This window comes from Puma concolor, chromosome E2 (genome assembly GCF_028749965.1).
Source record: "Puma concolor isolate L17-30 chromosome E2, mPumCon1.1.hap2, whole genome shotgun sequence".
In the NCBI taxonomy this organism is placed as follows: domain Eukaryota; kingdom Metazoa; phylum Chordata; class Mammalia; order Carnivora; family Felidae; genus Puma; species Puma concolor.
In genome coordinates this window covers 45,444,033-45,588,211 of record NC_141681.1, presented here as the reverse complement: position 1 = coordinate 45,588,211, position 144,179 = coordinate 45,444,033, and the positions used below count along the sequence as shown (strand labels likewise).

Here is a 144,179-nt window from a genome sequence, read left to right as displayed (position 1 = left end):
ACTTCAACACATGCATGATCAATCATTAACTCAATCTCTACTCTTTCTTTCCTTTTCATGGAGGGGGGTGGGGCTGAAAATTCCAAGTTTCTAATCATAGCTTGATATTTCTGGTGACCATCCCTCTTCCAGAAGATCACCAGAAGTTGCCTTCTTGGAACAAAAGACACTCCTATTAGGAAATTTCAAAGAACATAAGAACTCTGTGTCAGGAACCAGAGTCAAAGACCAAATATTAGAACAAAAGACGCTCCTAGTATCCTTATCACTTCAGAAATTACAAGGGTTTTAGAAGTTCTATACCAGGTACCAGGAACAGTGCAGGGATTGGGTGGGCAGAGACCAATACTTGTTTTTCTATTTCACAAAATTTAATCTGGAAATATAGATAAGGAAATACAATATGATCCACAAATACAAGGTTGATTTAACATCCAAATGCCAGTCAATTTTATTCATCATATTAGTTGAATAAAGGAGAAAAGACATCACTTCACTAGATTCAGAAACAGTATCTTATAGGGGCACCTGGGTGGTTTGGTTCAGTTAAGTGTCCGACTCTTCATTTCAGCTCAGGTCATGATCTCACAGTTCGTGGTTCAAGCCCCGCATTGGGCTCTGTGCTGACAGTGCGGAGCTTACTTAGGATTCTCTTTCTCCCTCTCTCTGCCCCTACCCTGTCTGCTCTCTCGAAATAAATAAATAAATATTTTTTTAAAAAGTATCTTACAAAATTTAATATCCCTTCATGGTAACAACTCTCAGCAAGCTAGGAATAGAAGAGAACTTGCCAAATTTGATTGAGCATCTATGAAAATCCTCCAGCTATGTGTAATGAAATACTGAATACTATCTTTCTATGATCAAAAAAAGCATGGGGCACCTGGGTATCTTGTCAGTTGAGTGTCCGACTCTTGATTTTGGCTCAGGTCATGATCCCAGGGTTGTGGGACTGAGCCCCATGTTGGGTTCTGTGCTGAGCACAGAGCCTGCTTAAGATTCCTTCTCTCTCCTTCTGTCCTTTGTTCCCATGCCCTAAAATTAAAAAAAAAAAAAAAATTAATTAATTAATTAAAAAAAATTTTAAGCAACAATGTCTACTTTCACTACTTTTACTCAACACTCTGGTAGAAGTCCTAGCAATTAAAACAAGGCAATAAAAATAAATGAAAGATATAAACACTGGCTAAGAAGAAGAAAAACTTTATTTATAGATGGCAATTATTTGCTTATAAAATCCTAAAGAATCCATAAGACAGGAACCAGCACTTATAGTAAATTTAGCAGAATTTCTGGATACAAAGTTATTATATAATAATTGGCTAATTTGATATATTAGCAGCAAACAATTGAAAAGTGAATTTTTTTAAAAAGGCATAACAGATGTAATTAAAGTTCCCTGCCTGATCAGCCCTCACTCAACTGAGCTCTGTCAACTCTCCCAGCCTTCTCTTGCTACAAGAAGGTGGCCACAGTGGCACATAAGAAATAAGTAAGAAATGATATATAAATACTTATAAGAATTAAAACAAATTTGCAGCGCCTGGGTGGCTCAGTTGGTTAAGCATCCAACACTTGACTTCCACTCAGGTCATGATCTCACATCTCATGAGTTCGAGCCCTGTTCAGACTCCATGCTGACAGTGTGGAGCCTGCTTGGGATTTTTCTTTCTCTGTCTCTCTCTCAAAATAAATAAATGAACTTTAAGAAAAAAGAATTAAAACAAATTTTAAAAATTTTTAAAAATTTTGTAAAGCACTTTGAGAATTAGTTACATTTCTAATGACTGATAGGCAAAAATGAAATACTTCAGAGAAGGGCATAGGGATCGAAAGAACTTTAGGGTTACTAGAGTGCCAAAGAATCACAAAGAATAAGAGAGATGAGAGTGGTAAAGAAAGGTCTTACTTTATTTAACTCCAGAGTGGCTCTTTGTCTTAAGAGGCAATACAGTGTAAAAAGAGAACCATGTTAGCTATGATTATTATATTTTTGTTTGTTAATTGCTAAAAGGAAAAATGGAGCTTTTTGAAACAGTCACAGGTCTTTTCTAGAATGCTAAATAAATGTTGATATATGCAAAGTTCATGGATTGTAACTTTCAATGACAGAGTAGGTATAAAACAATTTTTGTTGCAGGAAATGAACATGTTCACTTTATTTTTTAATAAATTACTTTGTTTCAATCCATCACCATGTAAATTTTACAGATTATTTTGATAATCAGTACAAATGATCTGTTCTCTCTAAAGGTGGGTCAGAAAATAACAGAACATCTTTACCAATTTGAAGTTCAAACACAACTTAACACCTGGTTTACTTGACAATGGATATTCCTTAGTTGCCCCACAAGTCACATTTAGCTCCCTAAGAATCAAGGAAGGTAGAAATTATATGATGGGCCTAAGAAAGATCTCAATATCATGAAGAATAGTAAAGGTGTTTAAAGGTGTTATCTGCAACACAACAAAGCATAACCCATTCCTTTGAAAACAGGGTAAAAAATTTTACCTAGCTTCTTAAAAGATAACCTTTATATTCCAGAGAGCATATTCTGAATCATTTGAAGCAGAGAGTTTAGCCTTTTGAGATTAAGCTGCTATTCTCCATCATCACATCTCAGCACAACTCCCTCTTGAGCAGAACCCAGATATTCTCACTTCTCTCAAGAGAAGTCTAAGGCCACAATCCTGAATGCTACCCGTCCCTAAAAGCACAAACTCAAGTATTCCTGGTGAAATTCAAAAAATGTTTTCAGGTTTGAAATCCAAGAAGGGAGCTATTACATAGCAAGCAAATAGGCTATGGCTGGAAATCTACGGTAAGAACAGTTACAGAAATGTGTTTCAGAAACAGATTCTCTACATATTTTTAAGAAATCTGGTTGTTTTATTATTTTTTATTTTTTTAATGTTTATTTTTGAGAGATAGAGACAGAGTGTGAGTGAGGGAGGGACAGACGGAGAGGGAGACACAGAATCCAAAGCAGGCTCCAGGCTCTGAGCTGTCAGTACAGAGCCCGATGCGGGCCTCAAGCCCACGAACAGCAAAATCATGACCTGAGCCGAAGTCCAATGCTTAACTGACTGAGCCACCCAGGCGCTCCAGAAATCTGGTTGTTTTACACAAAAGTTCCTATATATTATGTGATTCCTCAATTATCCAAATATGTCTAGAAACATGGCTAGAAGTGAAGAAAATAATCACAATAAACCAATTAAGTGAAGTAGTGAATTACAAGCAAACTGCATGTTATACAGCTATCATAAATTATCAATAAATGTTCATTTTTATATCCTTTTTTTACATTACAGACTAAGAAAATATAATTTATGGAATTTCTTTTCTAATATGGTATTAAATCTTTAGCTTAGAGTTCACATAAAATTAAAAAATTTCTTTAAGCTTCAGGTTCATCATTAGGTCACATAATTTTTTTCCTAGTTGCCATTGTTTTAATTGTTTCATATCTCACATTATCATTCCCTAACCTATTTGGGTTTGGGTATGAGACCATTATTTTAAAATATATCCTGGGGCACCTAGGTGGCTCAGTATGTTAAGCATCCGACTTCAGCTCAGGTCATGATCTCACAGTTTGTGGGCTAGAGCCTTCTGTTGGGCTCTGTGCTGACAGCTCAAAGCCTGTAGCCTGCTTCAGATTCTGTGTCTCCCTCTCTCTCTGCCCCTCCCCCGCCTGCGCTCTGTCTCTCTCTCTCTCTCAAAAATAAATAAACATTAAAAAAAATTTTTAATATATCCTAAGCACTACCCTTATGCCAAATTATTCAGTAAATTTTTGTATTGGCTACAATATAGTCCACCTATCATCCTTAATTCTTTTTTTATATTACTATGCTTAAGTCGGGGGGAAAAAGCCTCTAACATCTTTTCTACTGATGGGAATCTATAGCTATCTACTCCTTTTAAATTTGGATGATCCACCATCTCTCACTGAATAGTTTCTTTGATCCTGAGTTAGAGGATACAAAATGCAGAATGGTCCAGAATCACATAGATAATCATGCTAAACCGGCAAAATCTTTTTAAGTACATAATACATCTTCTTTCTGGTATTTATCGTTCCATGACTGATCCCTGATATCTCTGTATGCAGGTCCCAACCTTACTCCAACTCAATCCTAAAAGCCTCACAAATCATGGGATCTCAACATATCCTAACACTCAGGTCAGTCAAGTGCCAATCTTATATCCTCCTAGAAAATACAAAGAATTTCTAAGTTTTTCCATGAGTAATCAAATAAGACCAACTTCTCTTAATCATCCCTTCACCATTCTTTGCATGGTCAAACCTCTTTGAGCCTCTTTGAGGATTTAATTTTACTCCATAACTCTTCTTCTTTTTTTTTTAATTTTTTTTTTTTTTTATTTTAGAGACAGAGAGAACAGGGTAGAGGAGCAGAGGAAAAGCATCTCAAGCAGGTTCCACACTCAGCATGGAGCCCAATGAGGGGCTGAATCCCATGACTGCGAGATCATGACCTGAGCCAAAATCAAGAGTCTAACACTTAATAGACTGAGCCACCCAGGAACCCCTTTAAAATTAAAAAAAAAAAAAATTTTAAGTAGGCTCCAGGTCCAGTGTGGCACGTGAACTCATGACCCTCAAATCAACAGTTGATGCTCTACCAACTGAACTAGGCAAGTGCCCCTCTTACCATTTTTTGAGAGTGAAATTTGAGCTTCTTAGGCCTGCTCTTCTTTATAACGCTAATATATTACAGAGCACAACTTGCAAATATAGTCTTCATTAACATTATCACACAGATTTTCAGAAAGAAAAGGAAGACAGCAACTATAGAGAGTCATCACTCTGTCTCATAAAACTAGCTCAGAGAAGGGGTGCTTGGGTGGCTCAGTTGGTAGAGCATCAACTTTTGATTTCAGCTCAGGTCATGATCTCATGGTTCATGGGACTGAGCCCTACATTGGCTTTACGCTGACAGCACAGAGCCTGCCTAGGATTCTCTCTCTCTCTCTCTCTCTCTCTCTCTCTCTCTCTCTCTGCCTGCCGCCACCCCCACGTCACCCCCCCCCCCCGCCAGCTCTCTCTCTCAAATAAATAAACATTAAAAAAAAAACAAACTATCTCAGAGAATCTGATCCACTTAGGTAACAAATTGAAAATATTAACAAAACTCAGTCTTGTCCCTGGTCTAAGCCAGAATTTTATGCATATTTATAACTACTAACATCCAATTCTGTTATCGGAAATTATAAATCCATCCTTGTCAGCATAATTTATATTTAAAAAAAGGAAAGAAAAAAGGAAATACTGAGAACCTGAAGAATTCTGAGTACCTTTACTTTATCATTTGATCTCCTGGAATTATACATAAATTTGTATCTGTATAATTCCAAAAGGTGCAAATAGTCAAAAGGTCTGTCAAATCAGTTGGGTATCATTGTCACTTCCTTTTTATCCCCACTGATAAAGTTAATTTGTATATCAAGGCCCACAAAATGGAGGCTACCCTAGTGGCCCAGCTCATATCACAAATCTAAACTTTAGTTAGCCTGCACTTAATGGGAAATACCTGTCAAGGAAACCTAACATATACCAATCACAATCCTTCATCTCAGCTTTAGCTAGCTTACCTTACCCTAAAAAATAGGACCTGTTAGTCTTATAAGGAAATCCTTGACCTCTTAGCCAATCACACCATTTCTGTGTTGCCTCTTCTAACATTCTATTAAACTCTCTCTTGCCCAAAATCACTCCAGAAAAGTGTTGCATTGTTTGTGAGGCACAGTACTCCTCCAACCTATGGACTGTTTTCCTTTGAATAAAAGACATCAAACTCATTACTAAATTGTTTTAGTTTTGTCATTTGACACTACAGACATGGAGGTATAACAAAACCAGTGACTGGATTGAATTCCTTTTTCAAACTAAGAGGTCTTATTTTTTTTTTAATTTTTTTTTAACGTTTATTTATTTTTGAGAGAGAAAGACAAGAGTGCAAGCGGGGGAGAGGCAGAGAGAGACACACACACAGAATCCAAAGCAGGCTCCAGGCTCTGAGCTGTCATCATAGGGCCTGACGCAGGTCTTGAACTCACGAACTGAAGTCCGACGCTTTACCAACTGAGCCACCCAGGTGCCCCTAAGAGGTCTTATTTTAATGACTAATTCTTATAAACTTTTCTAAAAAAAAACACAATCAGAAACATATGTACAAGGAAAACTTTAAAATAATGTATAGCAAAATGTTAACAGTGACTACTTCTGGATGCTAAAATTATGAGTACTTTTAAAACTTTCTATTTTATAAGTTCAACTTAGGTTAATAATTTTTTCAAGAAGACTATGTTAATTTCTTCATCAGGAATCTATAACAATTTCCATTTCAAGCATATTTATAAAAGTAATTGTAGGGTGGGCTATTTTCTACTTATTATGAAAACAAACAAGCTGGCAAAATAACTGGTAATAGCACTAAAACCAGTGTGACTGAAATAAACTTACAAAGTCTTGTACCTTGTTTTACTGTATTTCATCAGTATGAGACACTTAAGATTTCCCTGTGAATGAGCACAACTCGGGTGACATTTTCAGACTAAATTGTTTCATCCATAGTAGAGGCTTAATAAATGTGGCTTTATCATTGCCTTTCTCCAATGAATGCCCAGTTAATGTATCATATTGGATATCATCCTTAAAACATTGCTGAGAAATGCCTATAATAGTTAAACTTTATAATTTAGCAATTTCTTGAGTACTTTCATTCATAAACATGAATACTGCATAGCATTATATTTTATATGTTTTGTATCAGAATATCTTTTTAATTATATAAGATTAATTTGGATGCAATGTGGTTAACAATTTTACATAATACAGGAAATTATTTTTGGGCAAACTCATCCTAAAGTTGACTTCCAGGTATAAGTTATTGATTCTAGGTTAGTGATTTAAAACCTGTTTGGGTCATGTACACCTTTGGTAGTATCATAAAATTATATGCTTTTCCCCAGGAGAAATATGCATTAATAAAATAAATACACACACACACACACACACCAAAACAAGACAAAACAAAACAAAAAAACAACAACAAATAAAACACACACATACACAAAAACAAAATAAAATAAAATAAAATAAAATAAAATAAAATAAAATAAATATACAATTGGGTATACAGTTCCAAGGCAAATCATTTAAGGTGAAGGATTCCTATTCTAGACCATCTGAGCACATGGCCCATTTTCTTACTTACAATTAACTTCTCATTTTCACTGCTCCTTATTATGAATGTGGAATGACTGAGATGGTTCACATAATAACATTTTTAACATAAGCACTTATTATTGTCAGCCACTGTTCTAGTGCCCTGTTAATATTAACTACTAATCTTCACAAAAACCCTTTGAAATTCATATTATTATTTGCATTTTACAAACAGTAAGTTATGGAATAGAAAGATACTGAATATATTATCCAAACTCAAAAACACTCAATGGTAAAACTAAGATTTTCATTTAGATACTCTAGATTTGGGGTTAGCAAACCTGTGTAAAGGACCAGAGAGTAAATATGTTAGGCTTTGTGGGCCAAAAGCAAAATCAAGGATATTATGTAGGTGCTTATTTAATAAGAGAGATAACAAATTTCCACAATTTTTTTTATTGATCAAATTCAAAAATTTATTTGTAGACACAGAAATTTGAATTTCATATAATTTTCACATGTCATGAAATACCATTCTCCCCTTGATATGTTCTTAATTATTGAAAAATGCTAAAATCAATCTTCGTTCACAGGCCATAAAAAAAATAGGATACAAGCTGGATTTGGCCTGCAAGGTCAAAGTTTGCTGATCCCTGCTCGAGACTCAGAAACCATTATTATAGTCTGAAATCAATCAAACCATCTACCATGCCATTTTTCCACTCGTGTCTGAAGAATATCTAAAGTATCTAATGTGTAATTCTGCCTAAGCATTGGTCTCTTCCTCAACAAATAACTGTGTAATAAAAAAGGACTATTTCTGCATCACAAGAATGCTTACACAAAAAGCGTACAAGGGGAGGTGTTTCCAAGTGGTTATATGAATATTAACTGTGGGAAGAATTCTGATGAGGAACAGGCAAGGGCAATCCATCCTCATGGTACCATCATTAATTGGGAAGAGAATGCCCAGGTAAATGTCTAAATCACTATTTTTTAGGGCGTTTCAGATGAAGTTATTTTATATCCCAAAAAACAAAAATGAAATTTCATAAAACAAAGAAAAAGCTCAAAATGACTTTTAGCTTGGCTTTGAGATGTGTGACTGTAACAATGTTCTCCTCTCATGGCTCTTCTTTTGGAATACAGCAAAAATTGGAAGGAAAAGAGAATCATGACATAATAGGCCTTTCCTGGAGACCAGACAGGCTAAACAAGAACACATCTCCTCATCACTAGCAAGCCCCCCCTCATACATAAACATACACTAATGGAAGTATGAGGAAGACTGAATACTGTTGACTCTTCCCTGTATCATAAAGAAAACTCAGGTTCCCAGAAGCGAGGGACTGGAGTCTGTTTCTATGTTCACAGCAGTTTCCTGTCAACAGAGCTATAAAAATGCTGTGGATCTGTAATACAGGGCTTGCCCTCATAGAGCTGCCAAGAGGAATCTTCAGAGGAAGTAATCCCACTGTTGCAGCCTCAATATCCTGTCTTCGGTGGCTAATTCCAGCCCTACAGTCGCCTTAATAAACACAGGGCTTTGCTTTTTTAGTTCTAACATTCGTTCTAGGTCTCAAATGTTCAACTTCCCGTTGACAGCCATTTTTGTGCAACCAGTATTTTTGTGCAGTGTGGCTATAAGGTGAAATGACACAGGCAGTGAAAGAAAACCCAGTACAACAATTCTAAGAAACCATGGAATTTACAACTGGGTCCAGAATAGGCTACACTTAATGTACTCTATGCCTTCAATGCATTAAGCACTAGGCTGGACAACAGAGAGGGTGCACCGATGAAGGCAACAAAGGCCATGCTTAGAACAGGGGGCCTCTGTGGTTAACTAGGGCCTCGAAGTCTTTCACAGGCACAGATGGAGTCACACAGGGATCTTGTCCACAGATTCCTCAGCCCCAGAACTGCAAAAATGACGCTCTATCTTACTAAAAGTAAAAAAGCTACACTAGGCCAATTTTGATAGTCTCCAGTTGGTCACAATAGCAATGTCACTAGTTCACAGTACCAACACACCTCACTGTCACCGCTGACCGTGGTCATGTAATGGCTCCGCCCCCACTCAGGCCCAGGAGCCCAATCTGGGCCAGTCAGGGCCTCCCCACCATGCGCGCGCGCATACATACACTCTCTGACACACGCATACACTCATGATCACATCCCACATTGGCGCAGGCACACAATTGCACACACACCCACAATCACCTTCTTCATACAGGCCTGACGTTCCTGCCTCTACCTGTCCCATACGCTCCTGGGAAACTCCAGGCCTCCTGCAGTGAGCTCCTCCCGCACCCAGACCCGGGTTTCAACTCACCACAAGGAAAACGGTGACCGAAAGCATAAAGGAAAATCAACCAGAGGATGAGGTTCACAAACTCCCCCAGGGTCTATGAGAAACGCAGTCCACTCCGGAACAGCGCGGACGTTGACTTAAACACACCGCAGAGCCGGTAGCTGGGACAGCTAGGCTACTAGCGCGCAGCCCCGTAGACTCCTGGGAGCTCCAGCCCACGCGGGAGTGCGCAGGCGCAGAAGACTGATCCTTGGCCGGGGGTGAGATTGGTAGGTCCTAGGGGCTCTGAGGAGGCGGGAACCCCGAGCTCGGGCCAAGACGGCAGACTAGGGAGCGGGTCCCAGTGGGGAGGCCAGGGAGGAAACCGGGAGTCCAAGCTGGGCCTGGTAATTCTGAGGAGGGAACCGGAGCCGAGCCCACGGCAACCAGACACTTGGATCTGTGAGAGCGGGGCCTCGGGCGTGGTCCGTGGGCGTGACCCTGAGGGTGACAATCGAGTTTGACCTGGAGCGAGCTCCGCGCGGGGGCGGATTTTGTCTGTTTTGACCCCAAGGAAGCTCTGCGTTGGGAGCGGGGCCTCAGACAGCCGGCGCTGTGTGTGTGTGTGTGTGTGTGTGTGTGTGTGTGTGTGTGTGTGTGTGTGTGTGTGTCTGTGTGTGTGTGTGTGTGTGTGTACCGAATTGAGGCGGCCGCCTGTGCTCAACCTGCTGCGTTGGGGTGCGTGCTACTCTGTGAGATGTTGCGACCGATTGTGTGTGAAAAGTGGACGGAGTCCTGTTGCTGCCTGGGGTTCTCTACTTATGTGTCTCATTTTAGACTAGGTGTGAGCGTGTCTGAGGCTGTAGGTGACTATGGAGAAGCGAAAGTGATTTTGTGACTTTGCCTGGAATTATGTAATGTGCTGTCTGAGGTTGTAAATGATAGATGGGTACCTTGAGATGGTTTTCAGAAGTAAGTTTGATTGAATGTAACCATGCATGTGTTTGCAACCTACTGTTATTATTTGTGATGTTTTTGTGATTGGGAAACTCTTCAGCACTACTGTCTAGTTGGGTGTTTAAGATTTGATTATCTGAATCATGGTCATTAAACCTGCCTCCAAAATTGTAACTCAATAGCAATTTAGCAAATAGAGGTATAAGTATTGGAAAGGAAGAGGTAAGATTTCATTTCCTAGATGGTAAATTTCATTACAGGGAAACACTACACGAACTAAAACCAATGAGTTGAAATTAACAGTGTTCCATGAATAAGCAAGCAGGAATAAAACAAACAACTTTTGCCCATAACTGACACTCTCAACACTGATATATGAGTGAGGTTTCCAGCTTCTGGATGAAATCAGTGGCAGAGTCAGTAGCTTCTTCAGGCATTCCAAGATAATAAACAGTATTTGGTATACTTTTAACGACAAGGCCACCTCTCATTATAATAATTAAAATAGTTTGCTAATTAAAATATTCACTGTGGCAGTCAGTACTTCGGACTTCATTCAGCATGGTATCATCCTCTCCCTAGGAAGACTGCAGAGTGAAAAGATTAATGTCTTTTCTAGTTCCATACTTGTACTACTAAAAAGTGTTGTTCAATAGTTAATACTTAAATTAGCTGTCAGTAAATTAATAATAAATAAGTGAATTTTCAGTAATTATGCTTATTAAGATACTGGTGAGTCAGTAAAGATTAAGTAGAGGAAATTAAAGTTCAGATATTCTCAAGCATATAGGGATATGTAATATATGATAGAGATGGCATTTTATATCCACTGAAAAAATATGGATTATATAATAGGTAGTATTGCTAAACAAGAAAACATTCAAGGAAGAAATCTTCACAAGGTAAAAACACTTTAATAGTCATATGAGCAACTAAGAAAATTATTTTCAATTTAAAATAGCTAATTTACTAAATAAAAAATGATAATATCAACCAACTAGGAAATTAAAACACACAAAAAAAATAGACATTATATAAGAAGATGCCATCACAGAAAAGAAGTAAAAGGAGCTTATTCTCCCATAATAAGAAATATGTAAACAAGAACTACAATATATATCTGATAGGCAGAGATTAAAAATGGTAACTGCATTCATCAGGGTATGGAGAGGTATTTTCATGTGCTGATAGTAACAGTGTAAATTGGTAGAAAGTCCATGAAGAACTATTTGGAAGTAGATGATAAAGCTGTCTTCCATGGGAGGTGGAAGGTAGAGCTGCAAAGGGAAAAGCACAATGTTCCCTCTCCAACTACAACAGATCACCTAGATCCATTCTAATTCACAAAGAGACTAGGTTTCTCGTGGTGAGGGAGCAAGATTTGTCCTTTTTCCCACTAACCTCCATCATGGATACATGAGAGTGAGCTGAAGCAGTGATACAGATTTAACTGAATTTTCTGGGAGATCTAAGTCAAATATGGTTTCACATGGCTCTTTGTATTCTCCCATCTCTGCCTTCTCAGGACTCTTCCCTTTTCCATAAGAAGGGCTCAAAAGAGAAGGTTCATCTCTTGCAAATCTCAAAGCCATGCCTCAGGTGAGATGATGTTTCCTCTCTTTATGAAATAAGTTGTTTTCAGGTTATATGAACATTGCTTCCCAATCCTTAAATTTCCTGGATGTTGGCATTTGCTTCCATGAAACTGGTCTCCAGTAGGACAAGCAAGTGGCCTAGGTGCAAAATGTAAGGAGTATCCTCAGGGCCTGTGCATCCCTAAATTTTGCACCCTATGTTCCTCACCCGCCCCACCTAGTTGCAGCCCTGTTCCCAGTTTTTCTTATTCCAGCCATATAAACGTAAGCCTTCCCCACATGTACCTTTAGTTGTAGCCCATGTTTACATATCAACTTGATATATCATTCATCATCTCCTTTCTTAAGCTTCTCACAAAAGTACTGCTTGAAAGATGTATTATTTTGATTTAAAAGGGAAACATTACTTTAATGACTCTATCTTATCTAGATACTGATTTGAGATCTAAGTTGTGAGGGGTCAAGGAGCAGACATGGAAAAACCTTGATCATCACTACTGACCTAGGTTTTGCAATGATACAATGGGGGGTAGAGTTGGTAACTGACATTATTAGTTTGTGGTAAGATGTTTTGTGAGGTTTCCAAGATAGAGATTGCTTGCAAGCTTGTACAGAAAACTGAGATTTTGGGTGCCTGTAGGTGGCTCAGTCAGTTAAGCGTTTGACTCGATTTCAGCTCAGGTCGTGGTCTCATGAACCGTGAGATCATGAGATCAAGCCCCACATTGTATGGAGCCTGCTTGGGATACTCTCTTTCCCTTCCTTCTGCCCCCACCCGCCCCCTGTTCTCTCTCTCTCTCTCTCAAAATAAATAAATAAACTTTTTTTTAAACCTGAGGTTTTTGCATTCTCCCTCTCTGATCCTGTCTATTTTATCCAGTTCCTACAAACTGTGGCCTGCCAGTGAAAACCTTTCAAGTATTTCAATGCTGTTACAGATTTATTCTTATTTTTTTAGTTTCTTCTAATTTTTTATATGGGAGTGGAGGAGGATAAAATGCATATGCTAGTCCATTCTTGAACTATTCTACTTTGAGGGGCACCTGAATAGCTCAGTCAGTTAAGTGTCTGTTAGTTTCAGCTCAGGTCATGATCTCATGGTTTGGTTTGTGAGATTGAGCCCCAGGCATGGAGCCTGCTTGGGATTCTGTCTCTCCCTCTTATCCCCTGCCCAGCTTATGCTCATGCATGCAATGCTCTCCCTCTCAAAAAAACAAATGAACTTAAAAAAAAAAGTAATATTCTACTTTGAATCAAAGGGGGTACTTTTTCGTGTTTTCAGGTCTTTCAGAAAATTCCTCTTTATCTACCCATCTTCAAAATACTGGTTTTCCCCAGATGTCAATCAGTTCTCTTCTCTTCACTGTCTCTTTTTCTCTGTGCACAGATCCACATAAAGGTAACACTGATCTAATTCTAGTGACTCTCAAACACTTCTCTCCATACTAGACCTCTACCCAGAGTGTCAGAACCATATATCCAGTCTCCAAAAGTTATGATCACCTGAATGTCCCATAGACACTTCAAGTACATTTCCAAGGCCTACCTCATTACCTCCTTTGGTCTAGCTTATTTGTTCTTGTGTTTTCAATTTCTTAGTCTCAGCACCTAACCACTTGCCTATGCAGGTAACTCAAGAGCTATGCCTCTTTTTTCCACTCTACAACCAATTTATGACCAATTTTGTTGCAACCCCTTATGTACTAAACAGTTTTCCCCTCTCTAGACAACTAATACCACCTTATCTAGGAAATCACTAACAATGGTTACTTAATTGTCTTTCCCACCCAACACATCTCAAGCCTTCTCTAGTCTTCAAGGGTATTGCCTCTGAAGTACAAATTTTATCAAATAATATATGTACTGCTTAACATTTCTTCATACTCTGAAAGCAGCACAACAAGCAAAGTGGGGTATGCATTACAATGGAATGTACAAGACAGTATATTGAAAGGGAGGAAAATACCAACAAATTACATTCAAGAGCAGATGTGGATTGCCATTAATGCTGACTGATGATTTATAAATAAATATAAATATGTTAGGAGTGTGTTCAGTACATTTTTAAGACCCCTAGTATGTAGGGAAAAAATCCAGTATTTTTTTTAAGTTTTTAAATTTTTATTTAAGTAATCTCTAAACCCAATGTAGGGCTTGAATTCATGACCCTGAGACCAAGAGTCACACACTCCTCTGATTAGCCAGCCACGTACCCCAGAAAAAATCCAGTATTATTAGATAAACATGCCCACCACCTAACTCCATATACCTTTTTCTTCTTAGAGTTCCAAGACTCTTTCCTAACATACTGTGCCTTTTGCTATTTCCTCAGCTTACTAATTGGTTTTCCTCCCCCTGTGAATTTTTTTTAGATTAATTATTAGGTATTTAATGACTTTTAATTTTATTTTGTTATATTTTGCTTTGTATAATTGATTTCATTTCATATAAATACAACTGATTTTTCATATTGCAGTTACATATTGATTTTTTTTATTTTATTTTTTATTTTTTTAAATTTATATCCAAATTAGTATATAGTGCATCAGTGATTTCAGGAGTAGACTCCTTAGTGCCCCTTACCCATTTAGTCCATCCCCTCTCCCACAACCCCTCCCATAACCCTCAGTTTGTTCTCCATATTTCTGAGTCTCATGTTTTGTCCCCCTCCCTGTTTTTATATTATTTTTATTTCCCTTCCCTTATGTTCATCTGTTTTATATCTTAAAGTCCTCATATGCGTGAAATCATATGATATTTGTCTTTCTCTGACTGACTAATTTCACTTGGCATAATACCCTCCAGTACCATCCACATAGTTGCAAATGGCAAGATTTCATTCGATTGCCGAGTAATGCTCCATTGTATATATATACCACATCTTCTTTATCCATTCATCCATCAATGGACATTTGGGCTCTTTCCATACTTTGGCTATTGTTGATAGTGCTGCTATAATTTTAATTTTTTTTTAAATTTACATCCAAATTAGTATATAGTACAACAATGATTCTCCCCATGAATTTTAAAAGGTGGTACCCTGTATAAAACAAATTCATTATGAGTACAAAATTTTGATGTCCTCAGTGAAGCTTTGGTATACAAAATAAAATTTTTCTTTACTTTGTAGCATTTTCCCTTGTACATCTTTCTGTCATCACATCTGTAATATCTGTTGGGTGTATGTATTTATATGTATGCCTCTCACTTAGCCTGTAACTTCTCATGAGCAAGGCCAGGGCTTTATTCATTTTGATCCACCAAGCAACTAGTCACATTCAAGGTAAATAGTATGATCTTATATATTTTTAGCATGAGATAGTAAGTAAATACAGACTGTATTATCACAGAGAATTTTCTACAATACAAAAGATAAAATAAGAAAACTAGTCTGACCACTGAACGTGGTTTCCAATATCTAGTTCTCACTAGTTCCAATCACTTTAGGATGAACTAGAGTCTGCCCTTGCAGGGATCAGTGTCATTCAAGGATGTGACTGTGGACTTCACCCAGGAGGAGTGGCAGCAGCTGGATCCTGCTCAGAAGACCCTCTACAGAGATGTCATGTTGGAAAATTATTGCCACCTCATCTCTGTTGGTAAGAAAAATTCCTTGAATCTTTCAATCTCATACATCTCCTTTCAAGAATTTTTGAAACATATGGAGCTTTGAATTTCAGAGATCAGAGGTGATGAATCCTTTTTTATTAGGAGCCAGTGTGATTATGTCCACGCTTGCCCAGTGCAAGGTATTAACTTTGCTAAGATGTTAATGTGTGCCTTGTCTGTCACCTTAGAGCTATATCTTTCTCTTCCTTCAATAGTTTTGAAGCCCAAGCAACTTAGACCAAGTCTCATTTTTTATTATCAGGGTTTCACATGACTAAGCCTGATATGATCCGTAAGTTGGAACAAGGAGAAGAACTATGGACAACAGAGAGAATTTTTCCAAGTCAGAGCTACCTTGGTGAGTCTGTACAGATAAAATCCAGTGGACTCAGGTAGTTAGCACCTTTGAAGGTTTTTAGGGATCTATTTTTTCTAATTGTGGCAAAATACACAGAACTAAAAACTTATTATCTTAGCCATTTTTAAGCATATAGTTCAGTGGCTTTAAGTACATTGACATTGTGCAGCTATCACCACCATCCATCTCCAGAACTCTTTTCATGTTGTAGGACTAAAACTCGGTACTCATTAAAAAATAACTCCCCATTACCTCCTCCCCCTAGCTGCTGGCAACCACCTTTCTAATTTCTGTTTCTATGAATTTAACTACTCATAGGTACCTCATATAAGTGGATTTATGCATGTGGTATTTGTCGTTTTTGTGATTAGCTTTTTGCATTTAACATAATGTCCTCAAGGTCTACCCATGTAGAGATTCTGATAATATCAGAATCTCCTTCCTTTAAGGCTGAAATATTCCATTGTATATATTATTTTTTGCTTATCCAATGGACACTTGAGTTACTTCTACCTTTTGGCTACTATAAACAATGTTGCTACGCTATGAACATGAGTGTACAAATATCTGAGTCTTTGCTTTCAGCTTTTTTAGTTATAAAAAACAATTTTAAACAAAACATTTTAAATAAAGCATTTTTTAAAAAAACATTAACAAACAATTAAAAGAAAAGTAGAATTTCTGGAATATACAATAAGTCTGTGTTTAATGTTTTGAGGAACTGCCATACTGTTTTCCATAGTGGCTACACCATTTTTACATTCCCAGTAACAATGCACAAGGGTTCCGGTTTCTCCACGTCCTCACCAACACCTGTTATTTTCTGTTTGGGGTTGTTTTTGTTGTTGTTGTTGTTGTTGTTGTTGTTGTTTTAATAGTAGCCATCTTATTAGGGATCTGTTTTTAAAGGCCTGAGATCTTTGACATGCCTATACATGACTGACTTCAGTGTGTCTAAAATCTAAATTTTAGCTGTGAATATCACTCCTCATGTAAGTTCTTTCCTTGTCTGCCTTATGTTTATAGAGACTGCTATTTGTTTGCCTTATGTTTTTAGAGAATGCTATTTCCTTACCAAGAATCTACTCCATGCTTTGTAAGTATACTGTACATGGAGATCTTAAGTGTGAAGTCCTTTGAGTTCTGACAGAAGCATAAACCCATGTATGTCACATCCAATATAAAGTACATTTCCATTAACCCATTAAGTTCCTTCAGGCCTCTTCCAAGTCAGTCCCTCCCTTTAGGACAATCACACTTATGATTTCTACCAGCATAGTTTTATCTATCCTAGACCTTTATCATATCTACTTTAACTCAGCTTAATATGTGAGAGATATATACATGTTTTTGCATAAATAAGTAGTTTATTTAATAGTATTCAGTTGTGTGAATATACCAGTTTGTTTATATATCTCCTGTTCATAGATATTCGAAATGTTCCAGTTTGGGGCTGTTATGAATAAAGCTACTGTGAACATTCTTGTAAACATCTTTTTGTGGATATGTTTTTATTTCCCCTCAGTAAACATGTAGCAGGTGGTATCACTCATTCATTAGGCAAGTGTATATTTTACTTTTTTAGAAACTGCCAGTTTTTATAAGTTACTATACCATTTTAAACTTTTACCAAAAATGTATGAGAATTTTGGTTGTCCCATATTCTCTTTTGAATTTGATGTTATCAGTATTTGCATTTTGGTCAGACTGAAGGTTATAGTAGTATATCTTTGCAGTTTTAATTTAGATATCCCTTGTGACCATTGATGTTGAGAACTTTTTCAAGTGTTTTTTTTATCTTCTTCAGAGGTACCTATTCAAATGTTTTACCCATTTTTATTGGGTAGTATATTTTTCCCTCAAGTAGTAGGAATTCTTTACATATTCTGGATAGAAGTCTTTTGTTTGATATATGTATGGTGAATATTTCCTCAGGTCTGTTATGTCTTTTAATAAGCACACACTGTTAACTCTGATGAAATCCAGTGTATCATTATTTTCTTTTATACTTACTTCTTTGACCTCTCAAATATTTGAGATCCACTAGGTTGTGATGATAGTTTCTGTCTTTTCTTCTAAAAATGTTATGAATATTTTGCTATTTTTATTAATTCTGTGGCCCATCTCATGTTAAGTTTGGTTTATGATGTGAGGTAAGATTAAGGGTCTGTTTTCTTTCATATAGATAACAGTTTCTCCCATCATGTGCTACATTGAATTAAATTGCTCTGGTGATCTTATAAAAAATTGATTGTATTTGTGTCAGCCTATTTTTAGACTGTTCTTTCCTTTGCTATCTTTTAAGTCTTACTGCCAATACTACCTGGTCTTTGATTGTTGGAACTTTCTAATAAGTCTTGAAGTCATAGTAAGTCTTCTAACTTTATTCTTTTAAAAATTCTTTTGGCATTCTAGGTCATTTTCTTTTTCAAATACATTTTAGAATCAACTTCTTGATTTCTTTAAACAAAGGTAATAGAATTTTTATTGGTGAGAATTAACATCTTAGCAATATTGAGTCTTCCAGTCCATGACTATACTATATTTTTCTATTTTAATTACCTTCTCTACTTCTTGTAAGCAATGTTTTATTATTTTTAGTATAGAGGTCTAATACATATTTCATTATATCTAATCTTTTAGTATTTTAATGCCATTGTAAATAGTAGGATATTTGAAATTTCTTTTTCCAGTTTGTTGTTAAAATATGCATCCCCAATTGATCTTTATATATTGATTTTGCATACTTCTACTTATTGTATTGTATTCTACTTATTACTTAAGTTTTATTGTTGTTGCCATTGTTGTTTTATTTATTTTTTTTTAATTTTTTTTTCAATATTTATTTATTTGGGACAGAGAGAGACAGAGCATGAATGGGGGAGGGGCAGAGAGAGAGGGAGACACAGAATCGGAAACAGGCTCCAGGCTCTGAGCCATCAGCCCAGAGCCTGACGCGGGGCTCGAACTCACGGACCGCGAGATCGTGACCTGGCTGAAGTCGGACGCTTAACCGACTGCGCCACCCAGGCGCCCCTGTTCTTTGTTTTAGTATATATCTTTCGTTTTTTACACACAAAATATGTCTTCTAGAAAAAAGATATTCCACTTCTACACTTGTATATTTTATTGCTTTCATTTCTTTTTCTTACTCTGTTGTACTGACTAGGATCTACAGTACAATGTTGAATAGAAGTGGCGAGAGTGAGTTTCTTATCAGTTCACTAAATTTATTAGGAAGACACTTAATATTTCATTCTTCATCCTAATATTAACTGTAGGCTTTTCATAAGTGCTCTTTATTAAATTCTGGAAGTTCTTTTCCTCGTTTTTGATGAGTTTAATTATGAATGTTGATTTTAACATGCTTTTTCTGCATCTGTTAAGATGATCATACGATGTTTCTCCTTTAATCTGTTACTATATGTATTACGTTAAATAATTTAAATATTAAACAAAATTAAATTTGGATTCTTGGGATGAACCCCAGTTGGACAAGATGTATTATCCTTCTTCTAGATAACTAAAATTGGTTTGTTAATTTTTTAGTAAGTTTTTATGCATGATTTTACCAAGGATAGTGGTCTGTAGTTTTCTTGTAATGTCCTTGAAAAAATCAGAATTGTGTCAGCAATATCAAAAAGACAAGGCGTGTTCCCTCTTCATCTATTTTCTTATAGAATTTTTGTTATGCTGGTATTACTGCTTCCTTAAATGTTTGATGAAAATCATTATTAAGCCATTTAGGCCTGCATTTTTATAATTCAAGACTTCTGCTTCCAGCCCTGAGCAAGTAACAGAGTCTGGAATTACACTCCTACAGGAAACAACAAGAAAACTGGACAAAACTATTTTCAGATATTGAACAACAGGCAGCACAGGCCTGGATTCCTGAGAGAAGAGAAACAAGTGAGATGAGCCCTACCTCATTCCAGGCTTTCATCTGAAGGCAACTTCCAGACTGCAGTACAGAGAGAGGAATCCAAAAAGAACCTGACAATTTTACTGACTTGAGGGGACTGACATGGGCATTCAAGGAGATTGAGGTTGCTAAAATTTCCAGGACATACTTCCCAAAAGAAGTGAGCTATGCAGAAAAAGAGTTCCCCAAATATGGAAAAGGTTCTCTTTGAGTCTTTGGCTGAATATAAGTCTGCACGTGTATAGGTGAAACCCTATGAGACTAAACAAAGACGTGTTCTAAGGAAAATACAATTACCATAGTGTTGTAAGCTGAACAATTGCCATAGCCTACTGCACCAAGAATCATTTTATTTTCCTCTAGCCAGAATGGAGAGAACTTGTTGATACATAGGACTTTAGATAGAAACATAGAAAGGCCACCCCTTGATAAATGGGGTTATATTAGGCATAGGTTAAAGATTTTGCAAGATTTGCCATAAAAGTGCTTAAACAAAAGCATCAAAAGGATTAAACCAATCCAAAAATAATTGCTATGTGTCTCTTGGGTCCTCTAGGATGGAGATGCTGAGATAGAGTTAGGAATGTAAAAATTTCCTAGAGGTACATCTATGGAAGATAAAGGGGAAGAAAGTAAGATTAAATATAGGAAACCATTAGATCATGATATGGATCTGGTACCTATGGAAGGAAAGGGGGAGAGGCTAACAGGATTGGACAGGGAGAACCTCAGATCATTGTTTAGACTTGACGAAGTGTCAACCAACCTAGCTGGTCTGAAGCAAAGAGACCTAGGTCTCTAGAGACCTAGAGACCTAGCTGGTCTCCTATCCATCTGAGGAGTCTGCCATGGAGAGAAATAGGCAGCCTCTAGTACCCCCTCGGTGTTCAGTCTTTGGATGGGCACCTCCTGGGGAAACTGTGGTTTGATTCATCATATGAAGAGCATCCTGAAGATGCTAACAATTGCAGGCCGTCAGGTAACTATACTTCTTGCACATCAATGGCAAGTTCTTTTCTGAAGGGAGATCCTAGTGCTGCAACTCTATGGCTGCCACAGAATGCCATTTAAAGAGCAATACTTCATGAAAATATAACCATATCTCAAACTCAGCAACATTAAGTTGATAATGCCTGATGTCCAATCAAACATTATTAAATATATGAAGAAGTAGGAAAATAGGACCCATAGACAAGGGGGGGGGGGGGAATCAGTCAATAGAAAACAACAACAAGTCAATAAAATCAGGGGTGGTGGAATTTGCAGACAAGGATGCTAAAATGGGCATTATAAATGACCTCAATATCATCAAGGATGTAAAGCGGAAATGAACATAAGGCGAGAGAGCAAACATAGAAATAACAAACAAATGCAATACCTAAAAATGACTATTTAATATCTGAAGTGAAAAGGAAGACCCAGCTATGTGATATGTATTTTAAAAATTAAATAAAAAGACACAGGAAGGTATAACATAAAAAGATGAAAAAGTATATATCATATTGTCTGTGGTTGCCCCATTTGAGGATGAGATCAACACCCCACCCCACTCACCTAAAATTTGACTTCATGTCAAGATTGAAATCTGACATAATTTAATGTGGCTTTCTGGGAAGAACAGGGAAGGTTCCCAGACTGGTCCTAAAATGGCTTGAGAGTGCAAGGGGGAGTGTCTGGCTTTTGTGTTTATTGTGGTTGGGGAGTAGGTCGTGAGGATTCTACATGTGGGCTAGTGATTGCATAGTTTAAAATTCCTGCCAGCACCAACAGAAAGAACATGCAAGCTCTCCTATTGGCTTGCCCAGGTATGGAGCAAGAGGAAAAAAGAGTGGGTCTAGGAAGTTGTCAGCAGTAAGACTTCAAAAATAGAATGAGACCCTGTTACATATGCAAACACAAAGCATAACAAAATGGGAGTGGCTATACATCCAAGTATATTTCAGAACACAGAATATTATGGTGATAAAGAGACACTTCATCAGAAGTCATAACAATCCTAACAGAGCTTCAAAATACATCAGTGTTTCTCAGCTTTTTATCATTATCACTCCCTAAGGAGTCTTTTTAGACTCTTTTTCTAATTGCCCCCATTAAATTTTAATAACATACTCTATGTTCTGTTGCTGTTTGAAGGGCCACAAACTATTATAATATTTAAGAAACTTTTTTTCATTTCCCCAGAATAATTTTGCTCCCTTAGGAGAAACCCCCATTGAGAATGCATGAAATACATGAAACAAAAGTGACAGAATTGAAAAGAGCATTATAATTATAGCTTGAGATATAAACACCCCTTCTCTCTCAGTAATCGAGAGAACAAAGAAAACAATAAAGCTATGGAATGCTTGAAAACACTATCAATCATTTGTATCTAGTTCATCTTTTTTTTTAATGTTTTATTTATTTTTGAGACAGAGACAGAGTGTGAGTGGGGGAGGGGCAGAAAGAGAGGGAGACAGAATCCAAAGCAGGCTCCAGGCTATGAGCTGTCAATACAGAGCCGGATATGGGGCTTGAACTCACAAACTGCAAGATCATGACCTGAGCCGAAGTTAGACGCCAACCAACTAAGCCACCCAGGCGCCCCATTCTTATTTTATTTTTTTTAATGTTTATTTTTGAGAGAGAGACAGAGCATGAGCAGGGGTGGGGCAGAGAGAGAGGAAGGCACAGTATCTGAAGGAGCTCCAGGCTCTGAGCTATCAGTACAGAGCCCAACATGGGGCTCAAACTCAATGAACAGTGAGATCATGATCTGAGCTGAAGTTGGATGCTTAACTGACTTAGCCACCTAGGTGCTCCTCTAGTTCATCTTTATAGAATATTTTACATGGAATAGTCACCAAGATAGACCCTATATTCTGGGTTATAAAATGAGTGTCAATGAATTGAAAAAAAAACTGAATCATAATATGGATTCTGACCACAACAGAATTACATTTGTGTATTGAAAAAGACAGATTTGGGGGCGCCTGGGTGGCGCAGTCGGTTAAGCGTCCGGCTTCAGCCAGGTCACGATCTCGCGGTCCGTGAGTTCGAGCCCCGCGTCGGGCTCTGGGCTGATGGCTCAGAGCCTGGAGCCTGTTTCTGATTCTGTGTCTCCCTCTCTCTCTGCCCCTCCCCCGTTCATGCTCTGTCTCTCTCTGTCCCAAAAATAAATAAACGTTGAAAAAATAAAAAAATAAAAAAAAAAAAAAAAAAAAAAAAAAAGAAAAAGACAGATTTGCCCCTCCCCCGTTCATGCTCTGTCTCTCTCTGTCCCAAAAATAAATAAAAAAATAAAAAAAAACACGTTGAAAAAAAAGAAAAAGACAGATTTGAATTAAGCAGGCCCACTTACACGTGGATTTTTATAATAAATACAGTTCTGTACTGTAAATATATTTTCCTTATGGTTTTCTTAGTAACATTTTCTTTTTTCTAGCTTATTTTATTGTAAGAATACAGTACATAATATATGTGACATACAAAATATGTGCTGACTGTTAATGTTATTAGGCTTCAGGTCAATAGTAGGCTATTGGCAGTTAAGTTTTTGGGAAGTCAGATGTTATTTATGGATTTTCATCTGTGTGAGGCACCAACCCTACATTGTTCAAGGGTCAACTATAATTCATTAATACAATGTGTGTCAATTATACTTCAATTAAAAAACACCGTATTTCTAAATTTCCCAAATATTAGAAAATTAATCACTACATTTCCAAATAACCCATGAATCAGAGAAGAAATCCTAAAGTAAATTGGAAAATGTTTTGAACTGAATGATAATTCAAGCAAAATATCAAAATTTATGGGATGTATCTAAAGCAGCATTAACATTTTTTTTATCCTTTTTAAAAAATGTTTATTTATTTTTGAGAGAGAGAGAGAGAAAAGATGAGGGACAGAGAGAAAGAGAAACAGAGGATCCCAAGTGGGCTCTGTGCCAACAGCAGAGAGCCCAACGTGGGGCTTGAACTCACAAATGGTGAGGTCATGATCTGAGCTGAGATCAAGAGTCAGACATTCAACCAACTGAGCCACCCAGGTGCCCCCTTTATTATTATTATTTTTTTTTTTTATCCATTACATCCAGGATCTAAGATGCCACCCTAAGTAGCTAAAAAAAAGAAAAATATTAAACTCAAAAGTTAGTAAAAGGAGGGGTGCCTGGCTAGCTCATTCGGAAGAGCTTGTGAGTCTTGATCTCAGGGTCACGAGTTCAAGCCCCACGTTAGGTGTAGAGATTACTTAAATAAATAAACTTAAAAAAAAAAGCTAGTAAAATGGAAAAAATAAAGACCAAAGCAAAAATCAATGAATTACATAACAGTACAATAGAGAAAATGAGTGAAGACAAAAGCTGATTCATTAAAATAATTGATAAAACTAATAAACCATAGCTATATGTACTAATAAAAAATACAAGACACAGTCACTAATTAAAAATTACAGAGGCTGTGGGGCACCTGGGTGGCTCAGTTGGTTAAGCATCTGATTTCAGTTCAGGTCATGATCTCGTGACACAAGTTGGAGCCCCGCGTTGGGCTCTGTGCTGACAGCTCAGAGCCTGGAGCCTGCTTTGGATTCTGTGTCTTCCTTTCTCCCTGCCCATCCCCTGCTCATGCTCTGTCTCTCTCTCTCTCTCAAAAATAAACAAACAAGGGCGCCTGGGTGGCGCAGTCGGTTAAGCGTCCAACTTCAGCCAGGTCACGATCTCGCGGTCTGTGAGTTCGAGCCCCGCATCGGGCCCTGGGCTGATGGCTCGGAGCCTGGAGCCTGTTTCCAATTCTGTGTCTCCCTCTCTCTCTGCTCCTCCCCCGTTCATGCTCTGTCTCTCTCTGTCCCAAAAATAAATAAAAAACGTTGAAAAATAAATAAATAAATAAATAAATAAATAAATAAATAAATAAATAAACAAACAAAAAAATTACAGAAGCTGCACCACTACAGATCCTACAGACATTAAAAGGACAATTAGGGAGTCTACAATTTTATGTCAATAAATAGGAGAGAACATTTCCCAACTCATTTTATAAGGCCAACATTATTTACAACCAAAGGCACTATAAGAATAAAAAACTAAACACCAACATCCTCCATGAAGCTAGAAAAAATCTATAATAAAATATATATATAATAAATATTATAAAACAGAATCTAGCAATATTTTAAAAGGATAAAACCTTATGACTAAAAAGAGCTTATCCCAGGAAAGCAAAGATGATTTGGTATTTAAAAATCAATCTATGTAATTCACCATATAAAAGTGAAAAGGGGTCTAAAACCAAGGATCTAAGCTGCCACTTAATGTAACTAGAAAAAAAAAAATTTAAGGAGCATCAGTAGACATGGGAAAATCATTAAATTCAGTTACTATTATGAAGCCTTAGATCAGATTAGCAACCAAAGGGAATTTCCTCAGCTTCATAAAGGTTATCTTTGAAAATCTTATAGCCAGTATCACATGCAGTATAGAAAGCCTGAATGCTTTTCTTCTAAGATCAAAACCAGAAAAGATGCCCACTATCACTGCTTCTATTAAACATTGTGGGGGCGCCTGGGTGGCTCAGTCAGTTAAGCGTCCGACTTCGGCTCAGGTCATGATCTCGCGGTCCGTGAGTTCGAGCCCCACGTCGGGCTCTGGACTGACAGCTCAGAGCCTGGAGCCTGTTTCAGATTCTGTGTCTCCCTCTCTCTCTGACCCTCCCCCGTTCATGCTCTGTCTCCCCCTGTCTCAAAAATAAATAAACATTAAAAAAAATTTAGAAAATAAACATTGTGCTAGACACAATCAGTACAATAAGGCAAGAAAAAGAAGCCAAAAGGCTACCAATTAGAACAATTTAAAAAAAAAAGAGGGAACTATCTTCATTTGTACATGACATGCTTGTGTACATAATAAATCCTAAGGAATCTAAAACGAACTGTTAGAACTAGTAAGTGAATTTAGCACATTCACTGAGTTCTTGTTTTAGAGCAAATTTGAAGAAATTTTGGCCAACATTTCTATGATTATTTTTCTGCTCTGTTCTTGATTATATTTTAAATAATTTTAACCTATCCTCTGTAGAGTTTATTAAGGAGTTAAAACGATTTTATGATTTGGGTAATTTCTGTTAATCAGACTTTCACTTTACCGATTCTTCATTCTCTATGTTCTATGCTGTTAAACCCATCCAATGACTTTTGTATTTAAGATATGAGGTTTTTAAAGTTTGCATATCCTTATCTCTCCTGAACTCTCCATCTCTTCACCCATATTTCTATCTTTTCTTGTAGATTTTGTAAACATATTTATCATGGTTATTTTAAATTCCTTATCTTGTAATTTCAACATAGGGGACATATATCAGTGTGATTCTATTAACTGGTTTTTATCTTCTCTTCATCACATTTCCTGTTTCTTCTCAGGAAAACCTTGTAGATAATATGTTGTCAAGATACTGGATTCTTTTTCTGCCTCTGAAGATTGTTGAGATTTCACTTGTAAGGCAGTTAAGTTACTGGTGGCTCATGTTGATTCCTTTTTAAGATTGCTTTTAAGTTTTTTAGATGATTTCTATTTCAGTTTCAATTTTGCCTTTAGCTTTATGCTGTTTCTCTTAGTGCTGGGATGCAGCCTTTGCTCTTATACATGGTCATTCTGGGGTTTCAGTACAAAGACCAAAGGTTCCTCTCACCAGATTCCTCGGACTTGGCACAGGACCAGAATTAAAAACTGTTTTTCCAGGGGTTCCTGGGTGACTCAGTCGGTTGAGCGTCTGACTTTGGCTCAGGTCACAATCTCATGGTTCGTGGGTTTGAGACCCACTTCGGGCTCAGAGCCCGGAGTGTGCTTCAGATTCTGTGTCTCCCTCTCTCTCTCTGTTCCTCCCCCACTCCTGCTCTGTCTCTCAAAATAAATAAATTTTTTAAAAATGTTAAAAAAAAAAACAACCCTTTTTTCCCAAAGGTAAACAGCTGCTGAAATCTGTAATCAGTTCTTTCAGTGTTCCAGCTTTCTTTTCCCTTTGTGCTTCTTGCAGTCTTGCCCTGAAGATGCAGTTAACCAAGGTTTTGAGGAGGGGTTTATACTATCTTTGGGGTTCTCCTTCTATGACTTCTCCATTCTCAGAATGACTTCTCCATTCTCAGATTTTGTCCTCAATTTATAGCCACTCTAGTGACCCCGAACTTGATCTCAGATTTTTCTGCACAGGATGACTCCTACTTTCCCCCAGAAATCTATCCCCTGGGTGCTCCATAAACTACCAGGGCCCACAATGGAATATCTGGATAAATGTAGATCTTATGAAGTGTGGTTTCTTCCTTTTCAAATGTTATATCCACTTAAGTTTTTGCCTCCTTTTGATCACTCGTTAGAGGTGCTTTCCAAAACAAATTGGTCTTTTACAGTTGGTCCACAGTTTATCATACCAGCTGGAAGGTTGTTTTGATACAAACTTCTTTGCCATTACCAGAATCTGGATGTCTAGTTGAGCAGTTTCTCAAACTTTTTAGTCTTGGGACTTGTTAATATTTTTAAATTATTAAGGATTAAAAGAATTTTGTGCATATGTGTATGTGTACCCTATTAGAAATTAAATATTTTTCACCACTCATTTACTAATTCATTTTAATACAATATAAAAATAATAAACTCATTGCATGTTGACATAAAATCATATTTTTACAAAAAATAACTATTTCCCAAAAGAAAAAAAATACTGACAAAAGTGGAATTGTTACATAATTAAAATTTATTTAATATCTTGCTTAATAAACAGCTGATTTTCACATCTGATTCTGCATTCCATTTGTTGCAAAATGTTGTTTGATTTTGAAAATATGAAGAAAACCTTCCTTCATGCATTATATGTAGTTTGAAAGAAAATATTTAAAAAGCCTTCTTAGACTGTCATGGATATTCTTCATTGATACCACACCCAAATGTAATAATTGGTAGTTCCTAAACAATTAGTTGCAATACAGAATCTGAAACCATAGCAATGAACTTTTGTAGACTGTTATGTAAAATCCGATGGTCTATTTAAAAAACTTTTTTTTAATGTTTATTTATTATTGAGAGACAGAGCATGAGCAGGGGAGGGGCAGAGAGAGAGGGAGCCACAGAATCCGAAGCAGGCTCCAGGCCCCAAGCTGTCAGCACAGAGCCCAATGTGGGGCTCGAACTCACAAACCAAGAGATCATGACCTGAGGAAAGTCACTCAACCGACTGAGCCACCCAGGTTCCCCCCAGTGGTCTAATTTAAATGGATATTTTACCCAGGCATTTTTTTGATAATATTATATATTAGTCATTTGGAAAGTAACAGTTCACTAACAGAACATTTTCCAAATTTTGACATATTCTCATATACAATATTACTTGAAAAAATCCATAACCCACATGTGTTAATATCATCACTAACGTCATCAGAAAAGTCTGTTGGGAAGCTGACAAGCGCACAGTAGCAAATACAAGCTTTCCAACATAACAGCCTTTACTTGAAAGCTTGGATTTTATCATTGGTAACAAATATTGGCACAAGTTTTCTCTTGAATTGATAGGTTCACATTGTTCAAGAAAATGTCTACCAGATACCCACATCTGAATAATAGTTTTACTGAAGTAAAAATGCTATTCCACAAAAAGATACAGATATCCCGTTTTTTGAAAGTTTGTGTTATGCCACTTTGTTTTTACTAGAGACCTCCATTCGTACCTGTTTTCACTAACCAAAAGAAATCCAAAGATGATTTTTGCTTTTACAAAAAAAGGTGAAATGCAAAACCAGCTTTCAGTGCTTGTTTTGCAGTAAACTAGCTATAAAGGCACTGCTAAGCTCCTTCCCAGGAATTGCACTCAGCTTCACAGCATCAAGCTACCATAGCTTTGAACTATGGTCTGTGAGCATCTTTGCTTTATCCCAATTTATTTTACACATCCATTAACAAGATGTGTCAGAAAAGCCAAAGACAGGTTATTTTTTAGATCTGGGAACACTTAAGAGTTTTCCCATATAAGTTAATGGTAATTGCTTCTTCACTTTATGCCATCTCAACTTACGAAACATTTCACAGGAACATTTTTTTTGGATATGGTGGGATGGCAGGGGTAGGCCCCTGTTTTCAGTTCTCAGCTCAAATAATTACACCGTCACTTTTCCTTACAAAATATATTATAATTTGATATGCAACAGAAGTGCCTTATGCATACTTCTTTAACTATCACACAGAATATTGAAAATATGTGTACTCGAGGGTGGAGATCTAATAAAAGTGATTTTTTTCTCCTGCTCTATCAAGAACAGTCTTACATGAAACTTTTTCCCTATGAATTAGAAATGTAGTTGTTACTATTATAGATTGGTGCCAGTGTTATGTTGATGTGCCTGCATTTTACCCACTGTATTAATCATTTTTTTATCTTCTATATTTTATGATATTTTGAAACTTTGGAGCGCCTTGCTGGCTGGGGAGAGATTGCCCCTCCTAGAGCTGGCTGATTTCGTAGGGATGGTAAACCACCTGTTGGTGAGCCTACATTTTATATAAAAACCAACCAATCCCAAGTCCATCCCCTCAACCATGTGCTTTATCTAACTCTCACACACTGAGCCAACACTTCCTGTGTCCTAAATCACCCAGGACTAGGTACCATACAACTACAGACGCATAGCCTCCAACACTACTCTAAAAAGCCAATCCTAAACTGTTTCTCCTACCCTGCCTTGCCTTTCCCATGCAAGCAGGTCCCACAAAAGGCTCTCGCATAGGCTTTCCCCTCTCTCCTTTCTGTGTCCTGACCAAGCCTGCTGCTCCTCTATGTGGCCCTACAAGGCATGGTGTGCCCTCTCCTCTAAGGAAATGTAATGAAAATCTCCTTTCAATGAGATTAGCCTATGTCATCACTCAGCCACCTTCATAAATTAAAATTCCATAAGTACAAATGAGACACCCACCTTTAAAAGACAAGGTTGTTATTATTAACAAAAAGAGTTTTGATTTTGTGGACTACCTTCCCAAACTCTCCTGCATAAGGATCTCACGTACTAAGATCCATGTCACACTTCGGGAACTGCTGGTTTAGGCCTTTCTGCTTGTTTTTCATGTCTTTAACATTTCAGTCCTCTTTCTTTTGTTTAGTCTTCTATTTATAGGCATTCTTAAATCTCTCCACAAAAAGAGAAATCATTGTCTAATATTTATCTTCCTCTTAGTTTTCATATTCTTTCCTTTCTTTCCCTGTGCAATGTCTTAACTGTTTCTTGTGCTCAGGCTCATATCCTATTCTCACCATGACACCTGCCATCAAATTTCAAAATCAATATGCTTTGGACCTAGGTGATAGTTTAGTATCACTTCTTTTCAATAAATTTCTTTCCAATAAGTGTCTGTATTCCGTCTCATAGCGCTCAGATTCCTGATACCTACCCACCTTGATTTGGGTGAAAAACACTAACTCATTCTTAACGTATTTCCCAGGTGCCTTCTCACATCTTCATTGCTTTTCTTCCCCCTTATTGCCTGGGAAAATAAATATTTGTTGATAAATGGATTTTATTTCACTGGTCTCTTGTTGTTATGCTTTAAGGATCTTTCTTCATCCTCAGTTCTTGCCTTTGTAAAAGTCCTATCAGCTATAATAATCTGATCCATTCTCAAGTTGTGATTTTCTTGTTTTATGTGAATGGCTTTCAAACACACATTTTCAGCCCACTTCTCCCACCTGAACTCTAGTATCTATTTTCATCTGCCTATAGCAACACAACAACAGTTATCTCATCCTTTTGGTTATTGATATATCATAAATAATAGTCCTTGTGTTTACCTTATCCTTACTTATTTCTATATCCTTTTTTCCCCATAGTCAGTCTCTTGTAGTATCAGGTTGATTCCATCACCTCTGCTACACTTGATCTCTCCACAATTTGTGTTATTTCACTTTGTGAAATATCTTTACATCCTCTCATATCCTCATTTGCTACTGACCTCTTCCAAAATGAGAGCATATTATTTCAGTAACTTCTGTAATTACTATTTGGATTTGCCATCATTTTTACCCACTTCTTTCAGTTTATATTGTCAATATGCCAAAAAGAAATTACTTATTATATGAAATTTAAATCCCTTCTTTTTCAAGGGCTGATAGAAGAATACCCCATCTGATCACTCCAAATTTCTCTCTCTCTGTGACTGAGAACTCTAGCTCATCTCTCTTTGTTCTAGTCTCCCAGATATACTTCATACAATTGATTTCATTCCTCACAACTGGACTTTTCATTATATGACAGCTGCTATATACCCATATAGATACTTGCAGTTATCCAACTACAAAGGTAGAGGGTACAGTAGTACACACAAGACCACCTTACTTCTGACACCAACTATAAGTTTGGGGGTCCCCAAGACTACTGCTAATATAAACAATATGCTATAAGGACTCACAGACCTTACTAAAAGCCATAGTACTCACAGTTATGGTTTATCACAGAAGAAAAAAATATAGATTATAATCATCCAGACATAAAGGGCAGAATCCAGGAAAGTACCAAACATGAAGCTTCTGGTAAACCTCTCTCTATGGAGTCACAGACAGCATTACCTTGCTGGTGTGACAATACGTACAGAATATTGCCAACCAGGGAAGCTTCACCTGAGCCCATTGTCCAGAGTTCATACTGAGGCTCCATCACATAGGCATGATTAACAATACATGTAGCCCATCTCAGTTTTCAGCCCCTTAAGAAGTCGAGCTAATACTGTGTGACCTAAAACCCCCACCCTAAATCACAATGTTGGTGTGGCTCAAAGACCTCACCCTAAATTACATTGTTACTTTCTGGCTGGCCAAAGGTTCCCAGGCAAACAAATACATATTCCAAGGGCTTAGAGATTACTTCCCAGAAGCCAAAGGCAAATGTCAGATGTCTCTTTGAGCAAAGTTATATTCTTTACTATATCATTCAGTTAAAAGATCAAGTTTCACTTCCTCCATGAGATGTTCCTTGACTCCTCCAGACCATGTCAATTCCTTTTTTGCTGCATTCATATTCTACTTATGTATGTAAACTATAAACAGATGCATCCTCTGGTATGATCAAACTTCTTTCCCCATCTGATTAACAATTCCCTCAAATAAGTTTCTCTCTTTTACTTTTCCTTACTGTAGCTTGTAACAAAGGCTAGATATTCAATAGTTACCTCTCTTTGATACCATGCAAGGAAAACATCTTTCTCATCCATTCAGAAATCATTTAATGATTAAGTTCTTTTAAATATACATGCCAAGATCACATCCCTTTATCTCAGATAACCATGTGTTAACGTATACTCAGAAAATAGTCAATAAAATATTGACTTCCAAGATCATAAGTTTTAGTTGGCAAGGCAATATTATCAAATGGAGCATTTTACATATAATATTCATATTAAAATAGCAGGTTGTTAAAAGATTTCTTTAAAATTTTTTTAATGTTTATTTATTTTTGAGAGAGAAAGAGACAGCATGAGTGGGTGAGGGACAGAGAGGGAGACACAGAATATGAATCAGGCTCCAGGCTCTGAGCTGTTGGCACAGAGCCCGACGCAGGGCTTGAACTCACAAGCTGTGAGATCATGACCTGAGCCGAAGTCAGACACTTAACTGACTGAGCCACCAAGGTGCCCCTAAAAGATTTCTTTAAATGGATGGTCCAGACTATAATTATAATCTAATTTCAGACAAATTAGACATTAAAGGATAGAAATAATATATGAAGGTTTTTGGATAAATTGGATAGTAGCATGTCCCTGAAGGTGGTTGAGGTTCTCAGGAAGATGATATAACTCCAGTTACTAATACAGATTAGTTTCAGTGTGTTCTAGAATTACACATGAATGGAATTGTATAATATATACTCTTTCGCATAAAGTTTTCACTCTGAAAAATGTTTGAGATTCATCTGTTTTGTCATTGTGTATCACTAGGTGTTTTTCCCTTTTTATTGCTGAATAGTATTCCATTTTATACATACATGACACAATATTACCATTTACCTTTTGATGGATACTTGGGCAGTTACCAGTTAAGGGCTATTTGTAAATAAGACGCAAGTCACGGGTAAAATGAATCCATATTTAAAATTACCCTACTAGACGTGGGTGGTAGTAAGGTAACAATAATAAGATATAGCCAAAATTTTACAAGAAAAATGATAGTGAGGGTAAGTCAGCATTATAAGCATACAGTTGAAGAATCCAGTCATTCATATCCCCCATAGGGAGTAGTGTAGTTAAGGTATGTTACTGCATTGGGAGGAAAACTTAAACTCCTCCTTCCTGAAAACTGAAAAATAATTCAGCAAATGAAAGGAGGAAAAGTTAGAATTGATGGTCAGGAGAATTTAGTATAATAAACATTCTGGCAGCAGCAGTCAGCATACAATGGTGATTATATTCACATTTCAAGTATGCTTTGTCCTCTGGTTTATTTTACAATTCCTAATGGAAATACATTTCCCAAAGTCTTTCCTTTCCAGAGAAAATAAGTTGTGTGGAGAGTTAGGGCCTAGTGTTCCTCTCAACACTAGGAAATAAGTGCTTGAGAAAAGTCATTTGCAAGAGAGGAAGAAACAAATGGAAGTATTTTATAATACTTATTTAGGCATAAGGGAATAAATATTTAGGCTTTCATCTCTAACTGAACATTTTTCTTGATCACTGGTTAGTACCCTTGATAAGCTCACACCATTATTTCTGAATCTGCCCATTTCAAGAACAGTGTCATTTTCATCATCCTTTGTCTTCTGTTTACTTATCCTTGTGTTTATTATACCTGCTTAACGCAGGTATTGTATTTATAATATGCCAAAAATTTGAGTGTTCTTTTTATTTTAAGTTTATTTTGAGAGAAAGGAATGTTGGGGGGGGGGGGGCAGGGGAAGGGCAGAGAGGAAGAAACCCAAGCAGGCTCTCCACTGCCAGTGTGCACAACTCACAACTGTGAGATCACCACCTGAGCCAAAATCAAGAGTCTGACACCTAACCGACTAAGCCACCCAGGTGCCCCATGAGTGTTCTTTTCTTACGCCAATTTTTCCACATTTTAACAGTATGGCAGGATTTGGTTTATGTCATATGAATTTTCCCTACCAAGAGGTAATTTATTTTGGCCTTTCTGTAGACCACAATAGTGAGGCATACAGTCACTCAATAGGTTGTTTGTATATACTTTCAATCCATAACATTTATGTGAAGACTTACAGTGTTATTAATTGTATTCTTTTCTAGAAGAAGATGGGAAAGCTGAAGATGTTTTAGTGAAGTTCAAAGAATACCAAGACAGGCATTCTAGATCAGTCATATTCAACCACAAAAGACTAATTAAGGAAAGAAGTAATATTTTTGGGAAAACACTTACTATAGGCAAGAACTGTATTATTTCAAAAACAACACTATGTGAATATAAGCCTGATGGAAAGGTTTTTAAAAATATTTCAGAATTAGTCAGTAGAAGTATAAGCCCTGGAAGAGAGAAGTTTGGTGAGAGTAATGGATGGGAGAAATCACTCCTCAATTCTAAGAATGAGAAAATTCATACTACAGTGAATCTCTATAAACAAACAGAAAGGAGTGTGAGTGGTAAACAAGAGCTTATTCAACATCAGAAGGATCAAACTCCAGAGCAATCATTAGATCATAATGAATGTGAAAAATCCTTCCTTATGAAAGGAATGTTATTTACACATACTAGGGCTCACAGAGGAGAAAAATCCCTTGAATACAATAAAGATGGAATAGCCCTAATTGAAAAGTCAAATCTCAGTGTCCATTCACAAACTCTTATTGAGAAGAAACCCCATACATACAGCAAATATGGGAAGTTCCTCTGCAGGAAGTCCATTTTTATCATGCATCAGAGATCTCAAACAGAAGAGAAACCCTTTCAGTGTCCTTACTGTGGGAACAGCTTTAGAAGGAAGTCATATCTCATTGAACATCAACGAATTCACACAGGTGAGAAACCTTATGTTTGCAATCAATGTGGAAAAGCCTTCCGTCAAAAAACAGCCCTCACTCTTCATGAGAAAACACATATAGAGGGGAAACCCTATATCTGTATGGATTGTGGGAAGTCCTTCCGCCAGAAGGCAACTCTCACTAGACATCACAAAACACATACAGGGGAGAAAGCCTATGAATGTACTCAGTGTGGAAGTGCTTTTAGAAAGAAGTCATACCTCATTGATCATCAGAGAACTCACACAGGAGAGAAACCATATCAATGTAATGAATGTGGGAAGGCATTTATCCAGAAGACAACCCTCACTGTACATCAGAGAACTCACACAGGAGAGAAACCCTATATTTGCAATGAATGTGGGAAGTCCTTCTGCCAAAAGACAACCCTCACTCTCCATCAAAGAATTCATACAGGGGAAAAACCCTACATTTGTAATGAATGTGGGAAGTCCTTCCGCCAGAAGGCAATCCTCACTGTTCATCAGAGGATACATACAGGAGAGAAATCCAATGGATGTCCTCAGTGTGGGAAAGCCTTTAGTAGGAAATCAAACCTCATTCGCCACCAGAAAACTCACACAGGAGAGAAACCATATGAATGTAAAGAATGTGGGAAGTTCTTCAGTTGTAAGTCAAACCTCATTGTACATCAGAAAACTCACAAGGTAGAAACCATGGGAATTCAGTAAAGGATACGACTTTTTTGTCAAACCTTAAAGTAATAGTAAACTTTAAATAAAATAGTACATGGTGTTGCTTGCAACTATATTGGTATATAACAGTTTAAGGTACTATACCACATATTTGCCTATCGTTTGTGAGCCTATAAAACACAAAAAGAATGACTAATGACAAAAGTCATTGAAAATACAACCCTAAATTTTTTATTATTAGATTCACCAGGCATAAACTTCCTCTGTCAAGTTTCTACAAACATTTAAAATTGCTTATTTTCAATTTCAGTACATATATTCTTGTGACCCAGTAATAAACAGTTCTGCCAGTGGTCCATGGGCCACACTGTGATCAGAAGTGTTTTAAAAGAAAGGAAGTGTGAACTGTATTTCTCATTGCAAATATGAAGTAAAAATTAGTTGTTACTTCCTCAAAATTTACCACAGTTATGACTTCTAACATCATAAATTAGGTTTTGCATATTATGAACCTTTATATAAATTGGATTATACATCATGTATTCTCTTTATATAAATTGGATTATACATCATATATTGTGTATATGGCTTGTTTCATTCCTCATTATGTCTCTAAAACTCATCATTAGTGCATGTGGCAGAAGTTCATTTATTTCCATTCTATATAGAATTCCATCATATGATTAAATTACAGTTTATCCAACTACTGCTGTGGATTTTTTCATTGTTTACAGCTTAGGATCATAATAAATAGTGCTTCTGTGAACATATTTGTCTTTTGGTGTACATATAGTCATTTCTCATGTGTATATAGTAGAGATGGAATTGCTGGGTCCTAGAGCATATGTATGTTTGGTCAGCTTTGGTAGATCCTACCAAACAACTCAGAATTTTCACAGCATGAGTTAATTCTCTCTGAAGGAAAACAACTGTGAATGTTAGCAATATGGTGGTGGTTCCAACCAGAGAATTCATGCTAGAGGGAAACTACAAATGTGGAAACTGAGAATCCAAATATAATGCATGTACAAAGACTTTTAGCCACAGCCTAAAATAATAATATCAAACAAATGTAATAAATGTGAGATTGCCTCTAGCCACAGTAATGCCATATTTGAAATAAAAAATCATACTAAGGCAAGGAAGGCTCCTAGCATGCTTTCTTGCATTAGAGAGTTTTAACTGGAGAAAACCCCTACGAGTACAGTAAAGGGGACAGGAGATAGCTTTTACCTATGTCATGTATCTTGTTGGATATATAAAAATCATGAATATGGAAAAGCTTATAGCCATAGTTCAAATCATACACAACACCATGGAATTCACATTGAATGAGAACTCTTTAAATGAAATGGTCATAAGCATGACTTTAGTCATAGCTCACTCCTTATATAACATCAAAGAATTTATACTAAAGAAAGGGATATTAAAAAGGGACAGGATGAGGCTTGGAACTCTAACTCTGGGAAAAACTGCTTCCATGAAAGAAGTCTAACCAAACTGAGATCGTAATGCTAGAAAGTCTATATGTAGGCACCTGGTCAATAGCTCCAGCTAACCTCCCAGCCATCATCCAGTAACACATGTCAACTATATGAATAAGCCATCTGGGACATCTAATCACGTCTTCAGATGACTGTAGCCTCTGCTAACACCCAACTGGAACCACCAGAAGGACCCTAAGCAAGAATTGCTCAGCTAAATCCTTTTCAGATTCCTGCCCCACAAAATGGTTACATTTTAAAAATTAAATTTGATTGATTAAAAGAAAAAAAATCTACCATTTGCAACTACGTGGATGGAACTGGAGGGTATTATGCTAAGCGAAATTAGAGAAAGACAAATATATGACTTCACTCATATGAGGACTTTAAGATACAAAACACGAACATAAGGGAAGGGAAGCAAAAATAATATAAAAACAGGGAGGGGGACAAAACATTAAAGACTCTTAAATATGGAGGACAAACAGAGGGTTACTGGAGGGGTTGTGGGAGGGGGGACGGGCTAAATGGGCAAGGGGCATTAAGGAATCTACTCCTGAAATCATTGTTGCACTATGTGCTAACTAACTTGGATGTAAATTAAAAAAATAAATTAAATTTAAAAAAATCTAGGAGTATCTGTTATAAAAATAATGGTATGTATATTTGGATTTGGAGTCAATGAACAAAAGCGTGGTGACTACTAGGAGATTTTTGGCATGAAAAAAAAAAACTGATCCTGAAATACAGTTGAAGATTTGGCTGTATTTTTTATTTGCAATTACATACCTGAATAACAACTCACTGAAATGTTCCTATACTATCTTCTTTCTCATTTTCTGGCAGTAAATTATACTTACCAACTTGGTTAGCTTACCTATGCAAATGCATTCTTCACAATTTTGCAAACAAATGAAAATCACCCCAAAAGGCCTACTGTGGGTAATGCAGAGGGAAGCAAGTCTATCTTCAAAAAATCCTGTGCGGAGTCATTTCCCTGAGGTTCCATGAACTAGATGCAGAGAGAAATCAAGATATGGAATCTAATAGATTAGTACAGCCATATCCTTGTGGAAGGTACTTTGAATGCTTTGAAGAAAGTCTAAATGAATTTTGGTTTCTAACAGCTCTTCATATATAAGCTGCTTCTTAGGAAAAGCAGGCCCAGTATTTTATATTTTGGTCTGAAACAGGATTGGGTTATATTCCATACCCCTGTATGAAGATTTCTTTTGAAGAAGTTGGGCACTGCTCTTTTTCATTAATTTTTATGAACATCTTATGAATGAATAAATATATAAAATGAGGACTTTTAAGCTAACTAATCTATATGTGGGTGAATGAAGTTTTGGCAGCCCTTAGGAGTGAACATGATTTTGGAATCCAAGTCCACTTACTCCTAAATACATATACCAGGTTAGGAATTAATTCACAAATTCATATTTTATAGCCCTAACTGCGAGATCATGAGATGAAAGAGAGTTAACATGTGCAAAGGACTGACAAGATTCCACAGAGCACATCCATGTAATGCTTTCATTTAAAAGTAAAGGATGTGACTCACCAAGAGAAAGAAAGGGTAGGTAAGCAATTAGGGAGTCTGAAAATTATCCAGGTGCAAGCTCCTCAGTGTCCTTATTCACACACAGACTGCACTCTATCTCCAGGTTGAACCACTAAGATTTGTGTGACTCTCTACTTCAGGAGAACTCAAGGCAGAATTTCTTTGCATGGGCTTCTATGCCCGTCTGTTCACTGGTTATGTAATCAAGCTAGTCTGTGTAGTCACTTAGAATTATTAAACAAGTTGGTTTTGTGGCCTACAGGGGAACTTTAGACTTTAAATAGCATCTCACCTGTCTCTGCCCTTATCTCAATCCTGGTCAATGCCAGACATCCAAACATCATGAAGATAATGTTAGAGCTTTTCCAACTGTAAATGAACTCCATCTTACAAACATGGTTCCTTCATTTCCTGTGTATTTTCTGGTAATGTGTGTATGTAAATAAACTTGTTACCTTCATTCCTGTCCCCTAGTATCAGAGTATGCACAGTGCATCTCAACTTTGAGTCTTTCTTGCCAGTTAAGGCTTGAATCCCTCCACTCAACTTGTGGTCCAGCAATAGAAACAGGCTTGCCATGCCCTGCCTCAAAAGTAACATGCAATAGCTAAAAACACAGGCGTCAACACTTCTCTAAACATTCACCTAGGATGTTCTACCATCTGAGATATTCATCAGTTTATACTCTGGGACTTTTCAAAACCCTAAATGTGTGACAATACCAAGTACTGAGAGGATCTGGAACAACTGGAACTCTCATACATTGCTAAGGGGAATGAAAAATGATGAAGTCATTCTAGAAAACAATTTGGCAGTTTCTTAAAAAGTTAAACATATACTTCCCATATGACCCAGCAATCCCACTTCTAGATATTTATACCAGAGAAATGAAAATTTATGTTCACACAAAAACCTACACAAGTATCTACAGTATCATTTTAATCACTAAAAACAGTAAATAACCTAAATGTTTTTCAGTGGATAAATAGATATACTTAGAACACCTACATAATGGAACAGTAAACAATAAAAATGAATTTACCCATATTATATGCTAAATTATGCTATATAAATTATGCTATAAATATAAATTATGTATGCTAAAGGAAAGAAACCAGTTTTAAAAAGTCAAAAATTACATACTGTATGATTTCATTTATATGACATTCTGGAAAAGGCAAAAATATAAGGAGAACATATCAGTGGTTGCCAGGGGTTAAGGGTGGGGGGGAAGGTCTGAATAGAAAGGGGGTGCATGAGAGAATTCTCTGAGGTGTTGGAATTGTTTTATAAACTGTTTTTGGGAAACAAATACAAATACAGTAAATATTTACAAATCTATGCACGTGTAAAAAGATCATAGAACTGTGCACGTGCGTGCGCGCACACACACACACACACACACACACACACACACGTGAACTGGAGCAGTGATAACCAGATTGTGGAATAGGAGTTTTTAACACTTGCTCTCAAATAAAAACATTAATATGGGGAACAACCATCCACACTTGAAGTTTTTCATCTTCACAAGAAATAAGAAATCCAAATGACCAATTATAGCATTTGGGAGGAGCACAGAAATAAAAGATGCATTAAAGAGGGTAAAAAGGACAATTTCATACCACCTTCCCCTTCCCCATGCCCTCAATAAACTGTGGAGAACTATGCCCTCCACATAGTGGAAGGAGAGTGAAGAGAGCACCCAACTTTGCCATTGACCCCAGCACCACGCTTCCCAGTGAACCCAGGCTCTAGGCAAGCCCCTGCAGGCCTAAGCTCCAGGCCTGCACCAGTGCCAGGCTAGCCTCTAGGACCCAGACTCCAGGTCCACCACTATGGCTCAGGATCCAGGCCTGCCCCTGTGGACCCAGACACAAGGCTCCAGTCCAGCCAATACAGACAATATCCCAGCCCACTCCAGCACAATACTGGCTCCCACAGATCGAGACATCAGGCTGTACCCATGGTCCCAGGCTCTAGGCCTGTCCCAGTATCAGGCCAGCACCCACAGTCCCAGCCACCAGGCCCACCTCCATTTACCCAAGTACCAGTCCTGCCCCAATGGACCCCATAACCAGGCTGGCCCCCAAGAACTCATGACTAGGCCCATCCCCATGGACTCAGACACCAGGCTAACTCAAGCACCAAAGCTGGCTCCTGCATACTAGGTTCAAAGCCTGCTACAGCAACAGTCGACTCTGTCTGACAGACCCAGATCCCAGACCAAGACCAGTGAACCCTAGCATCAGTCCAACCCCTGCAATCCTAGGCTCCAGGCAAGCTGCACAAACCCAATCAACAGGCTCAGCCCAGTAGACTCCAGTGCTAGCTCCAAGCTCCAGGCCTGCCCCCTGCAGTCCCAGGTAGGCACCAGGCCCATCCCATGCACCCAGGTGTCAAACCCACCAATTTTCTGACCCAGACACTAAGAACAAGCCTACCCATGAACCCCACTAGCTGACACACCCAGAATCTCTGGATAGGCCAACTTGTGAGGGGATTTCACTACTGAAGCCATTCTGTAAAGACTGGAAGGCGTGCCTCTTCAAATGTGCAGATACCAAACACAAAGCCATGGACAATAAATGTAATAAGTACCCTTATAATAAGGAGGTAGTCAGAGATTCTACTCTAGAAGAAAGAAGGTGATATAACCACCTCAAGCAGAGAGAGAGAGATTTGAAGATGCTATGCTGTCAGCTTTTAAGATGAAGGAAGGGTCTATGTGTCAAGACATGCAAATAAGGCAGTTCTCAAAAGCTGGAAAAGGCAAGAAAACAGGTCCTCCCCTCAAACTTCTGGTGGGAGCAAGGCCCTACTGACAGTTTCATCTCAGTGAAACTGATTTTGGACTTCTGGTATCCAGAAATATAAGAGAACAAATCTGTGTTATTTTAAGCCACCAAATTTGTGGTAATTTGTTAGAGTAGCCATAGGAAACTAATATGGCTGGTGGCTTATAACTGTTGGAGAATGTGGAGAAAGAAAAAGATGAGCTCAAGACTTAAAACTCCCAGTTCAAGCTCTGCATAAATGACCTAAAAGCTTCTTTATCTTCCCTGGAAGAAAAACCTTATCTCGTGTACCCTCAAGGCCAAGATTTCTGAAAAAGAAGCCCAGAGCCTCATCCAGCCAGTGATGTATTACTCTGCAAATTAAATTCCTAAACTTCTAGGGTATCTTCTCTTAAAGTGAGAGCACTGATTGGAAAAAAAAAAAAAATGGGATGCTGAAAATAGGAGTTGGAATACATGGACAGGTTACAGCAAAGCTAGGGACATTGAACCTGTAAATTCTTTTGAGTCTTCTTTGCCATTAGAAGCAGCCCTACTACCCCTGCCTGAGGTTACTTCTCCTTTGCCTGAAGAACTTATCATGGCCCCCCCAGAGGTAGTTGCCTGGAAAGGCACTGCTGATTCTCCCCAAGACTAATCCTTCCATACCTCTTTGCTTCTAAACCAATGAAGAGATTCAAGTCCCAGGATACTGTACCCAAAAAGTTAGGTACAAAGTGTGACCCAAAGGAGTTGTGCTATACACCAAAAGAACTGCATGATTTTTCTAATTTATGCAAATATAAATCTGTGGGTTATGTTTGTAAATAGATTTTAAGGTGTGTGATTATGGTGGAAAGAATATAAAGTTGTATCAGGCGGATTCTGGAGTCATTGTTTTGGTTTGAGGAGTTAAGAAAGGCTCTAATTGGCTGGCTAGCTAAAACATGGACTAACAATGGACTACCCTAAATGAAGTTGATATGCTAGAACCTCCTTGGTATACTGCAGAGTAAGGTATCCAAAGGCTTAGGGAGATTGGAATGCTAGACTATATTTATCACCTAAGACCTGCTAACCTACTCCAGAGATTCTAGAAGACAAACTTTTCACTATAACTGTGAGGAGGAGGCTCAGCATACCAAAGAACTCTGTTTTCTCTGTACATTGAAAATTATGGTGGAAACTGTTACCAATGACTGGAATCTCAAAATACAATAAGGAGGGGCACCTGGGTGGTTCAGTCTGTTAAGCATCTGACTTCGGTTCAAGTCGTGATCTCATGGTTTGTGAGTTTGGGCCCCACATTGGGCTCTCTGCTGTCAGCACAGAGCCCACTTCAGATCCTCTGTCTCCCTCTCTCTCTGCGTCTCCTCTGCTCTCTCTCTCTCTCAAAAATAAATAAACATTTAACAAATACAATGAGGACAATGGGATCCTGGAGTAGCAGGGGCCGGATTCCTGGCCAGTGTGGTTATGTAAAGAGCAGCAAAGCCAAAGCAGTAAACAATGTAGTCTGACTCACAGAGACCTATGGTGTTTGCTAATTGATCACAGTATACCTGGAAAAGACATGTATGGTTAGATTACTAAATTCTTTTAATTTTTTTAATGTTTATTTATTATTGAGAGATAGAGTGAGACAGAGCATGAGCATGGGAGGAGCAGAGAGAGGAGGAGACACAGAATCTGAAGCAGGCTCCAGGCTCTGAGCTGTCAGCACAGAGCCCGACACGGGGCTCAAACCCACCCACTGGGAGATCATGACCTGAGCTGAAGTCTGACACCCAACTGACTGAGCCACCCAGGCACCCCTAGATTACTAAATTCTTATTTGATCTATATAAGCAAAAGACTTCTAGGCTGAGTGAACAGAAGTCTAACTAGAATTACTACAGTGATTCATAACCCCTCAACCAATTCCCAAACCTGAGCCACTTTACAGACCCAGAGCCCCTTCAATAAAAGGGAAGGCCCAGGTCCCTCTGAAAAAGAACACTGCTACAGTGTCAAAAATTTATATTGTTAATCTTTCACCTACCCTTCTCCAGAGGAAACTATGGCCATTTACCAAAGTAAATGCCAAAGCAGCTGCAATGGGTAAAAAATAATTATACTTTTCAGGAATTAATGAACATTTGGTTGAACTAACTCTAATTCCTGGAAACCCAGAATGTCACTGTGGTCCACCAGTTAGAGTAGGGACTTATGGAGGTCAGGTGATCAATGGAATTTTAGAGTCCATTAGTTTCCCAACCCATCTTGTGGTTATTTCCCCAGTTCCAAATGTATAATTGGAATAGACCTACTTGGCAACAGAACCCCCATATTAGTTCTCTGACCTGTAGCATGAGAGTTATTATGTTAAGGAAGGCCAACCAGAAGCCTTTGTAGGTATAACTGCCTCTACCCACAAAAATAGTAATTAAAAAAGAAAAGTAATACCATAATCCTGCAGGGATTGCAGAGATTTGTGCCATTGGACTTGAAAGATGAGAGGGGTGGTGATATCCAACATATTTCATTCAAGTCATTTATTTGGCTTATGTGGGAAACAGATGGATCTTAAGTGACAATAGAAGATCATAAATTTAATCAGGTGGTAATCCTAATTGCACTCCAGATATGGTTTTGTTGCTTGAGCAAATTAACATATCCTTTGGTATGTGGTATAGAGCTATTGACCTAGAAAAATTTTTTTTTCTAAACACCTGTTAGTAAAGACCACCACTGTGTTTTCAGGCTAGCAATACACCTTTACTGTTCTACCTCAGGAGCTGTGCTAGTCTGGGTTCTCCAGAGAAACAGGACCACTTAGAGGTTTATACACAAATACACACATATACACATAGATATATATGTGTACATACACATACACACATGTATATATTTCCCATGTATATATTTACTAACATGTATGTATACAAACATATATACACACGTATATAAACAAACAGAAGGTAGACACAGTGAAAGAGATTGACTTATTTTAAAGAATTGGATCATGCAACTGTGGAAGCTGGCAAGTCAAAAATCTGCCGGGCAGTCATGCAGGCTGGAAAACCCGGGAAGAGCTGATGCTGCAGTTCAAGCCTAAAGGCAGTCTGCTCACAGAATTTCCTCTTCAAGAGAGGCCAATTTTTTTCTATTAAAGCCTCCAACTGACTGAATGGGGCCCACACATATTATGAAGGGCAATCTGCTTTACTCAGTCTGCTGATTGAAATGTTAATCTCATCTAATAAATACCTTCAAAGAACATCTAGAATAATATGTGAGCAAATACGTACTGTGGCCTACCCAAGATGACACATAAAATTAACCATCACAAGGGTATATCAACTCTCCAGCTCTATATCATAATTTAGTCCACCTACACCTTGATCACACTTCCCTTCCCCAAGTCATCATGTTAGTCCATTACATTAATAAGGTATAAGGATGGGAGATGTATTGTTAAGATATTTGTAGGTCAGTGAGTGGGAAATACTTTAGCAAAAATTCAAAGGCCTTCCACCATAGTGGAATTTCTATGGAGTCAAAGTGGTGGTATATATCTATAGATCTATATAGTTTATTTACTTTTGAGAGAGAGAGAGAGTGCACAGGTGAGGGAGGGGCAGAGAGAGGGAGACACAGAACACAGAATCTGAAGCAGACTCCAGGCTCTGGGCTGTCAGTGCAGAGCCCAATGTGGGGCTCAAACCCACTAACTGCGAGATCACGACCTGAGCCAAATTCAGACGCTTCACAGGCACCTTGAGATATCCTTCTTAAAGTGAAACTTTAAGTGAAACTGGCCCCTCCTAGAACCAAAATAGAGCCATGACATGTAGTGTGCTCTTTGGATTTTAGACAAAACATAGTCCTCATGTGGATATGCCATTATGGCCCATTTACTTAATGAACTGAAAAGCTGCTAGTTTTGAGTGGGACCCAGAATGACAGAAAGCTCTTCAACAGGTCCAGGCTTCTAGGCAGCTGCTTTCGTACTGATCCATATGTTCCATAATATCTGATGGTGCTTGAAGTATCAGTGGCAGATAGAGATGCTATTGGGAGCCTTTGGCAGGCCCCTATTGGTGAATCACAGTGCAGAGCCTTTAGATTTTGAAGTCCTGCCATCCTTTGCTGTTACTCTCTTTTTCAGAAATAGCATTTGATTTGCTACTGGGCTTTAGTAGAGACTCAACAATTAATCATAGTCCATCAAATCACCATGAGATCTGAGCTGCCCACCAGGCCACAAAGTTGGATGTGGACAGCAGCACCACATTGCCAAATGAGAGTGGTATATAGGAGACTTGGCTCAAGCAGGCCCTGAAGGCAAATTTGCATGAAGAAGTGGACTAAATAAATGCACATGACCTCCAATTCTATGATACTACCTTTTCCTAGCCCATACATGGGGAGTGCCCTACAACCAGCTGGCTGACAAAGAGAAAAATGTGAACGTAGTTTACAGATGGTTCTGTAAGATATGCAAGTACCACCCAAATAAGGACAGTTGCAGTACTATAGTCCCTTTCTGGGACATTCTTGGAGGACAATGATGAAATGAAATCTTCCCAGTGGGAAAAATTGGAAGGAGAGCATCTGGTTGCTTATTTTGCCTGGAAGGAGAAATGGCCAGAAGCAAGAATCTATATTCATAGACTATGGCCAATAGTTTGGTTGGATGGTCAGGGATTTAGAAGGAATATGACTGGAAAAATGTGTGATAAGGAGGTCTAGGGAAGTGGTATATGAATAGGTCTGAGTAGGCAAATGATGTGACGATACTTGTGTCCAATGTGAATGTTTATCTCAGCAGAGGAGGATCTTAATACATGTATAGGATGATCAACTCTGTGGATATCAGTCAGCCTCTTTCCTCAGCCACTCCTGTCATTGCCCAGTAGGCTCATAAAACAAAGTGGCCATGGTCCCAAAGATGGAGGTTCTGCATCCACTCAGCAACATGGACTTCCATTCATCGTGACTGTGCTGGTTACAGCTACTGCTGAGTTCCCAGTCTGCCAGTAGCAGAGACTGACAGAGTCACCAATATGGCATCATTCCCTGGGTGATATGGCTTTGTTTTTCCTGCACTCAATGCTTCCACAAAACCACCATCTGGGGACTTATAGTGCACCTTATGCATCACTGTGGTATTTCAAGTAACATTTGCTTCTGATCAGAGGGCTCGTTTCACAGCAAATGAATTGTGGCAACGAGCCCATGCTCATGCTACTCACATGGTGTTGCCATGTTTTCTATCATCCTGAAGAAGTGGTCTTGATGCACTATTAGAATCACCTTTTGAAGCCTCAGTTTCAGTGTCAGTGAGGTAGCAGTATCTTGTGGGACTGGGGAAGTGTCTTTGAGGATGATGTATATGCTTTAAATAAGCATCCAATATATGGTGCTGTTTTTCCCAGAGTCCAGGAATCAAGGGGTGCAAATGGGAGTGGTTCCACTCATTATCACCCCTAGTGATCCAATAGCAAAATTTTTGCTTTCCATCCCAGCAACCTTAGGCTCTGCTGGACTAGAAGTCTTAGTTACAAAGAGAGGAATGCTTCCACCAGAAGATACAACAATCATTCCATTAAAGTCAAAGATGAAGCTGCCACCTTGGATTGAGGCCACTTTGGGCTCCTCATGCTTCTGAATCAACAGGCAAAGGAGGTGGTTACTGTACTGAATGAGTGATTGGTCCTGATTACCATGAGGAAATTGGTACTACATAATGGATGTAAGAAGATTATGTGTGAAATATAAGAGATCCTTTTGGGTGTCTCATTACTGCTGCATCCTGCAGTTAATGTTAATGGAAAACTGCACCTGGATTCAGGGAGAACTCCTAAGGACTCAGACACTTTAGGAATATTTGGGTTATCCTGCCAGGAAAGAATCAAAGCCAGCTGAGGTGCTTGCTGAGGGCAAAGTAGATATGAAATGTGTAGTGAAAGAAGATAGTTATAAATGCTACATGACCAGTTGTAAAAATGAGAACAGTAATAGTATGCATAATTCTTCCTCATTTTGTTATGTATATTTATTAACCAAATATTTTTGTTTCCTTCCCTCTATTATCCCATCAAACATAAGATTTATTAATAATAGTTAACTTCAGGGACACCTGGGTGGCTCAGTTGGTTGACTTCAACTCAGGTCATGATCTCACAGTTTGTGGGTTTGAACCCTGTATTAGGCTCTGCACTGACAGCTCAGAGCCTGAAGCCTGCTTCAAATTCTGTGCCTCTCTCTCTCTCTCTCTGCCCCTCTCCTTCTTGTGCTCTATCAAAAACAAATAAACATTAAAAAAAATAGTTAACTTTATATCACAATATTTAAGTTACAGGGTATAAAAAAGAGAGTGAACTTCATCCAAAGGCATCCTCTCCTGGAGAAAGGGTTAATGTGTTTTCAATTGTACACAGAATGTTTCATGTTAGTTGGAAGTAGGACTCATGGTCTTCATTTGAAGAGTGTAATTAAAGGAAATGTGTGTGGGTGCCAAGTTGATAAGCGGTGGACAGTTAAGATCATGTATATGTGTCAACTTGGCTAGACTACAGGTATTCAATCAAACGCCAATCTAGGTGTTGCTGTGAAGGTATTTTGTAGATGTGTCTAAAGTCCATAATCAGTTAACTTTAAGGGAGATTATCCTAGATTTCATCAGTTGAAAGACATTAAGAGCAGAGCTGAGGAATTCCCTGAAAAAGAAAAAATTCTGCCTGTAGATAGCAGTTTCATCTCATGTCCAAGAATTCTAGCATGCTGTTCCTGATTTTAGGCTTGCCTAGACAGCCCCTACAATCACATAAGCAGATTCACTACAATAAGTCTTTATATATACTGTTTCTATTTCTCTGATTAAATATTGACTGATAGAACTATCTTCTAACCTTTCTTCTTCCAGGCCCCTGACTAGGCCATTTACCCAAGGAGTGTGATTATTCTTCTCTTGGGCCACTTCTCCTTCTACATGAAGTGGATGACCAAATGCAATACATTAAGTTTCATCCAATGAGAAATATTTCTCTTTCAGAGCCACCCCTGTGAAGCTTCTGTGTAACGCTGTTGCTTTCCACTTCAGTTTACATTCACATATAGAGTCAACAAACTGTAAGCCAAGGTCAGCCTTTTTCTTTCTTTCTCAGCTGGTTATATGGGACTCCCATTTGTCCATATGAGTGATCGGAGACACTGGTGGAAGTGATGGGTGACAGGCTCATGTAGATTCTGTGTGCCCTTTAGTACTTCTTGTGCTTAATCCTCAATGTACCATTTCCAGTTTTTCAAAGATTGCACTGGGCTCATCCAACGTTATCACTTTTGTGGTTCTGACAGGATATACCTCACAATGGGCAGTTCAGGGTGCATGGTGACTTGGTTTCACATGGCCAAGCAATCTGTCCTTACAGGGTCCAGTAGCACACCAGGAGCTTATTTTCAAAAACTGTAATTATCTGCTTTGGATGACATACTCTTGCTCATCCTGCTCTGATTATGGCTTGCCATGAACTCCACACTGCATCATTTTCATCAGTCATATCTCCCAACAGTAATTTCAGATCACGTAGCTCCAGTGGAAGCACTGATTGTACCTCAGCTAGGACATGCTACAGAGCCCTTTACTATGTTAGGATCCGCTCAAAGCTGATAGCATTCTTTGCCACTCTGTATATGGGTATTCTAAAATGTTGAATGTGTTGCTTTCATAGCACAAAGAATTTTGCCTGGAAGCACACTTTCTTCTCAGTAGTAGAGGATACAAATAGAGCAATTTCTTTTATTTTACTAAGTGGAAAGTCTCTAAATCTTTATAGGTTCTCCTCTCACCCTCTGAGGAACATGTGTCTTAACAAGGCTTCCAATGTGCATGACATCCTTCCCCCATGCTGTCTTATTAGATTGATTTCATCAATGGAATTAATTACTGTGAATGTCCAATTCTCCTGTTATATTTTGACAGAGGTGGCAAAATCATAAATACATATTTTGTCTGTCACTTGCAAACTGTTTTTGGTTTTCTTTTGTGATTGGGATAGAAAAGAATAAACTCATTCAAATCAATCACTGTATACTATACACCTGCTATAGCAAAAATATCACCTCCAAAGGCTGCTAATTGGTAGAGCTTGCAGTTACATTCACAGACTGGGATATAAAACAGACGTATGAGTAAAAACAGGGAGAGGGACAAAACAGAAGAGACTCAAATATGAAGAACAAACTGAAGGTTATAGGAGGGGTTGTGGGACGGGGGGTGGGCTAAATGGGTAAGGGACACTAAGGAATCTACTCCTGAAATCATTGTTGCACTATATGCTAACTAATTTGGATGTAAATTTAAAAAAATAAAAAATAAAACAAGTTAAAAAAATAGACATATGATACTGAGGTATAATAGTGACCACTAACCTTACATCCTTTTGATCTTTAGGGTGGGACAAATCTCTACCATCTCTCTGGGATGTGATACAATTTTTTATTTACCATTGTAGCTTGAGGGAACAGGAATAATCTCAGAGGTTTCCACTTGGTTTTTTTCTACTGCAACTCTAACACTAAAGGCCAAGGATCCCATACGTGGATTAACTTCAACTCCAAAATATGTCAATACTTATTGTAAATTTAGGGATACATAAAAGAGCCACCAGATCATCTATGAACCCAATAGATCCCCTGTAAACTAGAATCAACTTATTACCTGACACCCACATAAGACTATTTTAACATGTGGACTATGATAATGCTTTAGGTCTCTGGGTATCACTGTCAAGTCAGACAATGATTTCAAGATGTCTGAGTATTTTCCTTTTACCAATGTAAAGTTGCTCAAGTAAATGGCCATAGGTCCCTGTGGCAGAAAGACTACAATGTCCCTCAATGATCCCTGATCCTGACATGCATGCCTTTGTGTAATCCCCTTCCTTTGAGAGTGGACTTATCAACTTATTTCTAACCAAGAGAATATGGCAAAGGTCACAGGAAGTCACTTCCATGATTAAAGTTACAAAAGACAACTTCTTTCTTGCTATAAGACTCTTTATTGACTGTGTCTTGCTGGCTTTGATGACGTAAGATGCCATAGTGGTGAAGCCCAGACAGCAATGAACTGAAATTGGATCCTGGCCAGCAACCAGTATGAAACTGAGGTCCTTAGCCCAATAGCCTATAAGGAACTAAATCCTGCAAATAACCATGTGAGCTTGGAAGTGATCCTTCCCCAGTTGTGCCTTCAGGTAAAACTTGATCCATACCTTGACTGTAGCCTTTTTTTCATTGTTTTTTTGTTTGTTTAAGTTTTAAGTAATCTCTACACCCAACGTGGGGCTCAAACTCACAACCCTGGTATCAAGAGTTGCACACTCTTCCAACCAAGCCAGCCACATGCTCCTTGACTGTAGTCTTATGAGAAACTTTGAAGTAGAGGACCCAGCAAGGCTATGCTTAGATTCATGAACCTAGAAACTGTTAATAGAATGACTGTGTGTTGCTCTAAGCTGCTGTTTGTGGTAGCTTGTTACAAAGTAACAGATAATACAGTGTAATAAAGGGTATGATTCCATTTTTGGTGTTTGACTGTTGTGTGTCCTTTCTTTTAGTGCATGGGAAGTTCAAACTACACAAACCCCAGCCTCTTCATGGGAACCCTTACACAGCCCCACCCCTAAGCACAATAAAAACCCAAGTCACTCTCCCCTCCCTGATCTCTCAATCCATTTTGAGACCTGCTTGGAATCCTGCTTTGTTCTCCCCGGAAAATATCATTCTGTGAGTAATAAGCCTTTCCATATTCTGTTGGTGCATGTGTGGCAACATCAGTCTTGACAACCAAACAAAATTTTGAGTTGGGGGTATATCCCACATCTGTACTGTGGCTGCAAAAATTAAGGCAGTGATCAGAGCGTCTAAGCAATAACTGCCACTACCAGGGGTCTTTCTTCTATGCTTGGGTTTGCTAATAAGCTCTGTTGCCTTTTGGCAACTGTGCATTTTGAGTTGCTAACTTGAAAGCACACTGTTTGATTTGTGCTGCTGTCTGAGACTTTGTGCTTTGAGTTTTGCCGCTTTGTGCTGTATTTTCTGAGTCCTACAAAACCTCTGTTAAAGATTTAACTGACTTAAATCACAAGTTTTGATAACTGGTATTTACAGAAATGAGATTCAGACCCTCCTTAAAGTAGTCCTGGGTCATGTGTCTTTGCCCAAATCTCTACCTCAGATTGAATCATATGTCTCAATTCCGGCATAAGTCATTACTGATGCTAGGCTCAGGGAAATCACACTTACCCTGGGACAATTAGTTGTGTGTTTTAAGCAGGCACTGAACACTCATTCTAAAGTGCATGCAGGAGAAAGAGTGATAACCTGTGCAGTATTCAGGACCACTGGGTGATGGCTTCTTTGAAAGAAGAGCATATCACCATTTGGCATGCTAAAGCCTATACTCCTAAAACCAGATGGTTAACATCCTATAACATATCTTTGCTGGTGCTGCAGCCTATGCCTCTGCAAAATAGATTCTGATCCTCAGAGTTACAAAACAAAAAAACAAAAAACTCATGGAACTCTGTGGCACAGTCCCTTATGAAAAGTGGCCTTGAATGCTTTATGACCACCCCTTTAAAGAATGTAAGACAATATCACTGTATTAGCCAACTGTAGAATTACACAAGAAACAGGTCACCTGGGTGGCTCAGTCAGTAGAGCATCTGACTCTTGACCTCAAGGTCATGAGTTCAAGCCCCACAATAGATGTGAGCCCACTGGAAAACAAACAAACAAACAAACAAGAAAGACTCTGGGTTTGATTAAGGGCCACAGATTACCAACGTTCAGAAACCAAGGTGGAAAAATCAGTACCCAGAGTTGCTAAAGTATGTAACACGATATATTACCTCAAGTGTCAATTTTAAACAAAAAATTATGAGACATACAAAGAAACAGGAAAATATGACCCAAACACAGGAAAAAAACAAGCAATAGAAATTGTCTGTGAGAGGGCCCAAGTATCTCACTTAACAGAAAAGGACATCAAAGCATCCATTAAAATTATGTTCAAGAACTGAAGGAAACCATGATTAAAGAAGCAAAAGAAAATATGACGACACTGCTTCATCAAAGAGCAAACATTAATAAAGAAATCAAAATTATAGAGAACCAAATAGAAATTGTGGAGTTTAAGACTGCAATAACCAAAATGAAAAACTAACTTGAGGAACTCAACAAATCTGAGCTGGCAAAAGAATCAATGAATATGACCATTATGGAGATCATGTAATTCAAAGAACAGAAAGAAAAAAGAATGAAGAAAAATGAACAGAGCCTCAGAGAAATATAGGACATCATTAAGAATGCCAACAAACATGTAAAGGAGAGAATCAGAAAAAAACATTTAAGAAATAATGGCTGAAAATTTCCCAGTTCACTGAAAAACTTTAATATACACATCCAAGAAGCTAAAGAAACTAAGCAAAGATCCACAAAGACCTCATAGTAAAATTGCTAAAAGGTAGTCAAGAAGAAAATCTTGAAAGCAACAGAAAGACTCATCACTTACAAGGGAGCCCCAATAAAGTGAACAGTAAATCTCTTATCAGAAACAACACAGACCAGAAAACAATGGGATGACATATTCAAAGTTCTGAGAGGAGTTCTGGTCGGGTTGAGGGTGGGTGGGGGATCTGTATACAAAAAATTTTATATGCAAGTAAAGTTGCCTTTAAAAAATGGTGAAATAAAGACATGCCAGTCAAACTCAAACTGAAACAATCTGTTGGTAACAGACCCACCTTACAAAACACACTAAAGAAAGTTCTTCAGAATGAAAACAAGTGACCAAAAAAGCACCAGTAAAGGTAATGATGTAATTATAAAAGATATCACAAATGCATATTTCTTCTCTTATTTGGTCTAAAAAGCAATTATATATATAAAACAATGTTTGTGCCAGTCCCATGCTATTGATAATGAATGTTGTGGCTGGACTAGCCCTTGTGGTTCTTACTATAATTGCAAGATGCCCTCAACAATAAACATCAGGAAACTCTGAAAGAGAACACTCAATGGGGCACCTGGGTGGCTCTGTTGGGTAAGCATCTGACTCTTGATTTTGGCTCAGGTCGTGATCTCATGGGTTCATGAGTTCAAGTCCCACATTGGGCTCTGTGCTGACAGCATGGAGCCTGCTTGGGATTCTCTGTCTCCCTCACTCTCTGTCTCCCCTGCTTTCTCTCTCTCTTAAAAAATAAATAAACTTAGGGGCGCCTGGGTGGCGCAGTCGGTTAAGCGTCCGACTTCAGCCAGGTCACGATCTCGCGGTCCGTGAGTTCGAGCCCCGCGTCAGGCCTTGGGCTGATGGCTCAGAGCCTGGAGCCTGTTTCCGATTCTGTGTCTCCCTCTCTCTCTGCCCCTCCCCCGTTCATGCTCTGTCTCTCTCTGTCCTAAAAATAAATAAACGTTGGAAAAAAAAATTTAAAAAAATAAATAAATAAATAAATAAATAAACTTAAAAAAAGAGAGAACGTTTATTATTTGCAAATCCTGAAAATTACACGGCACATCTGGAGCCATACAGTGAGGCTGCACAGAGAGAGAGAGACAGAAAGTGAAGGGTTTTACTTTTATTGTTTGACTAAGGGCTCATAGGTGGGAGGCCTAGGGTTTAGGGGGCTTACTCTTTATTGATGAGGTTAGAACATAAGAGCAGGAATTTGAAGTGCAGGAAGAGAAAAAAAAAAGGAGCCCAAATGGTCAGTTATTGAAATCAACCAAGATCTCTAAACCTACAAAGCCTTGAGAGAGGGGAGGCCTGGCTCTTTATCTAGTCATGTGGCTGGCAATGTGTTGGAGATAGCCATCTTTGAAGTGGATGCCTTGGTTTAAGTCAGGCACTTGCATTATTAAAGAAGAAAAACTGTCAGGACTTACACTACACAATACCTATACAACTGTATACAATATAACTATATTGTTAGACCTAGAACATACAGAAATTACTATATTAAACAACACAAAGAAGGCAGGTGGGAGCAAAGCTGTATTAGAATAAAGAAATGATACTAGATATTAATTTGGATCCACTGGAAACAAAGAGAAATAGAAATGGTAAATAAGAAGGTTAATATAACAAATTCCATAGTATATACTTTGCTTCTTTTCTTTACTCAGCATCTTTAGTAGACACAAAAAATATAAAGTTTAGGTTCATAACAGGATGTAATATGTATAATAACACAAAATGGAAGAACAAGAAACAGAGCTATATATGGGTAACATTTCTGTATCTCTCTGGAATTAATACACAGGTAAAGTAGATTTTGATAACTTAAAATGTATATGGCAAGCTACACAGGCAAGATTAAGACATTCTCAGACAAAACCTATGGTAGTTCATCACGACTAGACCTGTCTTAAAAGAAATGCTAAAGGGAATTCAAGTTGAAATGAAAGGACACTAAGTGACAACATGAAATCTTAGGAAAGTATAAAACTCACTGGAAAAGGTAAATAGTCAAATTCACAATAATATTGCAAAAGTAGTGCATAAATCATGTTTGAGTATAAAAGTTAAAAAAAAACAAAAAATATTAAAAATAACTAGCTACTGTAATTTCTTGATATGCAATATAAAAAGACATAAAATATGACATCAATATAATAAAACTTAGGGGGAGGGCAGAGGTAAAAGAGAATTTTTATGCAACTGAAGTTGCTATTACCTTAAAATAGACTGTTAAGGTTGTAAGATGTTTTATGTAAGCCCCATAGTAACCAAGAGAAAAAAACCTATAGTCAATACACAAGAGAGAAAGGAACCAAAGCATACTTCTATTTAAAAAAAAATTATCAAATCACAAAGGAAGACAGCAAGAGAGGAAGAAAGGAACAAAGGAACTACAATGCAGTCAGAAAACAATGAATGGAATGGCAATAAGATCTTACCTATCAATAATTGCTTTAACTGTAAAGAATTAAATTCTCCAATCAAGGCCATAGAGTGGTTGAATGGACCAAAAAAAGAAGGAGAAAGAGGAGGAGAAGGAGAAGGAGGAGGCAGAAGAGAGGGAAGAGGGAGAGGAAGGAGAAGGAGGGAGAGGGAGGAGGGAGGAGGGAGAGGGAGGAGGAAGGAGGGAAGGGGAGAGAGACAGGGAGACAGAGACGAAGAAGAATTCCAAAATATGCTGACTACAAGAGAATCACTTTAGCATTAGGACACACATAGACTAAAAGTGAAAGGACAGAAAAAGATATTCTGTTCAAATGATCACCAAAAGAGAGCAGGGGTGGTTATATCACTAAAAATAGACTTTTAGTCAAAATCTGTCACAAGTCATTATATAAGTGATCATTCATAAAGAGAATATAACAATTGTAAATATATATGCATCCTACACCAGAGCATTTATTTTTTTTTAAATTTTTTTTTCAACGTTTATTTATTTATTTTTTGGGGACAGAGAGAGACAGAGCATGAACGGGGGAGGGGCAGAGAGAGAGGGAGACACAGAATCGGAAACAGGCTCCAGGCTCTGAGCCATCAGCCCAGAGCCTGACGCGGGGCTCGAACTCCCGGACCACGAGATCGTGACCTGGCTGAAGTCGGACGCTTTAACCGACTGCGCCACCCAGGCGCCCCTACACCAGAGCATTTAAATATATGAAGCAAATACTGACAGATCTGAAGGGAGAAGTAGATAGCAATAAAAAGAGCAGAGAAATTCAATATCCCACTTTCAACAGTAGCTCTTTTCAGACAGAAAATCAATAAGGAAAGAGTGGACTTGAATAACACTTTAGACCAAATGGAACTAACGAACATACACAGAATATTCCACCCAACAGCAGCAGAATACACATTCTTCTCAAGAACACACACAACATTGGGGCGCCTGGGTGGCACAGTCGGTTAGCGTCCGACTTCAGCCAGATCACGATCTCGCGGTCTGGGAGTTCGAGCCCCGCGTCAGGCTCTGGGCTGATGGCTCAGAGCCTGGAGCCTGTTTCCGATTCTGTGTCTCCCTCTCTCTCTGCCCCTTCCCCATTCATGCTCTGTCTCTCTCTGTCCCAAAAATAAATAAACGTTGAAAAAAAAAAATTAAAAAAAAAAAAAAAGAACACACACAACATTCTCCAGCATAAATCGTATGTTAGGCTATAAGATAAGTCTTAGCACATTTAAGATTGAAATCCTATCAAGTAACTTTTTTGACCACAATGGTATGAAACTACAAATCATTAACAGGAGGAAAACTGGAAAATTTCACAAATATGTGGAAATTATACATATTCAGGAGTACACACTCCTGAACAACCAATTGATCAAAACAGAAATCAAAATGGAAATCAGACAATATCTTAACAAAAATGAAAATGGAAACAAACATATGGGATATAATAAATGCAGTTCTAATGGGGGAGTTTACAGGGATAAAAGCTACATTAGGGGGAAACAATCTTATGTACATAACTTCACACCCCAAGATTAACTAGAAAAAAGAACTAAGCCCAAAGTTTGCATAAGGAAGGAAGTGATATAAGAGCATATAAATGAAAGATACTTAAAAGACAATAGAAAAGATCAATAAAACCAAGGGTTGGCCCTTTGAAAATATATAGTTGAAAAACTATTAGCTAGTCTGACTTAACCAAAAACAAAGAGACAGAGGACTCAGATAAATAATGTTATAAACAAAAGAGAGAGTTCCAATATTGCAGCGAAGGATTGCAGGCAATGAAGGATTTGGAGAAGACAGGCAGTAAATTGATAGTTGGCACATCTGTAAATCCCTTGGAAATACTGAAATGAAAGAGGGCTAAATTTGGAACGATGAGAATTTCATGAGACAAAGATTATGATTAATCCACTTTCATCCAAAGAATTTAAAAAATTTAATCCCTGGAAGAATACAAAAGACCTGACAGCTGGTCCTATAGAATCAGGTATTAAGAAAGCTTTAATTCTTACTTTACTTGTTTGATAACTTTTGAATTTTGTAGCATGTATTTTTATTACCTAAATTTTTTAACTAAAAAATTAATGTAACATCAAAACTACATACACTCTCACGGTTGGCAATCTACCCAATGGAAATAAAAGAATGATGAGATAAGAATATTTACTGTATGATCCTTTGGGATGAAAAAGAAATAGAACAATCAAATGTCTATAGTAAGGAATGGCTTAAAATATGTATATACATCCTATACCAGAAATATTCAGGAGCTTTAAAAACAATAAGTTAGATCTGTATGTATTCACTTGGAAAAAAGTCCACAATTATTTAAGTGCAAAAAGAAATTGCTGTGAAATATGTCACTATAGGCGGTAAAATCTTCCATATACATGCAATAAACCCTCCATATTTGCAGGTATGTTTGAGCAGGAAGGAGCAACACACACATAGTGGCTCTCACAGATGTGTGGGAAGGGAAGAAATTGTTTTCATTTTATTTCTGCCACTTCACTGGTTTCAGTGAAAACACTATTTATAAAATTTATTTCCAATATTGATTATAATAACTCAGAAACAGCATTGGAACTAGAGCAATTTTTACCTGTTAATAATTTTTCAATTTTCCCTGCTTGAAGTTTTTTTCAAGGATCATTGAAATAAATCAATACTAACGAAATTCATTATTTTACCAACATTTATCTTGAAGAAAAAAAAGAAAATGTAAATTTCTAAAAATAATTTCATCATGCTAGACTAGGATGGGGAGAGAGAAGAGGAAACCTTACTGGCATCTCAACAGTATGAAGTGTCTGATGTATATTAAATTGCAAGCCATGATTAAAAACCTTTCCACAGTCATAAGGTTTCTTCCCAGAATGAATTCTCTGATGGTGTGAAAAGCTTGAATGATAGCTAAAGGTCTTTCCACATTCCTTACATTCATAGGGCTTCTCACCAGTATGTATTCTCTGATGTTGAATAAGGTGTGAATGAAGTCTAAAGGCCTTACCACATATCATACATTCATGAGGTTTCTCACCAGTATGAATTCTCTGATGTCTTTTGAGGTGTGAGCACTGTCTAAAAGTCTTCCCACATTCCTTGCACTCATAGGGTTTCTCACCGGTATGAATCCTCTGATGCAGGGTAAGTTGTAAGCCATCACAAAATGCCTTCCCACATTCACTACATTCATAAGGTTTTTTGCCAGAATGAATTTTCTGATGATGAGAGAAGCTTGAGTGATAGCTAAAGGCCTTTCCACATTCTCTACATTGATAGGGTTTCTCACCAGTATGAATTCTCTGATGTATGGTAAGGTGTGAGCGATGCCTAAAAGTCTTTCCACATTCTTTACATTCATAGGGTTTCTCACCAGTATGGAGTCGTAGATGTTCAGTAAGTTGAAAGCCACGAATAAAAGCCTTCCCACATTGCTTACATTCATAAGGTTTTTCACCAGTATGAAGTCTCTGATGTTGAGTAAGCTGTGATCGCTGCCTAAAGGCCTTCCCACATTCTTTACATTCATAAGGTTTTTCACCAGTGTGAATTCTCTGATGCAGAATAAGTTCTGAGCCATAATTAAAGGCCTTCCCACATTCTTTACATTCATAGCGTTTTTCGCCATTATGGATTCTCAGGTGTTGCTTAAGTTGTGAACAATGAATAAAAGCTCTCCAACATTCCTTACATTCATTGCACTTGTTACTATTTTGAATTCTCTGTTTAGTAAGATATGATATATTAAGAATTTCTGCACATTCCTTACATTCAGACAGTTTTTCTTTAGAATGAGCTCTTCTGTGATCACTAAAAAATAAATGGTAACTGAAGTTTTTTCTACATTCTTTACATCCAAAGATTTTCTCTCTATTATAAAATTCCTGAGTTAGTAAAGAATGTTGGTTAAATATAGGCATATGTTCATGGTTGATAACAAATTGCCTGAAATAGCCCTCTTGTTCCTGTTGTCTTTCAAACTGAGTATTGCATTCCCAAATATCTCTGAAAATGGATTTCTCAGGATTATGACTTTTAAAGTCTTCCATGATAGCCCTTTGGGATGACTCTGTCTCATAAATGTCTTTTGGAGATAACTTCTTGGCCTCACACCTGGACACCAAGTCTGAAAGATAAGAAACACACTTTAATTGCTGGTTTCGTGTCAGAAAAGAAAATATATATGGTAGCAAAGAGAGATAACTGGAAATAATTCACGTAAAAGATGAGTCTTGGAGAACTCTAAAATATCATCATGCAACTGAATGAAAAAAAAACGGTAAGGAGAACACAGAGAAATGAGAGCTCAGAAAAGAAAGTGAGGGAGTTAATTAACAAATCAAGTCAATGGTTCTGAATTTTTTTTTTAAGATTTTATTTTTAAGCAATCTCTACACCCAGCATGGGGCTCAAACCCACAACCCCAAGACCAGGAGTTACACATTCCACCAACTGAGCCAGCCGGGTGCCCCAGTTGTTCTGAAATTTTGATCTACCTCAGAGTTTGCTGCAATTATAGATGTTTAGGAAACATTCTAGATCAAATGAATCCATATCTACCAGAGTTGGTTTCAGAATGAGATCAACTGAATCAGAATCTACAAGAGTGTATGTTTAACACTTTCCACCAGACCAAGGGATTATGAGATGGAGACTGCTAATTGTCCCCAAATGTCTATTATTCCCCTTTTATATATGGATTGAACCAATGGTTTTTAGTTGAGAACAAGGTTGCCCAATATAAACACTGCATTTCCCAGGCTCTTTTGCAGAAGAATATGCCATGTAACTGGATTCTGCCTTAAAAAAAAAAAAAAAAAGCATAAGTATCAAATAGTAGCTTCTGAAACTTTAACAGCCAGCTGGCCCATGTCCCATATCCTCTATTCTCCCATTTCCTTAGTCTCCACTGTGGATGTGGTGTCATGTCACATGATGGTTTTGCAGAGCAGAGCTTCCCCTCCAGCCTGGACTTTAATGCAAAAGAAAATTAACCCATATGGTCTAAGCCATTATTATTTTTGAGTCTCTGTCACATGTAGCCAAACCTATAACCAAACTAATGTAGCTTCCTATTGAACTGAAATTTAAAAATCCAATTTTTTTCCATGAGAACACAGGGCCTCTGCCTACTTAGAAGACCTCATTTTGAGTCCTTTTTCCTTTTATCCATGTACTACAACATTAATCTCCTTTCAACAATTAGGACATTCCAAAGTCTTTCCTATCTTAGAGCTTTTCAGAGGCTGTTTCAGAAGAAAAAGCTTAAGACTGACAGCTATATAAAGCATTCTATTCTAACACAATTTATTTTTTCATTTTCCTAATGATGGACATATGGGTTGCTTTCAATTGTTGGTTATTATGATCAGTACTGCTATGAACATTCTTGTACATTTCTTTTGGTGGAAATAGGACTCCTTTCTGCTAGATGTATACATTTATGAGTGAAATTGTTGCACACAGAATATGCATTTGTTCAGCTTTAGTTGAAATTATCCAATAGTTTCCTCATTTTCCCATCTAACTGGAAAAGAGTTCCAGTTCCTCACATCCTTCCCAACACTTGTTATTGTCAATCTTATATTCAGGCATCCTGGCAGATATGTCATGATACTGCATTGTGGTTTAATTTGCAATTTCCCTGATGACTTGTGAGGTTGAGCACTTTTTCATATGTTTATTGGCCAATTGGATATCTCTTTTAATAAATGCCAACTCAGGTCTTTTGTCCATTTTTACTGACTGTGTGTGTGTGTGTGTGTGTGTGTGTGTGTGTTAAAATTCATATAACATAAAATCTACCAGTTTCACCATTTTGAAGTATACAATTCAGTAACTTTTAATACATTCTCAATGTTGTATAACCATCAGATCACTAATTCCGGAAAACTCTCATCATGCCAAGAAGAACCCCATGCCCATGGTCATTTTCTATTCCCCTATTCTTCCCAGCCCTTGGCAACCACTAATCTGCTTTGTATCTCTATGAATCTATTCTGACATTTCATACAAATGGAATCATACAATATGTGACCTTTTGGGTCTTTTTTCACTCTGTATAATGTTTTCAAGGATCAACCAGTACTTCATTCCTTTTTTATGGCCAAGTAATATTCCATTGTATAGATATACCATATATTGCTTATCCATTCATCAGTCAAGGGTCACTTGAGTTGTTTCTGGGTTGTATTGTTTTCTTTGTAGGAATTCTTAATATATTCTGAATACAACCAACATATTGCAAATATCTTCTCACACTCTGGGGCTGGCACTTTCACTCTCTTAATACTATGTTTTGATGTACAGAAGTTCTTAATTTTAAGGCAGTCTAATCCCAAGGTCATGAAAAATACTGTATTCTAGAAGCGTTTGCTATTTTACTTTTCATATGTAGATCTATAATCTACCTACATTACATTTTATGATGTGAGATAGGAATCAAGATGCCTAGTTTCTTTGTTGCTGTTGTTTTTTTATTTAAAAAAAATTTTTTAACGTTTATTTTTGAGGGAGAGGGACAGAGCACGAGTGGGGGAGGGGCAAAGAAAGAGGGAGGGAGACACAGAGTCTGAAGCAGGCTCCAGGCTCTGAGCTGTCAGCACAGTGCCTGACGCAGGGCTCAAACTCATGAGCCATGAGACCATGATCTGAGCCAAAATCGAATGCTTAACTGACTAAGCCACCCAGGTGCCCCTAGAAGCCTAGTTTTTCATATATTTATCCAATTGGCTCAGCACCATTTACTGAAAAGACAGTACTGCCTACCTTTCTCTGTAATCCACTCCAATAAATATCTCAACTCCCATAATTATGTTGAAAAATTTCTAGCTAAAGTCACTAACAAAATCTCTTTGTCAAAATCAGTGCTCTAGTGCTAGTCATCACTCTACTTGACTCATTAGCAGTATTTGACACAAATGATCAATCCCTCAACTTCCTATATACCATATTCTCCTAGTTATCTTCCTACCTTTCTCTTTGTATTCAGTTCCCCTTAATGCATTTACTACCTGCCCTCTAACTATCAGAATGTCCCAGAACCCAGGCTCTGGCTAGCCATCAATCTATATACTCTTTCCCTGTAACAGGTCTGGCTTAAATTCTAGTCCTATACTCCTAAGTCTTAAATTTATAACTCTAGATTAAAAAATATTCTTTAATTTATCTTTGAGAGCACAAGTAGGGGAGGGGCAGAGAGAGGGGGACAGAGGATCTGAAGAGGGCTTCATGCTGACAGCAGTGAGTTCGATGTAGGGCTCAAACCCACAAACCGTGAGATCATGACCTGAGCCAAAGTTGGTCACTCAACCGATTGAGCCATCCAGGTGGCCCTATAACTCTAAAATTTTGATTGTGGCAAAATACACATAACATAAAATTTAACATCTTAACTATTTTTAACTATATAATTCAGTAGTGTTAAGTATGTTCACATTTTTGTACAACCAACCTCCAGAACTTTTTCAATTTGCAGAACTGAAACTCTGAGCTTACTAATAACTCCTCTCCACCCTTTCCTCCCCCAGTTCCTGGCACCCGCCATTCTACTTCTGTTTCTATGGATTTGATTAATCTGGATACTACATATCAGTGAAATCATACAGTATCTTTTTGTGACTGGTTTATTTCACTTAGCATAATGTCCTCAACATGCTAATCCATGTTGTAGTGTGTGTCAGAATACTTCCCTTTTAAGGCTGAATAACATTACATTATATATGTGTACACACACACACACACACACACACACACACACACACTTTGTTGATCCACTCATCTGTTGATGAACACCTAGGCTGCTTCCAACCTTTGGCTATTGTACATAATGCTGCTAAAAACATGGGTATACAAATAAAAAAGCATGAGTGGGGGAGGGGCAAAGAGAGAGGGAGGGAGACACAATCTGAAGCATTGAAATCATTCGTTAAAAAGAAATCATTAAAATGAATGATTAAAATGAATGATTTCTGAATGATTGAAAGCTGCTGTTTTCAATTCTGTTGGTTATATATCCAGAAGTGGAATTGCTGGATCATTTAGTAATTCTATTTTTGATTTTTTTTTTGAGGAACGATCATACTGTTTCACATACTGTTTGCAGGCCATTTGTTTATCTTCTTTGAAGAAATGTCTATTAAAATCCTTTCCCCCTTTTTTAATTGAGTTGTTCGGTTTCTTTGATGTTGAGTTGTAGAATTTCTTTATACATTCTGAATATTAACCCCTTGTCAGATATATGATTTATAAATGTTTTCTCCTATTCCATAGGTTAACTTTTTATTTTATGTGTTCTTTTGTGTATACTTCTAGCTTTTATCTTATCCCTGAGTTCCACATTAATCTAACTGCCTACTTGAAATCTTCAAATACTATGTAATAAGTGTTTCAATCATAACTTGTCCAGAGAGAACTTTCAATTCTCCCTTTTTTCATCACACTAGCTTAAACTCAGTAAATGCAACCACCTTTTTTTACCAATACGTTAAGCCAAAGGCCTAGTTCTTTAATTCTTATCAAACTTACAATCCATTAGCAAGCATGGTCAACTTATTCTTTAATATGTATAATAACTTCTGATCAGTTATTACTATCATTTCTATCACAGTCTGAGCTACTACTATTTTACTACTGCAGTCGCTCTCAAATTGGTCACCTGCTTACTTTCTTGTTCCACTAAGCACAACATATCTAAATGATTTCATATAACTTTTGCTTTCAAATCCCTTTAATAGTTTCCCATGACATTTAGGAAAAAAAGATCCTTATGATGATCTATAAGGTTCTATATTCTCTGGTTTCTATCTATCCCTCTGATTAAATTTGTAGGGTACAACTAAAGCTGTATGTAGCAGCAAACTTATGGCCTTAAATGCAAATAGAAAAAAGAAATCATTAAAATGAATCACCCACATCCTGCAACCCCAGGGGCAGTGGTGTGCTGGTGAAGATTTAACAGCGGGTTCTCTGAAAGTAAATAAAAAGATAAGCAGATAGGTGACAGACAAATAAATAAGCAAATAAATAAAAAGTCCCTGAAAAAATAAAAATAAATGAATCATCTAAACATGTATCTCAAGAGGCTAGAAGAAGAATCGCAAACTAAAACCCCCAAAAGTAGAATAAAGGAAAAAATAAAGATGGAGCAGAATAAATGAAACAAAAACAAATATAAAATAGAGAGGATTCCAGCAAGACTGATCAAGAAAAATAGACTATCTTCCTTACAGATTACATGTGTACTACAAAAAAAAATAAATAAATACAGTGGAGAAATGTGGCAAACACCAGCCAAACCAAGTGATCAAAGCTAACGTCACCAACAATGGGACAGAACGACATTATATGCCTCCTTAATGATACACTGAGAAGGATATACCACTAATGCAATAATTGTGCCAAGAATGTATAACCTGAATTCAATAAGGGGAAGGACATTCTATAAACTGGTCCATGTTCTTCAAAAGTACCAATGTCATGAAATACAAAGAAAGGTTGAGGAACTTTTCAGATTAAAGTGAAGAGAAATGTAATGTGAAATCCCAAATCAAGTGAACAAAACAATATTGGGATAATTAGTGAATATGAATACAGACAATATATGACGTAATAGTTTGCATCAATGTAAAATTTCCTGAATTTATGAAATGTAAGAGAATATCTTCATTCTCAGAAAAGATAAGCTTAACTATTCAGGGTAATGAGACTTAACAGAAATGAAATAATAAAGCAACTATGGCAAAATATTAACAAGTGGTGAATCTAGGTGAATGGCATATGGGAGCTCTTTTGCTATTCTTGCATCTCTTAAGTCTAAAATTAATTTAAAATAAATTTCTATCTTATAAAAGAGAGTACAAATAACCAACATGACAAGTGAAAATGGGGACATCATTACAGAAGGAAAGCCATCCCCTCATAGAGTTACATTCTAGTAGAATAACATCCAATAAATGATTACTAAATGAATCAGTGTGTCAGATGGAAAAAAAAAAAAAGGCTACAGAAAAATACATTAAGAAGGAAAGAGATATAGTTCCAAATAATGGAAGTGGGGTGTAATTTTATAGTAGTCAGAAAAGCCTTACTTCAGTGACATTTGAAGGGGAAAAAAAAACTGTAGGAGAGAAGACAGTGATGGCTATCTGGGGAAAGAGCAATCCATGCAGAGAATATAGCAAGTCCATAAAACGAAAGTTACCTTGGCTTATTAGAGAAACAGCAAGGAGACTAGGATAGCTGAAATCAAGTAAGAGAAAACAGAGACCTGGAGACCAGAGAGATTCAATACAAATCTAATAAAACCCCTACAATGTTGCTTGAGGAGCTTGAAAAACTGATTCAAAAACATATTTGGAAAAACAAAGTTTAACAGCCAAAATACTACTAAAGAACAAAGTCAGAGCATTTATCCTACCTATGATAAAGACATCATAAAGACTTAAAAATTAAGACAATGTGGTATTTACACAGCACTTGACCCATAGAAAGACCAGAGGCAGACTCACATAGGAAGAATTACAGATCAATGATGAAAGAATAATTTAATAAATGATATTAGAACTAGCTATAGATATAAAGAAAATTACTCTGGTCCCCTACCATACACCATAAATAAACAAACTCTAAATGGATTAAAGACCTACAAATTAAAGGAAAAACTATAAAGCTTATCCAAGATCCAAGATGATCACAACAGCCAAGGTGTATGCCTGCCAGAAGTCAGCTTTATTTGTTCTCCTCCCTGTTGATACCAATAGATGAAGTGAATATGAAAACTGGTTGTTTCACTAAGTTGTTTTGGAAAGACCACACAATGACAATTATTTAAGAAAAAGCAAAAAAATACAAACAAACATGCTACTAGAAAAAGATTGGTGGTGGTGGTGGTGGCAAAGTAAAAATGAAGTACTTCAAGGATGCCTGAGTGGCTCAGTCAGTTAAGGATCAGACTTGTGATTTCAGCTCAAGTCATGATCCCATGGTTCGTAGGATCAAGCCCTGCAAAGGGCTCTGTGCAGACAGCATGGAGCCTGCTTGGGATTCTCTCTCTTCCTCTGTCTTTGCCCCTGCCCCATGCTCTCTCTCTAATACACTTAAAAAAAGAAAAAAAAATCCAGAAGTACTCCACATACACACTGTCTTTATGATCTCCCACCTCCTTAAAGAAATCAAAGCAAATATCACAGAAAATGCATATTCTAAAGTTCATTCTGAAAAGATTTAAAATCTCAATTACAAAGATAGTGTAGACTCACTCTTTTTCTGCCTCTCCCTTAAATAAAACTAAAAACCCTAGAAATTAACTATCACACAACAATAAAATAATTCTGAGAGCTGAAAGGAAGAAGGTTTATTGATTTGGATTCTCTGGCCTTGAGGAACTACCACATGGTGAGTTCTCTGGGTTTTTTTTGGTTTTTTCCTGTTTATTTTTTAAATCCACTAAAATTAACACAGAATGTTAAATTTGTTTTAAGTGTACAATACAGGGATTCAACAATTCTATATATCACTCACTGCTCATCACAATTAAGTGTACGATTAATCCCCTTCACCTATTTCAGCCATCCTCCCTCTCACCTCCCCTCTGGTAACCATCAGTTTGTTCTCTGTATTTAAGAGTGTTTTTTGGATCTTTTTTTCTTTGTTTTGTTTCTCAAATTCCACATATGAATGCAGTCATATATTTGTTTTTCTCTATTTCATTTAGCATTATACCCTCTAGATCTATCCATGTTGTTGCAACTGGCAAGATTTCATTCTTTTTTGTGGCTGAGTAATATTCCATAGTATATATACACCACATCTTCATCAACTCATCTATTGATGGACACTTGGTTTGCTTCCATATCCTGGCTATTGTAAATAATGTTGCAATATACATATTGCATATATGTACATATATCTTTTCATATTAGTGTTTTCATATTCCTTGTGTAAACACCCAGTAGTGTAATTACTGGATCATATGGGAATTCTAATTTTTTGAGGAAATTTCATACTGCTTTCCACAGTGGCTGGACCAGTGTGCACTCCCACCAGGAGGGTTCCTTTGTCTCCAAATCCTAACACTTTTTTCTTGTTTTAGATTTTAGCCATTCTGATAGATGTGAGGTGGTATCAATCTCATTGTGGTTTTGAATTGCATTTCCCTGATGATCAGTAACGGTGAACATCTTTTCAAGTGTTTGTTGGCCATCTGTATGTCTTTTTTGAAGAAATGTCTATTCATGACTTCTTCCCAATTTTTAATTGGATAATTTGGTTTTGGGTGTTGAGTTGTATTAGTTCTTTACCTATTTTGGATACTAGCCGTTTATTGGATATGTCATTTGCAAATTTCAGTAGATTGTCTTTTAGTTTTATTGATTGTTTCCTTTGCTGTGTAGAAGCTTTTTACTTTGATGAAGTCCCAATAGTTTATTTCTCTTGCATCAGGTGACATATCTAGAAAAATGCTGCCATGGCCAATGTCAGAGAAATTACTGCCTGTGTTCTCTTCTAGGATTTTTATGGTTTCAGGTCTCATTTTTAGGTCTTTAACCCATTTTGAATTTATTCATGCGTATGATGTAAGAAAGCAGTCCAGTTTCATTATTTTGCATGTAGCTGCCCAGTTTTCCCAACACCGTTTGTTGCAGAGATGGTCTTTTTCTCATTGGGTATGTGTGCTTCCTTTGTCCTAGATAAATTGACCATATGATTGTGGGTTTATGTCTGGATCTTCTATTCTGTTCCATTGATCTATGTGTCTAATTTTGTGTCAGGACCATAATGTTTTGGTTACTACAACTTTGTTGTGTATGTTGAAATCAGCTATTTTCTCCTCAGATACATGTTCTCCTTTTATCCTCTCTTCTTCTGGGATCCCTACAATGTGAATATTATTATGCTTGATGGTATTACTGAGTTCCCTTAATCTATTTTCATTTTTTATTATTCTTTTTTCTTTCTCCTGTTCAGCTTAATTGCTTTCCATTATTCTGTCCTCCAGGTCATTGATCCATTCTTCTGCTTCCTCTAGTCTACTATTTATTCTATGTAGTGTATTATTAATCTAAGTTGAGTTCTTCATCTCCGATTGGTTCTTTTTAAATGTTTTCTATCTCTTTATTGAGGGTCTGAGTTCCTCCATCCACTCTTTTCACAAGTCCAGTGATTATCTTTATGACCATTACTTCAAAAAAAATTTTAATGTTTATTTTTGAGAGAGACAGAACATGAGTGGGGGAGGGGCAGAGACAGAGGGGGAGACACAGAATCTGAAACAAGCTCCAGGCTCTGAGCTGTCAGCACAGAGCCCGACTTGGGGCTTGAACTCCAGAACAGTGAGATTATGACCTGAGCTGAAGTCGAATGCTCAAACGACTGAGCCACCCAAGCGCCCCTATGACCATTACTTTAAATTCTCTATCAAGCATATTACTTATCTCCATTTCACTCATGTCTCTTGCTGTGATTTTTGTCCTGTTCTTTTAACTGAGACATATTCCCCTAGCTCTCTGTGTCTGTTTCTATGTGTTACAAAAGTCAGCCATGTCTCCTCTTGAAAGTGGGGGCTTATTTTTTTTAATGTTCATTCATTTATTTTGAAAGAGAGAGAACACGAGCAGAGGATGGGGAGAGAAAGAGAGAGAGAATCCCAAGCAGGCTCCACGCTGCCAGCACACAGTCCAGTGCAGGGCTTGAATTCATGAACCTATGAGATCATGGCCTAAGCCAAAATCAAGAGTCAAGACGCTTAACTGACTGAGCCACCTAGGTGCCAGAAAGTGGTGGCCTTATAACGAGGTCCTGTTGTTCCCTCAGTGTAGTATCCTCAGTTTACCAGAATCTGGCACTTTAGGGGTGTCTCCTATGTGTGTCACATGTATCCTATTGCTGTAGCTGAGCCACATTTACCTCCAGTCTAGTCATCTGCAAAGGTTCTCTTTGCCTGTTCTGAGCAGATCTTGGTGCCTGTGTTGTTAGTGGGCTTTGTTCTGAGCAGAGCTTGGTGCCTGTGTTGTTAGTGGGCCAGTCTGGGGCTGTTTGGGGCTTGAGGGTTTGCCAGAGATGCAGTAGCACCAAACTTCAAGACACTCTCTTTGTGTTATTTCCTGAGAGGCTTTCATTGGTGGGCAGGGCCAGCAGTCAGACCAGATGTCAGCCCCCCACCCACTGCTGGGCCCAAGTTCGAACTGGTGTGTGTGGTTATCTTCCCATTCCCAGGGCAGGAGTCACTTTGAAGTGGTGCTGGCCCCTGTTGGAGGCACTTACACAGTCACGCTTGTGGCCCCACTTTGGAGAACTCCTGCCAGGCCAGGTTGGAGGGGCAAGATCCATAGGAGAATATGTGGGAAGGCATGCAGTGTGAGCAAGGTTTGCACTGGTCTGCAGTGGAAGAGGACCTGTAGCTACTCTAGAGAACAGCTGAGGGCAAGTCCACTGTTAGCAAGGGACTGGGCATACTGTCCTTGGCAAAGTAGGTGGAGAGTGTGCATACTGTGCTGGTTCTTGCAAGTATCTCTGCTGGGAGTCAGGGAGGGAAACGGTGCCCACCAGCTCTTTTGTTCTTGGAGAAGTCTCCCGCAGGTCCCTGCCCCTCTAACACACATTCTGAGATTAGCAAATAAATCCTCCTATGTATCCAAGGTGTTTTTCAAATTGCTGCTTCTATGCTATATCTCACCAGGGCTGTTTGTTATGCTGTCTCTTTAAGGGTGGGGATTCAGTTTCCTATCACTGTCCTTGCTCTCCCAGAGTTGAGCCTGCTGAATTTTTAAAGTTCCAGGTGTTAGGTGCCACTGACTTAAGAACTTGTGAAGTTAAGCCCCTCTGGCTTTTAAAGCCAAATATTATGGGGATTCATCTTCCCACTGTGGGTCTCCCATGCCCAGGATGCCTAGGGTGGGGTCTGCTCCTCTTCCTTGTCATTGCCTGTGGTGTCCCTCCCTCCAGCAGACAGTCTTGCAGGTCACTTTAGCTCCTGCCCACATCTTCACCCTTCCCATCCTTTTCAATGTGGTGGCTTCCCTACACTTAGCTGTGGACAGTCTGTTTTGGCAGTCTTCAGGTCATTCTCTGGGTTATTCACACTGATGTGGGTATTACCTAGGTGTATCTGTGGGACAAGGTGAGCTTAGGATCCTCTTATTTTACGATCATCCCAGGAGGTTTTTCCCTGGGTTTTCTTTTTATCTCTCATATACCACCATAATGGGCACTGGACAGCAGGCCTGCAACCAATAACGGGTGTGCGTGCGCATACACACACCTAGAGAAAGCTACTCTACCTAGCCAAAAGACCAGGAGCAGGGAAGCCCAACAGACTTAGTGGGATTCCTAGCACTTGCTCCACAACCTAGATCCTAGCAACAGTTTCATCAGCTGGCTGCAGAAGCGGCAAGAATTCTCAGTGACCGATCTACCACTAACAGCAGCAAGAGAAAGTCTCTTGATGTACAAGCTCCCACTTCACAACCAGGGCACTGGCTGACAGACTGATTCACCCAGAAAGGTACTATTAGCAGAGTGTTGCATCTCCCTGTGTCCTCTGCCCAGTGACATAAGGAAATCCATGCCCAGTGGCTTCTGTATCTCAGTGAAGCTCAATGTATCTCAATGGCTTCTGCCTCCCTCATCCCACACAAGGTAGCCCAGCTACACTGGGGATCCACAGTAGCTTTCTGTCTCTGCAGATATCACCATTGAGCAGGAGTCCCAGCAGTACCAGAATATAAAGCATATCAGAATAGTATTGAAAGGGCTCTGAAAACTAAGCTGTACAGCTAAAATTAAGCTGTACAGCTTTACTAAGCTGTAAAGACTACAAAAGTAGGCCAGATCTATGCACTAAACCTAACAGCAAGACTTCCTGCTAACATAGGAGATTTCAATAGATTTAAGTAGACTCAAGACTCTCTTGGGGTAACTGGGTGGCTCAGTCGGTTAAGCATCCAACTTTGGTTCAGGTCATGATCTCGTGATTTGTGAGTTCGAGCCCCACGTTGGGCTCTATGCTGACAGCTCGGAGCCTGGAGCCTGCTTTGGATCCTGTGTCTCCTCTCTCTGTTCCTCCCCTGCTTGCGCTATCTTCTCTCTCAAAAATAAATAAAGGTTAAAAAAATTAAAAGAAAAAAGACTCTCTTAACATAATAACTAAAATGTCTAGGATACAACAAGTCACTTGTCATACCAAAAAAAGGCATGGCCAGGCATCAAAAACTGATAGAAGAATGACACTTTAAAGGAAAACAAAACATTTAGGAGAGTAGGTATCATTTTTCTATGATTCCCTCCATATTAGTTTCTTAGAGCTGATATAACAAAGAACAAAGCTGATGTGGCTTAAAACAAGAGAAATATACTCTCTCACACTTCTGAAGCATTAATACTGAATCGCAGATATCATCAAAGACCTCTAATGTGTAGAATGGACCTGCCCTTGGCCTCCAGGACCCTACACTTTCCTAGATGACCTCCTTCCTTCCCAGTCATCCCTCTGCCATCTCTACTTCCTCAATGCAATTTTCTTTAACTTTACCAATTTCTAAGCAATCTTAATTTTTCCTACTATAACATTAGAACATAGTTCTTGATCCACTACTGTTAACACATAAAAAAACGTATTCTTGTCACCCAGTAAAGCAACTCACAGGCATTTTTAAAAATTAATAAACACTCTATTGATTGTGTCCTTTAATGAATAGAAGTTTTTAAGTCTGGTGTACTCCCATTTATCTATTTTTGATTTGGTTATCTATACCTTGCTTGGTGTCATATCCCAGAAATCACTGCCAAATCCAATGTCATGAAACTTTTTCCCTAAGTTCTCTTCTAGTTTTGGGTCTTACATTTAGTTCTTTGATCCATTTTGAGTTAATTTTTATATATGGTATAAGGTATGGATCCAACTTTATTCTTTGGCATGCAGATATCCAGTTTTCCCTACACCATTTGTTAATGATACAGTCCTTTCCCCCACTGAATGGTCTTGGTACCCTTGTCTGAAATCATCTGGTCATATAGCTGAGGGTTTATTTCCAGACTTTCTATTCTATTCCACTGCTCTATATGTCTGTCTTTATGCCAGTACTACTACACTGTTTGTTTACATAATGCTGTAATTAGGGTTTTTAAAAATTTTTTTTAACATTTATTTATTTTTGAGACAGAGAGAGAGAGAGAGCATGAACAGGGGAGGATCAGAGAAAGAGGGAGACGCAGAATCTGAAACAGGCTCCAGGCTCTGAGCTGTCAGCACAGAGCCCGACGCGGGGCTCGAACCCACGGACCGCGAGATCATGACCTGAGCCGAAGTCGGACGCTTAACCGACTGAGCCACCCAGGCACCCCTGTAATTAGTTTTGAAATCAGATTTTCCCTAGTGTGTCTAAAATCACTTTCCCAGCGTAACATTCTGACCACTTGGCCTACTCCTTGGAACAGCTTCCTGCTTCCTGATCATTGCTCACTCACCTGGGCACTGTTCTCCTGTCACTTCCCTCACAACCATCCAGGGCTCCTTCCCTTGCTCTAATGAAGAGATCACAGCCGGCTTAGAAATAGAAAGTCCTGGTTATAAGAAAAGAAATGGAGATGAAGTGGAAATCAAAGTACCCAAATACTATGATTCAGAACTGATCAAAATAAATAAACTATAGTACAACATGGCACTTGATAAACTCTACAGAAGAAAAAAGAAAAAATTAAACACTCATATTTAGGTAAACTCAAGATTTAAAAAAAACACAAACAAATAGGTGATAAAATGCTGCTTAAATTAGATAAGATTTCTGTCCCTACTTTGCTATGAGGAAAAAAAAAAAAAGAAAACAGCTTCCTGAGTATCCTTATTTCAGATATTTTTCAATGATATGTGAAAAGTTCTTAGACTGTAACTCCCAAACGCAAATTGTTTAAAAGACAGCACATTAGTTGTAGGAAATTGAAGTGTTCATTTGAGCACTAAATAGTAAGTGATACTTCTTGATGCAGCCCATTGCTACATTAATTGGGAAAGCTATTTAGTTTTAACCTATGCTAGGGCACCTGCAGGTTTAGTACAGTGCAAATGAAAACAAAAGATGAAGTGGTGACCACTGAACTAATTAATAATTAATTAATATTAAGTTAATAGTACAGAATTCCAATTCTGTTCTTTAATTATCAAGGAAGAATGTCAACTGTAAGTACCAGAGGAAGGTGTAAGGATGGGGAAAAGGGAAAATGAATGTGCACCTCTATCTAGGTGTGCTCATTTCTCTGCAAAGAGAAAAGTCACCTAGTTATTTGAAAAGTAGCCCTAAAATGCATGGGAAAGAAAGCAGAAAACAAGAAACCAAGAAACACATTCTAAATTATAAGAGGCAGATAATTTTACCCAGTGAAACCAAGTTGCTATAGTTCTCCAACATCACATCTTTGTACAAACTCCTCTGCGTAGGGTTCAGGCATTCCCATTCCTCCTGAGAGACATCTATAGCCACATCTTTGAACATCACCAACCCCTAAAATGACAAATCACAGTACTGTTTTTGAAATTATAAGAAATATTTTTCAAAAGGAAGGAGAGGTGCTAAAAGAAAACATGCAAGACAGGAGTAGTGTATATAGTGGATAGTGAGTATATAGGCAAAGGTTGGAAGCTTGTAACGTGTCAAAAAGGGATTCAGGGCACCTGGGGGCTCTAGTCGGTCAAGCGTCTAACTTCAGCTCAGGTCATCATGATCTCACAGTTCATGTGTTCAAGCCCCCTCATTGGGCTCTCTGCTGTCAGCACAGAACCGCTTTGGATCCTCTGCCCCGCCCCTCTCTGTCCCTCCCCTGCTCATGATCTCTCTCTCAAAAATAAACTAAAAAAGGGTTTAGTGGGACTAACGTGGAGTGCCTACAGGTTCTTAAAAATTCAATTTCTGCAGACACATCCCTTACACAGGGTGGAAAACTGTTAGTCATCTAGAAATTTAAAAAATAAGTAGAGGTTCCCAACTAAGTTAAATAGCTGGAAATTTTTTAATCTTTCCAGATGTGTCATGAACACCTCCATCTTGAGAAAAAGGACTTGAAGATTTTTCTTCATTATTATGATATCATGTCATAAGCATTTTTTACTTTTCAGGCAAATTCTTTAGTAAATATCTAGTATAGCTTGTATTTTCCAAGGATAGATAGAACAACATTTCCCATCCCATATGCTCTTCTTCAGTGTAATCTGGACATGCCCCCACACCACTTGTATAGGAACTATGTTTCTGCCCTTGAACCGGATCCTGAGAAAACAAGTTAACTTACTCAACTTAAAGTATAGCAGAAATGACTTCTGAAGCTAGAATATAAAAATGTCTCCCTATCCAGTGAGAACCTACACCAATTCCTATAATGTAGATTTGAAAAAGTAAAAATTGTGGAAAAATTTGAAGATTTCTCATGTGTGATTCAATTAACCATTTTTCCCTGACAACAGCACTTCCGGTGAGGACATCTTAGCTGTGTGGCTGGTTTTTCTCCTACAGTCTTACTCTGCTCTCAATCTCACATTGTCCTCTCTGCTCCTCAGTGCTGGTGCCAACAACTGTCCCTCCTTCTCTAAAATCTAATGTCGTCATTTTATCAGACTATACATGCATTATTTCTACTTATTATAGTGATTAGCTGACATCTGGCTTTTTCCCCCCTAGGAATTTTAGCTCCTGGCTCAGTGCCACTATCTCCAATACTACTCCTATATTAATTCTCAGTAATTTCAAATATCTATGTAAGTATTCCAAATATTAACCTGGCCTCCCAATTCTCTCACCTCCTCTCCAATGATCTTGCCTTCCACTCTAGTTTACTCTTCAGGTCACTACCCTAGTAACTGCAACATCTCCAAAATATCAGTGTCCTTCTCTCTGGTCACCTTTATTATTATTTTTTAATGTTTTATTTTATTTTAGGGAGAGAAAGCAGGGGAGGGGCAGAGAGAGAGAGGGAGACAGAGGATCCAAAGCAGGCTCTGCACTGACAGCAGAAAGTCCAATGTGGGGCTCAAACTCACCAATGACGGGATCATGACCTGTGCCAAAGTCGGACGCTTAATCGACTGAACCACCTAGCTAGGCGCCCCGCCTTTTTTTTTTAATTATTTAATTTCTTTTGAGAGAAAGAGAGAGACAACATGCGTGCATGAACAGGGGACGGGCAGAGAAAGAGGTAGAGGAAATTCCAAGCAGGTTCTGTGCTGTTAGAGTGCAATCTCTGGTCACCTTTACATTGTCACTCACCCCACTCATACCTCTTCTCTTCTTACCCAACTTAAATTCTATGTTCAACTAATCATCTAACTTCATAATGACTGCTAAGATGAACTTCCTTTTCATACTTGCTTAGCAAAGCCTGAATCCTACATAAATCTAACTCTCTTCTTACTCTGTCACTGTATCTATGTAGCCAAACATGACTAGAGAAAATAACCAACCTTAATGACAGGTTTTCATTTTTATATTTTATTTTCCTTTCTTAAATGGTTCAGAACAACAACAACAAAAAAGATAAACATTCAGAGGTCTTATTCCCAACCCTTTCCTTTCCATTGTCTCCCACCTCCTAACCGCTATAGATGAGCAATTTTATAAATTTTTTTTGTATGTCTTTGCAAAGTTTTTAAGCAATTATAAATACATATGTGTGTATTATTTTTCACACTTTTACACAAAAGGTAACATACTATAATATATACATTGTTCTGTATTTGATTTTTGAATTCTAAGGTTAATGGTTTCCTTATTTTCCTATAGGTACTTATCACCCATTTTTTGTATTTATCATAGTTTATTTAACCAGGCATCTATAAATGGACAGTTGGTTGTTTCTAATCTTTTGCTATAATAAGCAACAGTGCAATGAATACTTATATAAAAATGTCATTTTGTATATACACAGATATATCTGTAACAGAAAATCTCAGAAATCAGATTGCTAGGTCAAAATGGAAAATGCACTTGTAATTTTGGTAGATGCTATCAAATTTGCCCTCCACAGTGGCTGGACGATTTTCTCAGATACCAGCAATATATGAGAGTACCTGTTTCCTCACAGCAAAGCCAGCAAAGTGTTTTGTCAAAATATTTTGTTTTTATCCATTTAATAAGGTAAAGAAATTGTATGTCAGTAGAATTTTATTTGGTATTTCTTGAATTATTTATTGAGTATTTTTTTTTAAGGGCTTTTTATGTTTCTTTTCCTGTGAAAATTCTGTTCATATACTTTGACTCTATCCTACTGGGCTGTTGGTCTCTTTTTTAAATTTCTTAGTCTTTATAGGGGTGTCTGGGTGGCTCAGTTGGTTAAGCGTCCGACTTCGGCTCAGGTCATGATCTCATGGTTTGTGAGTTTGAGCTCCCCGTCAGGCTCTATGCTGACAGCTCAGAGCCTGGAACCTGCTTTATATTCTGTGTGTGTGTGTCTCTCTCTCTGCCCCTCCCCCACTTGTGTGCACTCTCTCTCAAAAATAAATGTTAAAAAAATCAAAAAATAATAAATTTCTTAGTGTTTATAAAATAGATAAGTTTAGCATCTGTACATGAATTGTAAATACTTTCCCAATTTTGTAATTCTCTTCTGACTTTGCTTACCAGTGTTTCTTGCCATACAGAAGTTTTTTTATTTTTATGTAGTCAAACTTGTTAATACTTTCTCTTTTAGTTCCTACAATTTTGAGTCTTAGTTAGGCAGTCCTTCCTCACATCAAAGTTATGAAGGAATTCTCCCATGTTTTAATCTGGTAATGTTATAATTGCATTTTAAAAACTTAAATGACTCAATTTAATTGGAGCTTATCCTATATGGTACATGAGATAAAGACTGGGCTTATTATGTTCCAACATGGCTACCTAGCTAACCAATACCATTCATCAAGTCTATCTTTAACCAAGGAGGTAAAAGAACTGTACCGTGGAAACTGTAAGATGCTGATGAAAGAAAAGTGAAGAAGACACATCTGAAAAGATATTCTATGCATAAGAAAATGGAAGAATTAACATTGTTAAAATGTCCACACTACTCAAAGGAATCTACAGATTCAATGTAATCCTTCAAATCCCAGTGGCATTTTTCACAGAAATACAACAAACAATCCTAAAATTTGCACAGAACCACCAAAGACCTCAAATAACCAAAACAAGCTTGAGAAAAAGCAACAAAGCTGGAGACATCACATGTCCTAATTTCAAACCACATTACAAAGCTATCGTTATCAAAATAGTATGGTATTGGCATAAAAATAGACACACAGATCAATGAAACAGAACAGGGAACCCAAATACCACATACAGTCAATTAATTTATGACAAAGGAGCCAAGAATATACAATGAGAAAAGGACAGTCTCTTCAATAAATGGTGATGGGAAAACTGGACAGCCATATGCATAACAATGAAACTGTAGCACTATCTTATACCATACACAAAAATCAACTCAAAATGGATTAAAGACTTGAATGTAGAACCTGAAACTATAAAAATTCTAGAGGCAATCATACAGGTAAAGGTACTTGACACTGGTTTTGGTGATGATTTTTTTGGATTTGAAGAGCAAAGAAGAGCAAGAGCAGAAGAAGAGCCAGAAGAGCAAAGGCAACAAAAGCAAACATAAACAAATGGGACTATATCAAACTAAATACCTTCTTTATAACAAAGGAAACCATCAAAAAGAGGAAAAGGCAACTTACAGGGAGAAAATTTTTGTAAATCATGTATCTGATAAGGATTTAATATTCAAAATATATATAAAGGACTCCTACAACTCAATATCAAAAGAAAATAAATAATAAATAATCTGATTTAAAAATGGGAAGAGGAATCAACAAAACTAAAAGGAAATTGATGGAATGGGAAAAGATATTTGCAAATGACATATCAGATAAAGGGTTAGTATCCCAAAGCTACAAATAACTTACCAAATTCAACTCCCAAAAAAACAAATAATCCAGTGAAGAAATGGGCAGAAGACAAGAATAGACACTTTTCCAAAGAAGACATCCAGATGACCAACACATACATGAAAAGATGCTCAGTCCCTCATCATCAGGGAAATACAAATCAAAACCACACTGAGATACCACCTTATACCCGTCAGAGTGTCTAAAATTAACTCAGGAAACAATAGATACTGGCAAGGATATTATGAAACGGGAACCCTCTTGCACTATTGGTGGGAATGTAAACTGGTGCAGCCGCTCTGGAAAACAGTGTGGAGGTTCCTCAAAAAATTAAAAATAGAACTACCCTATGACCCAGCAATAGCACTACTAGGAATTTATCCAAAGGATACAGGAATGCTGACTCACAGGGCACATGTACCCCAATGTTTATAACAGCACTTTCAACAATAGCCAAATTATGGAAAGAGCCTAAATGTCCATCCACTGATGAACGGATAAAGAAGATGTGGCTTATATATAGAATGGAATACCACTTGGCAATGAGAAAGAATGAAATCATGCTATTTGGGGCAATGTGGATGGAACTGGAGGGTATTATACTAAGTAAAATAAGTCAGTCAGAGAAAGAAAGATATATATTTTCACTCATATGTGGAACTTGAGAAACTTAACAGAAGACCATGGGGAAAGGAAAGGGGAAAAAATAGTTACAAACAGAGAGGGAAGTAGGCAAACCATAAGAGACTCTTAAATACAAAAAACAGAGGGCTGATGGGGGACGGGGGAGAGGGGAAAATGGGTGATGGGCATTGAGGAGAGCACTTGTTGGGATGAGCACTGGGTGTTGTTACGTAAGTGATGAATCACAGGAATCTTCCCCAAAAAACAAGAGCACACTATAAATACTGTATGTTAGCCAATTTGACAATAAATTATATTTATTTACTTTTAATTTTTTTTTAAACATTTATTTTTGAGAGACAGATAGAGACAGAGCATGAGCAGGGGAGGAACGGAGAGAAAGGGAGACACAGAATCTGAAGCAGGCTCCAGGCTCCGAGCTGTCAGCACAGAGCCCGATGGGGGGCTCAAACTCATGAACCAGATCATGACCTGAGCTGAAGTCAGATACCCAACTGACTGAGCCACTCAGGCACCCCAACAATAAATTATATTTAAAAAAAAATTAAAAAATACAAGTGGGAAGAGAATCTGAAAAGACATTTTTCCAAGGAAGACATAAAAACAGCCAACAGTTACATGAAAAGGTGTTTAAAATCACTGATCATCAGGGAAATGCAAATCAAAACCACAATGAGATATCTCCTTGTACCTGTTAGAATGGCTATTATCAAAAAGACAATACATAACAAGCATTGGCAAGGATGTGGAGAAAAGGGAACCCTTGTGCACTGTTGGTGAGAAATGTAAACTGATGAACCTACCATGGGAAAACAATATGAAGATTCCTCAAAAAAATTGAAAATAGAACTACCATATGATCCAGCAATTCCACTTCTGGGTAATTATCTAAAGGAAATGAAAATATCTACTTGAAAAAATACTGGGACTTCCATGTTCACTGCAGCATTATTTATAATAGGCAACACAATAAAACAACCTAAATGTCCACCAAAGGATGAATGGATACGGAAAATGTGATACAGACACACGCACACACAACTATTATTCAGCCATTAAGCAAAACAAGGAAATCTTACCATTTCCAACAACTTGGATGGACCTTGATGGCATTATACTAGGTGAAGTAAGTCAGACAGAGAAAGACAAATACCACATGATCTCATTTATGTGTGAAATCTAAAAACAGAAAACAAAAATCAAACTCATAGGTACAGAGAACAGACTGGTGGCTGTCAGAGGCACAGGGAGATGGGTGGGCAAAATGGAAGAAGGTGGTCAAAAGGTTATAAACTTCCAGTGATAAAATTAATAAATCCTTGGGAGATATAATGTACAACATGGTGACTATGGTTATAAATACTCTATTGTATATTTGAAAATTGCTAAATGACTAGATCTGAAAAGTTCTCATCACAAGAAAAAAACTTGTAAGTATGTGTGGTAATGAATATTAACTAGACTCACTATGGTGATCACTTTGTAACATATACATAACATATACATATACTGAACTATATTGTGCACCCAAAACTAACATGACAGGCCAATTATATCTTAATAAAAAAGTCCATCATTAGCCTACTGTTTTGAAATGTCACTTTTATCCATATTAAATTACCATCTGCAGGTACATTTCTAGATTTTTCTATTCCATTCTTTTGATCTATTTATAAATCAGTACCATGGTGTTTTAAGTATCATGCTTTACATTATGTATAATTATATAAATTATCTGGTAGAACTTATTTCTTCTCTAATAGGGGATTAACAAGATTCAGAATCACAGTCAACAATATATAATATACAATGTTGAGTACACAATCAAAAATCATTAGGGGTGCGGGGCACATGGGTGGCTCAGTCAGTTGAGTGCCCAACTTCGGCTCAGGTCATGATTTCGCAGTCCATGGGTTCCAGCCCTGCATCGGACTCTGTGTTGACAGCTCAGAACCTTGAGCCTGCTTCAGATTCTGTTTCTCCCTCTCTCTCTCTGCCCCTCCCCCACTCTGTGTGTGTCTCTCTCTCTCTCCTTCAAAATAAACATTAAAAAGAATTTTTTTAATCATTAGATTACTAGTAAAATATTTACTAGAAATACAAAAAAGAAGAAAATGTGACCCATACTCAAAAGAAAATCACTTAATAGAAACACAAATAAATGATTCAGATGTTGAAATTAGTTAGCAAAGATTTGAGAACTTTAGGTACTTTTATTTATTTTTTTTTTTAATTTTTTTTTTCAACGTTTATTTATTTTTGGGACAGAGAGAGACAGAGCATGAACGGGGGAGGGGCAGAGAGAGAGGGAGACACAGAATCGGAAGCAGGCTCCAGGCTCCGAGCCATCCGCCCAGAGCCCGACGCGGGGCTCGAACTCACGGACCGCGAGATCGTGACCTGGCTGAAGTCGGACGCTTAACCGACTGCGCCACCCAGGCGCCCCATAGGTACTTTTAAAAAGAACCAAAGGCAAATCCTGAAATTGAGAAATAAAAATTCACTGGATGGATCTATAGCAGATTAAACACAATAGAAGAAAAGATCAGTAAATTTCAAGACAAGTCCGTAGGAATCACTCACTGAAAGTCCAGAGAGAAGACTGAAAAAAAATTTAAAAAGCGAACAGAGCCATAATGTTCCATGAGACACTTGTCAATCCAACATATGTGTAATTGGAGACTCAGAAGAGCAAAACAAGGCTAAAAAATTCTTTAGAAACATTTGGGAAAATATTTTCAAATTTCATTTTTTAAATATTTATTTATTTATTTTGAGAGAGGACAAGTGGGGGAGGGGCAGAGAGAGAGAGAGAGAGGGAGACACAGAATCTGAAGTAGGCTCCAGGCTCTGAGCTGTCAGCACAGACCCTAACGTGGGGCTCGAACTCACAAACCATGAGATCATGACCTGAGCTAACCAACTGAGCCACCCAGGCACTCCCAAATTTCATTTTTTAAAAAGCAACTCATAGGGGCGCCTGGGTGGCGCAGTCGGTTAAGCGTCTGACTTCAGCCAGGTCACAATCTCGCGGTCCGGGAGTTCGAGCCCCGCGTCAGGCTCTGGGCTGATGGCTCAGAGCCTGGAGCCTGTTTCCGATTCTGTGTCTCCCTCTCTCTCTGCCCCTCCCCTGTTCATGCTCTGTCTCTCTCTGTCCCAAAAATAAATAAACGTTGAAAAAAAAATTAAAAAAAAAAAAGCAACTCATAGATTCAAGAAGCTAAATGAACCCCAAGTAACATAAAAACAAAGAATACTAGGGGCACCTAGCTGGCTCAGTTGAGAGAGCACGATCTCAGGGCCACAAGTTAGAGCTCCACATTGGGTGTAGAGATTACTTAAATAAAAGTTTGAAAAAAAACACACAAAGAATACTATACCTATGATCATTATAAACAGCCCACTGAACACCAAGGAAAATGAAAAAAAAAAATCTAATAACAATGGAGGCAAGACAGTATCACTAAAATGCTGAAAGAAAGCTGTCAACTCCTAATTCTATATCCAACTGAAATCTTTCAGAATTGATGGGGAAATAAAGGTTGGGGTTTTGTGTGTGTATTCTGGTTTGTTTTTTGAGAGAAATGAAAGCTGAGAGGTTTGTAGCACAGAAGACCTGTGTTATTAAAAATGTTAAAGCAAGTTCTTCAGGGGGACAAAAAATTGACATTAGGTAAAACCTTCTATCCACAGAGGAATGAAGAGTACCAGAAATGGTAAATTGGGGGGGTAAATAGAAAAGATATCATTTTAATTTCAGAATTTCTTCAAAAGATAATTGAAGAAAGAAAAGCACTGTGGTTTTATGTATTTTAAAAATAAAATATATGACAACAGAAAAAAAGTGTGAGGGGAAAATGGAAGTATCTAGCTATAAGATTTCTGCATTATTTGTGAAATTGTATAAAATAATTAGAAGACTGTGGGGCACCTGGGTGGCTCAGTTGATTAGGCGTCCGACTTCAGCTCAGGTCATGATTTCATGGTTCGTGAGTTCCAGCCCCACGTCGGGCTTTATGCTGACAGCTCAGAGCCTGGAGCCTGCTTCAGATTCTGTGTGTGTGTCTCTCTCTCTGCCCCTCCCCTACTCGCGCCCTCTCTCTCTCAAAAGCAAATGTAAAAAAAAAATTTTTTTTCTTTTTAAATACTAGAAGACTATAATTATCTATTTTTAAGGGCATATTGGAAGCTGCCTGGGTGGCTCAGTTGGTTAAGCATCTGACTCTTGATTTCCACTTAGGTCAGATTTCGTAGTTCATGAGATTGAGCCCTGCAGTTGGCTCTATGCTGACAGCACAGAGTCTAGTTGGGATTCTCTCTCTGCCCCTTCCCCACTTGTGCTTGCTTTCTCTCTCTCTCTCAAAATAAATAAGTAAACTTAAAAAATTAAAATAAAAGCATATTGGAAACCTTAGAACAGTCCCTAAAACAATAAAAGAGTAAAAATAGTATAGCTAATAATCCTATAATGGAGATAAATAAAATACTAAAAAAGTAGTGGAGACACATGAAATACTAAAAAATATAACATGTGTCCAAGAGAAGGCAGGAAAATGGGGGGGGGGGGGAGGAAGAACAGATGACAAGAAAATAAATTAAAACTTAATAATTACGTTGAATTTAAACAGTCCATGGAGAGGTTAGCAAACTTTTTCTGAAAAGGCTCACTTAGTAAATATTTTAGGCTCTATAAGTCACATATAGTCCCCACCACATATTCTTCTTTATTTATTTATAACTCTTCAGAAACGCAGAATCCTTCATAGATTGAGGCTGTAGGCTGGACTAGGCCAGCATGCCACAGATTGCCAACCCCTAGTCTAGATACTTGAAGGTAGAGATTATCAGACTAAATAAAAAAGTAGAACTGCACTATGTGCTGTTATATGAGATACACTTAAAATCAGTTAAAATGAAAGGATAGGGAAAAGATATGCCATGATGTAACAATAAAAGAAACCTGAAGCAGTTATATTAATAAAGAGAACAGAATGCAAGAAAAAGAGTATTACCAAAAGGAACATTTCATAATAAAGGGGTCAATTCATCAAAAGGACATAGAAATCTTGGGGCACTTGGCTGGTTCAGTTGGAAGAACATGCAACTCATATCTCAGGGTTGTGAGTTTGAGCCCCATGTTGGGTGTAGAGATCACTTAAAAATAAATAAATAAACAGGGGCGCCTCGGTGGCTCAGTCGGTTAAGTGCTGACTTCGGCTCAGGTCATGATCTCACAGTTCGTGAGATTGAGCCCTGCATTAGGCTTTGTGCTGACACCTCAGAGCCTGAAGCCTGCTTCAGATTCTGTGTCTCCTCTCTCTGCCCTTCCCCCAGTCACACTCTGTCTCTCTCTCTCTCTCTCAAAAATAAAATAAACATTAAAAAAAATTTTTAATAAATAAAATACAAACAAAAAAAAGAGGACATAGCAATCCTAAATATGCACGCACCTAACAGAATTTCAAAACACATAAAGCAAAACTGACAGAACTGTAACAGATAAATATGCAGCTTTATTTGTAGATTTTAGCAGTCCTCTCTCAGTAATTGATAGACCAAGGGACCAAAAGATCAGAAACATAGAACACTTGATTTCATTGATAAACACGCTATCTAACAATAGTATAACACCCCTTTTTTTTCTCAAATGCACATTGAGCATTGACCAAGACAGTACACATTTTGGACCATAAAACAAGTTTCAATAAATTTAAAAGGATCAATGTTCCAGAGTATGTTCTCTGACCACAACAGAAGTAAATCATGAATTAAATGAATTAAGAAAGAAATTCAGAAAGACCTGAATTCAGAATTCAGAAAGATCTAAAAAGTCCCCCAAAATTTGGAAGTTAAAGAAGACTCTTCTAAGTGGCCCATCGCTAAAAGAAAAAACAGAAATATGAACTCAGAAAGGAAGAGAAAATTAAGCACAAAGTATGCAGAAAGAAGGAAAGAATAAGATCAGTAATCAATGAAATAGCAATCTAACCAATGGTAAACTGGAGAGAAAACTCAATAAAACTAAAAGCTAGTTCTTTGAAAAGATCAATAAAATTGATAAATTGCTTGTATATTGACCAAGAAAAATAGACATGAATTATCAATATCTGACAGGCATGAAAAGGATAATAAGAAAATATTATAAACAGCTTTATGCTAATAAATTTGACATCAAAATGGAAATAAACTAATTCCTTACAAGATAAATTACCAACTTGATTCAAGAAGAAATAAAATCCCCAAAAGCCCTGTCAATTAAAGAAATTAAAGTCTCTCCATGAAGAAAACTCCATTGTATTTGCTTTCTACTGCTGCTACAACAAATACAGTAGCTTAAAGCAACACATTTATCATCTTACAGTCTGTATGTTAGAGGTCCAACAAGGGTTTCAGTAGACTAACTCAAGGTGCCAGCAGGGCTGTGTACCTTTCTGATGACTCTAGGAAAGAGTCTATTTCCTTGCCTTTTCCTTGCCTTGCCAAGTTTCTGGAGGCCACTTAGGTAGGTCATGGACCCCTTCCTCCATCTTCAAAGCCAGGAGTATGCATATTCCATTCTCACATCTCCCTCTGACCCTGATTCTTCAGATAATCCAAAATAATGTCCCCATCTCAAAATCATTAATTTAATCACATCTGCAAATTCCCTTTTGCCAGATAAGGTACCATATTCACAGGTTCCAGGATTAGCATGTAGATAATACTGGGGGTCATTATTCTGCCTACCACAGGTGCATTTGTTGTTGAAGTCTATCAGACAATCAAGGAAGAAATAACACCATTTAAAAAATTCTTCCAGAAAACAGAAGAGGATGCATTTCTTGACTTATTTTATAAATTAACGTAGAATAAAGACATTTTCACATAAAGGACGTTGAGAGTATTTATCATCAGAAAACACAAACTATAGGAAATGCTGAAGGAAGATCTTTCAGCTAAAAAGAAATGATATAGGAGCGCCTAGGTGGCTTAGTCGGTTAAGCACCCGACTTTGGCTCAGGTCATGATCTTACAGTTTGTGGGTTTGAGCCCCAAATCAGGTTCTGTGCTGACAGCTCTCTCTCACTGCTTCATTTTCTTTGTCTCCCTCTCTGTCCCTCTTTGGCTTGCACTGTCTCTGTCTCTCAAAAAATGAATGTATGTTAAAAAAATAATAAAATTTAAAATTAAAAACAAAAAGAAATTATATCAAACAGAAATTCAGATCTCAAGAAGTGAGAGTAGCTGAAAATATACATGGACGCATTTGCAAATAATCCAATAAGGTATTTTTTCAAGATCCTTCACTTCTGTGGATTTTCCCTTTAAAATTTTTATATTGTGCTTTCTTTTTCTTTCCTAATTTGAGATTTGTCATATTATCTTATTAATAATGTTTTTCCTGTTTTCTAACACATATAATTTTTATTTTTATAAATCCCCTCCATATTTCCTACTACTTCCTTTCAACTTAAATATTTTCATTATTTTTGTTAGAAGGACTTAAAGCTGTAACTTTTCCCTTAGAGTCTTACTTAAACTAAATCCCATGGGTTCCAAAATATAGTACTATCATTGAGTACTAGAGATCCTTTGCTTTTAGATTATATTTCTTCTTTGATCCAGGAGTTATTAAGATGGATTTTACAAATTGTTGCTAAGAGTAACTTTGTTTTTCTGATTTTGTTGTTATCTTAGCTGCATTTGTGTTCAGAGAACATGGTTTATCATTTCTACTTATTTGGACTTCAGTGTGGCCTAATATTTTATCATTTTTTTCTGAATTGTCTATGGAGACTTGAAAAGAATGTATATTCATCATTACTAGGATACAGAATTGAATATATATCAAAAAGGTAGATTTGATGGAGTATTTCATCCTTACAAAATGTGTTCACTTGGCCTGACTTTGACTGAAAGCGTTAATTAGTATCCTCTACCACTTGTTTCTATCTGCTTTCCTATTTGCTCAAGGAAATTTGATGGTATACTATTTGATACATGTGCATTTATAACTATTTTGTCTTCATTTTGAAATGTATACCTTAGAATTACATAGTGCCCTTCTTTGCCATGTTTAATGGTGGGATATAGCCTGAATTTTTGTCTGTTTTTGGTTTCCGTTTGTGTGGTATACTTTATCCATCCTTTCATTAAATTTTCTGAATCACTTAAGTGTCTAATGCAGAGAGTTGAGTTTTTGAGACTCAATCTAAAGGACTTTTTCTTTTAATAGGTGAGTTAAAAATCATGTATATTTACTGATAGGACATATATTTGTTTTTTGGTCTTTGTTTTATCTTATAATTATTTTGCTCTTTACATATACACACTGTGTGTGTGTGTGTGTGTGTGTGTGTGTGTGTGTGTGTGTGTACCTGTGTGCCTTAAATCTTAAGTCGGTGTTATATAAATTAGTTATTTTTTCTCTCTCTCACTACAAGTTAAGTTTCATAAGGGACAATTTGTAGGTGTCTTTTTCCCCTGCCCACCCACCCCCCCCCCGCCACTGATTTATTCATAGTTACCTAGAAGAGTGCCTGTCACATAGCAGGTACTCAATAAATAATTATTAAATCACCTCATCAAACAAGAGAAACATATTTCTCACAAGAGAAACATATTTCCCTCAAAAGAACAGTATTTTTGTTCTCTCCTTCCCCTGGCAGAAGGCTGAGCATATGGGAAATGAAAAATGACTTACTGAATGAGTATAAGAACACTGGTTAGAAAGAAGAGGAGCAAAAAAGGAAGACTTTGAATTTTTGAAACCAACACTTACTCACTAGTCAGCTACTGTATGATAATCAATTGGGCAACAATATCAGGATAAAGAATGCTAATACTCCTATGACTATATATATAAAAAAAGACTGTATCAATTAGGAACAAAAAACCCACCAACTTACATGGGCCATGGCTTTTTTTAGAATTCAATGTATTTATTAGTCCTCTTCTTAGTTCCACTTTAGAAGAAACTCACAGTCCAAAGAAAGTATTGCTGGATGAAAGGGGTTTAAAAAAAAAGACATCAGATGGTCTTGCCTCTTAGCGCCCAAAGTGCTAATGTAGAATGACATTTTTCTTCCCCCTACATGTCTACTATGCCCAGTCCCCATACACACATACATAAACTGTTAGAGAGAAATTGGACAAATCCCAACCTTACTCAAAACAAGGAGGGAAGCCAGGTATAACAGGATGGATTCAAGAAAGACTGGAGCCAGGTTTTTTAGCAAGAAAGATTTAGAGAGTCAGACCAGTGTCCAAACCCTATGATAAAATGGACCCAACCAACATGTTCAGACTTATCCTGACAAGATCTTCACTGAAATAAAAGGGAAAAGGTAAAGGAAATAGACATTACAAAAAGATCAGGGATAGAAAATGATCCAATGATCACTTGGATCAAAACGATCCAACGAGGGGTGCCTGGGTGGCTCAGTCAGCTAAGTGCCCGACTTTGGTTTAGGTCATGATCTCACAGTTTGTGAGTTCCAGCCCTGTGACAGGCTCTGTGCTGACAGCTCAGAGCCTGGAGCCTGCTTCAGATTCTGGGTCTCCCTCTCTCTTTGCCCGTCCTCCACTCACGCTCTCTCTCTCAAAAATAAATATTAAAAAAAATTTTTTTTTAATGTTCCAACAAATGTCTCACAAGAATTTCAAAAATAGAGACTGATGGTACACAGATGGAAAAGAAAAAAATAAATAGAACAAAAATATCCAGAACAAAATAAATACTTGAGACTTCAGTTTGAAGTACTGGTGAAATTAAAAAAATCACACCTGGGGGCACCTGAGTGGCTTAGTCAGTTAAGCGTCCCACTCTTGGTTTCAGCTCAGGTCATGATATCATGGGTTCGTGAGCTCCAGCCCTTCACTGGGTTCCCTGCTGCCTGTGAGGAGCCTGCTTGAGATTCTTTCTCTCTCCCGTTTCCCCCCCCCCACCCCCCACTCACTCTCTCAAAATAAACTTAAAAAAAAAAAATAATAAACCTCTTAAAAAAAAATCACACCTGGAAGCATCCTGGAAAATCTTCTGAAATTTATTCCTGAGTACAGACAAAAAGACCTAAATATCTTATAATAAAGAATTACAGGGGCGCCTGGGTGGCGCAGTCGGTTAAGCGTCCGACTTCAGCCAGGTCACGATCTCGCGGTCCGTGAGTTCGAGCCCCGCGTCGGGCTCTGGGCTGATGGCTCAGAGCCTGGAGCCTGTTTCCGATTCTGTGTCTCCCTCTCTCTCTGCCCCTCCCCCGTTCATGCTCTGTCTCTCTCTGTCCCAAAAATAAATAAACGTTGAAAAAAAAAATTAAAAAAAAAAAAAAAAGAAAAAAAAAAAGAATTACAAAACAATGTGTATTGTAGTCTAATCTTTGGCGGGAAAATACATACATATATGCACAAATATATATATATATGCATATATGTATGCATATAAGGAAGGTGAAAGCATTTGTAATAAGGTGTTCAGAGTGGTTGAAGAATTACAGACAACTTTAGTTTAAATGAAGTAGTATAATAAAAAATGTTTAAAGTTAATATGAACATTTCAGATAAGAAACAGTACATAATAAATAATCTTAGACACTGATTTTGGATGTGCAATAGTGCCATTATTTCCTCCTACTCTAGGTGTTTTTAAGGTGAATGGCAGAAGTAGTGAGGTAGAGAGTGGAGAACTAGGAGACACCAGGCCTTTCCCAAATAATCTCCACACCCAACGTGGGGCTGGAACTCACAACCCAGAGATCAAGAGTTGCATACTCTGCGGCCTGAGCCCCCAACCAAGCCTTTCTTGAAGCTTAAAAATTGTGTGACCTTGAGGTGATGTGGAGTAGACATTGTCTGTGGCCATGGTAACTATGTTTCTATGATACTTGGTGATGTGTATGAGTTCTTCAGATAATTGTTGGGGATAAGGGCTAAGTGGGTATGAGGACAGTTTGTGGTTGGGGAGGGGTTATTTTGTTTTGTTTTACCATACTTGTGGCTTTGTCCAAGGATGTGTGATGATAAACGTGGGTTGGATAATGTGATTTTGCCTTGTGTTGTATGAATCTACAAGTGACTACTGGAATGTCTCCCTAACTGACTGATTAGGTGAGTCTGGGTGTAATGATTTGTGGAACTGTGCTTTTCTCTTTTATGCAAGTATATGGGGCTTACACAAATAACCACCCGCAATCACAGTCACAATCACATACAAACCCCATTCACACAAAAGGTCGTGCAGACAATTACACTGTCACAAAAGACGATCCCGAATCCAGTCGCTGTCACAACAAACAGCCAAATTTACTTATACACTTAAACTCTATAGTTTCCTTCACACACTCACAACAACCCAATCTATCCACCCTAGGGCAGCTCCCACACTTAAGAGGCCTAACACTCCAGACACTCCTCTTACCAAGCCCTCGAGCTCCAGGATTCCTTACCTTCAGCATCCTCAGGAAAGGTTCTAGTCCAAATTCTGATTCACATTCCAGGCGAGGCCGGACGCCTCGCCCGGCACACACCACTGCCTCACCGCCCTCTGCGGCCGACTTTCCCACCGGAAGTAGCGTTGGACCACAGTGTCTTCTGGGAAACGTAGTCCGAAAGGGAAAACCCCCCGGAACTGAACCAGGTAAATCTTCCAGGCTTCGGGATGCACCTGCGCAGCTTCGTTCGGGCCTCGAGTGATGTCACAACCTCCCCGTTTCCAAGGCTCAGACCCGAATTTGGGGTCTGAATTCTGGACCTCGGATTCCTCTAAGGGCGGATTTCAGGCCTGGCACCGTGGCTGTCCCTACCCCCTCAACGTGGACGCGCACGTGCTGTGGTTTGAGAGGATTGTTGTTGTCTGGTGCGGAGGGATCCGGCTTAAATCTGTAAGGTGGCGGTGCGAGATATGTTGTCTGAGTCCGAAGGTGCGAGTGCCCGAGGGTGAGTGGGCACAAGAGGAAGAGGATGTACGTTACACCGACTGAGTTGTCATACGCGAGGAAACTCGTTTGTGAAACGTTTTTGAGGCCGTTTGAAATAGCGGTCGTGCTGTATACCCGTGTGAGTTCACGGGGTGAACACGGCCACGTTCAGTGATTATGAGGTGGTGTAATATGACGTGGCTTATGCGTGAGGGGCCATTTGAGACGGTATGATTGATTACGCACGCTTGCGGGCGACGAGGCTGTGCGACCAGTGACCTTGTAACATTCTGTGGGAGGCTGTTTGTGTTGAGTCTACTACCATACTAGCAGGAGCGGTTGACTGTAGTGAGTGTCGCGAGAAGGAAGGAAGCTGGACCTGCCCGAGACCCGGGGGACGCAGAGGGGCGGGGCGAGCGCGTACTGAGCCTTGCATATATGCGTGGGAGAGGCATGCAGCGACATGTGACGTCTAAGTGTGTGTGAGATACCAGAATTGACTGAGAGGGGTGGAAGCTAGTACAGATTACCTGCCAGAAGGGACAGATCTAAAGATTTCTAACCTTGTTGAAAGTCCAGAAACCCCATCTCAAACTGTGATGTGAGGAAATGTATCTGTGACAAGTGATTGTTTCTGAGTCTGATTCTTGGTTACGTGTATGAGATGGTTTGCACTTGATATTGTCCAAGGTGTTGAGTGAAATATACAAAGTATGTGAAAGTGATGTGTGACTGTACCCAAGTCTCGGATGAATTCTATGACAGTGAAAGGGCAGGTGATTACAACGTTGTAACTTTGAGGTTGATATATGTGAGATTTAACTGAGTGTGACTCGTGAGGGATTTGGTTAATTTGTTTTTGTGTGTTTTGATGCAACTTACGCAAGTTAGAAATCTGGATGGAAGATGGAGTGGTTATTATCTGAATGTAGTAACTATATGAGACGTTGCAGTATTCTGGAGTGTGTGAAATTGAGTATGTGGTGATACTCACTCTATACCTCTTTACTTATCTCTAGAAAGATAATGATAATTAAGTTTCCTGGAGCATTGGTTTTAACTTGAAAATTAAATTTCCAAGGGAAATTAAAAAAAAAAACCTAACTATAACTTAAAACATGATTTTAAAAATATGAAATAATTTGAGGCACCTGGGTGACTCAGTGGCTTGAGCCTCGGACTCTTGATTTTGGCACAGGTCATGATCCCAGGGTCATGGGATTGCAACCTGATGGGGCTCTGTGCCGAGCGTGGAGCCTGCTTAAGATTCTCCCTCTGTCTCTCTCTGCTCCTCTCCCCCGCGCTCGCTCTCTCTAAAATAAATTTTAAGGGGCATCTGAATGGCTCAGTCAGTTAAACATCTGACTTCCGCTCAGGTCATGATATCACGGTTGGTGAGTTTGAGCCCCGTGACAGCACAGAGCCTGGAACCTGCTTCTGCGTCTCCTTCTCTCTCTGCCCCACCCCTGCTTGCACTCTCTCTCTCTCAAAAATAAACATAAAATTTTTTAATTAAAAAAGTAAAATAAGTTTTAAAAATGTGAAGTAATTTATTGTGATGAATGCAAAATGATCATGAAAGATTTTTTTTTTTTAATCTCTGTTATAGAGTAACTCGGAGTATGGTTGGTATTCTTTGGTGGAAGTGAAATAGGTGGGAAGTCTACTAAGTTCTTAATCTGTATAAGTGAGAGTTCTAGGTGAAGTGAACAAAAACATAAAAGCAGTTATGGCCCTTCAGTCAATTCTCAGACTTGACCCTTGCATATACAGACACAGAACCCCTTGAATGAAAAACACTTGTCACACTGCTAGAAATGTATGCTGATAACTTTCCCCCATGCCTTCCCAAAGGAACCCACAGCCTTTACCAGGTGATTCGATAGTAAGGAAAAGGAAATAATCAGACCTTGGACACTGGTTTTGAGCTGACACAAATTCCAGGAGACCCCAAACCTCATTGGTCTACCAATCAGAGTAGGGGCTTATAGAGGTCAGGTGAGCAATGGAGTTTTAGCTAAGGTCCATCTCATAGCAGACCCAATGGGTGCCTGAACCCATGAACCCATCGTGTGTTTTTCCCCCAATTCTGTAATGGATAATTGGAATAGGTATACTCAGCAACTGTCTCTCTGGCCTGTTGAGTGAGGGCTAATATAATGGGAAAGGACAAGTAGAAATTACTAAAAAAAAAATAATAAACCAAAAGCAATATTACATGCTTGGAGGGATTGCAGAGATTAGTGCCACCATTAAGAACTTTAAAGATTCAGGGGTGGTGATTCCCACCGTATCGCCATTCAACTTGCCTATTTGGCCTCTGCAGAGGACGGATCTTGGAGAATGACTGTGGATTATCATAAGCTTAATCAGGTGGTAACTCCAATTGTAGCTATTCCGGCAGATGTGGTTTCATTGCTTGAGCAAATTAACGCATCCCCTGGTACCTGCTATGCAATTACTGACAATTCCCCCCCCCCCATCCCTGTTAATAAAGACTACCAGAAGCAGCTGTTTTCAGTTGGCAAGAACAAGCAATATATCTTCAATGTCCTACCTCAGCAGTACATCAGCTCTCCAGCTCTATAATTTAGTTTACAGGGATGATAATTTAGTTCACAGGGATCTTAATTATCTTTTCCTTACACAAGGTGTTACACTGATCAATTACATTTGATGACATTATGCCTATAGGACCTAGTGAGCAAGAATTGGCAACTACTCTAGATTTACTGGTAAGACATCTGTATGTCGGGGTTGGGAAATAAATCCAACAAGAACTTAGAAGCGTTCTACAACCTCAGTGACATTTCTAGGGATCCAGTGGTGTGGGACATGTCATGATATCCCTTTTAAAGTGAAGGATAGGGGAGTCTGGGTGGCTCAGTTAGTTAACCCTCTGACTCTTGATTTTGGCTCAGGTCAGGATTTCACGGTTCATAAGGCTCTGGGTTGACAGCTATTGGAATTCTCTGTTTCCCTCTCTCTCTGCTTCTCCACCCACGTGCTTGTGCATGCGCTCTCTCTTCTCAAAAATAGTGAAGGATAAGTCATTGTATTCTGGCTCCTCCTACAAGTAAGAAAGAGTCACAAAGCCTCATGAACCTTTGGATTTTGGAGCAACATATTCCTCATTTGGGTGTGTTACTTTGGCCCACTTATCAATTGACATGAAAAGCTGCAGATTTTGAGTAAGGTCCAGAACAAGAGAAGCCTCTGTGACTCTGCAACGGGTCCAAATTGTTGTGCAAGCACTTTGCCACTTGGGCCATAAGGACTAGTAGATCCAATGATGTTTGAGGTATCAGAGGCAGATAGTGATGCTGTCTAGAGCCTTTGGCAGGACCCAAAGGTGGGTCACAGCACAGGCCCTTAGAATTTTGAAGCAAAGCACTGTCGTTCTTTGTAGTTACTCTCCTTCTGAGAAACAAATTTTGGCCTGCTACTGGGCCTTAGAGATTAAACACTAAACCATTGGCCACCAAGTTACCACATGACCTGAGCTGCCCATCATGAACTGGGTGTAATCTGACCCAACAAGCCATTAAGTTAGATGTACATAGCAGCACTCCCATAAAGTGATGTATAAGTGATTAGGCCAAGGGTGCCCTGAAGGCACAAGTAATCCTATTGGGCAGAGCTTTGAGCAGTGCACCTGGTTGTTATCTTTATTTTTATTTTATTTTTTTGCTTGGAAGAAGAAATGGCCAGATGTGCAATTACATAGCAATTCACAGGCTGTGGTCAGTGGTTTGGCTGGATGGTAGGAAGGGAACATGATTGGAAAATGCCAAGGGAACATGCCAAGGAAATCTCAGAAAGATGGACAGACCTCTCTGAAGGGTAAAAGTGAAGCTATTTGTGTCCCATGCTAAATGCTCAGCAGAGGATTTTAATAAAGTGGATAGGATGACCCAGTCTGTGGACACAGTCAGTTTCTTTCCTCAGCCATCCCTGTCATCATCCAATGAGCTCTTGAACAAAGTGGTGATTATGCATGGTTCAGCAACATGGGTTTCCAGTCATTAAGGCCAGCCTAGTTATAGCCACTGCTGAATGCTCAGTCAGCCAGCAGCAGAGACCAACACTGAATCCTCAATGTGGTGCCATTCTCTGATGGCAGGTTGATTACATTGGATGTTTCCATCATGGAAACGGTAGCATTTTTTTCTTATTGGAACAGACACTCTGGATACAGATTTGCCTTTACCGCACATAATGCTTCTGCCAAAACTATCAATGGACTTACAGAATGCCTTATCCATTATCATGGTATTCTCCACAGCATTGCTTCTGATCAAGGAACTCATGCCATAGTAAATGAAGTGCAGCAGTGGGCCCATCCTCATGGAATTCACTGGTCTTACCAAGTTCCCCACCATTCTGAAGCTGCTGGCTTGACAGAACAATGGAATGATGTTTTGAAGACTTGGTTACAATGCCAGCTAGATGGCAGTATCTGACAGGGCTGGGGCATGGTTCTGCAGAAGGCTGTATATGCTCTGGGATCAGCATCCAATATCTGGTACTCTTTCTCCCATAGCCAAGATTCACAAGGCCAGGAATCAAGGGGTAGAAATTGGAGTGACACCACTCACTATTACCCCTAGTAACCCAACAGCAAAATCTTTGCTTCCCTCCCCACAACCTGTACTCTGCTGCCTAGAGGACTTAGTTCCAAAAGGAGGAATGCTTTCACCAGGATATACAATGGTTCCATTTAAGACTGCTACCCAGCCACTTTGGGTTTCTCATCCCTCTGAATCAAAAGGCAAAGAAGGAAGTAAGTGTGCTGGTTGGGGTGAATGATCTTGACTACCAAGGGGTGGTTGGACTGCTGCTCCACAAGGGAGATGAGGAAGAGTATATCTAAATTACAGGAGATCCTTTTGGGCATCTCTCTCTCATTTTTTATTATTTATTATTTTTTTTAAGTTTATTTTTGAGAGAGACAGAGTGCTAGCAGGGGAGGGTCAGAGAAAGAGGGAGACACAGAATCCAAAGCAGGCTCCAGGATCCTCGCTGTCAGCACAAGAGCCTGACGCAAGGCTTGAGCCCACGAACCATGAGATCATGACCTGAGCTGAAGTCCAACGCTTAACTGAGCCACCCAGGAACCCCCTCTCTCTTTTTTAAATTTTATCTATCTATCTATCTATCTATCTATCTATCTATCTATCTATCATCTATTTATCTATTTATTTAAGTAATTGCTACACCCAGTGTGGGGCTTGAACTCACAACCCTGAGGTGAAAAGTCACACACTCTTCCAACTGGGCCAGCCAGGCACCCCACTTTGGGGCATCTCTTAATATTACCATGCCCTATGTTTCAAGTGGATGGCAAACTACAAACTATAAAGGCAGGATTACTCATGGGCCAGACTCCAAGTATAAATGTTTGGGTCACTCTACCAAGTAAAGAACTATGACCAGCTGAGGTGCTTGCTGAGGGCAAAGGGAATATGCAATGGGTGGTGGAGGAAGGTAGTTTTAAATGCCCACTACAACCATGTGACCAGTTTTGGAAACTAGGACTATAATTTTCATGAGTTTTTCTTCCTTATTTTTCTGTGTTTGTATGTATGTATAGAAATATCCATTCAAAAAAAAAAAATGGGGCGCCTGGGTGGCGCAGTCGGTTAAGCGTCCGACTTCAGCCAGGTCACGATCTCGCGGTCCGTGAGTTCGAGCCCCGCGTCAGGCTCTGGGCTGATGGCAGAGCCTGGAGCCTGTTTCCGATTCTGTGTCTCCCTCTCTCTCTGCCCCTCCCCTGTTCATTCTCTGTCTCTCTCTGTCCCAAAAATAAATAAACGTTCAAAAAAAAAAAAAGAAATATCTTTGTTCCTTTTTTTTATCCCTTTATCATGTACTATAAAATGTTTTGATCTTATAGTATTTAAGTATTATTAACTTGACATCATAATATTTAAGCAATGGGATATAAGAGAGAAAAGTAAACATCATGCAAGACTGCATCCTCATCTAGGAGAAGGATTAGTGTGTTTTTTGGTTTTATGCAGGATAGTTGTATCATGTAGGTGGAAGTATGACCTTGTTATTGTTTTTATTCCGATATTAAGTATGTTTAGGAAAATACATATAGGTGCCAAGTTGACAAGGGGTGGACTTATGGTGGCTAATTTTATGTAACTTGGCTAGGCCATGATGCCCAGATATTTGGTCAAATATTCTGGATGTTTCGGGGAAGGTGTTTATTAGATGAGATTAACATTTAAATCAATGGACTTTGAGTAGACCAGATTGCCCTCCAGAATGTGGGTGGACCTCATCCAATCAGTTGAAGGCCTTAAATAGACTAAAGACTGACCTCCCTCAGAGCAGAAAGGGACTCTGCCAGCAGAAAGCTTTTTGACTCAAACTGCAACTGTTCCCTGGGTGTTCAATCTGCTGATGTGACCTGCAGATTTTGGATTTAAGCTTCCATAATCTCATGAGCCAATTCCTTAAAATCTTTCTTTTTTTTTTTAATGTTTGTTTGTTTGTTTATTTTTGAGAGAGAGAGAGAGAGAGAGAGAGAGACAGAGCATGAGTTGGAGAGGAGCAGAGAGGGAGGGAGACACAGAATCTGAAGCACGCTCCAGGCTCTGAGCTGTCAGCACAGAGCCCGACGCAGGGCTTGAACTCATGAACTGTGATATTGTGACCTGAGCCTAATTCATAGACTTAACCGACTGAGCCACCCAAGCGCCCCCTTAAAATCTCTTTCTTAACCTCTTCTCTCTCTCTCTCAGTACACACGCACACGCGCGCGCACACACACACACACACACACACACACACACATCCTGTTGGTTCTTTTTCTCTGGAGAACTCTTAATACACTATTCTAAGTACATGCATTGTCTAATTTAATCCTCATGAGAACGCTGTGAGGGAGGTGTTACCATTCCCAGTTAACTGCTTAAGCAAGTGAGGCATCAAGGACTGAAATAAATTGTGAAATGTCGCAGAGTTCCTGAGAGATTAAACCAGAATTTGAGTTCCCAAGCCCTCAATCTTTTTTTTTAATGTTATATTGAGAGATAGTGTGCATAAGCAGGGAAGGGGCAAAGAGAGGGGGAGAGAAAGAATCCCAAGCAGACTTCTTTTTGTCAGCACGGAGCCTGACCTGGGGCTGGATCTCATGAAACCATGAGATCATGACCTGAGCTGAAATCAAGAGTCAGACACTTAACCAACTGAATCACCCAGGCACCCCACACTCAGTCTTTATTTAACTAACAGATTCTACTATTTTCCAACTCTATACTTTCTGCTGTCTTTCGCTAAGCCATTCCTGATGAGTATCCCTCTTTGACAGTTAAATTGAAGCCAAAATTATAATGATTATAATGTGGTCTATCATATCTTATTTACACATTGTTTATTCTGAAACTTTTTTCTAATTATTATCAGGAATTCTTCAGTGAACATCCTTGTAATATTTATTTGTTCATTTTTAATTTTTCCTAAGACAAAGTATCCTAGAAGTGGGATTTCTGTGTAAGACACTGGACATGCCTGCAGTATGCAAAAAGTTGTGCCTATGTACTTGGAAGAAACACAAATGAATAAGATATAATTGCTTCCTTTATGTTGTTCATAATCCAACAGGGGAAATAAAAGTAGGTCAAGGGCTGAGCACGACAAAGACCTCTGGAGAAGTACCGATGATCAACCATGGAAGTTGACAAGAAAGAATTCTAACTATAGCTACATGTCCAAATCCCAAATTATTGTGAATTCACAGGAATTCTGAGTGTGAATTTTCCCTAGTCAAGTTTATGCCTTACAGTTTTGATTCTCTTGATGTTATATCCAAAGGGAAACTAATGGAACAAGGTGATTCTCTCACTGGTTGCAGGGCATTATGGCTAATAGTTCAGAAGTGAGATAAATCCTTCCATCAAAAAGATGTAAAGCGACTACACCAAGGTTTGAGCCTCTTAGCTCTTTAGGCAGAACACCCATAAGTATGCTTAGAAACTGTTAGAAGGGAACATAACAGAAATCATTCATAGCCAAGTATATTTAGAATATGCTGAGCTATAGGGGCACCTGGGTAGCTCAGTACGGTAAGCGGCCAACTTTGGCTCAGGTCATGATTTCATGGTTCGTGATTTCCAGCCCCACGTTGGGCTTTATGCTGACAGCTCAGAGCCTGGAGCCTGCTTTGGATTCTGTGTCTTCCTCTCTTTCTGCCTCTCTCCCACCTGCATTCTGTCTCCCTTTCAAAAAAATAAACGTTAAAAAAAATTAAAAGAGGGGCGCCTGGGTGGCGCAGTCGGTTAAGCGTCCGACTTCAGCCAGGTCACGATCTCGCGGTCCGTGGGTTCGTGCCCCGCGTCGGGCTCTGGGCTGATGGCTCAGAGCCTGGAGCCTGCTTCCGATTCTGTGTCTCCCTCTCTCTCTGCCCCTCCCCCGTTCATGCTGTGTCTCTCTCTGTCCCAAAAATAAATAAATGTTGAAAAAAAAAAAATTAAAAAAAAAAAAATTAAAAGAATATGCTGAGCTATAAATCTAACATAAAGACCTGTAACAGAGACTGTTTTTCACCTATTTTTGAGGAACTTCAATCTAATAAAATTTCTTAGACTATACATTCTAAAATCAAGACATTCTTAGTTCTTGTAAAGAAAATAGGAAGTATACTTTAAATTTATATAAGTTTATGGAAATATACTTAAAAAATAAGTATCACAGACTGGAAATCAACAATGTTAACATTTAGAGGTATAAATCCAGATAACTTTCTTTCTTTTTTTTAAAACTTTTTTTAATGTTCATTTATTTTTGAAAGAGAGAGAGAGACAGAGCATGAGTGGGGAAAGGGCAGAGAGAGAGGGAGACACAGAATCCGAAGCAGGCTCCAGGCTCTGAGATGTCAGCACAGAGCCCAATGCGGGGCTCGAACTCACGAACCATGAGATCATGACCTGAGCTGAAGTTGGATGCTTAACTGACTGAGCCACCCAGGTGCCCCAGATATTTTTCTTTCTATCACTGATGTCTGGCATTCTATCCATAATGACATATATGTACCTTTTTAGTAAATGGGATAGTTGTATATGTTGTATAGTAACCTGATTTAGCCACTGTCAGTGTGTTTTGAATTTTTCTATATTTTTTGGTTATTGTATGATTGAATATTTAATGGCTACTTAATACCTTATTGTGAGGAAGTTTTGGAATTTATTAAATTTGTATATTCTTGCTGGACTGACAAAACTGAACCATACCAGAGAAATTCCTGCCTAGCTCCCATGTCTGGACCACCTTCCCCTTTCTTCCAGGATCATATGGCGCTAGGATTTATGGAATTGGAATGTTTTTGTCATTTGCAGGATTATCACGTCCAAAGATATCCATCAAGTTCTCCCTGGTGAAGAGTGATGTTCAGAAGGATGTAACTACAAGGATGGGATGTTGGAACCTGTTTTTTCCATTAAGAAAATTTTGGCTCATTATTTATAATCTGCCTACTGGAAGTATCTTCTTTCAATATGAATCTCTGGAGTGCCTTTGAAGAACTGATTTGGCATTTGTACAATTGGAAACAAACAACTGCATTTTGTAATTACTGAGGCTTCATTTTCTTGACACCTAACGTGACTTGATCTTCCTCTGGCCCTCTTATTCTTCCCCGATTGGCATCACCACAGCAGACCTAAGTCCCATTTCAAAATCCTATAGTATTTTGTATCTCTAAGCCAGATGTGATTTCCTTATTAGAGGAAAGGAGACAGCCCTGAATGGTAGAGCAAGTAGCGAGTAAACAGGCTCCAGGAAGAGGGAAGCCATTACAGGTAAAAGCCCAGCTGGTGTGAAGAGCTAGATCTTTAGGATGTTCGAGAAACTTTCTTTAGCCTAAATTCCCAAAGACACACACCATCATTCCAATTCTGACTGTGTCTGTAGCTACTTCTATAATTCTCTGAGGATTAGCTTTATAGACTTTGTGATTATAAAAGAAATACATACAGAGCATTAAAATTCAGAAAACATGGGACGCCTGGATGGCTCAGTTGGTTAAGCATCCAACTTTGGCTCAGGTCATGATCTCACGGTTCATGAGTTCAAATCCCTTGTTGGGCTCTCTGCTGTCAGTGCAGACCCTGCTTCAGATCCTCTGTCCCCCTCTCTCTCTGCGCCTCCCCGGCCCACTCATGTACTCTCTCACTCTCTCTCTCTCAAAAATAAATAAACTTTAAAAAGTGAAATTCAGAAAACAGTGAATCCTAAAATAACAATAGCCCACTGTGAACATTATATTGTAAATCTCTTTACCCTCCTTGTATACACAGACTTTCTTTTCAAAAGTAGAATTGGCTACGTGTTGCTATTCTTCCTTACCTAACACAAGTGAACATTTTTCCATGCCAACAAGTAAAGGTCTATAGCATCCATTGTAATGGCTGTATTTTTTTTTTAATTGACCATGGGGGAAATATAGTTTTATTGATAACCAGGAAATTCTAAACTAACTTTTAGAGTTTTGCAATACACTAATGACCCAGATGGCTTTTTTTTTTAAGTTTATTTATTTTGAGAGAGAGAGAGAGAGCAGGGAAGGGGCAGAGAGAGAGGGGGAGAGAGAGAATTTGAAGCATGTTCTGCGCTATCAGCACAGAGACTGACTTGGGTCTCAATCTCACAAACCATGAAATCATGACTTGAGCTGAAATCAAGAGTCAGATGCTTAACCGACCGAGCCACCCAGGTGCCCTGTAATGGCTGTATTTTTTAAAGATGGAAGTGTAGGGGTGCCTGGGTGGCTCAGTCAGTTAGGTGTCCGGCTCTTGATTTTCGGCTTAGGTAATGATCTTGCAGTTTGTGGGATCAAACCCTGAGTCGGTCTCTGAGCTGAGAGCACTGAGCCTGCTTGAGATTCTCTTTCTACCCCTCCCCTGCTCTCACACACACACTCTTACTCTCTCTCTTTCTCTCTCAAAATAAGTAAATAAACTTAAAAAAAAAAAGATGGAAGTGTATCTTCAGGGTAAATTCCTAATATTGGATGTCAGGTAAATATATACTTGATCAGCATAGGTTTGAACTGTACAGGTCCACTTATAGGCAATAGCTATTTTATTAGTAAGGATTCTGATTAACAGTAGGCTATACATTTTGGGGGAGTCAAAAGTTATACATGGATTTTCAACTGCACAGACAATACACATCTGTAATCCCTGTGTTGTTCAGGGTCAAATGTAGATAGTTTTGTTTTATTTTTGTTTTTAATGTATTTTTCTCCTTTTTAAAATTTCTTTTATTTATTTTTATTTTAGAAAGAGACAGTGGGAGCCAGGGAGAGGGGCAGAGGGAGAGAGAAAAGAGAATCCTAAGCAGGCTCCATGCTCAGTGTGGAGCCCAACACAGGGCTCAATCCTGGGACCCTGGGACCATGACATGAGCTGAAATCAAGAGTCAGATGCTCAATGGACTGAGCTACTCAGGTGCTCCTAATGTAGATAGTTTTTAAGCATACTATTATATGCCCCACTGTAAGGCTTGTACCAGCAATATATGATACTGCCTAATCCCCTGTGTATTTGTTTTCTATGACTGCTGTAACAAATCATCACAAACTGGGTGGATTAAAACAATAGGTAATTATTCTCTTACAGTTCTGGGGCTGGAAATCCAAAATCAAGAAGTCATCCAAGCCAGACTCCATCTAAAGACTCTAGGGAAGAACCTACTTTTTGCTTCTTCCAGGTTCTAATGGCTATAGGTATTCCTTGACCTGTGGCCCCATCACTCCAATTTCTGCCTCCATGGTCACATTGCCACCTCTTCCTGTCAAAGCTTTCTTTGCCTCACTCTTACAAGAGCACTTGTCATTGGATTTTGGGTTGACCTAGACAATCCAAGATAAACTCTTCATCTCAAGATCCTTAATTATAACTAATTTAATTATTAATTAATTTCCAAATAAAGTAACATTCATAAGTTTCAGAGATTCGGACATGGACATACCTTTTTTGGAAGTCACCATCCAGTCCATTATACCCTGTCTTACTAATAGAATATGTTGTTATCCTTTTAAATTTTGCCATTCTGATAAGGTGGAAAATGGTCCCAGTATCATTTTAATTTGAATTTCTCTTTTCATACATTTAAGTTTTATTTTACATTTTATTGTGTGTGAATTGTTTGTTCCTTTTAGCCATTTTTTTCTGTCAATATTTTTGGTATTTCTCTAAATTTTAAGAGTTTTTTTAAACTGAGGTATAATTGACATATAACATTAGTTTCAGATGTATAACATAATGATTCAATATTTGTATATATTTTGAAATGAAGAGGTTTTTTTAAATATTAGGAATTCTTATGAACTGAATCATTTCCCTCCCACACCCCAATTCATAATGTTGAGGCCCTAATCCCTTGCACCATACTTTAGAATGTGATTTTACTTGGAGACAGGGCCTTTAAAGAGTTAGTTAAGTTAAAATGAGCTGTTAGGGTAGACCCTAATCCAATCTAACCGGTGTCCTTATTAGGAGATTAGGGTATAAAGAGAGACACACCAGGGATGCATACATACAAAGACCATCTAAGGACACAGAAGGCAGCCATCTGCAAGCCAAGGAGAAGAGATCTCAGGAGAAAGTCAACTTGCCAACACTGTGATCTCACACTTCCAGACCTGTGAGAAAATTAGTTGCTGTCATTTAAACCATACCAATTGGTGGTCTTCTATTATGGTAGTCCTAGCAAACTAGTACAGGAATATTAGGCCTTTATTTGTGATGCTTTCTTCTAGGATGTTTACATTCCTAATCTGTTTGGAATTTATTCTTGTGGTATGATGTAAGGTATGGATAGAATTTTATTTTTTTCCAAATGGCAAACCAGGAAACTTGTCCGAGCTATGTGCTTATATTTTAATTTTTTATTTTGAGATCATTGTAGATTTACATGCAGTTGTAAGAATATAGAGATCCCATATAACCTTCACCCAGTTTCCCTCAGTGACAATTTCTTGTAGAACTATAGTGCAATATCATGACCAAGATCTCGATATTGATACAATCCACAGAACTTATTCACATTCTTTGCCAGTTTTACATGCACTGTTTGTGTATCTCTGTATATATTTAGTTCTGTGCGATTTTATCATTTGTGTAGAGTCATATGACAACCACTCCCATCACTATTCAGAACAGTTCTATCCCAAGGATCCCTTGTGCTACCCTTTTATAGTCATAGCCACCTCCTCTCCACCCAATCCCTGGCATCCTCTAACTTGTTCTCTATCTCTATCTTTTTGCATTTTAAGAATGTTATATAAATGGATTCATACAGATTAGAACTTTATGAGATTGGTTCTTTTTCACTCAGCATGATTCCCTTGAGAACCATCCAAATTGTGTGTTTCAGTCGTTCATTCCTTTTTATTGCCAATGTTTTGCCATGGTAGAGATATACCCTAGTTTGTTTAACCATTTACCTGTTAAAAGACATCTGGGTTATTTCCAGTTTTTGATTATTACAAATAAAGCTGCTATGAACATTCACATATAGGTGTTTGTATAAACGTATGTTTTCATTTCTCTGGGATAAATGGCCAAGAGTGCAGTTGCTGGGTTGTATGATAAGCTCTGCACTTACTTTTTATTGTGAAACTTCATTTATTTCAACTTTGTTCATTCCCAGCTCTGTGGATAATGAAATTATTCTATTATCCATTGGAATTTACGTTTGCAGCGTCATTGGTCACAAGAGAAATGCAAATTAAATACAAATGTACCACTACCCACCTATTAGAATTGCTAAAATTCAAAAGACACAATAATAACGCTGATTGGGTGGCGCAACTGGAATGCTCATACACTGCATGTGGGAGTGTAAACGAACATTCACTTTCAAACACTATTTTGCAATATTTATTAAAGCTAAACATATGTGTACTTTCTAACCTAGCAATTCTATTTTTTGAGTACATAATACAAACAGAGCTAATTTCATATGCACACCAAAAGACTGACACAAGAATGTTCATAGCAGCTTTACTCATAATAGCCCAAAACTAGAAACAAATACCCCATCAACAAGAGAATGGAGGTTGCCCCTGGATTGTTCAGTCAGTTGTGTCCGACTCTTGATTTCGGCTCAGGTCATGATCTCACAGTCGTGGGATCGAGCCCCACGACTCAGCACTGTGTGTGGAGCCTGCTTGGGATTCTCTCTCTCTCCATCTCTTTCTGCCCCTCCCCTGTTTGTGTGCATGCGCGCACCCCCCCACACACACACACACTCTCTCTCTCTCCCCCAAAATAAATAAACATTTAAAATAAGGAAAAGAAATCATACATGCTCAGTAAATGGCAGATCTATGTTTTGAATCCACATTTCTCTAACTACAAAACCAGTTCTCTTTCAATTCTGGTTTTTGCCCCAGAAGCCCAGATTTTATTATATTAAATGAAACCCTAGCATAAGTAATTCATTTAAACAAATACAACTTGCTCTAAATTGGTAGATTTAAAAGACTGATGATGCCTTATAGTAAAAGAGACACTCTTATGGTATGTTGGTGAAATTTTAAGCAGGGCAATTGATGAAGATGATGTAAGTCAGTTTTAACTGTGAAAGCCTCATTCTCAACAATATTTAAGACTCTGTTCAAAAGATATAATTATATGTGTGCACAAAAAGGAGTGTGCAGTGAAACACTATGCAATATTGGGGAAAGCAGCTAAATATCCTTCAATAGGGAAATGGTTACATAGTATATCCAGACAATGTAGTCAAAACATTATGATAGATTGTAATTTGATGACATGAAAAACTTTCACTGTATTTTGTCAGATGAAGAAGGCAGATTACAAAACAGTATTGTAGTATGATTCTGTTTTGAATGAACAAATCCTATGTGCCTATATCCATGTGTTAATTCACAGAGAAATATGAAATGATTTAGAATAAAATGTTCAAATAAGCTGTTTCTAAGTGAGCATTATTTTGAGCTTTTCTGTATTTTCTAAATTTCTGAATAACAATCAGAAAAAATAATAGAGCTAATCCCTCCCTCTTTGAGAGCAGAAGAAATAATAAGAGATGTATATGAAACATGGAGTGTAGTGCAGTAGTGGTTTAAATTCTGGCTTAGGGTGGCCTGAAGTTTCTTCATAGATGTGAAGCCTTTCGGATGAATAACTCAACTACTACCTTAAAGATCCTAAACCTTGAAACTAAGATTTTATTACACATTGGATTCCTCTTCCTGGTTGCCCCTCACCTAGGCTCAGATCTATTATTGCCTGCCAATCCCTCCACCAGTCATTGCTCCAACAAGGAAATCACATCTGCCTTGGAAATTAATTAATATTAAACCCTGCACATAGGAGAAGAAATGGAACTTAGGCCTGATGTGGCTGTGTAGAAATTCAGACCATTCCCTTGATCATTAGGCAGAAAAGGAAGTTGAGAAAGTAATCTGAAGGATCAGGATGATGACAATTTAGAAAACACAGCAGAGATGCCCGTTTCTACTTCCAGGAATCTTAAATCAGTCCTTCAGAAAATTAGCTAAGTACCCTAAAGAGTCACAGTGAAGAAAGATGGCTCTAGGATGCAGACTTTGAATTGGAAAAGGGAAAAGAGATACTATAATCCAGGAGACCCAGTTGATTAAATAAATACACATAGATCCTTTATCACACCCTTGAACAAATTCTTCCGAGTGGGGTGAGTTATCTATACTCCACTCAGCAGAAGTCAATTCCACATTCCTGGGTCTACATACCCCTAAAATGACTGGAACTCATATCCTGATAAGATTCTAGAAGGGAATGCAAAGTTGGTGAAGACATGGGAGCTGGACAGTAAGAAGGAGCTGCTCAGCAAAGTTAATAGTTAAATAAATTACAAAATATCCATGTAAAAGAATATTAAGATAAACAAATCCAAAGCTGTAGGAAGTAATCAAGGATATAGAAAAATTTCAAGATATAACATCAGTAGAGAAATCACTTTACAAAACAGATTAACAAATACAATTATACCAATATTGAGTGATACAAAAAAAAGTTAAACAACTGTTTCAGTTATCTGTTGCTATGTAACCATTCCAAAATTTTGTGGCTTAAAAAACATTCATTAGCTCATTATTCTGGGGTTGGCAATTTGGGCTTGGTTTGGCTGAGTGGGTCTACTGATTCCACTCATCTAATAGCAGCCAGTGGTTTGGTGGGGGCTGGATGGTCCAAGATGGTCTCTGAAATATCTGGTAGCTGTTGCTGTCAGCTGGGCCTCTGTCTCCAGGTGATCTTCTATCTTCAAGCAAGCTAGTCATAACCTTCAGTAAAAGGTGGCCTCAGGGCAGGAAGAGGAAAAGAGCAGACCTCCTAAGGTTTTGTCTCACAAATCTTACAATGTCACTTCCACCACAGGCTTTTTGCCAAAGTCCATCAAAAGGCCCTGCCTACTAGTAACCTAACCATTTCAGAACAATTACTCCTTTTTCTGAAAAACAAAAAGAGAACAAGGAGAACAAAATCCCTGACCTTAAGCTTGGTTTCAGATATGCCCAGTAATGTTTTCCTTTATTCAGAGCTCTTCTCTCAGTGAACAGCTCTGTAGGGAAAGGGAAGGGGCATGGGAAGGGTAGGAATCATTGGACACCAGACCTTTCTTGGAGCACAGACTAGCTAAACTGGAAGAAATTCTTCAACACCACACAATCTCTCACCATCTGTCACACACATACTGGACAGAAGTAAAAGGGAGATGGGGAGTACTGCTAATCCTTTTTAGTATCAAAAGGAAAAGCCAGGGTCACTGATATCCAGGGCTGAAAACTTTCCAAGTTCACAGCAAGTTTCCTGGGGAGACAGCTTTGGGAATGATGTGGTTCTAAAACACGGAACTTGACCTCAGCTCCCAAGGGAGATCCTCTAAGGAAGGAATGCCACTCCTAGGCTCTCCAAACTCTGCCTAAAGGACTCTTCCAATTCTAAAATTTCATTCCAAAAACTGCTTTGTGCTTTTTTGCTTGCATGTAACTTTATACTACCACTCAAATATCGGACTCCCTTTGGTGACCATTTCTCTGCAGCTGGGGTCCATGGCTGTAAAGCAAGAGAAAAAAAAAAAAAAAAAAAAAAAGAAGCAGCAGGGAACCCAGGAATACAGATCCTAAAAAAGGTTAGAACCTAAAATTGGCCCCTAGATGGGCAACACTCACTTTACTGATACCCCACTGTGTTAAGCAGGAAGCTAGGCACTGGACGTTGGGGGAGGAGGGGAGGGAGGCGGTGCCCTGACGAAGGCAGCTGAGACCATGCTTTAGTGCAAGGGCGACTCAAGTTAATACAGGCATCGCAGTCTTCACAAGCGCAGATATACTCTCAAAAAGGTCTTCAAAAGACCCCTCAGTCCCGACGTTAAACCCAGAACTGAAGAAATGAAGCTCTATCCCATTACACAACCGAACTCGTACCAGTCAAAGCATTAAAAGCTTCTTCCATCACATTAGGTAACAGCACTGTCTTATGATGGGCGGTCTCAAACCCCACAGTGTCACGTGCCTCACACTACGGCTGACCAGTCACCCCAAACGTTCCGCATCCGCGTTGGGACGTACACGCACTATCACACACCTGTCACGGCCTCAGCACCGCCCACACTCTCATTCGTCTTCGTCACCGCCACAAACGCTCACACGCAAACAGCCATACACAGGCCTGAGCTCCAGGCTCAACGCGCCCTGTCTGCACCTTGGGGGCTCGGGGCTTCCTCACTGGGCGCGCCCGCCACGCCCAGACTCCGGCGGCCACTCGGAGCGCGAAGACTTTGAGGGATAACCAGAGAGGACCCAGGGCTCAAAGTTCTTTTCAAAAGCTGCACAGGGGCTTTGGGAAATGTAGTTCAAGGCTGGAAAAGCCCGGATGTCGAGCGCGCGCAAGGAGGCTGCGGCTTCAAAGACTGAGCCGCAGAGACACTTGGGAGGTACAGCTCGCGCGGGAGTACGCAGGCGCAGACCGCTGGCCAGCGGTCGAAGGTGAGGCTGGTGGGTCCTACCGAGGCGGTGGAGGCGGGTGATGGCGGGACCTGGGGGGAATGCAGAGGAGGGAGGCGGGAACCTGGCCAGGAAGGCCGGGGAAGAAGGCAAGAGTTCTGGGCCCTGGAGAGAACGGGAGGGAGGCGAGAACCTAAGCAGAAGGAGCCAGGGCCGGGAAGGCCGAGAAGGGAATAGGGAGCCCGGGCCAGGGAGCGTCCTAGAGGGGAACCGGTAGTCCAGGCTGGACAGCGCCGAAGAGGGAACTGGAAGCCCGAGTTGGTGTGAGCTTGGGGAGGGCAGGAATTTTGTCCCCCACCCCCACCCCGCACCGGGTGGAAACCCCAGCTTTCGGAGTGCGGCCTGGCACACACGGGCATTCAGTTCGTGTAGCTTTTTGTGCCCGTTCTTGTGCAGCTTGGACATGTGTTACTCCGTGTGACGTTGTGGAACCAGTTGTTTGGAAAGTGATAAAGTCTCTGTGTTTGTCTAATTTTTCAAATAGGATGCGAGTTGATTTGTTTTTGAGACTGCATGCGACTTTGGAGAGACGATAGTAAGGGGTTTTTGTGAGTAAAATTTTGCTATTTTGTGTGAAGTATGTTATGGGCTCTGTGAGATTATGCCTGTGATGTGCCTATGGGATTGTGATTGTGTCGTGGGTAATATAACTGTGTCTTTGTCTAATTTTTAAAGTATCTTGTGTGTACAATCCGCAGTAATTCGTGAATGTTATTATGTGGCTGAGATGGAGCGCTTGAGAAATTGGATGCATGACCAGTTAAATATGTATTGTTTCGATTATCTGAATACTGGCATTTTATATGCTTATAGATTTCACTCTATGGCAACTGGATAAGTGAAATAGAGATTTTTTTTTGATGGAGAGGAGGAAGTGAAATAAAAATAATTTTCAGATGGTAGGATTGTATATTGGGAAACCCCACACTGACTAATGATTGGTATGTTGAAATGAGTAGGACACCATAAAAAATTGGGCAAGACACAAAAAATTTCTCCCCTAACTGCCACTCAAAGTTTCTATTTGGGTGAATCCCTTTTTTTCCCTGCTACTACTGGATGCATTGCGAGACAGATTGAGTAATTTCTTTGCTCATTCTGAAGACTGAATCTGTTGAACATTTAAATACAAGACCAGTCTCATAATAACTATTTAGTTAAATAAAATATTCACTATAGGGGCGCCTAGATGGCTCAGTTGGTTGAGCATCCGATTCTTGGTTTCAGTGCAGTTCACGATCTCACAGTTTGTGGGTTCGAGCTCCACCTTGGGCTCTCTGCTGACAGTGCAGATCCTGGTTAAGATTTCTCTCTCCCTCTCTCTGCCCCTTCCTGGCTTGCTCTCTCTTTCCTTCTCAAAAAATAAACAAATGAATATTTTAAAAAACATTCACTATAGACACCAATACTTCAAACTTGTTTTAAATAAAAACCCTCCCTCCTACTGGAAGCCTGCCTGGGAAAAGGGTACATGATCAGCTTCTTTTCTAATTCTTCAACTTCTATTTTGTCTCTACTTCCTCTAGGTGGGTAGTCTCTGGCTGGAATGGATTGGGAGCTGGAAAACAAGAGACAAGAAGTTAGGGACAAGAAGAGGCTAACATGATTGGTACCATTATAATTTATTGTAAGTCATCTCTTACCTTCTGAGAGAACCCACTGCTGGGAACTTCCAGATACACTTCCCTTCTTATGGGTACAGCCACTTCTCCAGCTGTCTTCTCAATGTTTCCTCTGGGCATGCAGTTGGCCACCTGCTCTGGTGGGTCTTGTTGTCTCTCCAGTGAGTCCTCTTGGACAAGAGAATCCAAGCCATTCCAGGCAGGCTCCATCCATGGGTTGCCCATCTAGAGCTCAGGTGAGAATTAGCCCCTTAGTCACTTTGCCCTCTCAAATCCTGAAATATGTACATTTTTCCCCAAAACTCTCTTTACCACTTTGTTTCCCAGTGACATCAGCATCTGAGGGGCCCCTTGTTTCTTATAAGAAAGCACCCACTTTTCTTCACCTGGAAAACTATGTCCTAAAAAATAGTTTACTCTCTTAGACAAAGTAGGAGTTAAATTAATGGTAGCAAAACTTTATGTTTTTTATAAGACTTTATTTTAGAATGAGGGACACTTAGAAGCTTGCTTTCCTCACCATCTTTGGAACATCTGCTGAGACTGAGAGAAAAATTTATAAGTTACCATGCTGTTATAAACAGTGACAACAATTAGAAAATTCAGAGGTTGTTGGAAAAATCATTGACAAATCAATAAGCTTCATTTATATATGTGTGCTTATGTGTATATATATGTATCAGAAAACTATGGAAAATGACCAATGGTCATCAAAAATATGAGATACAAAGAATTTCATAATGTATAAGTAAAAGAATTCTTTTAATGTTTCTAAGGGACTCAAAAAATAAGACTTGAATAAAAGAACAGGAAGACATGTGACAAAGTGTCAAAACTCCGTAACATTTCATGCAATTCCATTAAATTTTCAGTAAAAATTTTGAATTTTCTACGAGAAATTTCTAAGAATGAAAGTTCTTATGAGAATATGAATAAGCCAAAAATTCTGAAAGAAAATAACGAAGGGGGAAGTAGCTCTACCTGATACTAAAATATGTTTTAAAACTAATAACTGCCGAGTCATCTTTGCAATTAAATGAACAGATCAGTAAAACTAAGTATAAAATCCAGATCTACTCAGATATATACAGGAAGTAAGGTATATGGTTATACTTGATCTTAGCCAAAAGGCCAAGAAGCAATAAAGATGGCAGTTTTGATGAGTGGAGGAAACAGTAGATTATTGAACACCTGACAGTATTAAACCAATGGCCAATAATCTGTTGAAAGTTTTTGGGTTTTTTTGTTGTTTTTTTTTTTTTTTGTATTTAAGTAGGCTTCATGCCCATTGCAGAGCTCAGTGCAGGGCTTGAACTCATGACCGTGAGATCAAGACCTGAGCTGAGATCAATAGTTGGACGCTTAGCAGACTGAGCCACCCAGGCACCCCTGCTATAAGTTATTTTTGCATGGCAAAAACAAAGTCAAATGAGAAACTATAAATTATTTGAAGCGAATACAGTACTTCCTTCCTTTAAAAAAAGATCTAATAACCAATCTAGAAAATAAAAATCTAATAGAAAAGTGAAAGAATTATAAGAGACCATTAACAGATGAGAAACTAAGGATGTTTTTTAAACTTATGAAAAGAAGCTTATTTTCTCTTATAATGGGAAAAATAAAACCCAGAACCACAATTTCTACCTATTAGATAGGCATGCATCAAGAAGTTGGTATCGGTAGCATTTATCAAGGTATTGGCATACATCAAGAAGTTGGTATCAGTAGCATTTATCAAGGTGTATCAGTATATTCTCATATATTGCTGGTGATAGTGTAAATGGTAGAGCCTTCTGGAGAGCAGCTTGAAGGTAGGCTGCTAAGAGAGAAAAATTAGTGCTAGAAAGGAGGGGAACTTGCCCAAAATCTAACCTCTTGCCCAAGAGCCTCTATCTCTGGATTTGGGGATAAAATAAGATTTGTCTAGCTTATTCTCCTTCCTGTAAATTATGTGGAATGTGCAGAGTGGTCAAAGGCCAAAGCAAGGGAAATGGAGGCGATTTCAATTGAGACTTAAGTCATAAGAGAGCTATAAGTCGTGTATAGTGTCATTTTGGCTTCTTTTCATCTTGGCTTTGCCTTCTTAGGAACTGCCTCTTTTCCAAAGAGGAACCTAAAGGAAGACTGGTCACCTCTTGCAAATCTCAAAACCATGGCTCAGGTGAGGTGATGGTTCCTCTCTTCCAAAATAATCTTTATTTTTTTTATTTTTTTTAAGGATATTTGAGCATTTGCCTTTCTTGTACTAAATCCTCCTGCCTATCTTCCCCTTCAGGAAAGTGTCCCCATTTCTTTCCATATTGGCCAGATAAGCCTTTTCCTTCAACAAATGCTCCTTCTAATTTTAACTAATTTTCACACATTAAGTGGGTTTATCATTAAACATCTTTCTTTGTCTTCTCCCAGAAGCAGAGCTGGGACAAAAATGCATTTCCTCAAATGAGAATATATTACTGCATGAACTTTGCTTGTTTAAATAAAAACAGTCAAGATGGAGATGGAATTGATGTTGCTTTTAGTAAGTAGCAAGGACTATTGTCTTGAGGCTTTAAGAAAAGAGTTATGCTTGGCAAATTGTACAGAGAACAGAGAATCTTGCTTTTCTCCTATCTGATCCTCCAGTTTTGCCCATAGCTGCTAACAATTCCTAAAAATCCATGGCCTGCCAATAACACTCCCCCATTATGCTAATGGTGTTCCTATTTTTAAACTTCTCTAATTTTATATTTGGATGCAGGGGAAGTAAATATATATGCTTGGATCACCATACTGAATTACAAGTATAACTCTTGAAATATCCTGCCCTTGGTTTCAAAGATGTTGTTATCTCTTGGTTCTTTCAGAAATGTCATCTTTATATCTGGACCTCTTAAATACTACTGTGCTCCAGATTCTTTTATTATTATAATTTTTTTATGTTTATTTATTTTTGAGAGAGAGAGTGCGAAGGGCAGAGAGAGACACACACACACACACACACACAAAATCTGAAGTGGGCTCCAGGCTCTGAGCTGTCAGCACAGAGCCTGATGGGGCTCGAACCCACAAACAGTGAGATCATGACCTAAGCCGAAGTTGGACACTTAAACTAACTGAGCCACCCAGGCGCCCCTGTACTTCAGATTCTTTATTGGTTCTCTTCTTTTTTCATTTCCCTGTTCCTATTCACAGTCTACCACCGTTATTCTAATGCTCACATAATTGTAAACCTAAACCTCTGTTCTGAGTGTCAAAACCATATCCAATCTCCCACTAAAAATCACCACCTGCATATTCCACAGATACTTCAGGCACATGCCCAAGATTTATCTCATTATCTCCTGCCCATCGTGTTCTTTTTTGTTTTGTTTTCTATCTGCTTTTGGCCCCAGTCCCATACCCACCTGCTAATATAGCTAGCTTGAGTTAAATAAATATCTCTCTTCCACTATGCAATTTAGTGGTGACTTTATTCCTTATACCACAGTTGCCTTCATCTCCCTTGATATCTTTATTTTGAGTGCCTCTCTCATATCCTGGTCACTTGTTTTACCATATAACACCTTTGCTCCTCCAAGTCCTCCAAGTGCTCACCCCACTGCTCACTTATGGATCTTTGTGTTTCTTATGCTTTTCTGTTTAACCTTGTGTGTGTGTGTATGTGTGTATGTGTGTGTGTGTGTGTGTGTGTGTGTGTAGTAAAATATACATAGTGTAAAATTTCACCATTTTAGCCATTGTTGAGTGTATAGTTTAGCCCCATGAAATACATTCAGCGTTGTGTAACCAGTACCACTATGTATTTCCAGAACTTTTTCATCATCCCAGACAGAAACTCTGTACTTATAACATTAATCGGTGACTGTTAACCTTATACTTTTTATAGCATCAGAACTAAAGCACATTAGAAGAATGTATAAAGATAGCCCTTTAGGGGAGTGGAAGATGGTAAAATATTAACAGTTTAAATTCAATAATACTAATCAATGATAATAATGGTTTTCCAATTCACGAATATGATGTACATCTCCTTTTATTTAAGATCTTTAAATTCTCTCAGTAATGTTTTGTTGTTTTCAGTGTACAGTCTTACACGTTTTGTTATATTAATCCCTGGGTATTTTTTTTATGCTATTGTAAATGCTATTTATTTTTATTTCAAATTTTCACTGTTCACTAATATATGAAAACACAATTGATTTTTGTATATTGACCTGCAGTCTTTCTAAAGTCACTTATTAGTTCTAGTAATTTTTTGTATTCTTTAGGATTTTCTACATAGATAAGCATGTCATATGTAAATAATGACTGTTTGCCTTCTTGCTTTTCAAACTGTGCATCTACTGCATTGTCTAGAACCTTCAGTATAATGTTGAATAGAAATGGTGAGAACAGACATTTTTGCCTTGTTCCTGCCTTAGGGGAAAGGGATTCAGAGTTTCACTATTAAGTATGATATTAGCTATAAATTTTGCATTGATTTATCAGGTTAAAGAAGTTCCAGTTTGCTGATAGTTTTTATCATGAGAGGGTGCTGAATTTTTTCAAAAGTTTTTCTTCATCTATTGGTTATTCCCCATTATTTGGCTTTTCTCTCTCTCTCTCTCTTTTAATGTTTATTTATTTTTGAGAGAGAGAGAGAGCGCGCGCACATAGGAGCAGGGCGGGCAGAGAGAATCCGAAGCAGGCTCCAGGCTCTGAGCTGACAGCACAGAGCCCAATGCAGGGCTTAAACTCACAAACCATGAGATCATGACCTGAGCCAAAGTTGGACACTTAACCGACTGAACCACTCAGGTGCCCCTTCTCTTTTTTCTATTAACACCATGAATTATATTGATTTTGAAGTGTTCAGCCAACTTAGAAGCTCTAGCTCTAGGATAAATCCCACTTATGTAATGTTTGATGAATTTGCTAATATAGTACATTGTTAAGGAGTTGTTTGTGGTTCATAAAGAATTTGGTCTATATTTTTTCTTGTAATACCTTTGTTTAGTTTTCATATCAGGATAATTCTTTTAAAATAAGTTGGGAAGTATACGCTCTTATTTTCTAAAAGAATTTGTGTAAATTGGTACTATTTCTTCTTAAAGTGTTTGTTAGAAATCACCAGTGAATAAATCTTTAAAAATTAAAAATAAAAACAGAGGGGCGCCCAGGTAGCTCAGTCGGTTAAGTGTCCAACTTTGGCTCATGTCATGATCTCGTGGTTTGTGAGTTTGAGTCCTATATTGGGCTCTGTGCTGACAGGCCAGAGCCTGGAGCCTGCTTCAGATTCTGTCTCCCTCTCTCTCTGCCCCTCCCCTGCTCATGCTCTGTCTCTCTCTCAAAAATAAAACATTAAAAAAAAGATTTCTTAATAAATAAATAAAAACAGAGGGAGGGAAACCATAAAAGACTCTTAAATACAGAGAACAATCTGAGAGTTACTGGAGGGGAGGTGGGTGGGGAAATGGATTAAATGGTTGATGGGCATTAAAGAGGACACTTACTGAGATGAGCACTGGGTGTCATATAAGAGATGAATACCTGGGTTCTACTCCTGAAGCCACTACATAACTACACTGTATGTTAACTAACTTGAAAATGAATAAGTAGTAATAATAATATATTTTAAAAAAGAAGAATTCACCAGTGAAGCCATGTTAACCTGGAGATTTTTTTGTGGGAACGGGTTTAACTAGCAGCTCAATTTCCTTGGTAGAATTAGGGATATTCAGGTTATCAGGGTGTTTTCTTCAGTGAGCTTTTATAGTTTGTATCTTTCAAGGAATTTGTCAAATTTATTGACAAAGTTGTCAAAAATATACTCTTTTTATCCTTTTGATATTTGTGTAATCTGTAGCAATGCCCCTCTTTCATTTCTGCTGTTGATAATTTGTGTCTTATTCTTTTCCTTGGTCAGTTGCCTAGAGTTTTACCAATTTCATTTGTCATTTCAAAGTACCAGCTTTGGGTTTCATTGGTTTACTCCATTGTTTTTCTGTTTCCTCTTTCTTCACATCTTTTTTGTTTCCTTTTTTTTTTCTCAATACTTTGGGTTTAATTAAGTCATTTTCTAGTTTTGAGAGAGAGAGACAGCATGAGTAGGGGAGTAGCAGAGAGAAGGAGACACAGAATCGGATGCAGTCTCTAGGCGCTGAGCTGTCACCCAGAGCCCAATGCAGGGATTGAACCCACAAGCAGTGAGATCGTGACCTGAGCTGAAGTTAGACTTTTAACTGACTGAACCGCCCAGGTGCCCCAAAACTTCTGTATCCTTATTGATTTTCAGTCTATTTGTGTAGCAATCACTGAGAGAAGAAAGTTGAAATCTTCAGTTATAATTTTGGTTTTGTCTGTTTTTCCTTTTCTATCAGTTTTTACTTAATGTATTTTTAAGTTCTGTTTTTAGGTGCATTCACATTTAGAATTGTTACATTCTCTCATGAATTGATCCCCTCTGTTATTTTGAAATGCCGTATTTAATCCCTGATAATATTCTTTGTGCTGAAATTTGTATTGTTTGATATTATAGCCAATTTAGCTTTCTTATGATTAGTATTTACACGGTATACATGTTTTCCATCCTTTTTAAAATTTTTTAAGTTTACTTATTTTGAGAGAGAGCAAGTGGGGTAGAGGCAGAGAGAGTGGAGGAGAGAATATCAAGCAGACTCCGCAGGGTCAGCATAGAGGCCGATGTAGGGCTCAAACTCACAAATTGTGAGATCATGACCTGAGCCCAAACCAAGAGTTGGACACTTAATTGACTAAGCCACCCAGGTGCCCCTCCATCCTTTTACTTTAACCTTCCTATGTTTTCATATTTAGAGTGAGCCTCTTGTAGATAGTATATAGTTTGTCCTTTTTAAAAATTTTTTACTTTTAAGTAACCTCTACACCCAATGTGGAGCTCCAACTAACAACCCCAAGATCAAGAATCACATGCTCCACTGACTGAGTGGTACCCCTGTAGAGCATCACTTTTTGTAATCTCACAACACATGTTTTTCCAGAGCAAATATGCTATACACTAAGACAGAATATATGCAAATCTCAATAAAAAGAAATCATATGGAGCATCTTCTCTAACCACAATTGAATTAAATTAGATGTCAATAAAAATAATATACCTAGACTAGGCCCAAATGTTTGGAAATTAAACAATATGCTAATTTTTAAAAAAATGTTTATTTTTGAGAGAGTGTGAGTGGGGAAGGGGTAGGGAGAGAGGGAGACAGAATCTGAAGCAGGCTCCAGGCTCTGAGCTGTCAGCACAGAGCCCAACATAGGGCTCAAACCACAAGCCGCTAGCTCATGACCTGAGCCGAAGTTGGACGCCCCAACAATATACTACTTCTGAGTAATCAATTTTGGGTCAAAGAATAACCAAAAAGAAAATTTTCATAAAATTAATGAAATTTATGGCTAACATCATACTTAATGGTGAACGACTGTTTTCCCTCCTAAGATCAGGAGCAAGACAAGGATGTCTACTTTAACGCTTCTATCAACACTGTAGATGATGCGTAAAGAATGAAAAAGAAATATAAGGCATATAGACTAGAAAGGGAGAAGGTAAACTGTATTTGCAGATAATATGACCAGGTTATGTAGGAAGTATTAAGGAAAAGTACTAGAAATAAAAAGTGAATTCAGCAAGGTCACTTGTATCAAAATACAAAAATCAATTCTATTTTTATATACTAACAACAAAAAATTGAAAATGAGTTTAAAGAATAAAATTAAGAAAACATTTACAAGACCTGTACACTGAAAACTACAAAACACTGCTGAGAAAAATTTAAGAAGACCTAAATAAGCATACATAAGGTCCATGGATTGGAAGACCTACTACTGTTAGCATATCTGTTATCTCCAACCAATTTATAAAGTCTTTCAAAACTCAATCAAAATCTAAGTAAGTTGTTTTATAAAGATTGATAAGTTGATTCTAAAATTAACCTGGAAATGTAAAACACCTAACATGTCTAAACAGGTTCTACATGACAGTGTTGGAAGATTATTAATGGTGCTCTACAGGGGCACCTGACTGACTCAGTCACTGGAGTATGTGATTCTTGATCTCAGGGTTGTAAATTGGAGACCCATGTTGCGTATAAATCTGTCCAGATTTTCCTCCCCTTTTTACTGACAAACATTTACATCAGCTATGGTTTTGGACTTTTTTAAGTCTCATTTTACTTTTGTCAATTTTTGCTTTATGTTTTTTGAAACTCTTGTTATTTAAATATGTATACATTTGTAATTGTTCTATTTTCCTAGTGTATTTACTTTTTCATCAATATAAAATGCCTCTCTTTGTCTGCAGTAGTAACATTGCTCAACTTTCCCATGTGTAGTGTTTGTATGTCATTTTCCATCCTTTAGTTTCAGCCTATTTGTGTCTATGGTATTTAAAATATGTCTCTTGTAGGGGCACCTGAGTGACTCATTTGGTTAAGCTTCCTATTCTTGATTTCAGCTCAGGTCATGATCTCATGGTTCATAAGATTGAGCCCTGTGTCAGGCTCTGAGCTGGATGTGGAGCCTGCTTGGGTTTTTCTCCCTTTCTCTCTGCCCCTTCCCCAGTTGTACATGTGCATGTGCTTGCTCTCTCTCTCTCTCTCTCTCTCTTTCTCTCTGTCTCAAAATAAATAAATAAACTTTAAAAAATAAAATATGTCTCAGAATTATATTAAATCTTGCTTTTTCATGCATTCTAATATCTTGGTCATTTTATTGGAATGTTTGGTCCATTTATATTTAATACAATTAGAGGTAAATGGATTTAGGGCTGCCATTTTGCTGCTTTGTTTTCCAAATGCTTAACCTATGTTTTTAATCCTTTTAAATATACTTTATATTTCAAGGCAGTTTTAGGTTCATGACAAAATTGTAGAGTTTCCACTACCGTCTGCCCCCATACATGATTAATAGCCTCCCCATTATCAATATCTTGCACCAGAGTGTACATTCATTACAATGAACCTACATTGATACATAATTCCAAAGTCCAATAGATTTTGGCAAATATATGACATTCTGCCATTATAGTATTATACAGAATAGTTTTAGTGCCTAAAACTTTTAGGGCTACGCCTTTTTGTCCCTTCTTTTTTTACTCTCTCCAGAGTTTTGCCTTTCCAGAATGTCATATAGTTGGAATTATATGGACTTTTCTGATGGGCTTCTTGCACCTACTAACGTGCATTTAAGTTTCCTCCTAATCTGTTTTTATTCATCTCTTCGTATATACTGTTGTATTTTGTATCAAATACATGTTAATGGTTCATTTTCATTCTTCTCTTGACTTTTTATTTATTTATTTATTTATTTATTTATTTATTTATTTATTTATTTTAATGTTTTATTTATTTATTTTGAGAGAGACAGAGAATGCCAGTGCAAGAGGGGCAGAGAGAGGAAGAGAGAGAAGCCCAAGCAGGGTGGACACTCATCATGGAACCTGACACAGGGCTTGATTCCATGACTGTGAGATCATGACCTGAGCTAAAAATCAAGAGTTGGACACTCACCAACTGAGCCACACAGGCACCCCTCCTCTATTGACTTTTTAGTTGTATCTGTTTCTATGCCCAGGTTTTCCATTAGTTCTTTGAAGACATTAAGAGCAGCTGCTTTGAAGCTTTTTTTGGTGGGGTTTTTTTTTTGGCAAAATCCAACATTGGGACCCACTAGGGATTAATTTCTGTGACTGGCTTTTTCTGAATATGAGTCATATTCTCCCTTGTTTTGTTTGCATATTTAGTAATTTTTACTAGAAATCTGGATATCATGAATAATATAGTAATTTGATACTGTTATGTCTTTTTTCTGAGGATTATTGGTTTTTTGTCCTGGCAGGCAACTAACTTGCTTGAAATTGAACTTTAAACTCTGCACCAACCCCAAGTATGAAGCAGCTGATATGTCAGCTCAGTTCTTTAAGCTTCCAGCTGCTGCTTTTGACCCTGGCCCCCTTAGGTGAGGGGAGATAGGTTCTCCTTGTGTTCATATATATTAGCTCTCAGTTAAGGAATTGGTGAGAGTTTATACTTAGATTTGGGGACTTACTTTCGGTAGGCCTGTTTCTTCCAGTGTTCCACTCCTTATACTTCCTGCTGCTTTGTGAGCTGCAACTTCTGACACCTCAATCCAGTAAGACTTCAGTTTTCTTCTGCTTGTGCTATGATCAGGTTGTATAATACTGGTAATCAAAAATGCCCAAATCTCAGAATCTCACTAGATGCATTTCTATTTTTCAAAACTCTTTTTTGGTATCTTTCTGTCTGCTTTTTCCTAAGTCCTCTCTGATGTCTCCAACAATTGCTTAGTTTAATTATCAATGTGGTGTTCTGGCAGTGTTTATACTCAGATTTTGGTTCTCATCCTTTCTATAGTTCTCTCACTTCAAGAATTTATTTCTAAATCTCGAGCTCAGCTGCCTTAACAGCTATGGGGTTTCTGGTACCTTCATGCAAAAAAGCCATGGATTGAACAATTCTTACCCATCACGGTTGCTATCCTTTAAGGATAAGCTCTCCATTGGGGCACCTGGGTAGCTCAGTCGGTTGAGCATCGGACTTTTGATTTCAGCTCAGGTCATGATTCCAGGGTTGTGGGATCAAGCCCTGCGTCGGGCTCCACACTGAACATTTAGCGTGCTTGGGATTCTCTTTCTGGCTCTGCCCCTTTCCCCAGCTCATGCTCTCCCTCTCTCTCTCAAGTAAAAAAAAATAATAATAATAATAATAATAATAATAATTCAATTTTTTTAAAAAAGGTTAAACTCTCCTTCAATTTTTGCTTGCTTTGATTGCTTCCAGTTCCATCTATGAGTTGTTATATGTTGTGTTCAGACATATATATTAAGTATAAATGATTATTATCTGAGGGATCATTTTCTTGATCAATTGACTGTATTATTTTTGGGTGCCAGAAGTTGCTCCCATGCATTCTTAAACCATATTTTTTCTGCATAATACATTAATCTTGACAGAGAAAAGTTTTACCTCCTCAATTGTGTTGCCCTTGTAATATATCACATCTTGTACATTCTTCTCTTGTAGTACCTGTAACACCTTCAAGCAGGTGTATGTTTAAACATACTTTCTTGAAGGCTTTGAGGCTATGCAGGGACAGTGTTTTATATGTCTTGGCACTCCAGTAAACTAATGCAGTTTGGGGGTACAAAGTGACTTTACATAAATATTTGTGTGATGAATTATTAAATAAATTCAGTGGCAGGTACTTCTGTCTTTTGTTTACCTTACAATATAAATTACAAAACAAAAATGATTAGCTTTTTTTACATTGATATGAATGCCCCAAAGGAACAGATCAAAAGTAGTCCCCAATATCTAGTCAGCTTATTCTGATCACAGTTCCAATCCGTTGCAGGCATCAGTGTCATTCAAAGATGTGACTGTTGACTTCTCTCGGGAGGAGTGGCAGCACCTGGATCCTGCTCAGAAGACTCTCTATATGGATGTGATGTTGGAAAACTATTGCCACCTCATCTCTGTAGGTAAGAAAAACTCTCTTTGAAACTTTCAGTAGCATGCATTTCCTTTCAAAGTGCCTAAATTATGTGTGATCTTGTGTTTCAGGGATAAGATTGATGAATTCTTTTTTTTTGTTTTCAGAAAGGATAATTTTGTACTTGCCCAGAGCAAGGCATTAAGTTTACTCTTACACAAAGAAGTATCTTAATTTGCAGTATTGAAAATGTACTTTACTAATTTTTCAAATGTATTGAAGCCTAAACAACTTAATCCAAATTTTTCTTTGTCAGGGTGTCACATGACCAAACCTGATGTGATCCTCAAGTTAGAACGAGGAGAAGAGCCATGGACATCATTTACAGGTCATACCTGCTTAGGTGAGTTTCTGACTCTTCAGGTGGATGAAATCTAATGGAGAATAAATTTTATTTAAAAATTTTTTTTTTCAACGTTTATTTATTTTTTTTGGGACAGAGAGAGACAGAGCATGAACGGGGGAGGGGCAGAGAGAGGGAGACACAGAATCGGAAACAGGCTCCAGGCTCTGAGCCATCAGCCCAGAGCCTGATGCAGGGCTCGAACTCACGGACCGCGAGATCGTGACCTGGCTGAAGTCAGACACTTAACCGACTGTGCCACCCAGGCGCCCCGAGAATAAATTTTAAAATAGTCATGTGGTAGGTGGCACCTTCGAAATATGCCACCTGGTGTGGGAGTGTCTTTTTAAAGGCTCCTAACCTTTGAAATGATCATTATTCCTGCAAAACTTAAATCAAACTTTTAAATATGACTCTCCCAATATAATATTCTTTTCTAGTTTGCTTGATGTTATCAAAGATAGTTGCCACTCTTAATCAAAATGTATTATAAACCTTCTTTTTAGATCTTTTTTCTTGTTTTGTGTCTTTTTCTAACTTCAGTCTCTTATCTTCTTGACATTGTATATTTTCTTTTGAACATTCTTAAATCTGTTTTTATAAGAGAGAAAATTCTTGTTTAATGTTTTTCTTCTCAGTTGCTTTCCATTTCTTTCTTTTTCTTTCTTTTAATTGCCTCAGGTTTGTTTTCTGTGCTAAGTCTAAGATCCCCTTCTCACCACAAATATAGCTGTTAATTTTAAAACTTAACTTGCTTTGGCCCAGATTGATAATTCCACAGTTATCATTCTCTTCTATTAAACTTTTGTCATTCACTTTATATGGCAGATCATCATTCCTGAAATCAACCCTTCATTTGGGTAAAGCATTAACTTATTCTTATCCTGGTTCTCTGAGTGATTATTTCCAAGTTGGTCTATTTTCTTCATCACTGGACATACTGCCTAATAATACCTGGCACATAATGGTCATTGATACATATATTTTTAAATGTATGTTGTTTCACTAGACTCTCAGTCTTATTTCTCTGATTTGACCTCAAAGGATCTGCCTTTAAATTATGGAAATCTCATCCATTCTGAGGACGGAAGGTCTTTGTTGTTTTTTTTGTTTTTTTGTTTTTTTGTTTTTTTTTATTTTTTTTTTTCAATGTTTATTTATTTTTGGGACAGAGAGAGACAGAGCATGAACGGGGGAGGGGCAGAGAGAGAGGGAGAGAGGGAGACACAGAATCGGAAACAGGCTCCAGGCTCTGAGCCATCAGCCCAGAGCCCGATGCGGGGCTCGAACTCACAGACCGTGAGATCGTGACCTGGCTGAAGTCGGACGCTTAACCGACTGCGCCACCCAGGTGCCCCAAGGAAGGTCTTTGTTTTATGTAGAGGTCTGTAACACTGACATACTCAGTGCATTTCTCCCACCTTCACTATAGTACTTCAAGGGTTCTGCACTCTGATGTTTCACCTATTTTGTAACAACATGTTAGAAATGAAAATCACAAACTTTCCTACCCTTTAAATTCTTCCCCACTGTCTGTTTCCAAATATTTTATTTTTACCATGATACCAGCTTTCTCTGTGTCTGTCATCATCTCTTATGAATCTCTTCACAATTTGTGTTATGTTTATCAGCCTGTGAAATGTATTTACGTTTTCCCATATTTTCATTTTTCACTGACCTCATACAAAATAACAACTATCTTATTTCATATCTTGACTACAATAATTACAGCTTGGCTTTGCTATAATTTTGTCCTAATTCTTTCAATTTATATTGTTACTTTTCTGACAAGAGATATCATTGCTTGTTCCCTATTATTATATGAAATTGAAATTCTTCATTCAAGGACTACTATAATAAGCCCTCATCTGGTCTTTGCAACTTTATTTCTCTCCATTATGGAAAACTTTTGGTAATTTCCACTTGATTTAGTCTCCTCAATGTTCTCCACACATGTGTAATTTGTCATAATGCTTGTACTGTTCATTGTGTTGTGTTCTCCCTTCCATATACTATGTATCTTTTAAGTCTTGAGATTTCTTCTGCATAAACTATTCCTTAACCACTTCACATAGATTTTCTGAATTCCCATGCTACTTACCAACTCAGACACACACAACTCTTGAAAATAATGATGTAATTTGGTACCCAGTTATATGTGATTTATGCTTAAGGCTTTTTTAATTCAAAGATAAGATCCTCTATCTTTTTTGCTATAGTATATAATATTTTAAATATTCCATAGTTGCTCATTAACTTGAAGCTATACAGGCAAGTTATGCTTTTGCTCCATTCACAAAGCATGGTAAGCTCCTTCCAGATGTACCTGCTCAGGCCATGGCTGTATAGATTCTGATTGAAATTGTTGGATTCTGGGGCACCTGGGTGTCTCAGTCGGTTGAGCATCCGACTTCAGCTCAGGTCATGATTTCATGGTCTGTGAGTTCGAGCCCTGCGTTGGGCTCTGTGCTGACAGCTCAGAGCCTGGAGCCTGCTTTGGATTCTGTGTCTCCCTCTCTCTCTGCCCCTCCCCTGCTCATGCTCTGTCTGTTTCTCTCTCTCTCTCTCTCTGTCAAAAATAAATAAACATTGAATTGGCTGGATTCTACCAAACACTACCTATCTAGGTAGGATATACAGTGTTAATGTAAACTCAGAAGAGTTCAAAGGAGATAATCAATAAAGTATTCCTTTCTATGGAAAAGGATTACTATCAAAATCTGCATCTTTCACAAAATATTTAAGACACGATTAAGCTTGTGAAAATATTTTGTTAAAATTACTTTCCTAGACCATAACCATTTTTTTTTTTTTTATTTATGGGACAGACAGAGACAGAGCATGAACGGGGGAGGGGCAGAGAGAGAGGGAGACACAGAATCGGAAACAGGCTCCAGGCTCCGAGCCATCAGCCCAGAGCCTGACGCGGGGCTCGAACTCACGGACCGTGAGATCGTGACCTGGCTGAAGTCGGACGCTTAACTGACTGCGCCACCCAGGCGCCCCGACCATAACCATTTTTAAGTTATAAAGAAATAATGCTTAAAGTGGTAGGGGGAAATAAGTGAAGGATTTTTGGCATCATGGAACATAGCATTTTCTTGAAGATAATCTGAGTAGAAATAAGAATGGAAGGCAAGCCACTTGATTAAAAAAACATAAGCAAAGTATGTGATTAGGAGTAAGTGAGATATTTATAAGGCAAAAAAGATGAGGCCTCACTTTTATGTGTGAAAGTTGTCAGATAGGTGGACAACCCTGAAAACTTGTTGGAATATGAAAAGTGAATCTCAGCGATTCAAAGTTTTGTTTACAGGAGAAATTCCTTATATGTTGGTGTTGAGAGTAATGGACTGAAGGAAGAAATAGATTTTTTAAACCTGAATTTAACATTATTTTACTAGATGTGGATGATTGCAAAATAACAGAAGTCAAATATAGCTATAAAATATAAGAGAAATGAAGGTTAAAGTTAATCACTTAGAATGAGATGTAATCTTGTCCACCATGTGGCAAACTGGAGTTAAGAAAAGTTATGAGCGCCTGGGTGGCTCAGTCAGTGAAGCGTCCAAATCTAGATTTCAGCTCAGGTCACGGTCTCACAGGAGATAGAGCCCCACGTTGGGCTCTGTGCTGGCATTGTGGAGCCTGCTTGGGATTCTCTCTCCCTCTTTCTCTTTGCCCTTCCCCTGCTCTCTCTCTCTCTCTCTCTCTCTCTCTCTCTCTCAAAAATAAATAAACCTTTAAAAAAAAAAAGAAAAGAAAAGTTACTATATTGAGAGGAAAGACTTGTGGCAGTTTTTCCTTAAACCTGAAAAAGTAAGTCTGTGAAAAGAAATAGTTACAATTGATGGTCATGAGATTTTTGTTATTGAACCATTCTGAAAGGATTGGTAGTAATAGCAATAATGAATACACCAATAAATGTACTCCTGGTCAGTTTTAAAGTTCCTGTTGGAAGTGTCTTCATAGCTCTTTTCTCACAGGAGAAAATGATAACCAATTATATGGAGGATTAGAGCCTAGGCTATAGGGTTGTCTTTTAAACACTAGGAAATTACTTGATACTTGGAAAGATTAATGAGCCATTGATGGGTACATAGTAGGCGGTGGTGGAATAACTGGAAATGTTTTGCCTCACAGTCTAGAGCTGAATGTATAAAAATATAGGCTCTGGGGCGCCTGAGTGGCGCAGTCGGTTAAGCGTCCGACTTCAGCCAGGTCACGATCTTGCGGTCCGTGAGTTCGAGCCCCGCGTCGGGCTCTGGGCTGATGGCTCAGAGCCTGGAGCCTGTTTCCGATTCTGTGTCTCCCTCTCTCTCTGCCCCTCCCCCGTTCATGCTCTGTCTCTCTCTGTCCCAAAAATAAATAAACGTTGAAAAAAAAAAATTAAAAAAAAAAAAAATATAGGCTCTGATCTGTGTTCTCCAAAAGTAATCCTTCCTCTAATATTTTTCTTGAATAAGCTTTTCTACTAATTTTTCTTGTCCATCCTACTTAAAGTTTACTGCCCTTGAAAGGTTCACTTCATTGCTTCCAAATCCACCTGTCCAAACATCAGTCTGTCTTTCACCATTCTTTGTCTTCTCACTGCTTGGTGTATTCATTTAACTTTCTGTATGAAGTTCTGATACAAAGTGCAAAAGTTACTAGCATTCATTGCTTAATTTTTCATTCTTGTCCACACCGAGGCAGAGTTTTTCTTTAGGTTTTGTGTCTTTTCCCTGGCAAGGAATAATTTGTCCAGGGTCTTTTTTGATCTCATATACTAGACACCAGTACAATTTCTTTCCATAGCAAATATGTGAAGATTCACAAATTGTTATTATATTCTTTTGTAGAAGAAAATTGGAAAGATGAAGACTTTTTAGTGAAATTCAAGGAATACCAAGATAAGTTTTCTAGATCAGTTGTATTCATCAACCACAAAAAACTGGTTAAAGAGAACAGTAATGCATATGAAAAGACATTTACTTTAAGCAAAAACCCTATTAATTCAAAAAATCTACCTCCTGAATATGATACTCATGGAAAGATTTTTAAAAATGTTTCAGAATTAATCATCAGTAATATAAGTCCTGCAAGAAAGAGACTTAGTGAGTATAATGGATATGGGAAATCACTTCTCAATACTAAACCAGAGGCAGCTCAACCTGGAGTCAAATCCCATAATCAGCGTGGCAGGGTTGTCAGTCATAATGACGTACTTATACAATATCATAAGGTGGAAACTCAAGCACAGCCATTTGGATATAATGACTGTGAGAAAGCCTTCCTTAAAAAAGGAGAATTAATTACACATAATAGAGCTTACATAAGGGAAAACCCATCTGAATACAATAAAAGGAGAAGAACAACCAATATTGAAAAAAAACATACATGCACTGAATGTGGGAAGTCCTTCTGCAGGAAGTCAGTATTGATTCTGCACCAGGGAATTCACACAGAGGAAAAACCCTATCAGTGCCATCAATGTGGAAATTCATTTAGAAGGAAGTCATATCTCATTGATCATCAAAGAACTCACACAGGAGAGAAACCCTTTGTTTGTAATGAATGTGGTAAGTCCTTCCGCCTAAAGACAGCCCTCACTGATCATCAGAGAACACATACAGGGGAAAAATCATACGAATGTCCACAGTGTAGGAATGCCTTCAGATTGAAGTCACACCTCATACGTCATCAGAGAACTCATACAGGAGAGAAACCATATGAGTGTAATGACTGTGGGAAGTCCTTCCGCCAGAAGACAACACTCTCTCTACATCAGAGAATTCATACAGGAGAGAAACCCTATATTTGTAAAGAATGTGGGAAGTCCTTTCACCAGAAGGCAAACCTTACTGTACATCAGAGAACTCATACGGGGGAAAAGCCCTATATTTGTAATGAATGTGGAAAATCATTCTCCCAGAAGACAACCCTCGCTCTTCATGAGAAGACTCATAATGAGGAGAAACCCTATATTTGTAATGAATGTGGGAAGTCCTTTCGCCAAAAGACAACCCTTGTGGCACATCAGAGAACACATACAGGGGAAAAATCCTATGAATGTCCTCACTGTGGGAAGGCCTTTAGAATGAAGTCATACCTCATTGATCATCACAGAACTCACACAGGAGAAAAACCATATGAATGTAATGAATGTGGGAAATCCTTCAGTCAGAAGACAAATCTGAATCTGCATCAGAGAATTCATACAGGAGAGAAACCCTATATTTGTAATGAATGTGGGAAGTCCTTTCGCCAGAAAGCAACTCTCACTGTACATCAAAAAATACATACAGGACAGAAATCCTACGAATGTCCTCAGTGTGGGAAAGCCTTTAGCAGGAAGTCATATCTTATTCATCATCAAAGAACTCATACAGGAGAGAAACCATATAAATGTAATGAATGTGGGAAGTGCTTCCGCCAGAAAACAAATCTCATTGTACATCAGAGAACTCACACAGGAGAGAAACCCTATATTTGTAATGAGTGTAGTAAGTCCTTCAGTTATAAGAGAAACCTCATTGTCCATCAGAGAACTCACAAGGGAGAAAACATAGAAATTCAATAAATGATGTGATCTCTTTGTGAAGCCTTTCCAAGTTATTGTAAAATTTTAGTTTAAGGGAAAAAAGCATGCTAAAACATTTTAATAAGGTAATTTTAATCACAAATGTAATAATAGTTAAAGTACCAACCACAGAACTGTCTGCTGTTTACTAGCACATGTAATGGATATGATCATTGTTATTGAACTTTATCAGAAATGAAGCTAATTTTTTAAGTTTTCAAGTTCTGTTCACTTAGATTATTTTTTTAAAGTGCTTACATAATATATGCAGAGACAAGATACAAAATGGTTATAATATTAGTCTCCATAAAAGAAAGAAAATATGAAATATATTTCTCCTTGTGCTCTGGAATAAAGAATAACTGTTATTTCCCCAAAGATTACCATGTCCCTGGCTTATAACATCATGAAGCAGTCTTTGCATGTCTAAATTTTATGTTTTATCATATATCATGAATTATTTTGTGTCTTGTCTCAACATTTTTAAGATTCATACATTATTGCATGTGGCAGTAATGTATTCATTTTCATTGTGCATACTCTTCCATTTTAAGAATATACCACTATTTATCCTCTTGATGGATGTTTGTATTTTTATAAATTTGTGTTGTAATAAAAATACTGCTCTAAATATTCTGTGTATGTGTGTATGTATATTTCTGTTGATCTTATAGTAAGATGAATTACTCAGTCCAAGGGTGTATGTAAGTTTTTTTCAGCTATGGTAGATACTGCCAAACATCTCAGACCTTTCTTAATATGAGGTGATTAACTTTGGAAAGTAACAGCTCTGATTGTAAGCAATGTGGAGAAAGGTCTTTAGCAGTCATTCAGCTAGAGAATTTTACTTTTAAAAAATCTAGGGGCGCCTGGGTGGCGCAGTCGGTTAAGCGTCCGACTTCAGCCAGGTCACGATCTCGCGGTCCGTGAGTTCGAGCCCCGCGTCAGGCTCTGGGCTGATGGCTCGGAGCCTGGAGCCTGTTTCCGATTCTGTGTCTCCCTCTCTCTCTGCCCCTTCCCCATTCGTGCTCTGTCTGTCTCTGTCCCAAAAATAAATTTAAAAAGTTGAAAAAAAAATTTAAAAAAATAAAAAATAAAAAATAAAATAAAAAATCTATATAATATTGTAATTGTAAGAAGACTGTCAGTCATGAATATCTGAATGTAACAAATCTAGAAAGACTCGCTATGGCTTAAATTACACAAAGCTAGAGAATTCATATCGGAACGAATCCTATAGTTGTCATGATTATAGGAATACTTTTAGCCATAGCATACACCTTATTTAACACCATAGAATTCATACTAGAGAAAGGGAGGTTAAGAAATGACAAAGATGAGTAAAACTTGGGAATATAAGTCACAGTAGACAGAATTGTGAAATAACACACACACACACACACACACACACACACACACACACACACACACACACAACTAAGCCTTTTATATATTTATCTCAGGAAGTGTGGGGTCTCAATTCCCAATGGAAAAATCACTGGAGAGTTATTGATGTTTTAGAATTGGAAATCTGCTAAAACAGTAATGTCTATAGCATCTTTTCTATGAAAATAGTAAGTTCAACAGCACCTTGAACAGTTTTACTGAAGGCCCTTGATTATTTGTAACATATGTTTACTACATATATTGTTACTGTGTGTAATAAAATGCATTTAAAATTTAAATAAGCTTACCCCCCGCCTCCAATTTGGGCCCTCTGCCTTACAGAAAGGGACAGCAATTGCCAGTGGACAGTAAATGGAAACCTGCTTGTCCAGGGCTTGTAGATAATTTGAGAGAGAAAAACAAAAAACGACAGTGGGTAATGAGGAAATTCAGACATGACAAATATTTAGACTTCAAAGGGTCTAAAAATTATAGTGCCTTGTCTGACCAGACAGAACTTTGTGAAATTTAGCCTTTACTAGTAACTATTTACGTTTAGAGGATTTGTTTGTTTCGTTTTGTATTTTTTTTGGAGGGCAGGATGAACGTACTAAAAATAAGTAGGTAAGATTACAGGGTCTATATTCATAACCATGAGAACCTGGTAATAGTTTAATTTGAATAAATCTATATTTGTATATGAATTAATACTATTTATTATATGTTAACAATGGCAACTAACAAGAATTATACTCAAGATGGAGGATGCAAATCTACCCTTTTTCCTGGATATTTAATGATTGGGGAGGTGTGGTATAACTCAATCTGTTCTAACCTCAACCAACCAAAGATGTTGGGACTGTGAGTCACTTTTTCTTGGATATTCTACTCTCCTTTGTTTCGTCTCTCATATGTATTTCTGTGGCTGTCACAAAAATATAATTTATCTGGCATCCCTACATGTGCTATCCTGCCTCTTGATTTACTGATTATATTATGAAATAGCCATGTTTTATTTGCAGTAGAGCATTGTATGCATGTTCTTAGTTTATTTTTATACATAGTACATAATATTCATGTTTTATAGGTCTTGTGTATGATATACTAGAAATTCTGGTGTACTAACACAGTGTTTTAAATGGCTAAGCTTAAAAGTACAATTATGAACTCACAGATGATTAGGCTGTTTTCTTACCTAAAAGAACTTCCAGTATAGGAGGTTATATAAACAAGTCATAAAAGTATTTGGATAGCAATCCTTGAGAATCTCTACATATTTATGCTCTTAGCTATTTCCCAAGATCTCCCCAATTTCTACTCCTATCATAGTTACTATACCCACCAAAATATATGTCACTTATAGGGGGGGATGGAATGGGGTGTTACTAGAAGAGATACATTGCTACTGTATTCATTGTAATGAAATTTTTTTTAATGAGTAGGCCAGTCCCAGACTCCTTTGGCATCCGAGGACAAACAGCAAATATCCTAAATCTATATGTCACATTTTAAACTTTCCTTATTCCCAATCCTATATTAATCCCTCCTCATGCAAATCTCTGGGATATAATATATCTCAGCCGAAGAGGGAAGGGGCAAAAAAGATATTATGCAAATGTTTGGCTGTAAAAAGTTACCCTACCTGAAGTGTCTCTGCAAAAATTCAAAGTAATGGCAGATGCCATTTTCTGTATGATTTTTCTGTTCTTAAATTTATAATTTTTAACTTCCATTTGAAATCATATCCGCTAAATTTAATTTTATAAATGTGCCACTTTATAAATATATTGTATTTTTGTTGTTGTTTTAACCACCAGATTTATGGTGATTTTTATGGCAGCCACAGAAAACTAACAAATTTTGGTACCAGGGAATGGGGCTCTGCTAAGACAAACACCTAAAAATGTGGAAGTGGGTTTGGATAATGGGTAGAGGCTGGAAGAATTTTAAGCCATATGATAGAAAAGCCTAGATTACCTTAAACGTTGTTAGGGATGGTAAGGTGCAGGCTCAGGAAATAGCAGGATTGAGAAAGCTATTTTGTTTGGGGATACATGTGTCGTGAACAGAATATTATTAGAAATATTAACATATAATGGTACTTCTGGTAAGGGCTCAAAAGAAATGTTAATATTGGAAACTGGTGGAAAGATCATTCTTACATAGTGGCCAAAAACGTGACTGAATTGTGGTTTATAGTTGTGTGAAAAGCAAACTTGTAGGTGATGAATTTGAATACTTGGCTGAGGAAATTTCCAAGGGAAATGTTGAAGGTGGGGCCTGGTGTCTTCTTGCTGCTTATTATAAAATATAAAAGGAAAGAGAAATTTAGGAAGGAACTATTATGCAAAAAGGAATCAAAGTCTGATTATTTGGGGGAATTCTCAGCCTATGCAAACTGCAAAGGATGTTGAAATTAGGAGTCCACTGGAGAAAGCTTGCTCTGGAGAGTGCTTGGACAATTTTAGTTGAAGAGATTAAGTATGTGACTCATGGATCCAATCAATCATCTCAGTAGAAACAAATGGAAATGGTTGCCCAACAGTGATGCATGGAGGACCCTCTTGTCTAATTGTGTGGATCTCTATGACAAACAGAGGAGACCCACAAGGTCTTTACAAATGTGATATCAGCAGAAACACTGCTGGCTTGGACTGAAAAGAACAGAGACAGAATGAAATAACAGAAGGCTATCAGATTTCCAAAATTCTACAGGGAGGAAATGGGCTGATAATCAACTGTAAACATGTGCTACCCTTCAAGTAAAAGGAAGAATGACTGTAGCCATAGACATAGAGGGCAGAGACACAACCTGGAGGGTAGAGTCTCAGGACACAGGAGATTACTCCTAGGCTTTGAAAACTAATGGAATTTGCTCCACTGGGTTTTGAACTTGCTTGGGACCACTGACTTCTTGTGTGTTTATTGACCATCCATATAATTACTTTAGTGGAATGTCTGTTTACATCTTTAGTCTGTTTTCCAGTTAGATTATGTGGAAGTTTTTACTATTGAATGCATGTGTGTGTGTGTGTGTGTGTGTGTGTGTGTGTGTGTATTAATACTTAGTGACATAAGTGACTTGCAAGGATTTTCTCCTGGTGGATAGGTTGTCTTTTCATCTTCTTAACAAAGTCTTTTGCAGAGCAAGAGATTTTTACTTGATGAGGTCTAATTTATCAAATTTCTCTTATGAATCATACTTTTGGTATCAACTCTAAGATCTCTTTGCCTAGCTCTAAATCCCCTAAATTTTTCATTTGTTTTTTTTCTGAAAGTTTTGTAGTTTTATGTTATGCAGTCCATTTTGAACTAATTTGTGTTATATGATTGTGATCATATATGATTAAAATATTGAGTTATAAAGCACAAGCCTTAGGTAGTCGATTTTTTATTTTGTTTGACTGTAGTGCCCAATTGCTCCAGCATCATTTGTTGAAAAAGCTGTCTTTCCTCCACTGAATTTGTTTTGTACCTCAGAAATCAGCTGGACAGGTTTATGTGAATCTAGTTCTGTTTCTTTCCTTTGTTCCATTGATCCAAGGGTCAGTTTCTGCTAATACCACATTGTCTTTATTATTGTATCTATACCATGTCTTTTTTTTTTTTAATTTTTTTTTTGTTTCAATGTTTATTTTTATTTTGGGGACAGAGAGAGACAGAGCATGAACGGGGGAGGGGCAGAGAGAGAGGGAGACACAGAATCGGAAACAGGCTCCAGGCTCTGAGCCATCAGAGCCCGACGCGGGGCTCGAACCCACGGACCGCGAGATCGTGACCTGGCTGAAGTCGGACGCTTAACCGACTGCGCCACCCAGGCACCCCTATACTATAAGTCTTGATGTTGGGTAGAGTGATTCCTCCCACTTTATTATTCTTTATCAAAATAACTTTACACATTCTAGCTCATATGTCTTCCATTTAAATTTTAGAGTAACATGGTCTTAAAAAAAAAAAAAGGGGGCGCCTGGGTGGCGCAGTCGGTTAAGCGTCCGACTTCAGCCAGGTCACGATCTCGCGGTCCGTGGGTTCGAGCCCCGCGTCGGGCTCTGATGGCTCAGAGCCTGGAGCCTGTTTCCGATTCTGTGTCTCCCTCTCTCTCTGCTCCTCCCCCGTTCATGCTCTGTCTCTCTCTGTCCCAAAAATAAATAAACGTTGAAAAAAAAAAAAAAGAGTAATCTGGTCTGTATTTGCTATGATAGCAAAGTAATGGCCCCACAAATATATCGACATCCTAATCCTTGGAACATGTGAATTTCCAGGTTACTGAGCAAGGGGATTTAAGATTGCAGATAGAATCAAGGTTGCTAACCACATATCTTTAAATCAATTAGTCTTGATTATTCACATGGGCACGATATAATCACAAAGATCTTAAAGATAGAAGAGAGAGACAGAAGATGTCAGAATGATGCATTTTGAGAAGGAATCTACCTATTGTTGCCTGCTTTGAAGATGTAGAAAGAGGACCATGAACCAAAGGCAGGCAGCCTCTAGAAATTAGAACTAGAAGGAGAGAGGGAGAAGTGAAGAAGGGGAAGAAGGAGGGGGAGGAAGGAGGATAGAGGAAAAGATAGAAGAAGGTCCCATTTGAGCCTCCAAAAGGCCATAATTGAATGCAGCCTACCCACACCTCGCTTTTAGCTCAGTGAGACCCATGTTGGACTTCTAACATACAAAACTATAAGATAATAAATTTGTGTTTAAAGCCATTTGTTGGGGCGCCTGGGTGGCGCAGTTGGTTAAGCATCCGACTTCAGCCAGGTCACGATCTCGCGGTCCGGGAGTTCGAGCCCCGCGTCAGGCTCCGGGCTGATGGCTCAGAGCCTGGAGCCTGTTTCCGATTCTGTGTCTCCCTCTCTCTCTGCCCCTCCCCCGTTCATGCTCTGTCTCTCTCTGTCCCAAAAATAAATAAACGTTGAAAAAAAAATTAAAAAAAAAAATAAAGCCATTTGTTACAGCAACAATAATACATTTACAAAAATTCTTGCTGGGATTTGGATAGGAATTGCATTTAAATCTGCATATCAATTTGGAGTAAATTGACATCTTTACTGTGTTTGACCTTCCAATCCATGAACACACTGAGTCTATATATTTTAGTCTTTTATTAATTACATGAGTATTGTTTAGTTTTCAGCATAGAAGTCCTATATGTTTTGTTTTATACCATATATTTTTGAGTGATTATAAATATTGTGTACTTTTTAATTTCAATGTCTGCATGTCCATTCCCAATATATAGAAATACAACTGCTTTTTATATGTTTGTCTTCTTTGTGACTTTTCTGAACTCACTTATTGGTTCTAGAAATTTAATGACTTAGGGGCGCCTGGGTGGCTCAGTCAGTTAAGCGTCCGACTTCAGCTCAGGTCACAATCTCGCGCGGTCCGTGAGTTCGAGCCCCGCGTCGGGCTCTGAGCTGATGGCTCAGAGCCTGGAGCCTGCTTCCGATTCTGTGTCTCCCTCTCTCTCTGCCCCTTCCCCGTTCATGCTGTGTCTCTCTCTGTCTCAAAAATAAATAAACGTTAAAAAAAAAATTAAAAAAAGAAATTTAATGACTTAAGGTTTTCTACATAGACAATCATGTTATCTATAAATAGGACAGTTTTTTCTCCCTATCTGTATACCTCTTATTGCCTTTCTTCACCCTACTGCATGCACAAGAATTTAAGGATTATGTTAAGAATAGTGAAAGCAGAAATTCTTGCTTCCTGATTGTCAGGGGAAAAGACTTACTATTACACCATTAAGTATAATATTAGCTGTAAGTTATTCACAGACTTACTGTTTTTAATCAATTTGAAGAAGTTTCCCTCTATTCCTGTTTTTCTGAGTTTTTATCATGAGTCAGAGTTGAATTCAGTCAAATGTTTGTTCTATATCAGTTGATTTGATTGTGTTGATTTTTTTTCCTTAGTTTGTTGAAATGGTGAATTACCTTGATTCATTTTCAAATATTGAACCAGCATTGAACCCCACTTGCTCATGTAAAATTCTTTTTTTTATTATTAAATTTTTTTAATGTTTATTTTTGAGAGCGAGTGAGCAAGAGACAGAGCACGAGTTGGGGAGGGGCAGAGAGAGAGGGAGATACAGAATCTGAAACAAGCTCGAGGCTCTTGAGTTGTTAGCACAGAGGTGGGGCTCAAACCACGAACCATGAGATCATGACCTGAGCCAAAGTCGGATGTTTAACTGACTGAGCCACGCAGGTGCCCCAAAATTCTTTTTATATATTATTGAATTCTCTTTGCTAATTTTTAAAAGGATTTTTTTTTGTGTGTCTATATTCATAATGTATAGTGGACTGTGTATTTCTTCTTTTATACTGTTTGTGTCTTTGGTGTCAAGTTAATACTAGTATTCTGTTTGCTGGAAGATTGTGTTCTTTAAATATTTGGTAAAATTCTCAAATGAAATTATCTGACCCTGGAGGTTTCTTTTTGGGGAATAGATCATAGATTAAATTTCCTTAATAGTATTTTGGCTGTTCACATTATCTATTTCTTTCTTTTTTTTTACCCACATTATCTATTTTATATTGGCTTTGTTGTGGTAGTTTTGTGATTCAGGTAAGTTCTTTAGTTCATCTAAGGTGTCAAATTTATGTGTATAGAATTGTTTGTATTTTCATTATTATCCTTTTGATGTCTTCAAAGTAGTGATATCTCTTATTTCATCTGGATGTCAGTAATCTGTGTCCTCGAGGTTTTGGTGGTGGTGGTGGTGGTGGTCTTTTTTTTTTTTTTTTTTTTTTTATTTTTTTTTTCAACATTTATTTATTTTTGGGACAGAGAGAGACAGAGCATGAACGGGGGAGGGGCAGAGAGAGAGGGAGACACAGAATCGGAAACAGGCTCCAGGCTCTGAGCCATCAGCCCAGAGCCTGACGCGGGGCTCGAACTCACGGACCGCGAGATCGTGACCTGGCTGAAGTCGGACGCTTAACCGACTGCGCCACCCAGGCGCCCCGGTGGTGGTCTTTCTATAGGTTTGTCAATTTTATCGATCTTCCCAAAGAACCAGCTCTTTATCTTGGGGATTTTTTTCGTATTGTTTTAATGTTTTCAATTTCATTGATTTCTGTTCTTGATTTTTTCTTTCTTCTGCTTGTTTTGCATTATTTTGGCTTTCTTTTCTAGGTCCTGTGGTGGGATGTTAGATTAATAATTTGAGAATTTTCCTCTTTTCTAATATGTGCACTTAGTGCTATAAATTTTTCTTTCATCCCTGCTTTATTTGCCTTCTACAAATTTTGATTCACTGTTTTTTAAATTTTCATTCAGTTCAATGTCTTTTTTCTATGAATAATTTTGATTTTTTATTTACTTAAAATAAAATTAAATAGCCAAAGCAGTATTTTTATGTTTTTATTTTTTTTTTCAATATATGAAATTTATTGTCAAAATGGTTTCCATACAACACCAGTGCTCATCCCAAAAGGTGTCCTCCTCAATACCCATCACCCACCCTCCCCTCCCTCCCACCCCTCATCAACCCTCAGTTTGTTCTCAGTTTTTAAGAGTCTCTTAGGCTTTGGCTCTCTCCCACTCTAACCTCTTTTTTTTTCTTCCTTCCCCTCCCCCATGGGTTTCTGTTAAGTTTCTCAGGATCCACATAAGAGTGAAAACATATGGTATCTGTCTTTCTCTGTATGGCTTATTTCACTTAGCATCACACTCTCCAGTTCCATCCATGTTGCTACAAAGGGCCATATTTCATTCTCTCTCATTGCCACGTAGTACTCCATTGTGTATATAAACCACAATTTCTTTATCCATTCATCAGTTGATGGACATTTAGGCTCTTTCCATAATTTGGCTATTGTTGAGAGTGCTGCTATAAACATTGGGGTACAAGTGCCCCTATGCATCAGTACTCCCCAAAGCAGTATTTTTTTTTTAATTTTTTTTTCAACGTTTATTTATTTTTGGGACAGAGAGAGACAGAGCATGAACGGGGGAGGGGCAGAGAGAGAGGGAGACACAGAATCGGAAACAGGCTCCAGGCTCTGAGCCATCAGCCCAGAGCCCGACGCGGGGCTCGAACTCCCGGACCGCGAGATCGTGACCTGGCTGAAGTCGGACGCTTAACCGACTGCGCCACCCAGGCGCCCCCAAAGCAGTATTTTTAAATCGCATATGGTTCAATTCAATTATTTATTAATAGAGAGTATTCTTTTTGATGAAAATGCCGCTTTTTTGCGCCTGGGTGGCTTAGTCGGTTAAGCTTCCGATGTCAGCTCAGGTCATGATCTCACAGTCCGTGAGTTCGAGCCCCACGTCAGGCTGTGTGCTGACAGCTCAGAGCCTGGAGCCTGCTTGGGATTCTGTGTCTCCCTCTCTCTCTGACCTTCCCCCATTCATGCTCTGTCTCTCTCTGTCTCAAAAATAAATAAACATTAAAAAAACTTAAAAAAAAAAAGAAAATGCCACTTTTCATTAACATCTCAATTTTGAAATTCAGATAAACATCCTTGGTTATCATTCACTACAATAAAGTTTGGTTTTTATCATATACTAATTTATATATGTAGTAATTATTTCCAGAATTAAGTTCCCAAAACCATAATCAGTTCAACGTATTTTTGAGACTTCCTCCTTGCCCCATGGATTATTTAGAAGTATGTTTAGTTTCCAAGTGTTTGTAGATTTTTCTGTTATCTTTCTGTACTGATTTCTACTTTGAATATATTGTATTCAAGTAACTCATTCTGTATGATTTTAATTCTTTTACATTCGTTGACATTTGCTTTAGGCCCAGGATAAAGCTGGTTTGGATATATGTTTTAGAAGTACTTGAAAAGAATGTGTTTTTTTATATTTTGGGACTGAGTGGTCTATACCTGTCAATTATATATTCTTGGTTGCTGATACTGAGTTCTTTGGTGTCCTTGCTGATTTTCTGTCTAGTTCCAACAATTCTTGAGAGAGAGAGAGAGAGAGAGAGAGAGAGAGATGTTGAAGTATTCAACTACAATTGTAAATTTTTCTATTTTTCTTTTCATTTCTATATGTTTTTTCTTCACATGTTTTGCAGCTCCCCTGATTGGTGCATAAATATTTATGAATTGTTGTATCTTCTTGGTGGGTTGTCTACTTTAACATTATATAATTTCCTTGTCTCTAATAATTTTCTTTGGTCTAAAGACCACTTTTTCTTATATTAATATAGCCATTCCTAGTTTTCTTTGATTAATATTTGCATGATATATCCTTTTCTATTACTTTCAACTTGCCTATATCTTTACATCTGAAGTGTGTTTCTTAGCATGTATTTAAAATGTTTTAATTGTGGTACAATATCTTACTATAAAATTTACCATTTTAACAATTTTTAAATGTACAATTCAACAGCATTAAGTACATTCACGCTGTTTTGCAACCATCTCCACTATCCATCTCCAATATTTCATCATCTCTAACTGAAATTCGGTACCCATTAAACATTAACTCCACATTACTACTTCCTCCCAGCCAGTGGTAACTTCTACTCTACTTTCTGTCTCTATAAACTTGACTGTTCCAGGTACCTCATATAGTAGAATCATATATTTGTCCTTTGTGCCTGGTTTGTTTCACCTAGCATAAAATCTTCAAGCTTCATCCATGTTGTAGCATATGTCAGAACTTAATTGCTACTAAAGGCCAAATAACATTCCATTGTGTGTGTATACCACATTTTATTTTTCCATTCATCCAGTAATGGACATTTGGGTTACTTCTACCTTTTAGCTATTGTGAATAATGCTGCCATGAATACTGTTATACAAATATCTGTTCCAGTCTCTACTTTCATTTGGAATTGTTGTATTATGTGATAATTATATATTCATTTTTTGGAGGAACTGCCATAATGTTTTCTTTTGTTTTTTAAGTTTATTTATTTTTGAGAGAGACAGAGACAGTGTGAGTAGGGGAGGGGCAGAGAGAGAGGGAGAAAGAGAGAGAATCCCAAGCAGGCTCCATCCTGCCACCGCAAAACCTGACATGGGGCTTGAACTCCCCAAACTGTGAAATTATGACCTGAGCTGAAACCAAGAGTCAGGTGCCTAACCATGTTTTCTACAGCAGCTTCACCACAAGGATTTCTCCACATCTTTGCCATCAATTATTTTCTTTTTTTTTTTTTTTAATTATAGCTATCTCAATTGTTTGTAAAGTGGTATCTCATTGTGGTTTTGATTTGCATTTTCCCAATGACTAATGATATTAGTTCCCTTTATTCTTGAATGATATTTCCCCCCTGCCCCCAGTTGTAGGATTTGGAACTTGGAATTCTTCCTTTCAGTGATTAAAAATGTACCCTGGGGAGGCTTGGTGGCTCATTGGTTAAGCCTCTGACTCTTGATTTCAGCTTAAGGCATGATCTCACTGTTCATGAGATCAAGCCCCACATCAGGCTCTGTGCTGACAACATAGAGCCTGCCTGGGATTCTCTCTCTCCCTCTCTCTCTGCCCTTTCCCCTCAAAACAAATAAACATTATTTTTAAAAAGCCACTTTATTATAGACAACATATAGTTGGGGGTTTTTAAAATCCAATCTGATGATCTTTTAATGACTGGTTTTAAACCTTTTAGATTTAATTTACATATTCACAGATTTGGTTTTATTTTTTTATTTTTTTTCAGAGATTTGGTTTTAGATCCTTTTTTTGTTTCTTCCCTATTTTTACTTCCTCTTTCCCTTTCTTGCCTTCTTTAGTTTCATTTTATTATATTTTATTATTCCATTTTAATTTATCTATTTAGTTTTTTACTATTTCTCTGATTATTGTCTTTAGTAGTTTCCCTGGGAATTATAATATACATAATAAATGATCTACTGTATACTTTTTAAATTACTGTTTTACCACTTCATGTTGAATGTCAAAGTCTTATCACCATATATGTCCTTTTAGTCTCTCTTTCAAGGGGAGTTTTAGTTTTCCCTTTGGCATCATTTGTCATCCACCTCAAGAACTTCATTTGCATTTCTTTTAGAGCAAGTCTGCAGGTAGTGAATCATCTGTTTTCTTTATCTGAGAATATCTTTATTTATCCTCCATTCCAAAAAATTATTTTCACTGAGTAGAATTTGAGATTGACAGTGCTTTCCTTAAAGCACTTTAAAAATGTTGTTCTACTACCCATGGCATTCATACTTTCTGATGAGAAACTCAGTTATTAAAGGTATTCTCCTATATATAATATGTCAATTTTCTTTGGACGCTTTCAAGATTTTTTTTTCCCCTTGGATTCTCAGCAGTTCGATTATGGTCTGTCTCAGCAAAGATTTCTTTTTAGTTTATACTTTTTGTGGGATTACAGGCATACCTCATTTTATTGCACTTTGCAGATCAGGCATTCATTTCTGGAGCAAGTCTATTGGTGCCAGTTTTCCAACAATATTTGCTCACTTTGTGTCTCTGTGTTATATTTTGGTAATTCTTGCAATACATCAAAATTTTCATTATTTGTTGTGGTGATGTGTGATCAGTGATTATGACTCACTGAAAGCTCAGATGATTAGCATTTTTTAGTGATAAAGTGTTCTTTAAGGTATGTATATTTTTTTACATAATGCTATATTGCACACAACATACCATAGTATAGTGTAAACATATTTACACTATAAACATTTTATATGAACTGGGAAAATAAAAACTTCACTTGACTCTCTTTATTGTGATATACTTTATTGTCGTAGTCTAGAACCAAACCCACAGTATCCCAAGGCATGCCTGTACATTCTTTCTTGAATCTGTAAGTTTATATTTTTTGCCAAATTTGGTAGGTTTTTGGCCATTATTTAAATATTTTCTCTTCATGGAAATTTCTTCTCTCCTTCCACAATTCAAATGACACAGTGTTAAAACTTTTGGTATTGTCCCTTAGGTCCCAGAGTTTGTTAAATTTTTTAAACCTTTTATATTGGATAATTTTTATTGATCTATGTTCATATTCACTAAATCTTTTGTTTCCTCCATTTTGTTATTGAGCCCATCAAGTAAGTTTTAATTTTTATTATCATTTTTCAGTTCTAAAAATTCCTTTTGGTTCTTTTCTTCTAGCTTCTATTTCTAGCTTCTAGCTTCTAAAGAATGCTTAGTCATTCTTTCCAGAGTGTTCACCTTCATTTCTTGGAATATGGTTTTCATAGCTGTTTAAAAGTCTTTGGTAATTTTGGTAATTTTGTTGGGGTCTTTTTTTCCCCATTGTGAGTTGGAATTTTCTCATTATTTGTATACAGAATACTTTGTTTCTTGGATGTTTTTTCTCTTTTTTTAATTTTTTAAAAATAACGTTTATTGTTGAGAGAGACAGAGCATGAATGGGGGAGGGGCAGAGGAAGAGGGAGACCCAGAGACCGAAGCAGGCTCTAGGCTCTGAGCTGTCAGCACAGAGCCTGACGTGGGGCTCAAACTCACCTCCAGATGGTGACCTGAAGTTGGACACTTAACCAACTGAGCCACCCAGGTGCCCCAGACATTTTTTTTTAAGTAGGCTTCATGCCCAGTGTGGAGCCCCAATGTGGGGCTCGAACTCACAACCCCAAGATCAAGACCTGAACTGAGATCAATTGTCAGACACTTAACCAACTGAGCCACCCAGACGCCCGTTTCTTACGCATTTTGAATAATTTGACTCTCTGGGTCTAGCTTAAATCCTATGGAATTTGATAGTTTTGGTTTGTTTTAGCTGGCAGTTTATTTACATTCAGCGTGCATGTTCCAAATCACTTTCTGTGCCCTGAGGCTCCAATGTCAGTTCAGTTTTTGATGCATTTGTAGTGTTGTTATGCTTTATCTTATGTGTGCTTCACTCAGTACCCATTTGGGGACCCAGATAATGATTTACCTTCTAATTCAGTTCTCAAGGCCTTTGGTATGCTGCCTAGGGTCAGATCTACACATGTACAGCTTGAGAGTGCTTCCCTCAAGCCCATATACCATATGGGACCCCTGACTTGAGTTGCCTCCTCTCCTCTATCTTCCCAGGACTCTTTAGTTCCCAGAGGTCCCTTTCCTAATCTAGTTAGATCTAAAAGGCTTTAGTTTTCTTTTCTTTTCTTTTCTTTTCTTTTCTTTTCTTTTCTTTTCTTTTCTTTTCTTTTCTTTTCTTTTCTTCTTTTTTTAAGTAGGCTCCACAGCCAACCTGAGGCTTGAACTCATGACCCAAATATCGAGAGTTGCATTCTCTACTGACAGAGTCAGCCAGGTTCCCCTTTAGTTTTCCTATTCTGCTGTGCCCTTCCCACAAGTAGGGTCTCCTCCAGTGCCAAACAGTAGGTGTATAAAGAGAAAAAAGTAATGAGATTTCCTCTACTCTATTCAAAACTAATAAGGTAGGATTCAAAACTAATAAGGTAGTATTTCCCTTTCTCAGGGTTTAAGTACTTGCTGGCAGCTGCTACAATCACCACCTATTCATGATTGCAGCTTTCAGTACTAGTGTTTGCCAGAGGTGAGATCTGAAAGAGAACAGCAACATTAATTTCTTACACATTATCTACCCCACAAAATCCTCTTCCTCCCACTTATCCAACCAGAGAGCCTCTCTTGAGCTCTTTCTATTTCAGCCTTGGTACACAGTTCTGGGATTCAAGTTGTGTTTTAGTCCAGGCCAGAAAACTTAACCACCAGATTGGTCAAACTTCCAAATTCTTGTTTCCTTCTCTAGTTACTAAAATTTCTTTTCCGTTTTCTCTGATAACTGTCCATCTATTCTGTCTAGAATTTTAATAGCATTCAGTGGATGAGACAGGGTGGAATATACTAATTTTATCTTAACTGATATTGGCTCTTTTTTAAACTTCTTGAGTTTGGATACATCTTGCTTAAGAAGCCGGGAATAGACTGCAATCATTGGCACAATTATATAAATTTCTAAATAGTGACTGATAAGCAAAACAAAGTTCTGCTCTCAAACCATGATTTCCTCCATGCCTGGTTTCTTTGCTAATGTGTTCCT

General features: G+C 38.1%; 3 protein-coding genes, 1 long non-coding RNA gene and 2 pseudogenes across 19 annotated transcripts; 4 read left to right on the top strand and 2 right to left on the bottom strand.

Moving 5' to 3' along the window:
* The first annotated feature begins 9,694 nt into the window (after positions 1-9,694).
* On the top strand, positions 9,695-36,324 carry ZNF382 (zinc finger protein 382). 8 transcript variants are annotated; one of them, XM_086691010.1, is made up of 5 exons: positions 9,695-9,779; positions 11,972-12,045; positions 15,556-15,640; positions 15,913-16,008; positions 34,170-36,324. In XM_086691010.1, the coding sequence occupies exons 2-5, from the start codon at positions 12,037-12,039 to the stop codon at positions 35,588-35,590; spliced, it is 1,611 nt and encodes a 536-aa protein (XP_086547136.1). In that variant the 5' UTR covers positions 9,695-9,779; positions 11,972-12,036; the 3' UTR covers positions 35,591-36,324. The 8 variants fall into 8 exon arrangements, with proteins under 8 accessions (XP_086547136.1, XP_025770325.1, XP_086547139.1 ...); XM_025914540.2 differs by having other exon boundaries at positions 15,514-15,640; XM_086691013.1 differs by having other exon boundaries at positions 15,489-15,640.
* A 4,989-nt stretch (positions 36,325-41,313) lies between these two features.
* On the top strand, positions 41,314-44,165 carry LOC147573560 (uncharacterized; annotated as a pseudogene).
* A 13,633-nt stretch (positions 44,166-57,798) lies between these two features.
* ZNF461 (zinc finger protein 461) lies at positions 57,799-91,895 on the bottom strand. 8 transcript variants are annotated; one of them, XM_086691020.1, is made up of 6 exons: positions 90,306-91,430; positions 87,774-87,865; positions 79,965-80,064; positions 73,705-73,852; positions 72,801-72,896; positions 57,799-59,463 (listed from the first exon to the last, which is right to left on the bottom strand). In XM_086691020.1, the coding sequence occupies exons 4-6, from the start codon at positions 73,820-73,822 to the stop codon at positions 58,079-58,081; spliced, it is 1,599 nt and encodes a 532-aa protein (XP_086547146.1). In that variant the 5' UTR covers positions 73,823-73,852; positions 79,965-80,064; positions 87,774-87,865; positions 90,306-91,430; the 3' UTR covers positions 57,799-58,078. The 8 variants fall into 8 exon arrangements, with proteins under 8 accessions (XP_086547146.1, XP_086547144.1, XP_086547147.1 ...); XM_086691018.1 differs by having other exon boundaries at positions 73,705-73,831; positions 90,306-91,429; XM_086691021.1 differs by lacking the exon at positions 79,965-80,064.
* Positions 91,896-93,875: 1,980 nt separating this feature from the next.
* LOC147573559 (uncharacterized) lies at positions 93,876-95,649 on the top strand (annotated as a pseudogene).
* An 8,008-nt stretch (positions 95,650-103,657) lies between these two features.
* Positions 103,658-111,947, bottom strand: LOC147573558 (uncharacterized). 2 transcript variants are annotated; one of them, XR_015245164.1, is made up of 3 exons: positions 110,451-111,947; positions 108,459-110,365; positions 103,658-107,347 (listed from the first exon to the last, which is right to left on the bottom strand). It is a non-coding gene; the product is annotated as an uncharacterized LOC147573558 (long non-coding RNA). The 2 variants fall into 2 exon arrangements; XR_015245163.1 differs by having other exon boundaries at positions 103,658-110,365.
* ZNF567 (zinc finger protein 567) lies at positions 108,658-129,471 on the top strand. Its single transcript, XM_025914521.2, has 6 exons — positions 108,658-108,789; positions 109,292-109,342; positions 112,517-112,590; positions 121,794-121,920; positions 122,188-122,274; positions 127,116-129,471. Exons 2-6 carry the CDS (start codon positions 109,321-109,323, stop codon positions 128,834-128,836), a joined length of 2,031 nt encoding a protein of 676 aa, XP_025770306.2. The 5' UTR covers positions 108,658-108,789; positions 109,292-109,320; the 3' UTR covers positions 128,837-129,471.
* The last annotated feature ends 14,708 nt before the right edge of the window (positions 129,472-144,179 follow it).

What these genes read in the sequence shown, in the direction of transcription:
- ZNF567 (XM_025914521.2), top strand. Translation starts at nt 109,321, where the DNA reads ATGCGACTTTGGAGAGACGATA. An exon ending in GCGACTTTGGAGAGACGATA is followed by an intron (nt 109,343 to 112,516) that starts GTAAGGGGTTTT and finishes TTGCCTTCTTAG; the next exon opens with GAACTGCCTCTTTTCCAAAG. An exon ending in TTGCCACCTCATCTCTGTAG is followed by an intron (nt 121,921 to 122,187) that starts GTAAGAAAAACT and finishes TTTCTTTGTCAG; the next exon opens with GGTGTCACATGACCAAACCT.
- ZNF382 (XM_025914540.2), top strand. An exon ending in TTGCCACCTCATCTCTGTTG is followed by an intron (nt 15,641 to 15,912) that starts GTAAGAAAAATT and finishes TTTTATTATCAG; the next exon opens with GGTTTCACATGACTAAGCCT. An exon ending in TCCAAGTCAGAGCTACCTTG is followed by an intron (nt 16,009 to 34,169) that starts GTGAGTCTGTAC and finishes ATTCTTTTCTAG; the next exon opens with AAGAAGATGGGAAAGCTGAA.
- ZNF461 (XM_086691017.1), bottom strand. An exon ending in TAGCAACTTGGTTTCACTGG is followed by an intron (nt 72,897 to 73,704) that starts GTAAAATTATCT and finishes TCTTATAACCAG; the next exon opens with GACTTTCTATTTCTAAGCCG. An exon ending in GACAGGAGAACAGTGCCCAG is followed by an intron (nt 59,464 to 72,800) that starts GTGAGTGAGCAA and finishes CTTATCTTTCAG; the next exon opens with ACTTGGTGTCCAGGTGTGAG.